Source organism: Panthera onca, chromosome B3 (genome assembly GCF_046562875.1).
Source record: "Panthera onca isolate mPanOnc1 chromosome B3, mPanOnc1 haplotype 2, whole genome shotgun sequence".
Lineage (NCBI taxonomy): Eukaryota > Metazoa > Chordata > Mammalia > Carnivora > Felidae > Panthera > Panthera onca.
Window position 1 is genome coordinate 138,504,294 of NC_138344.1, and position 143,361 is coordinate 138,647,654.

The 143,361-nt window shown below is 46.3% G+C and overlaps 1 protein-coding gene across 4 annotated transcripts; it reads left to right on the plus strand.

Annotated features, from left to right (window-relative positions):
• Positions 1-25,239: 25,239 nt before the first annotated feature.
• VRK1 (VRK serine/threonine kinase 1) lies at positions 25,240-98,388 on the plus strand. 4 transcript variants are annotated; one of them, XM_060620716.3, is made up of 14 exons: positions 25,240-25,368; positions 59,462-59,626; positions 64,762-64,817; positions 72,105-72,174; positions 73,255-73,342; positions 77,167-77,275; positions 77,394-77,486; positions 79,519-79,651; positions 80,456-80,576; positions 80,870-80,928; positions 84,913-85,091; positions 93,322-93,409; positions 94,607-94,675; positions 97,938-98,388. In XM_060620716.3, the coding sequence occupies exons 2-14, from the start codon at positions 59,467-59,469 to the stop codon at positions 97,967-97,969; spliced, it is 1,257 nt and encodes a 418-aa protein (XP_060476699.3). In that variant the 5' UTR covers positions 25,240-25,368; positions 59,462-59,466; the 3' UTR covers positions 97,970-98,388. The 4 variants fall into 4 exon arrangements, with proteins under 4 accessions (XP_060476699.3, XP_060476700.3, XP_060476701.3 ...); XM_060620717.3 differs by having other exon boundaries at positions 93,325-93,409; XM_060620718.3 differs by lacking the exon at positions 94,607-94,675.
• The last annotated feature ends 44,973 nt before the right edge of the window (positions 98,389-143,361 follow it).

The following is a 143,361-nucleotide window of genomic DNA, read 5'->3' on the forward strand; positions in this document are numbered from 1 at the left end:
CCCCCCACCGGTTTCCTTTTTAATTTATTTCTGCTTTTGTGTTTATGAATTTCTTCCTTCTACCATCCTCAGGTTGATTTTCTTGTTCTTCTTACCTCTTCCGTTTCCTGAGTTAAATGTTTAGTTCATTTATTTTCCATCTTTCTGCTTTTCAGATAGAAATTTGGGGCTATAAGTTTTCCTCTGAGTATTAAGTTGGCTGCAATCCATGGGTTTTCTCATGGACTGCTCTCATTATTGCTCATGTTTGAACAGTTGTTAATTTTGGTTTGCTTTTCTCTTTCACTCAAGAGTTATTAAAAATGGCATTTTAACATTTTGACACAGGTTGACTCTATTTAGCTGCCTTTGTTGCTGTCATTAATTTCTAATATTATTGAAATGTGGTCAGAAATGTGTTTGAGTCATTTCTCCTCTTTAAAAAAAAAAAGACTTTTTATATGGCCTACTGTATGATCAGGTTTTATGAGCATTCCTTGAAGAGAATATGGATTCTCTGCCTGTTGGATTCAAAATTCTGTTTCTCTTATATCAAGCTTGTTAATTGTGTTATTTAATTCTTCTACATGTTTCTTTCTTTGTTTGATCCCTTCATTTTTGAGAAATGTATGTTAAAGACAATACTATTTCATAGGAGTAAATTTCCTGCTTTGTTTCAGTCTCTTTTTTTTATGCTTATTTATTTTTGAGAGAGAGAGAGAGACAAAGCATGAGTGGGGACAGAAAGAGAGGGAGACAGAATCCCAAGCAGGCTCCAGGCTCTGAGCTGTCAGCACAGAGCCCGACGTGGGGCTTGAACTCACAAACTGCAAGATCATGACCTGAGCTGAAGTCGGATGCTTAACCGACTGAGCCACCCAGGCGCCCCTGTTTCTGATTTTTAAACTAAGATTTTAAAATAATGTTGTCAGGAACTAAAATGTCATAACTATTATATTTTCTTGTAAATTACACTTTTTTATTAATATGAAATATTATTTTTGGCTTGTATTCAGTGCAGTCTTACATTAATGTTACCACATGGCCTTCTTTTTTTGACTTGCTACTTAGCTCATGTCTTTATTTTATGTCTTTGTGTGTCATTTTTTAGTTGTGCCTTCTATTTTTTTAAAGAGAGAATCTTAATTTTTTTTAATGTTTATTTATTTTTGACAGAGAGAGAGACAGAACATGAGCAGGGGAGAGGCAGAGAGAGAGGGAGACACAGAATCCGAAACAGGCTCCAGGCTCTGAGCTGTCAGCACAGAGCCTGACGTGGGGCTCGAACTCACAGACTGCAAGGTCATGACCTGAGCTGAAGTCGGATGCTCAACCGACTGAGCCACCCAGGTGCCCCAGTTGTGCCTCCTATTAATTATAGGTATTTGCATCAAAGCAACTCACTCTGATGGTGTGCCTGGGTGGCTCAGTCGGTTGGGCATCCGAGTTTAGCTCAGGTCATGATCTCACTGCTCATGAGTTCGAACCCTGCATCGGGCTCTGTGCTAACAGCTTGGAGCCTGGAGCCTGCTTCAGATTCTGTCTCCATCTCTCCACCCCTCCCCTGCTCATGCTCTCTCTCTCTCTCTCTCAAATATAAAGAAAAAAAAAAACCTTGAAAAAAGGAACTCACCCTGAGCTTCTGACTTTTAATGTAAGAATTTAATGCATTTACATTTTTTTCCACTGATAGGATTTTATGTTTTCGAATTACCATGCTCCCCTCCCCCTCTTTTCAGACTTTTACTGAAAACAAAAATTGAGTTTTCTTTGTTCCATTGCTTTCTCTTTTCTAAGGATTTGGAAGTTACATGTCTCATTCATATTCATTAGCTGTTACCCTTTAATTATCAGCACGTATATTTAAGCATATAGTCCTATGATCAACTAGAATGGATATTCCCCTGCATAAGATAAGAACTGCTATGGATTGGAGGTGTATCCCTGCAGAGTCTCTTCTGGGCACTTATACACATGTGGATGTTCTACAAGGTAGAAGTCTAATTACGACAACTGAAGACCCATGCCCTGCATGCTCCCTCTGGAATGTGGATTAAACCCAATATGGTAAGCTATCACTCCCATGACTATGTTATCTTATATGACAAAGGGAGGTTATCAGGGTGGGGTCTAACTCCAGGCAAGGACCAGAGAGCAGCAGAAATGAGTTGGTGTTACCCCCAGTCCATAGACAATAAGGAAAGGGGGCCTTGGACTTATGATCACAAGGAACTGAATTCTGCCAATAATGGGAACAGCTTGGAAGAGGACCTGAGCTCCAGAGAAGCCAGCAGGCCAACACCTTCATTTCAGACACGTGAGACCCTGAGCAGAGAGCCCAGCCACACCATGTGTGACATCTGACCTACAAAGCTAACTTCTTCCTTCCTTCCTTATTCCTTCCTTTCTTCCCTTCCTTCCTTCCTTCCTTCCTTCCTTCTCCTTCCCATCCCTCCTTCCCACCCTCCTTTTTCCCAGGTCACATTACATTGAGACACCATGCTAGACCCCAGGTTGCTATTAAAATGATCAGAGCTCAGGAAGGGAGGCCGCAGAAGGCACCCTTAAGTGCCTGCATTGAATGGTACAAGACAACATCCTCCAACTTGAAAGCAGGTCGGCCTTGACCAACCAGGAATGGAGGGGCAGTGGGGAATGAAGTTCCTGGTCAATGCAGTGACTGGCCTTCCTGGGTGTACCCATCTGGTATGGCTACCATAACAAAGTACCCCACGCTGGCGGCTTAAGCCACAGAAATGATGGCTTCCCAGCTCTGCAGGGCAGGAGTCCGAGATTAAGGTGTCATCACCAGGGAGGTCTGGGCTGCCCTGACCTTGCTGACAGGGGGCTTTCCAGGGTGGGCATTCGATGCTGTGCAAAGCTGTCGCCTCAGTCACACTGCTGACCCATTTGAGCCTCTGTCCTGGACCCCCGGGGATTTACTTTGGAGCGACTTTTTGTCCCCTTCTGTTGATCAAACACACCGAATGTTATGTTTTTGATAAAGATGCTTCTAGAGAAAAGGTTTGAGTAAGGACACATTCTCTTCAGATCTGAGCTTCCTCCTTTCCTTGTTAACCTCAGCTCTTCAAGTAGCTGGATAAAGGGGGTTCTTCTGCAAGAACAGAACTCTACGTGGAAAAACAAAGTCACTCTTGGAACAATTGTTTGAGGATTTGCCCGGAGCTTCTAATACTCACTGTTGGGGACAAAGACAAAGCCCTGTCTTGACGTGAACAGCTAAGTGTGGGTGAGGGAGAGGGCGGTCACAGCCAGCCCACCTGGAAAAGTCAGAAGTCGAAATGTCACAGTTTTCTCAGACACGTGTTGTACTTTTGTGTTATACACGCACAAACTGATATACAGCAAGGGACTAATAAGGAAAATGAGGCAGATTAACATAAAAGAGCGATTCATAATAGGCCTCCATTTCACAATAATGTCTACGCACAAAGGCCCCAGGTTAGAGCATTCATTTTGAATTTGTTACTCAATAAGAATAATACGGACGAGGCTTGAATAATTGAAAATTCCCAATTACAGTTGCGACGAGTGGGGTTTTCCAGCCTCGCGTGAGTGATGTGTGAGACAGTCTCGCTAAACCCAGTCATAACGTGAGAGGGAGATGCTATCCGCCCTACCTTTCTTCCCCCGAACAAAAGCCGTGACGGCTTTGTCAGGCCCCATTTGGAAACACAATATCAATCTTGCCTTATCCATGTTATTGATGGGTTGTGGGTATTCTACTGTAATTATGTCAAAAATGAAATATTTCAAAATGTGATTGGCAGGCTGATTACAATAATGCGTGTGATTAAAGTCGGGGCTTGCTTGTGTAACCAAAGGGAGAATGTCAGTGGCAATTAACTGTATTTTCTTTAAAGTTTGCCAAGATTTCTCTTGTTTTCCATTCCATAACCCACCGAGGCACCTGGCAGTAGGCGTCCTCGGTATTCTTCCTCAGAAGGGCCGATGGGATTGGAGGCAGGGAGAAAAGGACCCCTTAGCTCTTGTCTCTAGCAGGCAAGCTTTGACAGCCTCAGGAAGGGGCTAGAACCAGGGACAAAGACCATTCACATTCTCTTTCCATCTCTCTCTCTCTTTCTCTAGGTCTTCATTTCTGTCTCAGGCTCTCTTGGTGTCCATCTGTCTCTTTCGTTGTCTCTTTTTCCCATCTCTTCAATTCAAAATCCTTGGAAAAGGTGCTTATTGGGTGGGTCAGATGCCCAAATGGCTGCCATTCCGTATGATGCTCCCCCCCCCACCTCTGACCCATTGCATCGGTCACAGATGGGTAAACTCGTTGAATAGGTCCATTGCCAGATGGAAGGAGCAGGTGGTCACAGTGGTCTACATGAGCTGTGCAAACACTCCAAGGCCCCTTGAAGCCTGATGACCCCAGGAATAGGTTGGGCTGGAGTTCAGTTCTGCTCTCATTTCAGTTCAACGAACACCTTCAGAGAACCTACCAGGAGCTGGGCTCTGATCTGGATCCTGTCGGGTTTAGAGTCCATGCAATACAAATCTTCCCTGTCCCATGGAGTTCATAGGGAATTGTGAAGTCACTCACTGCCCTTCCCCATGCCTCCAGCTGCCTCTCTGCTAACAAGGACCCCTACGTGGAGAAAGGATGCTTGTCTTGGCCACACTTGGCCATTGGGGGTTTTATCTTTAGATAGAAAAGCCTGAGAGAAGGGCCAGAATTCTCCAGGTGAACCATGACAGTGGCACTCATCAAAAGGGCACCTGTTCCCCCAGCCTGAAATCTTAGATGTCCCTTCCTCTCAGAGCCTTCCCCAACTCTCTGGGCCGGGGTAGGTACATCTCCTCTGCACTTTTGCACCACCATTGTTTTGAACTTAGCACATGGCTCTGGGGTGAGTTTTTCTCTTCGGAAGGCCCTTGAGCGCAGGGAAGAGTCGTGTCTTGGCCATCTCTGTCTATGAGGCCATAGAAAAAGCTGGATGAACGCAACTTTGTTAAACAAATGATCCCTCGTATTCGTTTCCTATGGCTGCCATAACCAAGTACCATGCACTGAGCAGCATACAACAACAGAAACTTGTTTTCACACTTCTGGAGGCTGGGAATCCGAGGTCAAGGTGCCCTCAGGGTCATGTTCCCTCTGAAGGCACTACAGAAAGGTGTGTTCCACGCCTCTCTTCTGGCTTCTAGTAGCTCCTTGGCTTCTGGCAGCTTAACTCCACTCTTTACATGGCACTCTCCGTATGTGTCTGTGTGTCCACATTTCCCCCTTCTTTAAGGACGCCAGTCACAATGGATTAGGGGCCCACCCTGCTCCAGTGTGACCTGATCTTAACATAACCAATTACCTCTACAACAACCCTATTTCCGAAAAAGATCACCTTTCTAGGTACTGGCAGTTAGGACTTCAATATACAAATTTTGGGAAGATGCATTCAACCCGTAACAACCCTTTAGAAAGCTGGTCTCAAGGCTCCTTCTCCGGGACGTAACAGACAGGTTACAAGTTTGCCTCCTCACTGTGTCCCCACAATACTCCCCAAAACAGATAAACAGCTGTTACATGACAGAGACTCCTGGATGCAGAACCAGAATCAGAGCACAGGTCTCTTAACGGCAGAGCGGGGCCAGGGCCTCCCTAGGAATGGTCTGGTGAGGATGCTCTCTGCAGGGTCCTCCCTGACCATGTTTCTCCCTCCTGCAGAGCGGCCTCCCCTCCCCAAGGCCTCCCTCAGCGCTTCCAGCCCAGAAAGCAAAGGGGAAGCTGAGTTTTGCCTTTGGCTACGCTAGGCAGACTTTGAGCCTTGGGAGGAGATGAATGGCTTGAAATTCCCCCAAATGCCTTCCTTGAAGGGAGGTTTTTGCTGGCTTTGCACTGAGGTCTTGGATTCGACCCAGCGACATAACGAATTGCTGCAGAGGTGATCTTGCCGTGGGAATGAAATGCCAACTGACACGGTGTTCTTGCTTCGCTCCCGGAATTGCACTCAATTCTTATCAACAAAACCCACCTGCTAATAATGCCCGCCATATTTACGTCGTGCTCTCTGTCAAATGGGCCACTGTCCTTCCACCTTCAGAATTGTGGCCACGAAGTGACTCAGGCTGGAGTAGAGGTCAGAGTGGGAATGCATTGTGAAAGGGGTGTGTCTGAGAAGCGTGAGAGTGTAGGCGTGCGTGTGTGCGTGCACGCACACGCTACTTCCTGTCTGTCCCCAGGATATTTTGTACTAGATTTGATGCTTTGAGCTTGTCCAGGGTTCTGTTTATCTGCGGCTGCGCTCAAAGCACCCCAAAATGTAGGGGCATAAGACAAGAGCCATTTAATCCTATGCACAAATGTGGTAGGAATTGGGGCACAGAGGCCCGCAGGACAGCCGAGCTCTGCTCCTCCAGAGGCTTGGCCACAGCTCAGGCGGCTTGAGAAACTGGAGGCTGCTGGGCCGCTGGACTGGGGCTGCGGTGCTCAGCCTTGGTCCTGGCTGCTGGCTGGGTTCCTTTGATTCTTCACGTTGTGTTCGCTTGGGCTGGATAATCCAAGGGGGCATCTGTACCCGCATGTCTGATGACTGGGCTGGGGCGACTGGAACAGCTGGGGTGGCCGGGCATCGTGCTCTCAATACACAGCCCTCCATGTGGCTACCTTGGGCCTCCTTACGGCGTGGTGGTCCCAGGGGGAACTGGACAGCCCGCCTCTCGCCAGTGTGCGTGTTCCAACACGGCTGAGTGGAGATACCAAGGCTTCTAACGACCTGGACTCAGAATTCACACACTGGCCCTTCTTCCACATTCTGTTGTCCAGCAAGTCACTACGGACAGTCCTGATTCAGGAGGAGGGGGGAATACACTCCACCTCTGGGTCAGAGGATTGATCGAGAATTGCCCCCCCTCTTTAAGCTTCAAAGCACACCCTGCCTGCCGGCCGTCATCCGATGCTGCAGGTGTCTCTCCAAGCGCTTCTCCACCGGCTCTCAGAACTATCGTTCCTAACCGCAGAGCTAACCACGTTATCCCCCTGCCCCCAGCCCTCACGTAGGCGCATGTGCATGCGCACGCATGCGCGCACGCGCACACACGCTCAGAAACCTGCCGCCCTTAGGTTCCTCGGAAGGGTTCCGTGGCTCCCTGGCCCACACAGCTCAGTAAATTCTCCCCGGCCTGCCCCCTCCTTACTTTTCTATTCCTCTCCCCTCGCCCCCTATTCTCCATCCTAATTTTATTACTTGTAATTCCTGAAATCTCTTTATCTTCCTTCTGGGCCTTTGCACGCGCTGCCTTTGCAGCATTCCTGCCTCCTTCGACTGTTTCCTCGGGCGGCAACTCATCTTTCAAACAAGCCTTTGCTGACACCCGCCCCACCCCCTCCCACCCCACAAGGTGCACATTTATCTTACGGGCCTTGTCGCTTTGCATGTAATTATCTGTTCAGGTGTCTGTCTTCCATTTTAGACAATGAGATCCTTGCAGCCAGGAGCTGTATTTTTTGAGGGGGGTGGCTATGCCTAGGAGAGGGCTTGGGAAGCAGAGCACAACACCCCAAGAATAGGGGACACACGCACGAATGAATGCCCTGGGAATAGGCAGATGGCGTGGCCCAAGGGATGGCTTCTTACTGGAATACCTGAATGAAAGCATATGAAGTGTTGAAGGGAAGATCACAGCTACGAAAGAGCTAGAAAATTCCGTTTCAGCTCCTGGAATCTCGGAGCCTGGCTCCCCAAGCATACTCTGCCCTCTGTGAACGCTGTGGACCAGTGAGAGATGTTCTCTGGTGGAATTTGGGGAACCCCAAGTTAAACAAAAGCATCCCCCCCCCCCCCCACCACTTTGACCTTAGAAGTTCAATATGCTGATGGGCGTGCAAACCTCACAGGAAGTATAGAATGCCGTGTTTCCCAGGTTTCCGTCACACTGGAGGTCTGGTGGGGCCATTGGACTGTGCTGCATTCTCTGGGAAATGTTCCGTTGCTGCTCTGCCCTCAACCCCTTTCAGGGGATACTCCTGCCTTTAGCTGCTGATGGCCAGGGAGTGAACCACACACGTCCCTGGTGCTCAGCTATTGGCAAAAGGGTGGATCAATGACCAAGAGGTGCCGATCGTAATCTTCTTTTCCGTGGTAGGTGCCCGAGATGACGGGTCTCACAAAATCGGGGTTGGAAGTAACCATATGAGTCCATGCACAACATGAGTGATCATAACAGTTCTGTGACACATTCATTTTTTTGTATTAAATATAATTTATTGTCAAATTGGTTTCCATACAACACCCGGTGCTCTTCCCAACAAGTGCCCTCCTCCATGCCCGTCACCCACTTTCCCCTCCCTCCCACCCCCTATCCACCCTCAGTTTATTCTCAGTTTTTAAGAGTCTCTTATGGTTTGCCTCCCTCCCTCTCTGTAACTTTTTTTCTCGTTCCCCTCCCCCATGATCTTCTGTTAAGTTTCTCAAGGTCCACATTTGAGTGAAAACATATGGTATCTGTCTTTCTCTGCCTGACTTATTTCACTCAGCATAATACCCTCCAGTTCCATCCACGTTGCTGCAAATGGTGGGATTGCATGCTTGCTCATTGCCAAGCGGTATTCCATTGTATATATAAACCACATCTTCTTTATGCATTCGTCAGTTGATGGACATTTAGGCTCTTTCCGTCATTTGGCTGTTGTTGAAAGTGCTGCTATAAACACTGGGGTACAAGTACCCCTCTGCATCAGCACTCCTCGATCCTTTGGGGAGATTCCTAGCAGTGCTATTCCTGGGTCATAGGGTAGACCTATTTTTAATTTTTTGAGGCACCTCCACACTGTGACATATTCAAATGCCCCTTTACAACGAGGCAGTGGAGGATTAGAGAAATAAGTCAGTCGGAGAAAGACAAATATCATATGATTTCACTCATATGTGGAATTTAAGAAGCAAAACAGATGAATGTAGGGGAAGGGAAGGAAAAATAAGGTAAAAACAGAGAGGGAGACAAACCGTAAGAGACTCTTAAATACAGAGAACAAACTGAGGGTTGCTGGAGGTGGTGGTGGGGGGGGGGGGTGGGCCAGATGGGGGATGGGCACTAAGAAGGACCCTTGCTGGACGAGCACTGGGTGTTGTATGTGAGTGATGACGCACTGAATTCTACTCCTGAAATCACTATTACACGATATGTTACCTAACTTGAATTTAAATAAAATTAAAAAAAAACCCCGATTAACTCAAAAAATAAAGTATTAGTTCTAATAATGAAAACAAAAAAGGCAGTAGAGGCTTAGAGAAGTGAATGGCCTCTCCAGGGTGAAGCCAAGAGATCGGTGGGCTTTGGGCTCTGAGTGGGGGGTTCTTTCCACTACACCAGTGCTCTCAGTAGGACCCCAATTCCTCAGTCATTGCAGAATTGCATCCACCAGGGACAGGGACCCCGCATTCACAGATCACCTATATGTGATCGCCTATAGTAACTCGTCACAAGAACACTGGGAGCTTGTATTCCTGGGCTTATTTTGTAGAGGAAGTGACCCAACGGACACACCGGGGGTCAAGGGGACGGGACTTAAGCTCCATGGGCATTCTGCGTGGCCGGATGTTTTCGCCTGAGGAGGTGGTGCAGAATGCCTTCAGCGTCTGCAAATGGGCCCACGGCAAGCGGGTCTCACTCGCTAGCTGGTGTCCGGCCTCGCCATGGGATCTGCTTCCAGAGCAGTCTTCTGGGGGCGAAAGGATCAATGGCAAAATTGGTGTATCCAGCAAGGCTTTTGCAATAAAAGCTCTTTATGCCTCTTGTTCAAAGCGTTTAAGTGCCTTTTAGATCACAGATTGAACCATCGACATTATAAAGTGGAGCCTTTTAATACCAAAATACACTTCCAGAGTGAAATTCCATTATGGGAAAAAGCATTTCACGGCGCCGGGCTAGATAATAATTCTCTCACGTGTAATAGGATGTATGAAATGTTTGATGATAAACAGAGTTTCTCAGCATTGTAATAAGACGACTCACACAGCAGTGTGTGTGTGTGTGTGCGCGTGTGTGTGTGCGTGCGTGCGTGCGTGTGTGTGTGTGTGTGTTGTATACACATAATAAGACACGTCTCATTCCGGATACCAGTTTCTTGGTCTGTAAACAGTGGGAATTGGGCTTGATGGGCTCTGAGGTGCTTCCTCCTGTCTGATCACATGGAAAAGCCACTTTTTCACTCTCAGTTTCCATTTCCTCGTCCTTAAAAGGAAGGCTTTTGTAACAAGAAGTGTAGTTGTAGTGGTGACTTAAAGTGGCTTAGGACAAACAGTGGGGCGTAGGTATTCTTTTAACTACAAACTTCGGAAGTGTTTCCGGTTCAGGCAAGCGTGCGAGGGTTATCTGGACTTGCTTTCCCTGTCTCAGCTCCTCAGACTGACCTTGTGTGCTGTCTCCCCACCCCGCCCTCCCCGGTCACCCCAGGGTCACATCCTCGCAGTAGGCAACACCAGCAGAGGGAGAACTTCTCTCTCCCAATATCTTCTTTCTTTCTTTCTTTCTTTCTTTCTTTCTTTCCTTTCTTTCTTTCTTTCTCTTTCTTTTTTCTTTCTTTCTTCCTTCCTTCCTTCCTTCCTTCCTTTCTTCTTCTTTCTTTCTTTCTTTCTTTCTCTTCTTTCTCTTTCTTTCTTTCTCTTTCTTCTTTCTTTCTCTGTCTTCTTTCTTTCTCTTTCTTTCTTTCTTTCTTTCTTTCTTTCTCTTCTTTCTTTCTTCTTTCTTTCTTTCTTTCTCTTTCTTCTTTCTCTTTCTTTCTTTCTTTCTTTCTCTTTCTTCTTTCTTTCTTTCTTTCTCTGTCTTCTTTCTTTCTCTTTCTTTCTTTCTTTCTTTCTTTCTCTTTCTTCTTTCTTTCTTTCTTTCTTTCTTTCTTAATGCTTATTTATTTTTGAGACAGAGAGTGTGGGGAGGGAAGGGCAGAGAGAGAGGGAGACAGAGGATCCAAAGTGGGCTCCGTGCTGACAGCAGAGAGCCCGATGAACTGTGAGAGATCCTGACCCGAGCCGAAGCTGGACGCTTAACCGACCGAACCACCCAGGTGCCCCTCTCCCAATATCTCCAATAAGTCCCAGGATTGGTTCTCACTGGCTCAGATGGAACCACGTGTCTATCCCCGAACTAGTCACCGTTTTCAGGGTGCTCAATGCCCTGACTGGCCAGACCTGGGTCACAGGCCCACTCCAGGGCAAAAGTAGGAATGGGGTCAGCCCCTCCCAACTATTAAGTAAACGTTTCAGAGGGTGGTTCCCCCTTGGAACAGAGAGAGGCCGCTCTCAGTGGGAGGGGGAAAGGACGCCAGAGAAAGCAGACACCGGACACGCGTTGGGGGGTGTGAATTGGGTCCGGTTAGCCCTGAGGCTTGTACAAGCTCTAGAAGCTGACGCACAAGTACGTAGCGCTAGAGGCAACGAGGAGCTGATCCAATTCAATCTTTTTGCTTTAAGTTGAGGAGACTGGGGCTTGAGGGGAAGAAGTGACTTGCCCAAGGTCACTTGAGTTTTTAGCAGCAGGCCTACCACCAGAACTCGGGTCTCTAACCCTCAGCTCCCTGCTCGTTACTTCTCCTGTCTGAACTATGCAGGGAGGGGGGCCTCCTGGGAAGGGTTCACCCAACGGAGCCTCTTGGCAGAGTCCATCGAGGCCTTCGCTATTTCGATTCGATTCTGCCGACAGCAACCCTTTGGCATAGGCAGCAAAGGATATTTCGAAGTAGCTGACGCCTTCCGAGTCTCCTTGTGCAGAACCAGCACTCCCGGCTGTGATTTCTGGTTGTGCTGCTTCTTTGCTGTGTACTCTGGGGCAAGTCACCTGACATCTCTGGGCCTCAGTTTCTCAATTTGCGAACTTACCCTCCTCCTTACTGCCTCTCTCCCCACATGCGTACCCATGGGATCTCTTGTGTTCTAGAAGAGGGTGGTCTAATACAGTCCGCTACAACCTGGGTTTCCACGAAGGCTTGGGTAACCTCTCTCAGGAAGTGTTCGCATTTTAACAAAGGTGTTTAAAGAATACGGCGACTCTCTAATAATGGGAGTGTTTCTGGTAGTGTGAGTGTGGGATGGCCACATCGCTGGCTTTGGAGAAGACACAGCTAAGATCAAACCTTGACGCCTCCATGTGTGTGAGCTTGAGCCGCTGATTTAACCCTTTTTTTGGCCTCTGTTCCTCTCTGGAGAGCAGGGACCTTGTAGAGTGGTGAAACTTGGGCCAGAGCAGCTCCAACCTGGGGAGGATACGTGGGAGCAGGAGACATGCCCAGCAGCACCTGGGGTCAGTGGGAAATTGTCAGCACAGTCTCTTCTCTTGAGTTCCTGAAAGGGCACGATGGCAGTTACATTGGCCATAGCTGTCACGGTGGGTTCAGTAGCATCCTCCCCAAAGATATGTCCACGTCTCAAGCCCTGTACCTGTGAGGATGACCTTATTTGAAAATGGGGTCTTTGCACATGTAATCAAGTTAGAGATTTCGAGATCATCCTGGATTTAGGGTGGCCCTAGATCCAATGACTGGTGTCCTCAAAACAGAAGGGAGAGCGAGATTTTATACACACAGAGAAGGTGGTCATGAAGACAGAGGCAGAGACTGGGGTTATGCAGCCCACAAGCCAAGACATGTCTGGGGCACCAGGAGCTTGTAGAGAGAGGCACGGAAGGATTCTCCTCTGAAGCCTCTGGAGGGAGCATGACCCTGCTGACACTTTGACTTTGGACTTCTGGCTATTAAGGCTGTGTGAGAATAAATGTCTCTTAAGTCACCAAGTTTGTGGTCACTGTGGCAGCCACAGGAAACTAAAACAGCTGACAATCTGTTCATGATAAAACAGGAACTTTATATAAGTTCTGTAGCGTTGGCTCAAACTGCCTTTCTGACTACAAAAGAAATTTCTTATCTCTGTCTTCCTCTTTCCCCCACCCCCCTCCCCCCAATCTCAGTCTCCCTCCAATCTCAGTCTCCCCCCAGTCTCAGCATGCCCAATCTTTATGTGCAGTCCCATTACCCATGGAGATTTTCCCTACTGAGCTGATTAATCAAAATACTGAGTCATTCATATGAAGCTTAGAAATTCCTGATCATGATTAAAAATAGCAACAGATATGTACAAATAGACCTGGCTACCAACCAGAGTGATTATTGGTGATTTAATTCACTCCAGGATCATAAGGTGGTGTGTGAAATTGTATGACAGGAAGGCATTTTTAATCATATGTCTTCACTAATAAAAAATATATTAAGACATTACACACACACAAGCTTTGGTGAGTCGGCCATCCCCAACTACTCATTTATTCATTTAATAGATATTTATTGGACTGTTGTCAGTCATCGTGCAAGCCCTCTGCCCTTATGGACCTTCAGTCTAGTGCAAGAGACGCATAGCTCCGTGTGCAATGCCATCGGGTGTTGAAGTTGGTGATGAGTGCTTTAGAGGAAGGATGTGGGGTGCTTGGGTTGAGGGTTGAGCATGTGGTTGAGGCTGAGGGCTTGAGTGTTACGGCTGGGCCCTCGGGTTTGAATCCCAGCCCTGCCTACACAAGCTACTGACATGGTGGGGCCTCCGATTCTTAGCTCCCAGGTCCTTGGACCTAGTCTTTCCTCCTAAGTCAGGGTCTTTGGTGGGTTTCGGCAGAGATAGCCTGATACGTTCGTCAAGCTCCTCCAACTTGGTAGGGCTCGAACTCCTGACTCAGCCTCCCTTGTGGTGGGCAGCAGCTGAAATTTCTGTCTGCTCTTTCAGCCTTCCAAACATTCCTCCCTTGGGCTTCTTGGAGTCTTGCTCATGGGGACGCAGTTCATTAAAGAGCCAAAGATTTCACCGGGTGGGGGTGGTAAACATTGATCTTCCTCTTCTTTCAAGGATCGAATCCCCTTCGGTTTCCACCCCCTTTCGGCCGCCATCCCACGGGAGGTTAGCGCGCTATAAACAATCCCACCATTACCAGCGGAACGGTCTGATTCCTTTTTTCAGTCTACACTCGCTCCTTCGGTTAGTTCCTCCATTCTCATATATAGACCCTCCTCATTTCTAACAAGCCAACTATGTGCTGATGACCCCCCCCCCAAGGGATTATCTGCAACCTCTGAAATCTGTGTGGATTTGGACAGAGACAGAGAGAAAAAGGCGTTGACGATTCAGAAGTTGGAGCCAGAGAAGTCCTAACAAAAGCACAGGAAAAAAAAAAAAAAGTTTTCAGAAAAGGAAACAGGAACTACGGCAGAGGTGTGTTGTAAGGTCCAAGAGGAGAAAGTGCCTTAAGAAGATGAGAAATGATGGGGGGGGCGGGGGGGGGGACACCTGGGTGGCTCAGTGGGTTAAGTGTCCCACTTTGGCTTGGGTCCTGATCTCCTGGTTTGTGAGATCAAAGCCCCGCATGGGGCTCTGCACTAACAAGGTGGAGCCTGCTTGGGATTCTCTCTCTCTCTCTCTCTCTCTCTGCCCCTCCCCACTCTCAAAATAAACAAATTAAAAAAAAGATGAGAGTGATGAGAGTGTATATTACTGTAAGGAGGCCCTGGGCAATGGTCATTGTAATTATTAACGTGTTCATTGGTGCCCATCGTGACAATGCTTTTGGTAGCATGAAGGAGGCTGGAGGGGATCCGAGAGAGGGCCAGGCAGGAGCTGAAGGAACAAAGACATAGATGCAGAGAGAGGGCCACGGCCAAGGAAGGTGTAGTCCATGGAATGTCACAAGACAAGGGTACCTTTTTGCAGTTTCTAAAAGCACCGAGGCTCTTTCATTCTTCCGGGCCTTTGCCTACGCCTTTCCCTCTGCCAGGAATGCCCTTCCCATCCCTGTCTGCTTAATGCACATCCACTCTTCCTTCGGAACTTCACTCGAGGGCCCAGACTCACCTACCGGTCCACTCCCCCTGCTAGAGTAGATATCGCTCCTCATTTATTCATTCATTCATTCCTTCGCCCATTCATTCATTCATTCATTTTTATTCTCCTTTATCTCCTCCTGCTTACCTCTGGTCACAGCTATTGGAGTTCAGGACTCCAGTGAACTAACCCCCATCTCCTTTCCTCTGAAATAAATTGAAATGTAGACATAGAATCCGACGAGTATCAGAATGCCACCTCTACAAGTGGTAAAGCTTCACCGGAGAGTGTGGCTTCACCTGTGGACTTGTGGACTTCCTTGAGACTCTGGCCCCTAATCTAAACCTTAGAGCGCCCCTCCCCCCGCCCCAAGTCGAGCCATAAGCAGCCAGATGCAACGATATTCTCTGCCCCACGCCTGTGAGCCTCCACAGAGAGGCGTGTGCTTCCAGACCCAAGTCAGGAAGGCAGAACCCGTAGGGACTCGAGCTTTCTTACCTCTTGGAGGCAGGAGCAGGCAGATCGGAGAGGAAGGCCCTCCGCGCCATGCCTTAGTTCCCTCTCACAGGCTACCCATCTGACAAGTCACTCCTTATTTGGGGGGAGTGAGTGGAGAGGGCTGAAATTCCTTTCTAATGCTGCTTTCCCTGGGTCGCAGGATGGAATTTTCCTCGTGGGAACTTGAGGGGGGGAACAGCAATCCCCTCTCATAATGTAGCCATCACTGTCCTGTGACTGTCGCTTTGTGTCCATCTGCCCCAGCAGAGCGTGGCCTCTTAGAGACAGCAGTGTTGTCTCGTCTCCCCACCCCCCCCATCCTGAGAACGAGCACTGTGCCTTAGGGCATCGTAGGTGCTCAGTAAACCTTTGTACAACGGTACACGTATAATGTGCGGGTTAAAGAGGTAGGTTTCTCAAAACATCCACTGCAAGTGGGTGCAATGTGTCTCAAATCCTCTTAAAGCTGCTTGACAAAGTTTTAAAACACCTGAGGCCTGTTGCTCTGCCCACCTAAGACCAACGACAGTCGGGGGAAAGAAGGATCAAGTTCGCAAATTATCCTTTGGCGCGTATTTTAATTCCCAAAGCTAAATGCTGCCTGAGTTAAATCATGCCTTCTGCCTCCATTGCAGGTGTTAACCTGTGAAAATCCTGGCTGAGCCCAGCTCTCGGGTGTGAAACGCAAATCCTGGGGACATTCAAACATACTGGTGAATTGCAGCCCGAGTTCCTTTTACCGACGGTCACGAATGGCGTGCGCTCAAGCCACATCCACAGAGGCAACACAGCAATTGGCTCGTTTGCTTGAAGTGAGTGTAATCCATCAACTTGCTGGTTATTCATTCTGTCTCACGGCATTAGCCGGAGCCATTTATGCAGAAATAGAGAAGGAAGGACGTCCACTTATCTAGTTTTAGTGGGCAGTGTGGGGCTATCATAGCTCTGGGGTCAGACCGTCCTGAGCAGGAAGCCCCATTCTGTTACTAACTAGCCACAACCGCAGTCCAAGGTTCTGTTTCTCACGTGCTGGGTAATGTAATCGGACCTGCCCTTCCGGTTGGTAAAAAGGATTAAATAGGTCAATACCCTCTCGAAGCCTCCTCCAACACACGTGCAGCGTATGTCCGTTCGCGTCCCCTTCTGCTGTGTTCCTGGCATCGTGTCAATCTAGCATCTAGCTTGCCTCGAAAGCACACATCTGGCAGCTTTTCTCCATCAGTCCACACTTTTGGACTCGCAGAAGTTTCCCTCCAAACCGGGTGACGGAAGAAGAAAGGGCGCCTGGCCTGGCGCACAGCCGGGTAGCCGCACCTGCGGGTGCCCGGCGGAGATGGCCCTCGGGAGCGGGCAGGGGGAGCGGACCTGCGGGGTGGGATGGCCCCACGCGCACAGCCGCGCAGGTCTGAAGCTCCAGGCTTTGGTCACATATGCCTGAGGTGCCCTAACAGAACACCGCAGACCGACTGCAACAGAAGATGTGTATTTTCTCGCAAAGTCCAAAGGCAAAGTGGTGGCAAGACTGCTTTCTTCTGAGGTCTGTCTCCTGGGCTTGGAGGTGACCTGTTCTCCCCATGACCTCACGTGGTTGTCCCTCTGTGCTTGTCTGCCTCCTGATCTCCTCTTCTTATAAGGACACCAATCATATTGGGTCAGGGCCCACCCATATGACCTCATTTTAACTTAATCACCTCTTTAAAGACCTATCTTTAAATACAGAGGCATATTCTCAGACACAGGGGTTAAGACTTGCACATATGAACTTTGGGGAGACACCATTCTGCCCGTAGCACCGTGGAAGCAGTGGCCAAGGCCCAGGTAGCAGCCCAGAGTCTGGGAGACAAGGCAAGACCCTCTGCCCTGGGGCACAGCAGATGTGTCCCACGTGGGGTTCTAGCCCGCGTGGGGTTCTGTCTGGGATCGGTCTTGGAAGAGACAGGACACACACAGTGCGCTTCTCAGGGACACCTTGGCACCTCAGCCTTTCGCCTCCCTCTTCCTTCTCCCCTTCCTCCGCCCTTAGTGTTGCTCTGCTGAAACTTCCCTGTGCTCCGGCCTTACCTCCAAGGCCTTGACCTTGGACACTTAAGCCCAACCTTTTGAAACTCACAAATCTTCTCTGAATTATATCGCTTCTGCCAGGAATTTCAAAAGTATATTTTAAAATTAAAAAGCTGAGAAGATGCCTGGGTGGCTCAGTCAGTTAAGTGTCCAACTTCAGCTCAGGTCACGATCTCACGGTTCGTGTGTTCGAGCCCCGCATCGGGCTCTGTGCTGGCAGCTCAGAGCCTGGAGCCTGCTTCAGATTCTGTGTCTCCCTCTCTCTCTGCCCCTGCCTCACTCATGCTGTGGGTAACAAACATTAAAATGAATTTAAAAAATTAAATTAAAAGCTGAGAATTGCCATCTCTGTTCTCCGGGCTTCTTCCTTGTGGATTTCTTTCTCTGAGGCACAGGACTGGAGTGTCCTTATTGCCTGAGCTGGGGAGAAACCACAGGGTATAGAGAAATTGATGGGAGGAGAGGAGGGTAAAGGAATTCATATAACAAAATGTAGCCCATTGCACTCTGTCTTCTCAAGGAGCCCTGGCCCACTCAGAGTTCTCCTGTAGCTGACCTTGACACTTATCTCGATGACCAGATCCCAGATTTCTGACAGTCAGGGGCCATCTGCCAGTCTACACTGTGAAATCCCACATTCCCTTTGACATACAGGAAGAGTGTAATCATAGACATTGTACAGCTGAATTCAAATCTGCCTCCACCACTTACTGGCTGTGTGACTTTGGGCAAGTTGCCCAAGTTTTCCAAGACTCAATTTCCTTGCCTGTAAAGTAGGCTAATAATGGCACCTACCTCACAGAAGGTAGTCCTGGTAAGACCAAATGAGATGTAGATATAATGTACTTAGGACCATGTCTGACACCCAGTAACTGCTAAGATATTTCAGGTATTATTATTGAAAAATGTTTGCCTATAGATTAATTGACAGGCTATGGGTTTGGTTAAAGCAAGGTGGTGGTGATGGCGATGATGTGTGGAAAAATGGGAAAAATGCCTTCTCCACGCTGTGATTATATTGGGCAACAAGTCTCTCCAATTCTCTTGTGATAGAACGGTTTTGTTTTGCTCAGAGCCCCTTTGAGCCTCCTAACAATGCTCACATATAATGCTTTTCGTCCCGGAATCTTGGACATAGTAAACACAATATGAGTTGGAGGGTTGAAAAGAAAACCAACAGTTTGCTTTTGTTTTGGAAGACCCCTCCTTCCTTTTCTAGTCTGCAACCTGGCAAACGGATGTGAACATGTATATGTATTTGACCTGAGTCTATGGCTAGCCACTGGCAATCAATGATTGCAGCTGCTTGCAGCTGGGCTCCTGGAGGTGGAGCGATGTGAGAAGTGGACCTCATGATGTTTAGAGGGAAGGAAGTAAGAGAGGGATGAACAGAAGGAGGAAACCAACTTTTACTGAGTGGTCAAGGGGGCAAGAATTTTGTACACACTGTCTCACTTAACTACCAGCAGTTACAGGTGAGGGAAGAGGCTCAGTGAGGTTAATAATTTCTACAAGGTCACACAGCAATTAAGTGGCAGAGGGAGGTCCCAAACTCGGGTCTGTCTCATTCACAAAACCCATGCTGCTATCGTATTACTACACCGTTCTCTCTTTCTCTAAGGACGTTTGTCTCCACTTCCAAGAAGTGTGGAGTAGGACAAAGGAGGAATGCTCATGCCCCCGGGAGCTTGGGAGTGTCAGATCCAGTGTGCAATGTGGGAAGTGCAGTGAACAGGAGAGATCATCTGGAGAGAAGTTCTAATGAAGCAAGTACCAGGTACCCTGGAATTTATTGAAATCCACCAATCGTAACGTACCCCATTATTTTCTGTGCTACTGATAAAGAAAGAAGGAAATCACTGCCAATCACAATTGGCATTGATTGCAAGACATGCCCTGGTTTTAGCGACATTAAAGTGTGAAAAGCTTGCATGTCAGAATCGATACAAGATGTCATTTATCAGAGCCAGCTCCTGCCCTGGATTAAAGTTTAACACAGGACACAATAACCATTCCAGGTATCTTAAGCACAAAGGGATTTAATTCAGGGAGTTAGTGCTTTATAAACTCGCTGAAGGGCGGGTTCCAGTTCTAGCTGGAACTCTGCAGAACTGCCTTGCCAGAGAAGCTGTTTGCTCTGCCACAGTCAAAAAAGGGGAAGGGTGAGGAGGCTGCCAACTAGGACTTGTGAGTTAAGATAATGCGGTGACAGTTCTAGCCAATTGATGGTATACTCATGGGTAGGGGTTATTGCAGAGAAAGGATACAGGTTAAAATTGCCAAGGGAACAAGCAGAGCCCAGGAGGATTCCAAATGTAGAGCTTCTGTGGTCCTCCTCCCGTAAGGTTTAGGACAGTGTTACTTCCCAGTATCCATGTAACAATACCGTCAGGATTCCCACCCAGACACCCAAGCTTCGGTGTCCAGAGTTCTTATTGGGGCTCTACCACAAAGGTGCGATTGATTGCCCACATGGCTGATCTCAGTCTCTAGTCCCTCTGGAGGCTGACTGATTCAGTGTGACCCAAAGCACCCACCAGAAATCGCATTGTTGGTTCTTCTGGCATGGCCAATCCCCACCCTAAATCTTATTGTTGGACCATCTGGGGACCCAAGGCTCCCAGGCAAGTAGAGACGCTCCAATCAAGCATGACATTTCAAGGTCTTAGAAATCACCTCCCCCAAACCCAGGTGAAGGTCCTAATTCTTTTTGGGCAAGGTTAGATTCTCTACTACACAAACTCACAACTGTACCTGCCACCCAGGGATCAGGAAGCTGCTTCTGCCACCAGATCGGCTGCCTTCTGACAGTTATGAAATAAGGCACGTGGCATTGGAACACTGTGGCAAAAAATCCTAAGACTCCATGACTGTGTTGATGCCTCACTTCTGCTCTCCAAATTCCTTGAGGAATCTCACTAGTGGAGCCTCATTTACGTGTAGAGTCCTCAGGGTGTTTGGGAAATGCAGGTTTTAGATTTGCAGCCTCTGCAGTAGGAAGGGGGAGTGGAAGATGGTAGAAATGTGTGCTGAGTGTCAGTAGATAATATCTGCCACTCATCTCAAGTAGGCAGAGAGCAACCTATCCACCAGCATCTTCGGCTGAGAGCATTTCACCAGCACGCTGCAAAACAATGCAGTCATTCTTGGAGGTGCACACATTAAATTTTATTGTACCATTAATCTCTCAAAACTCGGGGAAGACAAACAGCAATGGCATCTTGAAAACCAGCTCAGGGGATAGAAACCCATGAAATGATGAACGGTTGGTGCACTGCATGGGGAGTGGTTAAACATTCCATCTTCTGAGTTGGTTGAAACCTTGGCTTACAGTCCAGCTGCATCACTTACTAGCTGTGTGACTTTGAGCCAGTTCCTTGCCTTCTCTGAGCTTTAGTTTCCTTGTCTCTGCAGTGGGGGAAAAGGGTGTATAATACTAACCTAAAAGATTGTGAAGATTTCTTGAAGTTTTGTTTGTAAAGGATTAGCACAATTCCTGGAAAATGCTTAAAACAATGAAGGGAAGCTGTTGCCACCACCTCCGTCATCACCACCACCACCATCGACATCACCATCATCTTCATCATCATCATCTTCATCATTATCACCACCACCATCATCATCACCTTCATCATTATCACCACCATCATCTTCATCATCATCATCATCTGCATCATTATCACCACCATCATCTTCTTCTTCATCATCATCACCATCTTCTTCAACATCTTCATCATCATCACTATCATCATCATCTTCATCATCATCATCATCTTCATCATCATCACTATCATCATCATCTTCATCATCATCATCACCATCATCTTCATCATCACCATCATCTTCATCTTCATCACCATCACTATCATCATCATCATCACCATCATCTTCATCATCATCATCACCACCATCACCTTCGTCATCATCTTCATGATCATCATCACTATCATCATCTTCTTCATCATTATCATCACCATTATCATCATCTTCATCATCATCACCATCATCTTCATCATCATCTTCATCATCACCATCACCGTAATCATCTTCATCTTCATCATCATTATCATCAAAGTCATCATTTTCAAGATGAAGAAAAGAGGAAGGAGGAGACATTTTCCTAGGCCTTTAAAATTCCATCCACTTCTGACCTCAGAATAATCTATAATCATCAATCACTCTGTCATTACATCTAAAAGGACCTGTCTCTACTATTTTGGGACTCACCAGATTAGTTCAGTAGAGTAACTAGATCAATGTCTGTCCCCTTGTCTATGAAGCCTGGCAGAGCAACTTGCTCTTCTTTCTGTATTCTCACTGCACAGAGTACCCCTGTGCCACCAGTCAGCCCTTACATTGTTACATCGTCCACTATGAGCAGCTGTAATTGACAGCAGGCTGAGTATGGAATCAAAGAGTTCTATTAGTCACCAGCAGTGACCTTGAACAAATCACTTCATTTCTCTGGGGCTTTGTCTCCTCACCTGGACACTGGGGATCATATTATTCACCTCTCAGGGTTAGTGGGCGTAGTTTTCCCAGCACATAGTAAGTGCTCATAAAGATCATAGAGCTACTAGAATTTGTAGACATGTCTGGGTTCCCCACTAGATTATAAATTTAGTAAGGACACTGCCTGGCACATGGTAGATGCTCAAAAGTCCTTGCTGAAATGGAAACAATGGCTCTGGGCACCTGGGATGAAATAAGGCATCAAAACCAGGGGCAAGGTAGTCAGAAGACTGTTGTACACATTCTACTATTCCCTACTCTCCCTTTTTCTTCCTCCCAGGAGGTAATATTTCCTTGGATTGTTGTTAGGTTGCCTACATTGAGTAATGACACCCTAGCAGCTTTGTTCTAGCTAGATCAAAGCCTCTTAGACATTACCTTGTCTCCTTCCCAACAGCCTAAGAAGGCAGAGAACTGGTTGGTCCAGGGTGATTATTCCCATTCTGTGGATGAAAACAACAAGGACTAGGACTCATGAATTGACTGATGAGCAGAACCAGCGACTGCTGGGCAGCCTGCCAGGGCAATGTTGCCTCTTGGTGATTATTATGTTTGAACTTCACAGACCTTTTCCACCGTGGTGTAGCCAATACCAACATTCTCTGTATTCCTCCAAGTGCCCTATTCTATTGTTACTGTGCCTTTGTACTAGGGTTACCAGAGCTGGGGGGGGGCTCCTGGAAGTAAAAAAGGGCAATCTGGGGCCTGACTATCTGGCAAATCAATACTGATCCAATGCATAGATTTTTGGCTGGTCTGCCCTTGCTAGAAAGTTGGAAAATTTTTATTCATTGAGCTGAACCCGCTCATGGGTCACCCTGCTTTATCTGTGATGTTCTGCTAGCCAGGAATCCCATTAGCTGACTATGATAGCCTCTTGTACTCTACTCCTGAACTGAAAATATTTCTTTATTAGAAGTTTCCTAATGTTCTGGGCCTATGCATAAAGGGGCAGTCAAAACAGCACTTAGTAGATTCAGGGGGCCTGGAATAAGTTAAACTCTTTGAGATATTTTTTTCCTCGTTAAGAATTGAAATAATGTATGTGAAAAAGCACAGTGCCTAATACATGATAGAGGCTTCTTAAGCATTAATTAAACCAGAATCCCCAGAGTTCCCAGAGGTTAGCTTATTTATTCCCTGACTCAGAGTAAGTGCTCAGTAAACATTTGTTTGCACTGTAGGTGTTTTTGCATATATGGCAGGGCTATATTCATGGACCTTTCCTGTCTAGTTCAATTCTTTTTAAAATCTTTTAAAAAATATTTATTTATGTTTTGGGGAGAGCACAAGTGGGAGAGGAGGAGCAGACAGAGGGGGATAGAAGATCCAGAGTGGGACCTGTGCTGACAGGTGGACAGTTGTAAGCCCGATGTAGGGCTCGAACTCATGAACTGTGAAAACATGACCTGAGCTGAAGTCAGATGCTCAACAGACTGAGCCACCCAGGTGCCCCCTCTCTACTTCAGTTCTTAAGTTTTAAAACCTGGCCATAGCAATTTCTCACTGGTCAACTTTCTACACATCCCTGATCTTTTTTTTTTTTTTAATTTTTATGTTTTATTTTATATTTGAGAGAGAGAGAGAGAGAGAGAGAGAGAGAGAGAGAGAGAGAGAGAAAGCACAAGCAGGGGAGGGGCAGAGAGACGGAGACAGAATCTGAAGCAGGCTCCAGGCTCCGAGCTGTCAGCACAGAGCCTGACGCGGGGCTTGAACTCATGAACCACGAGATCATCACCTGAACCCGAGTCCGATGTTTAATTGGTTGAGCCACCCAGGCACCCCTGATCTTGATACCAAGCTATCAACTCATCAAAATTCGTTGAGAGTCTCCTATGTCCCAGGGGTGTATTCCCATCTACAACATTTCACAGAGACATGCTGTCTCTGTGACGGCAGCTTGGACTGGTCTCCTGCCATGCTCTCCATTGGTAGGACATCTCAGCATGTGTGGACGGTGTGGGAGGTTTGGCAAGTGCCTTGGAACACAGCTACATTTAAGTAGCATTTAACAGTAAGCCACCCAACTGAGGGTGATGTAACCATGAGCTCAAGAATAAATATATTCCATTCTCACCTTGGAATGCTCCATGCACTGCTGCTGACTTAATTGTGCTTTAAGGCCAGCAGATTGTCAACCCAGTAGGGACAGTTCTTCCATACACGTATAGTAAGGTTGGGGAAACACAGTCACCATGTGACGGTTAAATCCTGTTCCAAGTCCTCTTTGTGCACGTGTGAGTGTGCGTGCCTGTGTGTGTGCAGAGTGTCTTTTTCTCAATGGATTCTGGACACGTTGTCTTGCTGGCGAATTCCACACCCATGAGACGTGTGAATCATGAGACCTCTTTGCTGACAAATGTTCATCGTGGTGTTATTATTTGCAGATCTGAGGCACAAAGGGAAGGAGCTGTCTTTGCAAGTTGGAGGGGAGGGCCAGAGAGCGGTGACCTTCAGCTGAGGGACCCAGTTTACTGGAGGTGACCTTGCCAAGAAGGATCCAGGGGAATGCCTATCTTCACCAACGACCCTCGTCACCAATACCCGTCTGCCTATGGCTTTGGTGATTTTGAGCTAGAACATTGTTTCAGTGGCAGTAAGCTTACAGCCCCAGGGGTGATGGAGGCTTAGACAATTTACTGTGAATACAAAGGAAACCATGGCGTAAGAGAATTATAGAGGAGACGCTACAGAGGTTGGGTAGACATTGAAGTAAGCTTTGAAGGATAGGATTTAGATGTATGACAATCAGTGGGCAGAATAATATTAATACTATCTACTATTTACTGAGCACCTACTGTGTGAAAAGCACTGTCTATGGATTATTTTATTTAATCCCGACAAACAGCTCGCAAGACTCACAGGGGTTATAACTTGCCTTAGGTCACAAATCTGCAAAGTGGAAGAGCTAGGGTTTGCACTCCGGGCTGTTTGCTCTCAGACCCAGGCCAGAGTACACTGAACCACGCTGCCAGGGGACCAGTCTTCCTGGGTGGTGGCGCAGAAGGTGGCAGAAGGCAAGCGCCAGGAGGCAGAGGAGACCCACTGCTAACGGGACTACAGGGCTTCTTTTACATCCAACCCTTTGTCAACACACTTATTTAATAAACAAGTTACTGCGAACAGTGCGAACAATATTTATTTCGGTTTCAACAACACCGAAGAGCACATCACCCGATCAGGACCGACTCGAACGCAGGAAACCACCCTTCCCGGAAGCCCAGGAGGGCAGAAGGACCCGGATCGCACAGTGCCTGGGAAAGACTTCATTTCCCAGCATGCAGCGGGAGGGCCGGCCCACAGCTCCCGGCATGCCTGGGGAGGCGGTGCGGGCCACCGCGGGCTCCGCCCTGCTCCGCGGCTGCCCCGCCTCTGCCGCTCGCCCCGAGCCAATGGGAAGGCTCCATACTGCAGGGTGTGACGGGGCCGGCGCCGCAGAGGAGTTGCAAGTCGGCGAAAGCGGCGGGAAGTTCGTACAGTGCAGAAGGCAACGCGTCTACGGCTCGGGGTAGGGAGGCCGCGGGCCGCGAGCGCCGGTGCCGAGTGGGGGGCCGCGGAGGGGCGGTCGGGGGCCGGGCCGGCGCGGGGCGGCCGGGCAGCCGTGACCTCGGGCGGCGCCGCGCGGGCGTCCCTTCCTGCCTGCCTCCCTCAGGCCCAGCCGCCGCCGGGGTTTCCTGCACCTGCCAAGCCGGCCCCCCAGGCCTAGCGGCACGTTCTCGCGCGGCCGGACGTGCCTCGCGCCCTGGGGCGCTCCGGGCCCGGTGTCAGGGCCGGGGGTCGCGTGCTAGCAAGGACCGACGAGGTCCTTCTGGCATCGTGAAGTTCACATTCTGGAGAGGAAACACCGAATAAAAAGCAGACACTACAGTTTGCAGACCTTGAAAAGTTCCTTTGAAACGAGGACAGGCGATTGTAGTAGGCCAGAGGGATGGGGGTGAGGGAGGGCATGCAGAGGAGGGATGGGGGTGAGGGAGGACATGCAGAGGAGGTGACGTTTGATTTAGGAACTGAGAGTGGAGAAGGAGACTGCCGGCCCCCCCCCCCCCCCCCCCCAGGATAGCACTCCAGGCCCGGAAAACTTAGGGTGGGGGGCTGTCCCCTTACTAATCTGTCCGTGTCCGGGTGAGGCCCGGTAAGAGCTTGCCCTGGAGGGCATGGTGCAAGGCGGTGGACTCCCTGGGTCGTTTTGTAAGGGATCTTCGTATTCCTCTGACAGTTCCTTCTCTGTTCTCTGTCCCTGGACGCCACAGTGACACCCTTTACTGATGCAACTTTATTCGAGGCAGCGAATAGTTTTTCCCAGCGCCGAAATAGTTTGTGGCTCTGGTCTCTAACCTCTTCGGTGATGTAGGTGATTCGACGAACAGCTGCAGAGTCACTGGGTTGGGAGCCCGAGAGAGGGGGACGCTCGATTCCTGTTGAGACCATCCATGTTTCTAACTTCTTTTCTGTCGAGTCACTCGTTACTGTTTTTCTGTGTATCGACTCTTCCTTTCCCTCCCCCACCTCCCTTTCTTGGAACAATTTGGGAATACCAACCCCGTAGAGGTGGCAGTTTTGGGGAACTGTTTAAGAGCCTCATTAATGCTTTTTCTTTCCTCTCCCTCCCTCCCTTCTTCCTCTCCCTCCTTCCCTGCTTCCTTCTCTGTTTCTTTCTAACTGGAATTGCCTGTCTGTTGAGTCTGAATTCACAAGAGGGGGGAAAAATGTCACCATTTATTTTTCGGAGATCAGAATCGAGACACCTTTTAATGACCCGCTGAGCAGGTCTTTGGGGAGAATGTAGCCTACAATTTTGAAGCCATTTCAGAGGGAAGCAAGGGTTCTTTACACAATCATTTTAGATTATGCTGTTGAAAATGATATGTAGTAATTAGAATTAAATTTCTGGGTAGATAAGGTTATGTTCATTTACCCATAGAAGGGAATGTAACTTAAGTAGTCATTTAATAATAGCTTTCTCTGCTGAAACGACCCCAGATGGTATTCACTGTGCACCTACCTCAACATTGCTGATCTGATTGTGTTTTTGTTTTTTTATTTAAAAAAAAAATTTTTTTTTTAACATTTATTTATTTTTGAGACAGAGAGAGACAGAGCATGAACGGGGGAAGGGCAGAGAGAGAGGGAGACACAGAATCAGAAGCAGGCTCCGGGCTCTGAGCTGTCCACACAGAGCCCGAAGCGGGGCTCGAACTCACAGACCGCGAGATCGTGACCTGAGCCGAAGTCGGACGCTCAACCGACTGAGCCACCCAGGCGCCCCTGATTGTGTTTTTAAACAGTAAAGCAACTTGAATTTAATAACAAAAAAAACTGGTGTTAGGTATCACTGTAAATTTATTACTAATATCTAGTACAGATGCTAGGTTTATAGTGTAATGGCTTCTTCTTATGTTTTGTACCGCAAAAATTATGAGAGGGTGTATGTTAAACAAATGCGGTAATGGAGTAGTGTGTCAAACATAGAACCTGGCATATAGTAGGCTAGTAAGTGCCCAGGAAGTGGTTCTATGGAAAGCTTAGGCTAAGTTTTATTCCAGGATGCAAGTGTATATATAAGAACAGCAGTGCGTTCAAAATGTTGACAGACCCTAAAATTTGTTAAATAGTTCCCCCCCTTTTTTTTTTTTTGTAGTTGAGAACTAATGTGAGATAATAGTAAATATGTAAGTGAATGTCTTACATGTCTGGAAAAGAAAAAAATAAGATTTTTATTTTGACAACTATATATTTTTGCCTTGACGTTCTCCCAAATAAGATGCAGTGTACAACGAATAGAATTTTGATTTGCAAAATGAAATTTTGAAAGGATTTTTGATTTGAGAAAGAAAACTTCCTGGAAATGAAGCAAAGCTTTAACATTTACCTTCTATCAAATGCAGGATGAGTCCTGAATTTATGCGGATGTGCAGATGCTGGTATCTCCATGGATCAGGCAGCTAACCTAAGGGGAGTTAAGTGCTGCCTCTGTGTGTGTGATCACGGCTTTCGTGAAGATCGGTCTTGATGGGTTATGAGAATGGGTTGGTAACTGAATAGGACTGGAGGACAGTTTCCGGGCTGGTAGGCTATTTTCTGTGTTTGCCGAGGTTATTTTTCAGGGCGAACGGAAACGGACTCCTTTATTCACAGGATACCGCGCTTGACTTGTAGATGTCAGGAACTGTGCCAGGGACAGTGTGTTCTTGCAGTTGTAGTGTCTGTAGATAAAATTTAGAAAAGACGGAATTTTTTTTTTTTTTAAGTAATTTTTTTTTTTTTTAATGTTTTATTTATTTTTTGAGACAGAGAGAGACAGAGCATGAACGGGGGAGGGGCAGAGAGAGAGGGAGACACAGAATCTGAAACAGGCTCCAGGCTCTGAGCCGTCAGCACAGAGCCCGACGCGGGGCTTTGAACTCACGGACTGTGAGATCATGACCTGAGCTGAAGTGGGACGCTTAACCGACTGAGCCACCCAGGCGCCCCAAGACGGAATTTTTAATAAGGGCATAAGATTAATTTGGAAAGGCGATAGAATCCTGACAGAGTAGGTAGGATATGTTTGTAGTCTAGGATGCGTTTGGCCCCTTTGACCAAAATTCCTGAGAATGTGTTCCTACTTGGCCTTGTAAGCGAAGAGGGCTGTGCTCTTTAACGTTTCCCCACTTTGGCTCCTGAATACTCTCAAATACCTGGCATTTTGAAGTTGCTGTTTTGGAGTCATTTCACAGCTTTCCTAATTGCTCCTGGCCCGCCTGTCCCGGGGTTGTCTCACATCTCTGCCCTCAAACCGAGCAGTCTGCTCCTCTTGTCCTGGGTGACCTGTGGGCAGCCCTTTCAGAAAAGAATGCTCTCTGGAGAGCCCAGAGAGGGCTTAGGTGTGCCCTTGCCTCCTACTAAGACTTCGATTTTTAATACTCCTCAATAAATACTAATGACAAGAATCTACCTTATAGTGGCATTCTCCAGTAGACTTATTAAGAATTTTATTAGCCACAGCATCTTGGTTAACTCGGAAAAACATAGTGTGAGTCATATTATTTCTTTAGTCTTCATGTAAATACCTGACGTTTGATGATTCTTTGCAATAACTGCTGTCTCTCTGTGGGTTTCTGGCCCATTGGATGGGAACCGGTACTCTAGGATTTGAAAACTTGGATCCAGTACAAACTGACCGATACTGAGGATGAACATTAAACATGCACACACAGGAAGATGCTATTGTCAATAAACTCATATACATTAAGAGGGATGTTGTAGTAGGCGGAGTCCTATAATTGCACGGTTATTAGCTGGAGATTTAGGAGTGCTCTGTCGTACACTTTTTAAACAAATAGCACACTTTATTGGAAGGACACATTTTCTTCTGGACCTCACTGTCCAGTTGGTCCCACGAGGGACTGAGGAACTGGAAAGTCGTTAGGAACAAGGGCAGCACCCCTGTTCCCCACTCTTGGGGCTGTTCTGGTTCTTTCTGTGCATTTATTTCATCTCTTTGCAGACCGGCTGTCGTGCTGCTGTTTGCATGTGGATGCCTGGTCCACAGCTAACTCCTTGTTTCAAGAACCCAAAAGAGACTCCATTATCCATTTAACTGTCAGTTATACTTAAAATTTTTAAAAATCAGGAAGTTAGAAATCTTCTAGCCAAGATAACTACAGCTTTATTTCAGATTAAGTGCTTTCTCCAGTTTTGCCAAGTAACAGCTGAACAAATGCCCTTGTTTGATGAAACTATGTATAAATGCACTGTGATCACATATCATAATACTAGAGCTGGAAAGTGCTGTTAAACCTTTAGTTTCCGTAAGCTATGTCTGGAATCCATAGAAACAGAAACTTTTATTGTTGGCATTATTGCATTTTTTCATTTCTTTTGCAGTTTACTATATAATAAGGCAACAGAGATATCAACAAAGAGATCATATCTAAGTATAAATTCTTTATTAGAGATCATAAGAAAAAGTCTTTGGGAATCCAGGTAAACATTTTAAAAACTAGTTTCTTAAAAACTAAGCTCAGGTTTAACATTTAAGAGGCTTAATCTTACTGGTTTTTCAGGCCTTCAGAAAACTTTTGTTTTAATTTTTTACAGTTTGTTTCTTTTGAGAGAAAGAGAGAGAGAGAGAGAGAGAGAGAGCATGCACATGAGTGAGTTGGGGACGGGCAGAGAGAGAGAGACTCCCAAGCAGGCTCTGCGGCATTGGTAGCGTGAAGCCTGATGCTGGGCTCGAACTCGCGAACTGTGAGGTCATGACCTGAGCCGAAGTCAGATGCCCAACAGACTGAGCCACCCACATGCCCCTGTTATTTTTATCTTAGGAGCACGAGCAGTGGAGACGGGTAAGGGGAGAGAGATGCTCAGCACGGAGCCTGAGGTGGGGCTTAATCCCACAACCCAGGGATCATAACCTGAGCCAAACTGCTCAATCGACTGAGCCACTCAGGTACTCCTGTTTCGGCAGTTTCTTAAAGAGCTAAATGGACGCTTAACAGTTGTACTCTTGGGCATATATGAAAACGTATTCATACAAAGACCTGTACATGAATGTTCGTAACAGCCTTGTTTGTAATAGCCCCAGCCCGAAAACAACCCCATCCATCTTCAGTGGGTAAATATGGTTAAATAAAATGTGGTCTAGCCATATAATGGAACACCACTCATAATAAGGAGGAACAAGATTATCTACATGTAACAATTTGGGTGGGGCTTATGGGCCTGGTACTGAGTGAAAAAAGCCAATCTCAAAGGTCTGTGTGAGGGTATGAAGTTGTTTCTATAGCATTCTTGAAATGATAAAATTGTAGAAATGGGGACCAGATCAGTGTCTGTGGGGTTAGGGCGGGGGCGGGGGTGGTGTAACTACAAAGGGGTAGGACAGAGGAGTTTCTATGTAGTGACAATTCTGTTTCCTGATGGTTGCACAAATCTTTACAAATGATAAGATGTTCTAGGACTATGCGTACATGCGTAAAAAGGCTGTAAAAACTGAAATTTGAATAAGTAGCTTGATTACTAGCATGGTATTGGTGGTAAACCAATAATATGGCATTAATATGGTAAATTTCCTAGTTTTGATATAGTACTCTGCTTGTCTACCGTATGGGCTGGACCACATTTCATGTAACCATTAACCCAGTGAAGGACACGTGGATTGTTTCTAGTGTTTGTCTTTGACACACAAAGCTGCTAGGAACATGCCTGTTCAGGTTTTCTTCTTTTCCTTGATTTGAGTATAGTTGACACACATTCCTTTCAGGTGTATCAAGGTATGTAGCTCCCATCTGCGGATACATCTCTGTTACTTTATTGACTGTATTCCTGACCCTGTGCCATTTATTCCCGTGACTTACTCGTTCCGTGGCCGGAAGCCTGTATTCACGTACAGGTTTTAGTGTGAATAGGAGTTTCTGTTCTTATAGGATAAGTGCCCAGGAGTGTGAACGTTGGGTCATGGGGTAAGTGTATGTTTCCCTTAAGAAACTGCCAAGGGCCCGTTTTCCATCGCTGTCGTCACTGTGGGAGGTGCGGCTACGCCACCTTCCCGCCAGCGTTTGGTGTTGGCAGTAGTTCTCATGTTAGCCGCGACAGTAGGTGTGCAGGAGGTATCTCGTCATGGCTTCAGTTTGCAGCTCCCTGGTGGCGAGTGGTGAACATTCTTCTCTCTTCTTTGGTGACTCGTCTGTTCCTACCTTTTGCCCATTTTGTGGCTGGATTGTGTATTTCCTTCTTGTTGAGTTCAGAACGTCCTTTGTATATTCTGGATACAAGTGCTTTGCCAGATACGTGATTCGTAAACATATTCTCTCAGCCTGTGGCTTGTCTTTCCGTCTGTGACACTAGTGTCTTTTGTGGCCCCAAGGTCTTTAATTTGAGGAAGTCCAACTTACTGACATATGGATTGTGTTTTTGGTGTCATGCATGTGTCAGAACTCTATCTAATCCTAGGTCAGAAGGATACTTATAATTTTATGCCTTACGTTTAGATCTGTGATCCATTTTGGGTTAATTTCAGCACAGGATATGAAGTTTAGGTCTTGTATCTTTTCCTTTTGCCTGTGGATTTCCAACTTTTCCAAAACCGTTTGTTGAAAAGTCTACCCTTGCTCAGTTGAATCATATTTTTACTTCATAAAAAATCAATTGGCCACACTGTAAGTTGCATATCAAAATGAAGGTAGGAAGTGAGTGAGCAATGAAGTATGAAAATTAATACAGGTTTATGAAAGTATGATATGGCTTGAGTCTTGAAAAAAGTATGTATGGGGCTCCTGGGTGGCTCAGTCGGTTAAGTGTCCGACTTCGGCTCAGGTCATGATCTCATGGTTTGTGGGCTCCGTGCTGACAGCTCAGAGCCTGGAGCCTGCTTTGGATTCTGCGTCTCCCTCTCTCTCTGCCCCTCCCCTGCTTATGCTCTGTCTCTCTCTGTCTCAAAAAAAAGAACAAAAACAAAACATTAAAAAATTAAAAAAAAAAGTATGTATAGATCTGAGAGGAAGTGGGCACATGTTTTAGAGAATGGCATGAGCAAAGGCAAGTCCTAGAAAATTAAGAACTGGCTGTTTTAGGGAGCAGGCGTGTGAAGGGGAGGAGGAGGATAAAGTAAGGCTAGTTGCTTCAGGAGTGTGGAAAGCTCTTGGCTAGATTATAGAGTTCATAAACAGTTTCATATGCTGCTGCAGGTTCTTGAGCAGGAAAATTATATGGTAGAAATGGCATTTGGAGAGGTTGTTGTAGGCCCTATGTAGCAGTGACAAGGTTTGCAGGATGAACAGGGTATAACCATGGCCCTAAACCTAGTGCTTCGTGTTACAGATGCCTACTGGAAAGCTCAAAAAATAGTGAAATGTCAGAATATTAAGTCCCTAGTATTTCCTAGAAGAATCATGGTAGATTTCAGACTTTTGCCGCTGTTTTCAGTGATGGACACAGAGAACTCTGCCGGACTTCCAAACTCTTAATGCTACTTTTAGTACACTTTACATGTGGGAAGAAGAGTAGTTTCTTTTCCTTTCTTTTCTTTTTTAAATGTTTATTTATTTATTTTGAGAGAGAGAGTGGAGGGGGGAAGGCACAGAGAGAGGGAGAGAGAGAATCCCAAGCAGGCTCTGCATTGTCAGCATAGGGCCCAAAGCGGTGCTCGAACCCACAGAGCGTGAGATCATGACGTGAGCGGAAATCGAGAGTCAGATATGTAACTGACCGAGCGACCCAGGCGCCCCAAGAGGAGTAGTTTCTGTTGACTCATTGTTGATGTTTCTTATCAAGCTTAACGGTCCAAGACATGAGCAACTGAAATGTGAATGCATACGGAGTTGATAAATTGGTCCAATGAGGCAAGTTAATGGCACTGACTTTATCGTGGCACAGGAGAGACTCGGGTTTCTCAGTCAGTTGTCCCGATGCTTGTATGTGAAGAACTGTACAGAGAAGGAGGGCCAGCTCTCGAAAATTACTGAGCACCAACGAGGAACAGTGATTCCCAATGCAGCATTAGGGTTTAGGCTTGGGCCAGAATCTAATCTGGAAGAACTTCCAGAGAGAAGAGCATTAGGTGCTTCATGCAAGTGATGCAAACGATCTGTAAGGACGGAATAGGAACCTGCATGTACTTTGGGAACATCTTGCTTTAGTCAGGGGAAGTGCCAGGGACGGGCCATGAGTCATAATTTATTAACTTGTGACCTAAATTACTCAGTTTTTGTTTTCCTAGCACCCACTTCATTTCTTGATTTCTTTCTCTTAACAGATTCATACTCCCCCCCCCCCCCCCCAATCTGTGGGAATCTCTTGGTTTCTGCTTTCTTTTATATATTTAAAAGATTATCGTGGCTACTGATTAGACTTATGTCATTTAAAAAATAATCACCCAACAAATAGAACTTCTTTCATGTCAGACAGACTGCTAAATATCAATGCATTTCTGCTTTCTTACTTAGAACATGGCAAAAGCATGTCATTCCATTTTTTAAAACAAGGACTTCTTGAGCAAGGATTTTCTGCCTAAGAGATCACCATGACGTGTGTTAATCAAAGATTGGCAGCGTGAGAAGCTTTAGCCCAACTGTTTATTTGTCTTCAAAGTACCTTTCCTGTTTGATTGAATTTCTTCAGTCAGATTCTTTTCCACTAGTCTAGATCTTTTTCCCACTGAAATGTTGAGATTGACCAAGAATGTTTCATTTGTGATTGCAACCCTTCAGTATCATTACGGAGTTTTTTTTTTTTTTCCTTCTTCTTCTGCAGAAGAGCAGGCTCTTACAGTGCTATGCAAGCTGCCCATTTAAAACTATCATTGCTTGGCACCTATGCCCTAGTGACAGTTTGACCAACATGTGAGCAGGCACACTGCCATCCTGCCAGATGGGCGTGAGTGTAGGCAGCCAAGAAACCATGTATCTGCATCTAGTGTATTTGTTAAGGGCAGGATTCCCAGTCGGGGATGTTCAAACGTCTGTCCATCCTGAGCTTTCACGCCTATGGATAAAGGGATGTCATCATTAATTTCAGCTTCTGACTGAGATTCCATGGGTATATAAGAGCTTCTTGGCTCTTACAGAAGTAGGCAATTGGGGACAATCAGGATAATTGTTCTCTCCTTCATCACAGGACTACTTCAGATAATCCTTTCCTCTTTCTTCTAGGCAGCTAGGTTTGCAGTGAGTACAGACCTGATCAGATATTGTCCCAATTCTAGAATATGTGCTGCTCCATTTGTTTTGTGGAGTACAAAAGCTTTGAAAGTCGTTTAATGTTTGTACTTTGGACCACGATGTATATAATAGAAGTCAGGTAGATAGATCTGAGTTCAAATATGACCGCTGTGTGACATTAGGGCAGCCTAATTTTGCCATCACATCAAGTTAAATAATACCTATCTCAGGGTGGCTGTGAGAATGAACTGTGAGATGTGGATCTGAATTACTCGGTATAGTGTCTGGCCCACAGTAAGTGCTCAGTAAACATTTATCGTCATCACTGCCATCATTGTTGCTTTAATATACTTGAGGGTATTTTTCTCTGGAGAATTATTGGAAACAGGACATCTTTTTTCAGCTCATCTCCCACCACTTTTGAAAGTCATGTATTGGGGGGCACCTGGGTGGCTCAGTCCGTTAAGCGTCTGACTTCAGCTCAGGTCATGATCTCACAGTCTGTGAGTTCGAGCCCCCCCGTTGGACTCTGTGCTGACAGCTCAGAGCCTGGAGCCTGTTTCCGATTCTGTGTCTCCCTCTTTCTCTGACCCTCCCCCGTTCATGCTCTGTCTCTCTCTGTCTCAAAGATAAAATAAACATTAAAACAAAAAAAGAAAGAAAGTCATGTATTGGATATTAGCATATTGTCTGGTCTATAATAGAATGCTTCCAGTGACCGGGAACTCACTACCGCCTGAGCAGGTGGGACTAGTGACATTTTAGAGGGGTCATTCTTGGTTGGGAGAGGGGGTTCTCTGAATTGTAGGATGTTCACCAGCATCCCTGGCTATGAGGACAAAAATCATCCCAGGTTGAGAACCACTGCTCTAGAGACAGCCTATCCTGTTTTTAATAAAGTTTTGACTGTTAGCAAGTTTTTTCTTATATTGAATGGAAGTCGTCTTTATTATTTCTCCTACCCCATTTTCTGTCTTTTGGAGACACTTAGAACAAGCTGAGTCTCTGTTCTATATAATGTCCTCTGGAATACTCAAAGACGGTCATCGGTCTTCTTGACTTCATTAGCTATTCCTTATAAGGCATGATTTCATGTCCTTTTACCACATTGGTGGCTTTCCTTTGATTTAATTCCATTTTCAAGCTGTAGTGTTTAGGATTGAATTAGGATTTTAGTGCTTTGGAGGTAGCATTTTTCTTCCATAAGTATAGGGAAGAATAGTGCCTTTCTTCTTCTACATACTGTATTATTATCAGCTCTAATAGCTTTGCTGATTACATCATACGCTGCTGTATCTAAGCTTGTTGTGTCTAAGTTTTATCTCTTTCAAACTCAGGCATTAGTTTTGCGGTCCAACATGGGAGCTTGGGCTTATCCTGTTAAATTTCTTTTCATGGGATTTCGCTAACTGCAATCTTAATTTGTGGTCGACTCTGAACTTTCTGTTAGAACAAGTAGGTGATGATGCCATCAACTGAGATTGAAGATACAGGAGAAATGGCCGTGTGTGTGCATGTGTGCAAATGCAGATTGAAAAGAGCATTGAAGATGGAAGCCCGGGGAACCCCAACATTAAGAGGCATCTGGGAGATGGGAAGGAAAAAAAGGAGACCAAGGGAGGGGTGGGCAGAAGGCAGGATGGAAATGAGAGGAGAGTCTTGGAGGCTGGAATGACTGTGAGAAGTACTGAGGTAGATCCTTGGACATGAACTGAGTAGGACACAGTCTGCTTTCCCTGCTCATGTGTGTTTGCCCCATCATTTTACTGTTCAGTTAATGGGACTACCTGGTCACTTACGCCTGAAAAACGGTGTCATCTTTCATGTGTTCTTCACATTTTTGTGTCTATTTGAGTTACCAACTTCTACTAATTAAAAAAAAAAAGTTTGTTTTTTTTTCTGTAGTGTAATGCACATACTGAAAAAGAGCACAAATATTAAGGATCTAGCTCATTGATTTTTTTTTTTTTTTAACAAAGTGAACACACTAAAATTACCGTCACCAAGAGCAAGACAGTCGCTCTTCCAGCACTCTAGATGCCCCTCTTTTGCCCCTTTCCAGTAACTACTCCCACCCAGGGTAACCACTATTCTGACTTCTAGAACTATAGCTTAGTTTTGCCTGGTAAATGAAATTATACCCTATATATTATGCCTTATACATTAGTCCTTTTTACCAAGCTTTTTAAATTTAGCATTGTGTCTGAGGTTCATCAAGATTGTTGCATGTAGTTTGTTTTTTTTATAGGTCTGTTGTTCTGCTTATCTGTTACTGCATAACACATTAGTTTTGGTTATTAATTACTGTATAACACACTATTCGAGCCTTAGGGGGGTATAACAGCAACCATTTTATTGTCTCATGGATTTTGTGGGTTAGGAATTTGGTGGGCATAGCTTGTCCCTGTTCTACAGTTCTAGAATCATTTAGAGGATCCTTCACTCACATATATGGTGCCTCGACTGGGATGTCTTAAAGACAATCATCTGGGATTATGGACCACGGCAGGGGACCTAAGTGTAGTATTCTCCACTAGGTCTTGGGTTTCCACAGCATGTTGGCTGGGTTCCCAGAAGATGCTTCCAGAGAATGACTTATCCTTGAAAGTCACATAATGTCACTTCTGCTATACTGTTGGTTGAAATAGATACGAGCCTGCCTGAATTCAAGAGTAGGGAACATTGACCTCACGTCTTTCTGGAGAGGTGTCAAAATTTGTGACTATTTCTAAAAACCATCACAGATTATATACCACGCTTTTATTGTAAATGGATTTGAGTAGTGTCTACTTTGGAGCAGTTATGACTAATGCTGTTGTAATCATTCTTGTTCATATCTTTTGGTTCACATATATGTTCATTTTAGTTGAGTATACATATGAGAGCAGAATTGTTGGTCAGAGTGTGTGTGTCGGCAGCTTTGATAGATGGTGCCAGTTTTCCAAAGTGGTTGTGCCATTTTATACCCTCAGCTAACAAGGTGTGTGAGATTAGTTGCTCTGCAGTCTTGCCTCTACTTGGACTGTCAGTTAAACATTTAGAATTTTGAGGGGGCACCTGGATGGCTTAGTTGGTTGAGTGTCCAACTTTGGCTCAGGTCATGATCTCACGGCTCATGAGTGTGAGCCCTGCATCGGGCTCTGTGCTGACGGCTTAGAGCCTGGAGTCTGCTTCATATTCTGTGTCTCCCTCTCTTTGCCCCTCCCCTGCTTGCACATTGTCTCTCTTTCTCAAATGTAAATGACCATTAAAAAAAAAAATTAAAAAAAAAACCGTTTGGAATTTTCTTTAACCATTCCGTGGTTGTGTACAAGTTATCAGTGTGATTTTAATTGGCATTTCCTTGATAAATGATTTGAACATCTTTTCATACACTTGTTAGTTATTTGATTATCCCATGTAGCAGAGTGCCTGTTCAAGTCTTTTGCCCATTTTTGACAAATTGGGTTGTTTTCTTCTTATTGGAATATTGGAGTCTGTATATATTCTGGATATGAATCCTGTGTGCAGTATATGAATTGTAAAAATCTCTTCTTGTCCTGTGACTTGCCGTTTCACTCTTGTAATGCGTCTTTTGATGAATTGAAATTCTAAATTTTAATTACATCTTACCAATATTTTCATTTATGATTAGTGTCTTTTGTGACCTGTTTAAGAAGCTTTTGCTACTCCGCGGTCATGAAGATTGTTTTTTATGTTGTCTTCTACTGGCTTTATTATTTTACTTTTCATATTTAGGTCTGAGTCTCCAGGAATTGATTTTTGTGTGCTGTGAGGTAGAGAGGTCAAGATTCTGCTTCTGTATATGGTTATCCATACGGAATACGGGATATGGTTATCCATATCCACCCCATATATAGTTATCCATACAAGTAGTAGAGGATAGCATTGGGTGAGGTGAACACAAGCTGGGAGTTAGGGTTCCTGTATATCCAGCTTTAACCTATTTTTCATGAACCTTCTGAACTTGGGCTTGTTATTAAATCCTCTGGCCTCAGCTTCATCTGTAAAAGGAAGGACTTGAATGAACTGTGTTTTGATTTTCAGTCTGACTGTGGTTTGTTAGATCATTCTATCTAGTGTTACAGTTTTATTTAGGCTTGTTAGACTCTTCTTAGGTCTGGATTCTAAAGTAGTCATTATATGTCTCAGCTTTATGCTCTCACCAGTTATGATGAGCATGCTATTTAGATCTTCATCTAAGCTACTGATAAAAGGTGGCTTTTTTTTTTTTTTTTTTTTTTTTTTTTTTTTAATCACATTGGCAAGTCACTGCCCAAACTTGGTCTTCTGATCTTCGTGGTATGCTTTGTCCCCTGCCAGGAACTCGTTATTGTTTTAGTAAGCCATGGTTCAGGACACCAGTTCCATTTTTGAAAGCCATTTGCATATATTATTCCTTGTGTTTGTCCCTTACTGCAGTTGCCTACTTGAACTTCTGAGAGTCACAGATACAGTGTAGAGTTTCATGAATCAGCAGAAGTCGTTCATGACCAGTGAGTTCTAACCTCGACAGAGTCTCCTCCCATCTTGCAGATGTGCTCCAGGAAAGTGGTATACCTTTGAATATCAGGTTTACGCACCTATAATTGTGCCCTGAGTAGAGTAGTCAGGAACCACCCAGATGACATAACAGGAAATCTGTCGTTTGCTGGTTCCTTTGTGTTCTTAGAGGCCTGCTTTAGGGTGACCTCTAGCCTTCTTTCAGAACATATAGTTTTGTTTCCACGGAACACTGTAACTCTCGTATAGCTGTTGTTCCTTCCTTTATTATCCTTGATCCCACATTTTTCTTCTCATTGACATTTTTTTTATTAACTTTTTTTTGAGTTTATTTATTTATTTTGAGAGAGACAGAGAGCGTGTGTGCACGTGCGCGCTCTCAGGGGAGGAGCAGAGAGAGGGGGAGAGAATCCCAAGCAGTCTCTGCCGCCAGTGCAGAGCCCGATGCTGGGCTCGAACTCACGAGCCGCGAGATCATGACCTGAGCCGAAATCAAGAGTCGGACGCTTAACCTCCCCCTTGTCGTTAACTTTTTAAGACGCCTTTATTGAGATCTGGTTCAAATATCGGATTCACTCATTTCAGGAGCATCGTTCAGTGGTTTTTAGCATCTCCACAGGATTGCAGCTGTCACCATAATCTGACTGTACAATGTTTTCATCGGCCTTAAAGCAAACCTCCCACCCATGAACAGTTGCTGTCCTTTCTCTCTTCACCCCCCACAGCCCTAAGAAACCTCTAGTTTGCTTTTGTCTCTATAAATTGACCTGTTCTGGAAATCTTACATAATGGGAATTGTAAAATATGGGCTCTTTTGTAACAGGCTTCTTTCACCTGGTACGGTGTGTTCGAGGTCCATCCGTGTTGTAGCATGCATCAGTGTTTTCTTTCTTCCTGTTGCTGAATGATACCCTGTTGTATGGATAGCCCACATTTGTGTATCCATTCGTCTGTTGAAGGACATCGGAGTCGTTTCCATTTTTTGACTATTGTGAACAATACTGCTGTGAACGTTTATGTACGAGTTTTTGTGTGAATGTATGCTTTTATTGCTCTTAAGTATGTACCTATGAGTAGAATTGCTGTGTTGTAAGGTAACTCGCCGTTTAACTTTTTGAAGAAGTGCCCAATTCTTTTCCAGAGTTCGATGCACCATTTTACATTTTCACTAGCGTTGGATGACAGTTCACAGTCTCCAGATCCTCACCAGTCCTCGCTGTTGTTTTTGTTTGTTTGTTTGTTCCTTAGGGACTGTGAAGTGGTGTCGCATTGTACTTTTGATTTTTATTTCCCTAATGACTGATGCGGTCAAGCACTTTTTTGTGCTGTTGGCCATCTCTCCATCGGTTTTGGTGAAAGGTCTTCAGACCTAAATCCTTTGCCCATTTTTAAATGGGGTTGTCTTTTTATTATTTAGAGTTCATTAGCCTCTTAACGTTCAGTTTCATTTATTTTCAAGCAGAAACGTTTTTGGCCCTGGTCTTCTCTCCTTTGTTTTTCTTTCATTTTTGTTTGGGGACCATTCATCCTTTCTTGTAGTTAAGCGAAGGGGTTAAGAGGGTTTTCAGGCCTTTTGCGTTCTCTTGGCAACAGCTTCCCTTGGCAACCTACGTATGGAATACCTTAGGCTGGAAAATGCACATCTCCTGATCATTGGAATAGATCCTTTTTAGTTCATACTGGTTCTAAAATGAGGCAGGCTTCTTTCCCTAGAAATCAGTAGGTAAAACACCTGCCTGAGATTTTAATCCCAGTCATTTTACAGGTGAGGAAAAAAGACCTGGATAGGTTGGAGCATGTCCACGTTCACAGCAGGTAGACCTGGTTCATGGCTTTAAATCAGCCCGTTCTAAGAAAAATCTGTTGGTTTCTCATCAAGTGACAGATTCATGTTAGACCTGGGATACCAGGGTTAGACGGGGTCGCTAAGTTCCAGATTCTCACAAAATATGTCAAAAGAGAGTGACATATATGCAATTAATGGTAATATAGTGTCACAGTGCTGTGAAATGTGGGCAAAGTTGTAGAGTCTAGTGCTGTTAACACCACTCAGTGTTGAAATTTTCACTTGACGTTCCTTTGCATTGTAGGCGAAATTAGATTCTTGAGTAGTTGATTTTGTCTAGACCATTTAGTGCGGAATGGTAACAATGCCGTCATTCACATGCTGAGATTGCAGAAGAAACTAACTTCAGAATGTTTGGGGTTTTATATGGCACCTGAAGATAGTCTCATCAAGTACACGGTTTTTTATACATAATTATTAACTATTTTTTCAAATATCCTGCAGTGGTTTATTATATCATTTTCCCCTAAATTTGTATCAATATTTTACACTAGAAAAGGCAGCTAAAACCTTCTTTATGGAGATCTTTACATCAGTGACTTATTTCTTTTTTTGTCCTTTTGATCTTTGGAAGTCATTCTTTTTTTTCGACAGTTAGGCTGTGTATTTATAGTAACATGTGAATATATTTCTGTTTTATCTTTAATGCTGTTTTTAAAAAATGTTTATTTATTTTGAGAGACAGAGCTTGTGTGAGCACGTGTGTTCACGCGAGTGATGGAGGGACAGAGAGAGAGGGAGACCGAGAATCCCACACAGGCTCCATGATTATCAGTGCAGAGCCTGACATGGGGACCTGAGTCGAAATCAAGAGTCAGATGCTTAACCAACTGAGCCACCCAGGCGTCCCTCTAATACTGTTTCAGTGGCGTTTGTGATAGTATTATATTGTAGTATTAAAGCAAATATTTTACCACCTTAAGACTTCTGTTTCACAAATGATTGGTTATGCAGTATGTGCTCTCTTTTAATGCCTGTAGTAAATAACAAAAAGGCATTTATTTTTGCAGAAACTGTATTTTCCATACATGTCTTTTGAATCTTGGTCCTGCTAACTTACTGGTTGCGAAAGCCACGGACAAATGGTTCAACTTCTCTTATTCCTGGTTTTGTTGTATGAAGTCAATATGATGCCACCTAGGTTTTATGGTTATTCTTAGAGTTAGAGACAGTGTGTTTAAATTAGCCAACACAGAGCCTGCCATATAGGTGCTTAATAGTGAGGATAGCTGTTGTTATATGTTAGCTCATTCGTGTGTAAGAGCTGTTACTAATGCTTGATTTATTCTTCCCGGTATGGATTCAGTCGCATACATTTGTACTCATTTAGGATTATTTGGGCAAAAATAAGTGATTACATTCATGTTAAGAAGTTCGTGTCAATATTTGCTTTCATTTAATAGTCTTTCAGACTGTATTGCTCTTTAAAGACTGACCTAGTCTTTACAGCAAAACGTAAAGGTACGGTCTTGGCTGCAGATGTGGGCGTTCGGAGTTCCTTTTCTTCATAGTCCACTGCTGTGTTTTTAACATGAGGCGATTGCTTGGGTGGATCCTCCTGTTAAAGGACAGGAGCGCAGGTGGATTCCAAAGTAACAACACCGGAAAGAGCTACTTGGTATTTTATCTAATACGAGCTCTTTTATTATTCATGAAGAATTCTTTAAAAATGTTTTAACTGAAAAATAACATGCACACAATAAGAAATCTAGACAACATTAAGAGGATAAAGGATGGAAACTAAACCTCGTATCACAAAGGTAACTTTTGCTACTAATGGATTATATACTGTACCAGTGCTATGCTGTATATACACACGGTACTTTGTCGCACAACTCCCCGGGGGTGCTAATCATATTTACTCAAGCATACGTAGCATACGTTTTTCACTTACCTATATTTTGGAGACTGTTCCGCAGTGGTGTATATGGGTTTACCTCTTTTTTTAAATTGCATATGACTTCATTTTGTGGATATGCTGTCATTATATCCCTTCGGATAAGTTCCCTTCTGATGTAAATTAGGCATGTCTCTAGTCTTTTGTTATCGTATTTTGCTGCAGTGAATATCCATGTGCGAGTTAACCTTAAAACAAGTTATTCTACTAGCAAAAATGGATTCATTCAGGAATTACGCATTGTAATTCGGGACGAGCAAACTGTGGCAAAACCAGAGGCTAGTCCAACAAAGGAGAGGAACTTTATTTTACGAAGAAAGAGGAAGTTGGGAGAGATTGTTTGAGAAAGAGTCCGTTGGAGAGAAGCAAGAGTTGAGGGTGATGAGGTTTCTCACCGACTGAGCTGCAGGGGTGATCTATTTCTTGTGGGAGATGCAGTGTATTTCTTTCCCTCTTGGGGCCTGTAATTGATGATTCTTTTCTGTTGGCCCTTCTTCTGCTGGATCTGTCATTGACACCTGTTCCTGTGATTGATGTTGGGTGGTATGGCTCCTCCTTCTGTCCCCCTACTCCACTTTAGTGAGGTTTTCTCTCGGTGGATTGTCACCTACATTTGACAGGATGTGAGGATACCTGTAGGACGAATTGCTAGAAGTGGACTTACTCAGCCGTAGGGCGTGTGCATTTACAATTTTGGTGGCTAATGCTAAACTGATGGGCCTTTTTTTTCGTATTCTTACCAACTCAGTGCATTTTCTAACTCTGAGTTTGGATAATCTGATAGCTTGAAAATGCGATTTTCATTATACATAAAGTGTCACTGTAGTTTTACTTTGCATTTTTTTGATAAATGAAGCTGGGCCTATATGCTGTGATCTGCAGGATGTAGTGTCAGTGAAAGAAATCATGGTGAAGACCACGGTATATAATATTTTACCTACTAACCTCAGAAGCCAGTGATGTAGATAAATGTATTTTATTTGTTTACAAGAGAAAAAAGGAGGGGAAAACTAAAAACTAACAAAAGCAGCCACACGGAGGGAAAGGCGTGGAAGGGGCAGAGATGGAAGGTAGACTTCTGAGCACGCCCCGTGTGGTTTGGTTTTGGGGTGCGGATGTTTTACAAAACTGTGAACACTCAGAAGAGAAGAAATGTGTGTCAGTTAAACACTCAGGTTAGTGTCTGGAACTAAGAATTTTAACACACGAGAATAGAGACAAACAAAGTCAAAGAAGTTAAGCAAAAAACCACGTAATCCCAAATTTGGACAGGAAATATCCATATAAACCTGTGATGCGTTTTCTCTCTCAAAAGAATTCTAGCTTTGTTCACTCAGAGGACCTGGAAATAATGACAACCAGGGGCCAGTCAGTATTCTAGAGCTCAGATTTTGGTCCCTGATCCATTCCCACTAAAAGGAGACAGGCTCCCTGCAGAAGTGATTGATTTTAGGTTTGGGGCAAGAAAATGTGCATGAGGACCCCAGAGCATCTTGTATTAGAAAGCAGGGAAAATATCCCAGACTGTTGGGGTTGTTTCAGAAGGGCACACAACTCGAAGGGCTTCCAGGGTTCAGCACAGGGTTTAGCACAGGCCCCGGCTTCAGAAGCTGGCCTGACATTCACAGGCCATGTTGTTCTCCAGTTAAATGTGAGCAGTTTTACAGAATACCTGAGACGGGGTTTCATGCAGGTTATGATGAAACGGAACCAAGCACAAAGCCAAGGTCTCTGTGCCATCCCCAAAATACTAACCAGAAGGAGTGATGGCCGCTTATTCACCAGTTACAGCCTCATCTCCATTCTAAGTCTCCCCTCCCTGAGATAAGATTTATTGACATACCCATTCATAGAATGGCATCCAATTTAGGGAAACTCCTGCTTCCTGAGACCCTCCCCCAAATTACCCAATCAAAGCCGAAATCCCATAGTAGATTGTTTTTAACGTTCTTAGAGACACCCTAGTGCCCCATGTGGAATGTGCTCTCCTGGCTGGTTTAACTGTAGATGTGTTTCTGGGGTTCTTTCGCTGAGGGGCACTGACACCAGACGGTAGAACGATTTGTGCAACAACAGTAACAAAAAATACAGGAAACACATTCAGTGATACTAAAGGGCCCCAATCAGCAAAATTCACAAAATGGGAAATTTTACAAGACAAACGACTAGGGAAGTAAAAGAGAGAGGTGGCATTTGTCCTTTAAAAGATTCAAAGACACATCAGCCAGAGGCAGCAGCTAAAAAATCAGCTGTAAGGTGATATTTCTTTTTTTTTTTTAATGTTTGTTTATTTTGAGAGAGAGTGTGAGCACGGGAGGGGCAGAGAGAGAGAGGGAAAGAGAGAATCCCAAGCAGGCTCTGTGCTGTCAGCACGGAGCCCGATGTGAGGCTCGAACTCACAAACCCCAAGATCATGACCTGAGCCGAAACCGAGTCAGACGCTTAACCGACTGAGCCACCCAGGCACCCCATAAGGAGATATTTTTTGAGACAATTGGGGAGTTTTGAACATTTGTTACTAGGAGATATTAAGGGATGGTTATTAATTTTGTTAGATGTGATGATGGTATTTAAGTGACTGTATTTTTAAAAGTACCTGTTAGGAAAATTTGCACATGAAATGATCTGATGTGTGGGGTTTGCTTTAAAACCTACTAGAGGGGCGAGCGGATTGGGGATACAGCAGAAGCAGATTGGCTGTGTGTTGATAATTGCTGAACAGGGTGACGTGGACATGGGAGTTCATTATACCACGTTTCTACTTTGTACGTACCTGGAAATTTCCCTAATATAAGAAGAGTGTTTCTGAACGCCTTTTGTCTTTCTTTTCTGTGAATTTCTGTCTCCAGAAATTCGCAGTGTGTCCATTTTTCTGTTGGGCTTTCGTGGTTGTTTTTTTGTTCTTAGAAAGGAATCTTTAAATACTAAGAAAATTAGCCTCTTGTCATGGGTTGTAGATGGTTTTCATTTGTCTTTTGGGTTTGTTTATGTTCTCTTTAACCTGTGGAGAGTTTTAAATTTTGTCAGATGTATCAGTTTTCTTTGTGGCTTGACTTTTCTTTTGCTGTCTAGGAAAACCTGGTCTCCGAGCTTTAAAAAAATTTTTCTCTTATGTTTCCATGAAGAATTTTTTTAATGACTGTAGCACACTTCTGCTATACTTCGGTCATCCTGAATTCCTTTCGGTGTATTTAGAGATTTTTCTCCCCTTGAGCCCTGCCGCAAGAATACGTAAGGAAGAATGTTGTTCAGTTGCTAGCCTGTGTAGATTTAAACCTGAACGCGCAGACAATTAACTGTAAACAAAGCCTGGTAGTTAATTTTGCCCCCCAGTAGAACTATTGGGAAATCTATCCAAAATTGCCAAAATATGCTAAATGTTGTATAAACATATTAACAGTATAGTTCAACATTCCCAATTTTAGAACAGTTTTAGTGTGTGCTTTACATAGAGAAGCATTCCTTTTGGCTCCTTTCGGAGGGTGACCTCCCTTTGAAGTTAGCATCTCCAGGCTTTTCCCCTCTTAGATGCTGTACCTGCAGAGCAGGAAGTTTCCAGTGTGTGCTGTCTGTAGGATGAATGAATGTTACTGTAATGTCTTCATGGTTGGTTCCTGGAGACCTGTTAGGACTCCAGGGATGGATCTTCTAACCATCACACTAAAGTCAGAAAGAGAGGTGCCCCGCGAGACCTCACAGGATCCTTCCTCTTTGTGGGGAAGTGGTTGGCGGTGAGGCGTCCTGGTTTTATGTTTGAGATCGGACCATACTGTGTATTCTCAGTTGAAAAATTAATTCCGCAGTCAGTGCTTCTCCTTTAGAACTTTTAGAAATCCTTTAAAGGAAATAAAAATCGAGGAAGTGCACTTGATACTGTATTTTAAACACTTTATTCACTCTACCAAAAAATGTCACAGTGGAACATTAATCAGTTTCCCAGTACAAGTAAAAAACATTCTGACCTGGAAGAAATTGTTTTCTTCTCTGAAGATACCCACTTTCTTTTTCAGACTTGGAAGCGTGAGTCTTCACCTAGTTCTTTCCAGCGTAGGTGTGAAAACCTGACTAGCGTGACAATTGCTTCCAGAGATTGTGTCGCAGCTGAGTTTAGCTTAATGTTCTTCAGGAATAATCCTGTGATTTTATAGGGTCATTATCTCTGGGAGTTTACTTCGTATATGCTCATGGATTGTTGTGCTATCCTTGACTTTTGTTTTGTCGGTGTCACTACAGATACCATACAGCTGTGAATGTTTTCCCTACTTTTATTCATATGCCTGGTTCTCAGAGTGAGACCAGGGGACTAATTGATTGGGTGTCCCTGATAGGAACTCACAGTTAAGCTTCCTGTGTCACAGGTTTTTACATTAAATGGTATTGGTAATAAGTATATTTTTATCCTGCGGGTATCCTTACAGTTCAGTCTCAACAATAGGATTTGCGGGGACGGAAGAAGTACGTATATGAAGACCGTTGGTATTATCGGGAAGAGGCTATCTAAATTCAACATGCTGTATTTTATTTTTCAGATGATCTCTTAGCAGTAATCAAATGCATTAATCAACTTGTGATTAGCCGGCTCATTTGTAAGAGAATTGTCTTTAAATATATTGCTTTCAGATTGTTCCTGATGTAATTTAGCAAAAGAGGTGATGAAGTTCTTTGTTGACCGATTATCTCTTGTTTGATTTTATTCTTTGACTTACTGTAGTTTGGCAGGAAGCCATTTACACCAAAACATGTAATTACTTTTTAATCCCAAATAAGTTTGAAATGTAAATGAGAGATTTTCATCTGGGATACAATGGGATGGGGAAAGGATGTTTTTTCGGGAGGGGGACTCTTCTTGAATCATTCATTCACTAATTCATATTAAAATTTTTTAAATGTTTATTTTTGAAAGAGAGAGAGAGAGAGAGAGACAGAGCGTGAGTGGGGGAGGGGTACAGGGAGCAGGAGACAGAATCCGAAGCAGGCTCCAGGCTCTGAGCTGTCAGCACAGAGCCTGACGTGGGGCTCGAACCCACAAACCGTGAGATCATGACCTGAGCTGAAGTCGGACGCTTAACCGACTGAGCCACCCAGGCGCCCCTCACTAATTTATATTTTTACCCAACTTCTGAAACGAATGAGCGGGAGCTTTTATTGAAATCCTCTAATACAATAGAGTTGTATGTAACAGAGCCAGTCCGTTGGAAATGAATGACTTAGTGAGGAAGGGGAGGTTGTGCCAGCACATCTGGATCGGTGGTCCAGTCTGGGCATCCTCTGCTCTGTGCGACCTTTCTACGTGCAGACCCCGGGGCTCTTGTGGAGGAGGGCCCTTCTGGTTTCAGAGTTCCGCTGGTAATAACCACTGTAGCCAGGACTGCGAACGACCGCCCGCCTCGGACGATGGGTGCTTACGCAGTTGAGTTTGTAATTTCGCTCTGAACTGCTAGCGCTCCTCGAAGAGACGAGAAAACAGGAATTTCAGGAATTTCAGACTCCTAATGTCTTCAAAACTACCTCCAGAAGAGGCGCTTTTTCCTTACCCGGCTACTGAGTTTGATTCTGTAGATGTCTACAACTGCTCGCTGTCTGTAATAAATAGTTTTATCAGAGGATTCAGAAACAGCCTTTACCTGGAGGACTTTTTATTGATCCTCGTTTGAAGCTGATGATATAAAAATCCTGAGTGTGCAATGGTGCTTCTCTGTGAAGCGAAGTGCAGCTGCTTGAGGCCCGAGGTTGCCATTTAAGCCATGTGCATTTCCAGCCCCGAGCACTGTTGCTGGCACAAGTCTTGGAGGTGTTTTATAAATGCCTGTGGAATAAAGGAGCTCAAATATTTAATATTCTGGTGAACTAAATTGTAAAGATAGAGCTTAGAAAAATCTAGAGTAAGAGATGATTAGCATGTTTCCTAGACCATCTGTCACTCATATCGATTGTTTCTGCTTGGCACTGAAGACTTGTTTTGGGGGGGTGGGGGGGGAGGGTGGCTTGTGTAAAGTTGAAAAAAATCTAAAAAGGATCCTAGGTCATTCTGCACCCCTGTGTTTGGTGGCTGAAAGTCAGTGCGGGGTTTAACAGATTGACATTCGTATTATTGAGTAAGGAGTAATGCAGTCATCGGTTCTTCCCATAACACCATTGCAATACGCGGTAGTTCTGCCTCCCCGCCCCCCCCCCCCCCGCAGTCTGTCTCATGCATTAACCAGAGTGATCCTTTGAAGACGTAAGTCAGAGCATGCCGCTTCTCCGCGCGGAACCTTCCCAGAATTTCCCATCTCACTGCGAGTTAAAGTAGGTGTCCTGACGGTGGCCTGTGTGTTGGGTGCCATCACCACCCCAGGCCCTTTCACGTCTCTGATGTCAGCTAGTGCTCTCCCCCAGCTGATTCTTCTCCAGCTGCCCCCACCTCCTTGCTGCTCTGAGAGCAAGCTGGACATACTCTTGGCCCCAGGGCCTTTGCACTTGCTGCCCCCTCAGGGTGGGGTGCTCTTCCTTGAGATGACCGCGTGGCCAGCCGCCCTCCCTGTATGGCGGGTTCAGCTCTAGACCTCTGCAACCAAGTGAATATTATGATAAAGGAAGTCAAGCGAATGTTTTGGTTTCCTAGTGCAAATATAAAAGTTATGTTTACACTCTTCTGTAGTCTGTTCAACGTGCAATATAGCGTTACATCTGAGAAAACAGTCTGTGTACCTTAATTAAAAAATTTTTTATTGCTAAAAACGCTAACAATCGTCTGAGCTTTCAGTGAGTCGTAACCACTGATCACAGATAACCATAATAGATCTAATAATGATGGAAAAAGCTTGAAACAGTGTGAAAATTTCCAAAAACTATCGAGACACAAAGTGAGCAAATGCCGTTGGAAAAATGGCACCGGTAGATTTGTGCTGCAGAAACTTGCCACAAACCTTCAGTTTGGTAAAACAACACAGTATCTGTGAAGTGCAACAAAGCAACGCACAATAGAAGGAGATGGGCCTGTAATTAGCATCTATAAGAGGACCTTTGCACTAATCCCACTTGTAATGCTTTTCCAGTTGTGTGTGTGTGTGTCCATAATCACCAAGAATATGTTAGTATTATACGGTCTGTTTTACCTGTTGGGTCCATACACTCTCTTCATTCTTTTTTTAATTGTGTGTATGGGGGGGGGGAGTAACAACATAAAATGACAAAAATACCACCCCAGCCATTTTTTAGTGTACAGTTCATTAGCCTTAGGTATTTGCGTTGTGGTGTAACCAGTCTCCAGAACTCTTTCTATCTTGCAGGTTTGAAACTATACCCGTTAGACAGCAGCTCCCCTTCTCCTCCTCCCCTCAGCCCTGGCAACCATTCTGTTTTCTGTTTCTGTGAATTTGACTGCTGTAGATACCTCATGTAGCGGATACATATTTGTGGATACATACAACATTTGTCTTTCTGTGACTAGCTTATTTCACTCAGCATGTCTTCAAGATTCATCCGTACTGTAGCGTGTCAGAATTTTCTCTTTTTTTTTTATAAATTAAAAATGTTTGTTTATTTTTAAGAGAGAGAGAGAGAGAGACAGCAGGGGAGGGGCAGAGAGAGAGGGAGACAGAGAATCCCAAGCAGGCTCCGCAGCTGTCAGCGCAGAGCCCGACGGGGGGGGGGGGGGGGGGGGGGCTCGGACTCACAAACCGCGAGATTGTGACCTGAGCCAAAACCAAGAGTCAGACGCTTAGCCGGCTGAGCCCCCCAAGCGTCCCAGAATTTCCTCTCCTTGTAAGGCTGAGTCCTACTGCATTGTCTCTACACGCCACCTCTTGTTCCTCCACTCCTCTGCCCAGGGACCCTTGGGTTGCTTCCGCCTCTCGACTGTTGTCCGCAGTGTTGCCGTGAACCTGGTGTGCGACTGTCTGTCTGAGACCGTACCCTCTTCTCTCGAGATCGGTAGGCCGACGGGAAAAGCATAGCAATCAGTTCTGGTTTTGTGTACGCCTCCAACTTAATTTCAGAGCTCTTAATTTTATTTCTAACATCTTAATTTTATTTAGCAGCATGTTTTTCTTTTATGTAATTTACTCGCACTTTGTAAAATTTGTATTTTGGCGTAAGCTGGGGAAGCGTAGGCGGGCCCCTTTTTTAACATGGTTCACTCCTGGAAAACCGTACGTCAAAAAGCAGAACAGACTCCTTGAGAAAACAAGCCGTGGCTCCTCACGGTTACGTTTCCCAAATTATCTAGAGAGCGAACGGCCTAAACTGTGGCAGGAACATCAGGATGGTGTTGCATTGCGGCAGCAAAGGGAGAGAATGTTTCCCGAGGGAAGGAATGAACACCAGTGTCGCGCTCTCCCGAGCAGGCCGATGAGAGGGTGCGCGTCATCTGGACTCAGTGCCCTTAGCAAGATCGCTGGGAGGTGGCTCCTGAAGGTGGGTGTGGACGGGGCGGGAAGCAGGTGTGGCGCCAGCGAGGAGAAAGGAGAGGTCAGTACGCACAGGGTCACTGAGACATATTGAGACATTTGCGTGAAAGGAAGAAGAAAGTTAGATTAACGGTGGAAGGGGACTAATTCATAGTGAAAGTCCTAAGAAGGCTGGAGGGGATGGGCTCCAGGCCCGGCCGAAGGGTAGGGGAGGAGAGCTTCCCTGACTTGTGATAGGAGGGATGGAGGGATGGGAAGGCTGGATGGATGCAGAGGTGGGCGTGACGTCCCTGTGGGCGGTTCCTAGGTTTGGGTCTTAGAAAGGTAAGAGAATGCCCACTCGAAGCTTCAGTTTCCTCTCTGGACTAGGGGCTGAGGTCATCTGTGGAGACGTACGTGTTAAGAAGGGGAATTACGGTTCCCGGGAGAATAAACAGGGTTCGACCTTGTCATTGTGGAGACGGGGAAGAGACTCGAGTTGCCGGGCTTTTAGAAGGAGGGCAGTGTCCGCTGCATTTGAGTGATGTGTATTAAGCACAAAGTTAGACATCAGATACTCGAGGGGCGAAGAAACCCTTTTTGATGTTTATGTGTACACATTCCTTGAATTCCTGCCTAAGTGGTGTGTTGTAAGACAGTTCTTGCACCCAGGGAGCTTATCAACGTACGGAACATTTATTACATGAAAGAAGAGGTGAGGACAGTCCTGAAACCTCAGAGACCAGATCTGACTGAAGAAGAGAGAGATCTTTGGGCTCGAGAAAGATTTCAGTGCTTGTCCACGGGGGAGGGCTTGAAAAAGCTGTACACGGCAAAGAGCGGAGATAAGAATCCTCAGGTACCATGTTAATGGGATGGTGAACAGTCCAGTTTGCTCAGAATTCACTGTGAGTCACTGTGCCTCCATGCCGTTTAAAAACACACCAGAGAAGGGGCGCCTGGGTGGCTCAGTCAGTTGCGTGTCCGACTTTGGCTCAGGTCATGATCTCGCGGTCCGTGAGTTCGAGCCCCGCGTCGGGCTCTGTGCTGACAGCTGGGAGCCTGGAGCCCGCTTCGGATTCTGTGTCTCCTTCTCTCTGCCCCTTCCCCGCTCATGCTCTCTCTCTGTCTCTCAAAAATGAATAAATGTTAAAAAAAAAAAAATGTTTTTTAAACATACCAGAGAAGCGCAGGATTTAAAGACAATTTCCTAAAAATATGTGACCCCCCCCCCCCCCCCCAGAGGAACTTACACGCATAATGTCTATTTTAGGGAAAATTTATGACTAGCCGTCCAGTGTATAACAGGGTTTATTACTGCACTGTAATTTCCCAGTTTGGGTATGATGAATTTGTAGAGCTCATTAAGTATAAGTGGTGTCTCTAGATCCATTCAAGCTTTTTTCTGTCTTCAGCAGGAGACTGGAAAAAAACGATTCCAAATTTGAATCCAGGACTTGAAAAGTATCAGTGGTCTAAATACAGTACCATATTGTGATAAATATAGCTGTCGAAATTAAAAAAAAAACTCTTCGCAAAACTTTGTTTTAATATTCACAGCAGAACTTTTTTGGGAATGTTATCTGAGAAACAGGACCGTTTTCTTATCAGAGCTGACTATTAATTAGGGTATTGTTTCAGATATAAAAGTTGATCTGCCACTGAAATTCCATTTGAATATGTATAGTTCCAAGCTTGCTTTGTGTATTTAATAACTTTAGTACCATAATTACTCTGTTTACAATTAAATTTTGGTGAATATGCTAATACGGACTGTGGCAGCGAGTGGTTTCAGCAAAGGGCAGTGCTGGTCTGCATCTTGATGTGCTTTTCCCCTTGCATCTGTATCGCATTCACTATCACCGGGGAAAGAGATGTTCAGATTATGTAACGGGTTATATGGCGGCAAAGTTTTCCCTTTCTTGGCCTCTTCCCCATAAGCTGCCATAGTAGTGGATTCGCCGTGCTCCCGGTGGGCAGAAGCGACGTAGGAAGAAGGGTTAATTTGGTGGAAGTTCGCGCCTTCCGGCGTATTCTTTAATAGAAACCTGATGTAGGTATTGGTTTCGTTATTGGAAGAAACCTATAATGTATTAAAGCGATTGTTGAACTGAAATTAGTGTTTTAAGTTCTTTAGGAAAGTCACTGAGTTACCGAGGCAAATGTTTATGGGTGTAACACTTCGTTTTTGAGCAGGGGCTTCTGGTTTTCAATAGTTCTCCTCCCTTCTTTTGAGAAAATCACTTAAAAAGGAACAAGGAGATTGACCAACGCCCATCTCCTACTGTCTGAAACCAGGAGACTTCTGTAACCCTGACCCAGAAAGTAAGGGGGCGGCCAGATGCCGTCAAGATCAAACGGCTGTGCTGGGACGTGGAAAGGGGACACGCCGGGGGCCGAGACCCAGATCTTAGACCACGCCGGCAGAGTAGTGTTCTCCAGAGTGGGGGCCACAACCGGTCAGCCTTTGTTTGGAGGAACAGGAATGGGTGACGACAGCAACTTTGTGTGGAAAAGAACCACAACTTCACGCGAACTTTTATTGTCCGTCATTGGCCCCGGCTGTGTGGTGGGTCTACGTTCCTCGAACCCTGCGCATCTCCCTACTGTGCGTGAGGGACCGAGGAGAAGAAACTGGGTAACCATTTGGAAACTTCCAGACTCTTAACCTCTGATTGTGTCTTATACCAGTGTAAGTGTAGACAAAGAAAGTTGTATCAGCAAATGATGAAGCCGTAAAACAACTAAAAGAAGGCCTGGGAGATGTTTGACGAGAGTCACTGGAAGGGGTCTTTCCGAGGATTCCATGAAGTCCAAAAGCTAAAAATACACAGTATCAAAGGGCAGGTGGGGAAAATTATTTGCAGTTTCAAGAGTTTATTTCTCTACTAGAGAACGTATAACAAGTGCCTGTAAATAAAAACGCAAAAGGCAACTGATAGCCCACAGGAAACCAAGTGCAGATTTGACTTAGGAGTGCATGGGGGTGTGTGTGTGTGTGTCTGATGGGACGAGCTCATAGAGTGTGAAGAGATTGTCAGTTTCAGTCTCTTGGTGATTGTTAACTACAGGAACAGTAATTTTTTTTAGTGCTTAAAAACAAAATAGTTCACAATACGGAAGACCTTATTAAGCAGATAGATACAGACTCCACGAATTCTAAGGTACTGTTAGGACCACCCCCGACGTCATAAAATAGAACCCCAGGCCCCATCCTCACCACAACTTTCTTATGCTTCCAAAAGTAACTTCTGTCTTTTAGGGCGATCATTTCCTTTTCTTTATAGTTTTATCACGCACATGTGCGTCCCTAAACACTGCAGTTTAGATTGGCCTCATTTTGTTTTGTTTCAGGTACTATGTTGTTTCACGTCTCTTTGCGTCTGGTTCTCTTCTCCCCCATCTCTCCTTTTTCTACCCTTACCAGTTGCAGAAATGGGATTATATGGACCTTAGGGTTTCCCACCCTTGGGATTTTGCTGATTGCAATCCTGTGCTATAGCTTATCATGTTCTTCTGTTCTTTTCATATCCTGTGAATTGGTGGGCTTGATCAGATTCAGGGTCTGTTTTTTCTTTTTCTTTTTTGGCAAGATTACTTCGTGGGTATGAGCATGTTCTTTTATCAGGAGGAGTATAATATGTCTGCACATCTCTCATATTTTGATGTTAGTAGCTATCGGGGCTCAGTGTCTGGATCCATCAATTCATTAGAAGGTGGAAAGGGCGCTAACCTAAAACCATTCTTATTCATTTATTAGCTGAAAATTTTCCATAAGGAGAAATTTCTCTTCATTTAATATTTGGTTACCCTGCGGTACAATTCATGTAAGTAGGAAAAGATAAATGCTTGATTCTTTTCATTCATTCATTCCTTTCTTTCTTTTTTTTTTAAAAATTTTTGGAACCACCTTTCAAAATTACGTGGTTTCCCATTATTCTCTAGAGGTGACCACTTAGGTTTTCTTACTATTATAAACTCTTGGATTTACCCATTTTATTTGTTTTAATCCATAGCGGTTATTATCTTTATTGACTCAAACTGGCCCATCTTTAGTCAGTGGGAGCATCTCAGTTGGCTCCTTAGACATATCTGACATAACCCCAGTCATCTTTGAGAGATTCCTTGACACCTAGAAATGACAAGGTGTCCCAAGTGCGCCTTGTACACTTGTAGCTTCAGACCCGGAACCAGCCATTTCCTCAAGGGACCTGGTTTCTTTTAGAGGGAACAGTATTTCAAGAATACAATTTATGCACTAGAGATAATCACTACTACTGGTTTGGTTATTTTTTTCGAAGGTTTTTTTGCGAATAAGGCTAGCAAACACAAAAGGGTGTGTGTGTGTGTGTGTGTGTGTGTTTTGCAGAAGATAAAATAACTTCTGAATTACAAATATATCCCAGTAAAGCATTTTAAGCCTTACCTCTTCTTTCATCTGCATCCACTTTCTTTCAATTTGAATCTTGATTTTTAAGGATACAAGGGGATGACCATTAAAATATCACGTAATTACTCATTTACATTATGCCACAGCTGTATACAGTAACCTTAGTTAACAAAACCAAGTAGCACTTGTGTAATGGTTTCTGGAAAGTTGTTTTCTTTTTTGCGTGTGTTCTCCCATTTTTTTTTTTTTTTTTTACAGTTGTGCCCTACCTACTTTGTCAGGACATGTGCCCATTATATACTCTGTGCTGTCCTGATTGCCCTTGGTGACTCGGTTCTACAAATAAATATATGTAAATACATAAATAAATACCTGCTTCCCGCTCGCCATGTTTCTTCATGCATTTTGGATATCTAAGGCTTGTTCTGCCATGGGTTCTGACTCCCTTTTTCCATGTGGAGAACACTTTGGTCTTTGTACTTGAAATTTAACTGAGCATAAAATCTTCCGTTTGTGTTTTCTTTGTCTTAAGTTTGTTACTTTCTCTTTTTTCCCTGGCACAAGTGTTGCTGTCAAAGTGAGGACAGCCTGATTTATTTTCCTTACAAAAGATCTGTTTTCGGCCTGGATGCTCAAGGAATATTTGCTCTCACCACGGAGTTTGGTAATTTTTTACTAGGCTGTGCTGGGTGTGGGTCATGCTGAGCTGATTGCTCCTGTGGACCGTGTATGCTGCAACCTTTTTTTTTTTTTTTTGTAGATTCACATTTTTTTTTTTTTTTTTTTTTTTTTTAAGTTCAGCGAACTCTTCTTAAAGTGTCTTTAGTATCCTATTCCTTTGCTTTGGTTCTCTTTGTGGTATGTTCGTTGTCTTTTTCTGTGTTCTGAATTTATGATTTTCTCCTGAAATGTTTCTCTTTTTCACGCTTTTTTATTTTTAGTTATTTTTTATTTTTTTTAAAGTTCGTTTTGAGAGACAGAGAGAGACAGAGACAGAGACGGCAAGCAAGCACACGTGCACGTGGGGAGGGGTAGAAGGTCAGGGAGAGAGTCCCAAGCAGGCCCCACGCTCGGTGTGGATCCTGACACCGGGCTGGATCCCACGACCACGAGATGATGTCCTGAGCAGGTATCAGGAGTTGGGGACTTAACCGGCTGAACCACCCAGGTGCCCCCACCCTTTGCGATTTTTAAAGTTTGTTCCTTTTCACTGGACTATTTCTGTTAAGTCACTGTGTTTAAATTGCATTCAGTTTGATGTTCCTTCGAGTTTAGTTTTCATTTTGGAAATGATTGCTACTTTTTAGTTTCCTTCTATCTCTTGGTTTCTGAGTTTTTCTAGTTCTGATCTTAGTCTTTATATATATATATAAATGTTTAAGCTTCTTTTGAAATATTGGTTCATAGCTCTCAATTTTTTGGCAGGCACGCTTTATGTATTTTTCTGAAGGGTTTTTTTTTTTTTTCCTTTACATTTTTGAGTTTGCATGGGACTGGGCCTTGATCCTCTTTTTGGTTGCTGAGTTTCATAAGCAATTTTTCTTTTATGTGCAATTAGTTCTAGATGGGTTCTAGATGGGTCAGTCGGGTCGACTTCCTGTCATCCTTTACAGCCTCCTTTTCTTTTTTGTTTTTCATTTTGTTTCGGTTTTTTTTTGGTGTCACGTTCCGAACCATGGAGGCGAACTTACACATCTACTTTGATTTGAACCTTCTTTCCCCTTTCTTTGTATTATCTTCGCGATGCTCAGTTTGGGTTCCATTGCTAGCAGTTTTTCCTCCACCTGAGGGAGAGTTCTGGCTGGTTGGTCCTTCGAGCCGTGGAGGCCGGCCCGCCCCAGCCCTCCCGGGGAGCCCCCGCCGCTCGCCCGCTGCCGGAGTGTGCACAGCCCTTCCCGGCCGTGGCTGCTGTTCCCGCATTGTCTCCGTGCTTCTGAGAAGTACCTGCTGGTAACCTGGGGATTCTCAGATTCGTCAGACACACCGCCGTACTTCTGCCGCTTCCCTGCCAGCTGCTGGTGGCACGTGGGCCATCCCGCTGTCTGCGGCCTCTTCACCCACTCCCATTTCGGGGTTTGTGGAGGTGGGGGATGTTGTCACCCGCTCTTGTTGGAGATGCCGTCCCTGGGGTTTGAGGCTTGCTCTCCAGTTGTCCTGGTTGGGTTTTCTGGGGGAAATTTCGGGAGATGAGACCGGTGAGCTGGCGGTCCCACCCCCTTCAGTAGCAGTGAACCTTTGGACGTGGCGGTTTGTACAGACGTCAGGAGGCCGGCTTGACGGCCTCCGCTCTGTGTGACGGCTTTTCGGGAGGAAGGAAAAGTCAGTCCAGACTGTGCTAATGATCACATTTAGGCTGTGGGAATAAAACTGAGAGTAAAAGCTAACCACATACTTCGGAGAAAAAACGCTTTTTGTTGACCACCGTTTCTATTGAGTAGAAGGTGAGCTAGAATATTTCATTTGAAATATGGTCACTTTTGGAAAGGAATTCCAGAAAGACACAAAAGATAGTCTAGTTACTGTCTTGAGTTCCAGAAAGAGGAAAAGATTTTTTTTTTTTAACTCATTTTCAACTGTCTTGACTCCTCTAAGGACAGTGTCAAATAGGAGATTATGCTGATGATTTGATACAGTTGGGTAAATTGAGAAGGCATCCCTCGTAGTGTTTCCTAGAACTGTCTGTCATGGTTGTTCCTTGTACTCAGCTACAACCATAGCTGTAAAAGTCACCTTGTGTATTGAGTCTGGCTGTCAGGGTTTACACTGAAACTCATTCAGGGAGATTTTACAATGATTAAAAATATGCATCAAGAGAACTGCTTGAGAGGAAGACATAATTGCCACCTTCATTTATTCTGAAGATATTTTGTTAACTTAGAGAAGATTCAGACGATGAAGAAGGGTTGGTGTTCTATAGGAAGAATTTTAAAAATCCCCAATAAGTTCATAAAGAGTATTTGCATCTATGGAGTTTATGCCTGTGGAGGGATAGTGGGTGGATATTTGCTAAAATATCCCCGTCTGATGTCGTGTGTATGGATTTGGACTGCCTGGGCTCCAGACTGAGCCACCTTTTGCGAATTGTCCTCTCTTAACAGACTTCGTTCACGTGAACAGCCGTTTCAGGTGCTGCGGACCACCCCATAAACTCTTACTGCCCTCTTTGTGGTCTCTGATAGTTTCAAGGAACTATAGCCTCCTAAAGAGTATTCGTTTTACGTCTTTTTCAATTCATAATTGTAGAGCTGAGAATTTGGCCCCCCGCCCCCCCCCGCCCCTTCCCCGCCTGGGTCCTTTCTCTCAGTGAGGTAAGCTGCATATGAGGGCACTTAAAGCCCAGAGAGAAGTGACTTGATCACCGTCACCCATCCCGCTGATGTCATAGCTGCACTGGGATCTGGGCCTTTTGATCCCAGCCCTGGGCCGTTTTCACAGTAACACCGCTTTCCCTGAGTGTTAACGTTCAGCGTGTCCGTGAGTGAGAAGGGTGAATCGAGGGTCACCGCCAGAAGGGACAGTGGTGACAAGGGAAGCATGCAATGCTGGCTGTCACCAAACAGCCCCAGTTCCCTTGTCACTGTTCTGAAAGGTCTGCTCCTTCACTGCTGATTTTGTACTTGGGGGCCGTGCTGCTGAGGCTTTGGGGCCCCGTCGGTCCTCAGGGTAGATTTCTGCTGCTCTCCCGCTTCCTAGGTCTCCAGCCTTGGATGCGCTGCCACACTTGGCCAAGCCTTCGTTTCCTCTTCTGTGAAATGGGGACGAGAATGTAAGCCTCACAGCGTTGTGAGTGAGGCTGGCTGGGGGCCCATGTGTAAAGCGTCGCCTGTCGGGTCGTAAATGCGCTTCCTCATTTGAAAAGCCCAGAGCTTTTCTGTGGAGCCCAGAGCTTTCCTTCATGGAAAATGTTTCAGCACTTCTAGGATTATAATTCTGAACGTCGCTTTCTTTTATATTATAGTGAAGATGCCTCGAGTAAAAGTGGCTCAGGCTGGAAGACAGGGCCCCACAAAGAGACAACTTGCCGAACACTTTGCAGCTGGGGAGATCATCACTGACATGATGAAGAAGGAGTGGAAACTAGGATCCCCCATCGGCCAGGGCGGCTTCGGTTGCATATATCTTGGTGAGTGTACGACTGCTGCTGAATGTTTATTTTTGAGAGACAGAGTGCAACTGGGGGGGGGGAGGGGAGGGGCAGAGAGAGAAGGACCGAGGACGTGACGCCGGCTCTGCGCTGACAGCCGCGGGCCCGACGCAGGGCTCGAACTCACGAACCACAAGGTCGTGGCCTGAGCCGAAGTCGGACGCTCAGCCGACCGAGCCCCCTAGGCGCCCCGGTGTAGGACTACTTGTAATTGCCCGTCCAAAGATTGACATGCTTTCTTATTGAAGGAGTTTCTAAGCTAGGAGCTTTTCACAGATTGTTCCTAACGATTTCTAGATTCAACTTAAGACTGTATGGTTAGGCAACTGCGTCTCTGACACAGGAGCGGAAAGGAAAGTTGATTTAATCACAGTAGAAAAAGAGGGTAGCGTATCTGTAATATTGTGCTTTAGATGTTTAAGATATTTTCTATAGTCTCAATCTCTTCCGATACCCGGAGAAAGCCCTGGCCACCTTCCTTTCTGTACCTCCATTCAGTTAGGATCGATTCCCTTTATTTTGGCTTAATTTGGAGATTTTTAGATCTTTAACAGGTGTGGATTTGGTTTTTCTTTCTATACAACTCTAGTAGGCATCCTAATGGAATTGGGAGAATGTGTTATTAATGAGCAAACTTACTCTGAAATTTGGGGAGACCCGTGTGGAACCCTGAGATTCTACAGGTGAACTAAATTGTTGATATAAAAAAATATTTTACCTGATTGCTTCTAGAGCTGACCGCTTCACCTGGAATATTAGTAGCGATACAGTTAGAGTTCATGTTTCTTTTGATACTTCTTTCTGACTTTTCCGTGATATGTTCTCACTCCACCTCTACTCTCAATTTAGTTAACTATTTACTTAATTATATAGTTTCTGCCACGAGGTTTATAACATTTTATTTTCAGTAGTGGAACCCTTTTTTCTTCCAAGCAGCATCTTACTCAAGATACTAATATTAGATACTAGGTTCGTGTCAGTCATGGAAACTTGTCGGCACTGAGATTCTCAGGTCCCACCCCTGGCCTAGGAATCCGAATCAGACACTGTAGGGAGAGGGCCCAGCGGTGCACCGAACAAGTGCCCCGGGGGATTCAGATGCATGCTGACATTTGAGAGCCCCTTGGCAGGGATCAAGAGCTCTTACTCAGGAGGGTCCGACTCCGACTCCTCCAGGACCAGTGGGGGTGTCGGGTTAGCTGCCGCCTCTTAGAGGTGTGTTCGTGACACAGCTTGAAACCCAGTGCCCTACTGTGCGTGTAAATAGGATTCCTCTAGGTCAGCGGCGCCTCAGACAGGTGCCGATTCTTTCGTTTTGTTCAGAGCCAGAGCCCGTCCCGGTAAACTAGGCTGTCTGTTCAGGTGAGAACCCTCATAAACCGTGCAAGGTTAGTAGCCATGCTGGCAGGTATGTAGGTTTTGACCTTGTGGTTTAGAGGTGGCGCATGGTACGAGCCGTCTGTACCGCAGACCGCGGGCACCCAGGACAGCTCGCGTGAGGAGTGGCAGCTGGAAGCAAGGAGGCTCTTGGTTCTGCCTTGGTTAACTTGCTTTGTAACCTTTAGCACATTTGCAGCTTGGGTCGCGTTTGTGCTGTTTTATTTGTATTCGTATTTATCTTTGGAAAGTGCCATCTGATAGTGAGTAGTTTTAATATCCAGTGATTTCTGCAATAAAACTGTGCTTTTGTAAAGCTGAGCTGATCAATGTGGATTTGCTTTAATATCGCTGCCTCCAGTTTCTCTCTCTGGGCCTCTGCTGATACACAGAAGCAGCCGTGTTCAGGATCCGCAGCAATTTCCGCTAAGGAATTCAAAAGATGGCTTTTGGATTTTCTTGGGTATTTTCTGTGGCATTTGCTCGTGTCTGCCTTTCCTTCTCACAGAGATGGTTTCCGTTGTGTTTCACGGTGACGCCTCCCTCGTGGTGTCCCTGCTGCCTCTTCGGAGGTGCTTGGTCGTTCTTGGAAGACTTCCGTGCTCCCCAGCTTTCCTTTCTTGGCTCACTTGTCATTCTGTGTGTTGTCTCTGAGTGACCTCTTCCGTTTCACGGCTGCCGTTACTGTCTTTTCACTGTCGATGTCCACACCTTTTGTCTGGAGCCTAGGACTCGATCCCCCAAGTGCAGGCCCGCAGCCGGTGGCCTTCGGGGCTCTGTCCTTGGACGTCGCACAGGCTCTCTCGTGACTGACTAGGAGAGGATTAGCTCACGCCAGGCACTGGGAAGGCCTTCTCAAGTGTTCCCTCACCACTGTCCCTGCTACTTCGTCTAGTCCTGTTGCTTTACCTGTGGGGCTTTCTCTCTCCATGTTTGCCGACCCTGCCTTAGTGCAGGTCATTTTCAGGTCTTGTTTGGATTCTTGCCACGGCAGTGACTTTTCTCGGTTCAGTCTTGCCCCCTGCGTCCCATTGTTCACATCGTGGCTTGAACGATCTAAACTAGTTAAATTCTGTAATGGCTCGCCCTGGCCCTGGGGACAAAGTGCCAGATTTTTGGGAATGGCATACAAGACCCTTCCTATAGTCTGGTCCCTGTGTAACGTTTATCTTCGTCCCTTTTATTTTCTCAGAACCTGTGCCTTGGCCATCATGCTGCCCTTTGCCCCTTGATCTCTGTACGTGATGCTTCTTTTTCTTCATTTTTCCAAAGCTGGGTTTAGAGCAGGTACCGTCTGTTTATATTTGCTTTGCGTTAACCTTTTTTTTTTTTTTTTTCCATTTTAATTTTTTGTTTTTGAGAGAGGGAGCCGGGAGGGGCAGAGAGAGAGGGAGACAGAGAATCCCAAGCAGGCTCTGCACTATCAGCACGGAGCCAGACGTGGGGTTCGAACCACGAACTGTGAGATCATGACCTGAGCCGAAATCAAGAGTCGGATGCTTCACTGACAGAGCCACCCAGGCGCCCCAACCCTTTCTTACTGCTTTCCATGCTGTGTTGAAACCATTTTTCTTTCTCGGCAATGGGAGATCTCTTCTTACCGTACTCTTTGTGCGTGGCGTATTTTGTAGCACATGATGTTCAAATGAGTTGTTGAGCTGCCTTTTCCCCTTTCCTCACTTGAATTGTGCAGTATGACTGCGATACTATCCTTATTTTAATATTTTGTATACTGCATGCTTATTTAAAAAAAAACAACAACCTGAATTCTATCACTAACTCAGTATCTGAGTGATGTATCTTGGAGCTCCCACTTTCCGTCCGCCCACGTTAGCCGTTCTCGTGACTCAGTGTTCCTTCTTCAGTGTGAAGTACCTTAGCTGCAGCCTCTTCAAAATACTGCTGTTTCCCAGCTGATTGGCAGTTTCTTGATTTCCTTTTCCTTCCCTCCTTCATCTCATCACCTTCTAATGTGAGAATGCCTTAGGGCTCAGTCCTGGGGTCTCCTCCTTTTTCTGTCCTCACTCATTCCCTAGGGGTCTTCTGGGCTCCTGGTTTTAAGTGAGTGGTATTTCCATGTTGACGACTCTCAAATTCATTTCTCGAACGTGGACCTTTCTTGTGAACTCAAGACTTGTAGATCAACTGCCTGTTTAACAATCGAACTTGGATGTTTCGTGAGCATCTGAGACTTCAGGCAGCCTGGAGCACCAGGTCTTCCTGCGGTTTTCTCTGTCTTAGTAAGTAGCAACTTCCTCTTTGCAGTTACTCAGGCTCAAAACTTGGAGGCCTCCTTACCTCCTTTCCCGCCCTTGTCCTCTCTATCCAGTTCACCAACAGATCCGGTGGGCTCTTCTCTGGAAACGCCCACAGTCAGACCACTTCGCGGCACTTGGTCGGCTGCCACCCTGGCTCAGGCCTCTGCCGTCTCTCGCCTGGAGCGTCCTAACAGCCCGGCCGACCTCCCTGCCTCTGCCCTTGCCCTGTGCACGCCGTTGTCCACCAGGCAGCCTGAAGAATTCTTAAGGGATCGAAGTCTGATCTTGCCATCCTCTTCCCGGCACCTTCCAGAGGCTCTCCGGCTCAATCGCAGTGACAGCTTTATGTCACCCGTCATGCTGCTGTTTGTTCCCTGCTGCGTTTCTGATCGGTCCCCTGTTCCTTTCCACCTCACTTAATTTTTTCCAGCTACTTTGGCCTCCTTGCTTTCCTCAGACTCGTCAGAGACTTTCCACGTCAGGGCCTTTGTGCTGGTTTGCCTGGAATGTTCTTCCCCAGATATTTGCGTGGCTTATTCCCTCCCTGCCTCAGACCGCTGCTCCAGTGACACCCTGGCAGGGAGGTTTCTCCTGGTACCTTGCAGCATTTGTCTGCCTTCCGTTCCTGCCTCATTTTCCCTCTGTAGCACTTACACCATCAAGCGTACTTGGTATTTTAATAGTTGTTGGTGTCCTACCACTGAAACGTCAGCTTCACAAGCGGAGCGATTACTTCCTTCTGTTCATTACCGAATCACTTTCCTAGACACTGGCATATAGGAGGAGGTCCTCGGTAGGAATATCTGTTTAATGAATGTGGGCGGCCTAACCCTCCTGATGCAGTCAGTGTTCCAGGGCACCTGTGCTGCTCTGTTCGCAGGCAATGAAATGGCAGCCACGTTAAGAGTATTACGGATGGCAGCTCAGAGTTCTGGTGCCAACATCCTGGCTGTTGGGTTAGAGGAGTTTTGCTTTTTTCTTTTCCCCCAAAACTAGTGGCTTTTGGAATTTTAGCTCCTCTCTTTTCTTCCTTTTTTTTCCTTTTTCCTTTTTGTTTTTTATTTTTAAGTGCCCCTTCTTAAAAGGATTCCCTGGTTTGTATATTTAAGAAATTTTATCAGTTACCGTCCTCTTGGGAATTCACAGCCTACATTAGCATATCAAAGGCCATGAGCACTTTGGAATTAAAGAAATCTTTAACTCAGAGTTTTCCATACTTAATTGATGATCATTTTGAAGATACCAGCAATTATAAGAGGCATTTCAATTTCAGACATGTTAACTCATGAAAAAAAAGTCTTCACGTTGATGAGATACACTGTAATGATAATCCTGAGACACGTATTTGGGAACTGAAATTTATTCTGTCAAGGAGTTTTAGATACACAGACCTAAATATTAACAAAGGGTTGGTTAACAGGCTAATTAAAACGATGCTACTTCTTGTTCTGATATTACATATGTCACTTTTTCAAACAGCTGATCTGAATTCTTCGAAATCTGTGGGCAGTGATGCACCCTGTGTTGTAAAAGTGGTAAGAAAAGATTTTAGCTGCTTTTCTTCTTTGTTGAATGGGTATAGTATTTACTTTGTAAAACATCCTTTTTGATGACTAGAATTAATTGAACCGCAAGGTACTATATTTTTAACAGTGCTTAATAAATATTTAATAAGACACAAAAGTAGCTTTATAATTTGCAATAATTTGCGTTCAAACGTCTGTTTCCTCTCTTTGGAATTACAGTGATACTGGTATTTGGTGGGAAATGAACGGAAGCATGGAGGTATACAGACATGGAACAAAAATACGCAGCTCATTCTGTTTATTTCAGTTATGTTTGCAATAGTTGAGATGCTTTATTGATATCATATAAGACTGTACTAGTTTAATGAAATTTTGCTGTATTTTATCTTGCATTTGCTTGTCAGCTTCCACTTGGTCAGTGTTTTCTTTTCCCAGGTTTCTCCCCTTCCCCTTCCATTTTTGTAAATTATATTATTTATATAATTGTGATCACTTGGGACTTTGTTTTTGTCAAACTGATGTTGAAATTAGTTTGTAACGAGGAGAGGTTGACGGCATCTTATCTGGTATAAGCATACTTTGCGTGGCCAGGTCCACGTATATATTGGTGCACTAAAGAGCATTTTAGCTACTGTTTTTTATTAGGAATATATTATGCATCTTTCTGCTTACAAAGTTACAGTTGTAACTCCTCTTAGAGTTTTTTAATCCGTGTGAAGAAAGAACATGTTTTTGTTAAATAATGGAAGAGATAACAGGGTCTGTTATTTAGGCAAATCACCCACATAAGTTCCCCACCCCTACTTTTTTTCTAGAGGCTATAGAACTCAGAATTATCCTGAAGATTTGTGTTTGGTGTGCTTTATTTTACTCTCTTTTCAGTGAAGAATAGATCTGATCTCTTGTGAATTAACTCTTTTGGACCTGAATTGTTTTAGTGATTGTTTTTAACACTTTTTTATTCAGGCGTAGTTTTTACAAGGAAAGCCATAGATACTGAATAATTTGAATAATTTTGACAAGTGCATATACCTGTGTAACTCTCACCCCTCTCAAAATAATACAATGTCTCCATCACCCCAAAAAGATTTCTCGTGTCCTTTTCTGGTCAAACCCCTACTTCCTGTACCCTTTGAGGTAACCACTTATCTGAGATTTTGGTTGTGTGTGTGTGGGTTTTTTTTTTTTTACTTTTGCTGTGGATAAGTTATTATTGTCTGGAAGGTCACAGAAATGATACTGTACTCTATATACTGTTTTGTTTCTGACTTATGCTCAGCATAATGTTTAATATTGCTTATTCATGTTGTTGGTAGTTCCTTGTTCAGTCTTACTGCTCAGAATATTATATTATGTGGACATATTACAGCTTTTTTTTTCCTTTCCATTTCCTGTTGATAGACATTTGGATTGTTTCCAGTTTTAGGCCATTATGAATAAAGCTTCTCTGAAGATTTTTGTACAAGGTTTTTTATTTCTCTTGGATAAATACCTAGAAGGAGAATCGCTGGTTTACAGGGAAGGTGCATATTCACATTTATAAGACGGATTTTCCAAAGTGGTTCTGCCACCTGACACGTCCACCAGCCACGCGTGGGAGTTCCGGTCGCTTCCGCGTCCTCCTCCGTGTGTGTACTTGTCGGGTCGGTGGGTTTGCAGCCGTGATACGTGTCTTCGAGTTTTACTAGGTGGCAGATTTTGATCACTTTTTCTAAGTAATTGTGCTTCCTGGGCATTCGGAGTGCCTCTTCGGTCTTTCTTTTTTTTTTTTTTTTTTTAATATCTAGGTTGTTTTGCGTTTTGTGATTGAGCAGTAAGAGAGTTGTTCTGGGCACAAGTCTCCTTCCAGATGTATGTGTTGTCAATATTTTCTCCCGGGTTGTAGTTTGCCTGTTTATTTTGTGAATGCTTTCTCTGCATCGGCTGAGATGGATCCCAGGCTTTTTCTCCCTCGTTCTGTTAATGTGGCAGTGATATCGGTTGGTCGTTTGAGCGTAGGACTATTATTCTTAACATACACTCCACTTAGTTATGACATGTCACGCTTTTTACATAATGCTGGAATCGATTTGCTGATATTTTGTGAAGGGTTTTTATGTCTGTGTTCATGAGGGATGTTGGTCTTTAATTTTGTTCTAATATTTCTAGATTTTAAAAACGTCCAGTCTCCTGGTTTGGTTTTGGCGGCGGGTTCATCGGCCTCCTGGCCCCTCAGAACCCCGAGTTGCCCCCTTTTTACTCTGGTGCCTCCGTGAGGAAAGCTGGGGCTGCCTGGGGCTCGTTCTGTTTGTTTCCCGTCTTTTAGAGGTACTACCCGTTCTGCCTAATGTCTGAAAATAGTAACTCCCTCTTCTGTCCAGTGTGTTAGTGATACTTGTGACCGGGGGCAGCTAACTGGGTCCCGGTTACCCGGTCCTGCCCGGAGTGTAGGTAAGGTCGACAGCTTCAAGTGTGTGTCCTGTCATTTCCCTTTTCTTCAGGCCCTTTCGTTTCGGATTTTTCTCCTGCTTCTGTGCATTCACGTTCCTTTTGAAATACTCAGTGTGCTGCTGTAGCAGAGGAGCGAACGTTCTTACTTTTAAATCGGGTTGTTTGTGTGGAGGTGCAGAATATTATCTGCATTTGTCTCCGACACGACAGCTTAAAATTAAAATCTGTGGGAAGACGAGTTTCTTCTTAGGATCTTTACAGAGTTGACGTTGTGCGAAGAGGGCGAGTCCACTCAGGACTTCTCCTGATCTTGAGGTTCCAACGCCGTGGTTCCCTGTGACCAGTCTGCCGTTGGCCAACGTGCACACAGTGCCCCCCACGTCGTGGAGGGCCGCTGCCGGGGCCGCGTCCTGGGGGTGGGATGGATGTGGAGACAGGTCTCTCTTCCCTGTAGCCTGACAGCCCTTAGGCTGCGGTTTACTTTAGAATTAGGATGTTCTGCTTTCTTACGGGCAATTCCAAGCACTTTTCGTTGGTGTTCAGTGTAACTTCACTTTCACCACCTGTTTTACTTACAGAGTTATGGCAAAAATGGGTAGGAGCAACATTTCCTAGCTGCTTAATAAGGTGGTAAATTGCTCTTTATTTCTAAGTTTAAAGCCTTTTGTTATCAGACCTCGTTCAGCGTTCTGCTCTCCTGTCTCCTAATCTAGTTTTGTTCCCATTAGCCCGTATTACTCCTTCTCTTTGTAATTAGGACAGTGATAAATACTCAGCTGATTTCTCTTTTGCGTGTAATATCTCCGTAACATGTTCGGTGTGGTAGTTTGGCTGTGATCCTGGAAGAACGCCACAAACAAAACGGTATTAGTGACTTCCCCTTTCCTCTCTCAGGGAGAGAGAGGGCTTGCTGGTTTCCTCCTGGATACTCATCTTCTCTGAGCTCCTTCAAACTCTAGAAGCACGCATCCTGTTTCCCTGTAGTTTGCGGTTTCGTAAGCGCACGTCCTCCTCTTGCCGCCAGTTGGTTTTCACTTTTGTAGGTTTCTCTCTCTGGCTGGATTTTAAGTTGTCTGGTGATAAGGACCTCGTTGCAAACTTGTTTTCTTGGTGTCGTTTTTAAATGCCTGTTTCATTCTTTTGAAAACTTTGTAGCTGTAACTTCCCACCGCCTTTTAACTTCTAGATGCCACCCGTCCCTCGTCTGTTTCTTTCCGAGCAGGCCTCTTCACGATTTGCCTTCGGCTGTGACGTGCTGGGCTGTAGCTCTGTCCGCTGCTGTTCTGTAACTCTTTTGTTCTCAGAGCTTTATAACATTAAAAATTGAGATGGTTCATCAAACAGAAGCATATAAAATAAGTACCAGATCTTTCCAGTATGAAAATCAACTGTTTATGAACATTCGCCATTTAAAACATTAGGGGCTGTTAAAAATCATGTTTTCAAAGAACAAGGACTACTCTTTGGGGGAAATTTCATAATTAAGTATTAAAAAAAAAGCAAGATACAATACTACGTGTAGTATGGAGGCAGTTTTATAAAATGGTCATATATATGCGAAGAAAATACATCAAAGTATTTCCACATTTTCTAAAATAAGCACATATGTTATCTTTGGGAAAAAAAAACCCTCAGCAAATTGTTATTTAAGAAATAATCGAAGGCAAATTGATTTTTAATGTGAAATTAGACTTCATAACGTAATGGCGTATCAAGTCAAACAGTGGTTCTCCGCTCTGGTTGTACGGTGTAGTCAGAACCTCTGGGTGCAGGGCCTGGTTCTTGGTATTTTTAGCAAAGCTCCCCAGGGGATTCTTTTTTGCGTTAAGGTTGAGAACCGCCGGTAGAGTCTGGCACACGGCACGCCTTAATTATATTCAGTGGCATCCTGTGTGCATACCCCTGTTGACCTTTGTGGATCCGTTTATGCAGGAGAGGCGGCAGGTACCCTGTGCTTCTGGGAGGCCTCTGCCTCTGTGCGGAGGACTTGTCAGAAAATGTGGTCCCTGCTAATACGCGGGTCTGCTGCGTGAAAGAGCTTCAAATGGTTAACCCACCGATGTCTTAGTTACACGTGGTCTTGAAATGCAGTGAAGACGCGCATATTCAAGATAGGTGTTTAGGTACATTTTAAATATATTCCCTCTCCTACCCAATGGCCGTTCTGGTTCTGTTTAGGGCCTCATTCCTTACTGACTTACGGGCGCGGCCTTGGAGTTGGGGTGCCGGGTCACCAGCGACGGTGAACTCGTATCCTCTGCCTGTAGATAACCGAGAGACACTGTATTTTATCTCAGGAAAGACGATGTGCAGCGATGAATGGTAAACTGGTAAGACGGTGGGTAGCAGGGAGGAAGAGTTCTCTTTTGTGTTTTCTTATTAACAGACTTTAATAATGAATTCGTTGTCACTTCCACACCCCCTTCCCGTCGCGTCCGGGAGCTGATGGCAGAACTGAGTGGGAGGCCGGACTTTTGGGTCTTGTATCCTAAACAGTTCTTTATAGCGTGGTCACTTTCCAGGGTGAACTGACATAAAAGCTGTATTTTCGAAGTTCCCTGGCAAGAAGTTTACAGCCTGATGTTTCGTTTCCCTCACCGACTGTATGAGAAGTGACCTGAATTTTCAGTTCCTATATCATAATTTTTTGGTAGGAAGGGGAAACTTTATACAGCTTCATTTTTAAATGGCAGCCAGTTGCTTTTACATGGTGCCATTGAAATATATCACATTTTAAGTTTTTTTCTGTTGTCTTCTTCATTTTGACACTTAGAAGTCTTAAAGAAACGTTCAGTGATATTCTAGTTAAAATGTCAGTCCCAATTTCTTTTCTAAATCTTGGCTATTACAGAGTTGGCAAAGTATTTTAGATTTGAAATATGTTAATAAAATTTTAGTTATGAGTTAAGGTATTTTCTTCAACAGAAATAGCTAGCTTTGGCTGCAGAGTGCAATGCCAAGAAAGTAGCTCCTTTATTTTGTTATAATGGACTCTTATTGGATTAGAAAAAGTATGAAATGAGCTCAAAGAGCCTTCGTTGTAGTGGGGCTTTCCTTATAATAGTCTGATTTATATGGGTTGATTCTTATTATTATAAGTTTAATAAATTATTGCCTGAAGGGAAGCTTCAAAATTAAACTTGATAGGACATAGGTTGAAACTGAATAGCTCAGAATTTTATACTGATGCTAATAAGCCAGGATTTGTCTTAGGAAAACCCCTTTCAAACCTGAATTATATTAATAAGCTGTTCTACAAGTTAGCCTTTGGAGAGGAACCTTACCAGAATTTCTTCTCTCGAATTTCCATTTCTTTCTTCGTTTCTTGCACTGAGTGTGCTACTCCTGCTGAAGGCCCGTTCTTGGCCGTAGACCATACGCGTGCACAGGCGTCTGTCCAGCAAGCGCCGAGGCCGAGACACGAGCCACAGGTCACGGCGAAACTTGAGGTACGGAGTCCAAAAGTTCGGGATCTGGACTCGTACCTTGGATGTTGGTTAGTTTCCCCTTCGTAAAAGGTGGCGAGATGCCACATCCTTGTGCACCACTCTGTTCCAAGGCTGGCCTGAAGAGTCTACTTAACCTGGAACAAGGCAAGTTTATTTTCGGTGTCCGAGCCAGGTGTCAGTTATATGCTGCCTGTTTGCTGTTGAGCGCTCGCTCATTTCTTAACTGGGCCTGGCCTCTCTGCACGTTGGCTAGTCTTCCTATAGGGGCTTGAACTGGGGATTCCTGAAAGGCTTGGGCCTCATCGTCGTTTCTTCTAATGTTCTGCTGACCCTTGAACTCCAGCTATACGGGTGTTCTGTCCAAAATAAGTTTCTTCCCGTATTTCCTAAAAGAAAAGCGACCTTAAAATTGATTTGGAAAAGTTAGCTTCCTCCTGTGACGTTTTCGCTGCTTTAAAAAATTGTTCTCAGATTCTCGATAAACAAGATAATCCCAACAGAAATGATGAAACGTGAAATACTAACCAGTTTTGACTCAGACATAATTTACTATTTAAAAAGTCCACAAAATTGTAAGATCGTTTTTACCCTTCTAAAGCTATTTCACAAGGCAAAACTCTCAACAGGCTGATATTTCTTGTTTGTCCATACTTGTGTGTGTGTGTGTGTGTGTACCCCTTTACAAATAATTTTCGCGGTTAATATTCCTTAAAATGTAAAATGAATGTAATCCAGTGTAGTTGGTGGAACACGATTATTACTGAGCCCCATTTTTCTCTTGACTTTGAATTATCACGGGGGAAGTAAATTGTAGGGCTCCTTAGTTTGAAAAACATGGGAATCGGTGTCAGAAAGGAAGGGATGCAGCTAAACGGCCTGTGCTTGCTCGCTCTGGAGTTCCAGAAGATTCTCATTGTGACAAGGTCACAACTAGATACAACTGTGTGAGAAACAGGGAAAAGAGTAGGATTTTGCCCGATTGGTTAAGTCGGGTATTGAAATTTTATTAGATCTCAGAGGCATCTGGTAGCCCTTTGGTGAAACAGTTCACATGGTTGCTGATCATTGCTTTAAGAGAAAGCTTAATAAAGATGAAAATGAGTTTAGAGATTTTTCATAAACTTCTGCAAAGACTGAGCTGTGTATCTGATTTTGAGCATTTTATCACTGACGAAAGTGTAGCTTGAGAGAAATATAAGACTCATGGCCTCTTAGAATATCTAGAACATTTCGGAGGAGTTTGACTTAAACGTAGTTATTACAACCTTAAGTTCACAATTACGTTGGAAAGAAAAATTGATGTTAGTCCTTTTTGAAGTTTCATTGATACTAACGACTTAGTCCTTTTTGAAGTTTGTTTGAAAATAACTCCCTGATGTTAACAACTGTTAGTGTCACTTACCCGTTCTGTTTTAAGGAGCCCAGTGACAACGGACCCCTCTTTACTGAACTGAAGTTCTACCAGCGAGCTGCCAAACCAGAGCAAAGTAAGGAGTACAGCACACATCTGCTTACACTCTTAAAATGACCCCTGGTTGTTGTTTTAGGTCAAAACCAGGGCACTGGATCTTATATTTTGATGCCTTGTTATTTTTATTTTTTACTTCATGAATCAATTTCATTTTAAGGAGATTTGTAGGAGAGAATTCTGATTTCTTCCTGGGTTTGTTATGATAAGATTTCACCTAAATTGATATGTAGAATAAAGTTAATAAATGATATGATTTAGGAAATATTGTTAAAAATTGAGATATAATCCTAATTCACGTATATCACTCAAGGATCTCTCAATCTTTTTGAGTATTTTTTCTAAACTGCAGACAACATAACCTGGGAGGGTGGCAGGATGCTATAATTGTTGAACTTGAAGAGACTGTTAAGGAAGAGAGGGGGACCTCTTCAAGCCTCCCCTCCCCTCCCCTCCCCTCCCCTCCCCTCCCTTCTCCTCCCCTCCCCTCCCCTCCAGCTTGATATCCCAGTTGAAGACTTTTAGAATGAGGTGAACAACTTCTAGATTGGGTAAAATGTGAGTCTTTCTGGAGCAGAGGGTAAACATTTACATAATTAGAGTTGGTGACTACAACTGCAGTGCTGTGGTTTGATTTTCTTTCTTTAAATGCCTCCCACAGATTTTCAGTTTTTTTTCCCCCTGAAAGACAGCGTGTGTGCAGGTGCGCGTGCCTGCGCGACCGGGGAGGGGCAGAGGGAGAGAGACGGTTTTAAGCAGGCACGCAGGCTGGAGCCCGTCGTGGGGGTTGATCTCATGATCATGAGATTATGACCTGAGCCGAAATCGAGTCAGGTGCTTAACCGACTGGGCCAGCCAGGCACCCCAGATTTTTCATTTTAAAGATGATGTTTAGAGCAGGATGACAAAATTTGGTGGGTTACTAAAAATGCTTTGATTGTAAGGTACTTGTTATTTGCTGATCATAATGTTCACCTTTTTTTATGGAAAAAGGTGCAGTCTTAATGCATGTGTGAGTACGTTCTCTTAATGATTTAAAAAAATACATAAAACAAGTGAAATCACAGCTTTTTTTTTTTTTTTTTCCCCTAACTTGTAGTTCAGAAGTGGATTCGTACCCATAAACTGAAGTACCTGGGTGTTCCTAAGTACTGGGGGTCTGGTCTACATGATAAAAGTGGAAAGAGGTAAACATATGCATGTTCTGTTTCTCTTCCCTCTGTTCTAAGCACTCGCTGTTCACTGTTTAGCGAGCACGTGCAGGTACCGCTGGGCCTTCATCTGGGCCGCGTGGCACACACTTGGCAGAGAGGAACACGGCATCACCTCTGGTCTGGAGGGTTTGTGCGGAGCTCTAGCAAGTGCCCGGAACCCGGCCGATGAGTGGGAACCGGGCAGATGCACCCCGTGCGTTTTCTCCCCTGACACGTAAACAAGCAAGCAGGCAAAAAACTCCGTGCGATTGATGTGACAACAGGGAGCCTTCAGGTTCCGGGTCAGTATTTCGTACTAGATGTCCGGTCTGCTCGCAGCAGCGTCCTCCTCTTTATGAAATTTCAGCCTAGCCGGTGAGAAAAACAAACTTGTGTGAAGCAATTATAGCAGCCGTGTGCTAAACCGTGTGACTGATTTGTTCGTGTCTCAGGAGTTCCAAGAAGGGAGAGGATGTTGTCAGCACAGCTGAGTTGGAGAAAACCTCCAATTGGGTGCATAATTGACATTTCAGAAATATTTGAGCGAGTGAATGGAACTTCAGAGAGTAAGGCTGGCAGCTTACTGTGGACCTGGGGGTAGGTTGGTAATGGTGCTTTCAGCTACACGCAAAGGGCAGCTTTGACTCCGCTCCCTTCAGTGATCATTAGGAGCCCAGCTGCCTTTATCTTGCACTTTGGCCCGAAGGGGAAGCCCTTGAACTTGTTCTGTATTAATTCTCCATTGTGTGGTCTCAGGGTGGCTGCCCCATTTCTAGGCATCGCATGTGGACACAGCCGCCAAGAGCAGAAGGAGGTATTGCTTGTTGTGTGTTGTGTGTTTCACTTTCATGGCGGGGAAATCTCCCTTTCTCTCATGTTCTCTTGGTCAGGGTTTTATCAGTGCCCATTCTTTTATATTTTTATGATTTTTTGAATGTTTATTTTTGAGAGAGAGAGGCAGGGAGGCGGGGAGGGGCAGAGAGAGAGAGAGGGAGACACAGAATCCCAAGCAGGCTACAGGCTGTGAGCTGTCAGCACAGAGCCCGACGCGGGGCTCGAACCCACGAACCGCGAGATCATGACCTGGGCTGAAGTTGGGCGCTTAACCGACTGAGCCACCCAGGCGTCCCCTATCAGTGCTCATTCTTAAGCGGGTCACTGGCAAGGGCAGAGTGATTGCCATGATTGGTGGGGTGAAGCACGTGGCCACGTGGAAGAGGATGGAATGCCTGGACCAAATGGGTGCTCTTCTGGGAAGGATGGGGAGGAGAGGTAGTTGTGGGGTGGGCGGCCAGTGCTGAGTTTTACTTGGAAGTTCTTATCCTGGGATCCACGTATCTCTTAGGGAGTGTGCGAACTTCTTGAAATGATAGCGTTTTGTTGTATACGGTGTTGCTGGGACAGGTCTCTAGAGTTTTTGTGAAAATTTCTGTAGAAATAGCACATATAGAGCAAGGATTCTGGAGCCAGTCTGTTGGGTTTCCAGATCTGCGTTTTGCTCCTTAAAATGTGTGTGACTGGTAAGTTGTTCCTTCTGGCCTCCATTTCCTCCCCTGTGAAATTGAATAACAGCTACCCACTTAATCAGGGTAACATAAAGCAGTTGGAATATATGTTAAAATACTGCGTTAGCTTTTACTCCCAGAGGGGTCTTCGTTCCCTTAAACGTTAAGAACTGCTGATGTAGAAAACCGTCGGAGGGCAGGCTGGTGTCTCCAGCAGGAGAGTAACATGAATGGGGTCGAGGGTGGTTTCCGGCCTGCTCTGTGGCACGTGGTGGCCATGGATGTCTAACAGGGAGCAGGGCGAGCGTGCGCAAGGGAGAAAGAGCCTCACCCCGGTAATGAAAACCCGGGGGAGGAGGGAGGAGGAGCGTGGCAGCCTGGGAACCTTCGCCACCTTCCGCAAGGTTGCGTCTACCCCTGAGGAGTCACATGAGCGTAGTTTCTAAGTAACTTGTGCAAGGTGAAACCATCAACGTGCACTTCCCTGGGGACTCGGATAAAATGACACGGGTGATGGGAATGTCGGTTGACGTGTGTAATTTAGAAACAGTGAGGCGGTGAGGGGGGGTTGTTGACGGTGGTCGTGGAGTGGCCTGTGACTAGAGACAGAGATGTGCTCAGAGTGGTGTCTTCATGGGTCTCCTGTGGAATGAAGTTGTATTTTAGCCCTCGTTTAGACGGTCTGCAGAGGTTTGTTGCCCACGTGCTATTCTGTACTAATTACATCACTTACCGTAAAAATGAACGTGTGTGTGTCCCGGTCCCATTCCTCAACTTTCCGAACCCGTGGACAGAGGAAACCAGGAAGTCCCATTACTGTTCCTTCTTTACGAAGTTAGAGGTCACATTGTCCTGGAAAATCTTGCACGAATGAATACATTTTGCCTCTGACTAATCACATGACTTCGGACAAATCACTTTACCTCTGTAGACGTTAATGTATTTGTCAAAAGATGTTTAGACAAGATGATCTCCAATTCTCTTCCACTTCAAAAGTGGATAGAATCCCGATTTTTTTTTTTTTTTGTAATTTTGGCCTGTTGTCTTTTAATGTTAGCTTTCCTTCTCTGTTGAACTGGACATGTGGTATACGTCGTAGGCTTCTCAGCTAAAAATAAGTGGGATTTTTGGGTACCACTGACATTTATTTATTTGGATATGTTTCACGTAGAGGTCAAAGCGTGGCTCCCCCCTTTCCTGGAGGACAGATTACTAGGCATCAGTTTTCTCCTGCTGTAAAATGGGGCGAATAGGAGCCCGTGCCTCACGAGGGTGACGTTAGGTTGGCACACACTGGTCCGTCTGAAGTACTTAGAATAGTGCCTTGCTCAGACCAGGCTTCCGTGAACGCCGGCTGTCGTTGGGACGGTCATCGTTCATCTTATTCCCATCGGAAGGTACGTTGTGAGTGTGGTCTTGGTTTGTATTGATTTAACCGGACGAGGCAGAATCGGGAGACTTCATGAAGATAAAAGCTGCCCCTTAGAGCACAAGGTGCACTGTGTTCCTGGAGCAGGGTGTTGCAGCCACGGTGGGCACACACAGAAGTGTCCCTGGAGGCTGTTGAATGTTAGAATTCGAGTGCCAGAAAAGGCCTCGGGAAGCCTGAGGCCCCACTCTCGTTTGACGCGGTGGGAATCGGGGCTTGGAGAGGTCGTGTGACCTGGCCAGGGTGACACAGTGGGGTTTGGGGCAAAGCCAGAAATCTTCTCATTTCCCCAGGGCGGTGGTTCTTCCCTGAATCTCGTCCTTTGAATATTTAACGTGCAGCCCTTTAACGCCATTTACGCCGTTTTATTGAATTCAGCCGTTGTTACGGTGTCTCCTGATAGTCTTGATTTTAGTAGGAAGTTAGTACTGCTAAAGTGTGCCCTGAAAATAGAGAAAAACATGATAGTCACAGGCAACAAGCTGTTATCTAGAAGTATAAGGTAACTTTAGTAGGAGAAAAATCAGTGATCCTGGTCTCAGATTGTTTTATCTTCACTGTGAATGAGTCTGCTGGACTCTGTCTGTGGGCTCTAGGCACTATTGCGGGGAATAGAGTCTTCAGGAAGCTTACTGGCTGAGACAGGAGGAGGCCTTCAAGGTGAAAGGCAGACGGCGAAGCACTCCCAACTCCGGAGATTTCTAGTTGGAAGAAATTGTTTCAAATGTCTTTCTTTCTTTCCTTCTTTTTCCTCTCTTCCCTCTTCATTCTGCTTCCTTACCGAACGTTGCCTTGAAGAAATCACTCTGAAAGGAGGGGAGTCATTGTAGGATAGGTTTTCCGGAGTTCCGTTTCGTTCATTGACTCTCCCTGTTTGTCTTTAGTTACAGGTTTATGATAATGGATCGCTTTGGGAGTGACCTTCAGAAAATATACGAAGCAAATGCCAAAAGGTTTTCTCGGAAAACTGTCTTGCAGCTGAGCTTAAGAATTGTAAGTGAGCTACACTCCTCTTGTTTTAATCCCGTAAAGGCTAGTTGTGCTGAAGCTCGGTCCTCTGCTGGTCGGTGTTGGGTACTGCACTAACTTACTCTATGTGGTGCTTTCTTAGCTGGATATTCTGGAGTACATTCACGAGCACGAGTATGTACACGGAGACATCAAGGCCTCAAACCTTCTTCTGAGCTACAAGAATCCTGACCAGGTAGCTTTATTAACTTTAATTTCTACTATTTAAAAGCTGTTGTTTGAAAACAGATACGGTTGCTTTGAACTTTTGAACCTGTGCAGAAGTTTTACTTTTTGAAGTAGATATGGTAATAATAATATTTCTTCTTGACACTTTTATCTAGTTAACATTCTACATTTTTGATGCGATTTGTTGGCACTTTACCAAGTTGGCTATTTTGTCCTAAATAGTATTCAGAAGAAGCGCTTGTGATACAAAATGAATTTCAAATAGCTATTTGGGGGTGGAAGCTTAAAATTATATAGTGCACCGATGAATTATGTTTGCCTGTCTGCTTTGTCATTTTTTTTATTTCCTTTGTTCAAGAAATCCATCAAATGTAAGTGTTCTGTTACTTGGAAAATTTGGTCTTTAACATGTTGATTATTCAAATCAATTGGTTTACAGAAATATCTTAGCTGTCTAAATTTGTATGCCCTTAGTGTTTGGAATTCAAGTGTGCATTTTTTTAGTTTCTTACAATTCACTTTGTAATTTTTACTTTTTAAGGAAAAGAGAAAAGCTAATGTTATTGTACCTTTATTTGGATCAGTTTGGCTGGAGTAGAGGGCTTTACGTGGTTTTCCCCAAGCCGTTGCCACGATTTCGGTTCAAGTGAGGTTTAGTTGGCACGACATCGTTGGGCCACTGCACATCATCTGTCCCGTGTGTGTTCTCGCGTCTTCCCGATAGCGCGTGAGCAAGGACTAGATATTTTCCGTGTGTGTATGTTGGTACTCCACTGTATTCTTTTTCTCGGACCTGTCTTTAACTTCCTCTTGCTTAATTTTTCCATTTTCCTTGGCCTTCCCTTTATTTTCTACCGTCTCAGGTGTTTGATCCCGTCCTCCGTCTCCGTGACGGCGGCGGTCAGGGATCTCTACACGTATAACAGAGGGAAGTCGCCACGCCGTAGCGTGCTGTTGGGGAACTCTTCCGGGCCATCACGGGATTCCCAGACGTCTTGTGTTAGATGTTTTAAAAAGGTTAAAAGCAAGCAAGCAAACAAAACATCGCTGAGAACCTCAACCATGAGGGTTCCATTAATTGAAGTGAACTGGATTTGTACAGTGTAATAAATGAAAGTGTGGCTTATTTCAGTTTGCAGTTAACGAAAATATGCTGCCTTTTGTTTATAGGAAAATATTTTTGCACTTCTGTTATCCTTCGGGCATATGCTTTGGATGGGATTCTTTTTCTGGTGTTAGATGTATGTGCTAGATCCGTCCCCATATTTTTACTTCAGTTTCCTCTTGTGATCAAATGCCTATGTTTGGGAGCCACTTACCCACAATTAGAGATATGATATGTGGCTGTGGAGAAGCAGAGAGCCGAATGTACTGGCTTTGTATGCTCATCAGACCCACGTGTACGTGCCCACAGAGAGGTGCACTGTAATATTAAAATTCGGTTTTAATTGTGAAACTTGACTTTAATGTGTAATATTTAAATGCAGATAAGAGCCTCATCTCAAAGTTCTTCAGGTCATTATTGTACTCTGAAATGTTTTTATGAAATGAATTGATATTTGGTTATTTTGTAAGTGAAGGAGCAGAGGAATAGAAGATCGTTACCGCACCGAGTGTCATCTAAGTCAGTCTTAGACCTGGTGTGGGGCAGTTGTATTGCAGCTAAAGGTTTGGTGGTTTCCTCTGTGCTCAGTTCTGTGTTAGACCAACTGTAAGAAAAGGTGTAAAATGTATAAGCTTTGCTCACGTCGAGGAGACAGGATTAATTACAAGGATAACATACTTATCCAAAAGTGTGTATAATGTGGGCTCCTGTTCTCTGGACTATAATGACATGGTCATTTCACGTTTTTCTTGAAGTAAAAAGTCCCTGAGAATTAAGTATTTGCTGATGTTAGCCTATTGGCTCGCGCTTGTTTGGGGCGCAGTCGTGTGGCCTTGCGGATGAATCCAGTGACAGAATTTTGTCTCTGGGCCACAAAGGAGTGTGCGTGCAATCATTTTGGTTTTGACTTTTCTTGGTGCTCGGACGTTTATAGGTGTACTTGGTAGATTATGGCCTTGCTTACCGGTATTGCCCGGAAGGAATTCACAAAGAATACAAAGAAGACCCCAAAAGATGTCACGATGGCACGATCGAATTCACCAGCATCGATGCGCACAACGGCGTGGGTATGTCGGCAGCGCTTGACCAAGAAATGCACCGCCAGCATTTTGGTTGAACTCCTGCGTGGTTCTTAATTTTGCATAAATAAGTAGATACAATAAATGAGACCTCAAGGGGCAAGGTGGGGTGGGGGAAGACCCGGGAGGAGGCTGGTCTCCTGCAGCTGTGTAACTGGGCCTCCCGTGTCTTCCCCCATTTTCCTTCTGTCCTTCAAAAACACCTCAGCTTTAGCAGTGAAGGTGGTTCCGTCAGCTCGGCGACGGTTTCTTTTTGGTTTTATTTAGCTTAGTCGAATGTGGGGTGTTCTCCCCCGTCCCCTGCTGCCTAAAAGTCTGTAAGTTCCTCGTGCAGCCACAACTTTGTAGCAGGCAAGCTTTACTTTGTCACTTACGAAGTTGGCCTGTTTCTACAGCGGGCATTTCTTCTTTCCGCGCCCAGCACTGGGGAGGAGCTGAAACCCCCTGGTTCTCTGGGCCCCTTCATATACAGCAGTTTTAAGATCTTCAAGTTTTCCAAGGGCAATATTAGATGTGTCACCGCTTTATAATTTATTTCCTAGACTAGCAGTCTCAGTTTGAAATTCTAGAGTTTGCCAGTTTGGATTTCAAAGTAAATTGCTAGCTGGAGGTAGATTATTTCTCTCATATTGCCCGAGAGTTATTTAGTATTTTATTAAATGCAGTGATAAGTTTGGATGAAAAACAAGACTGTGCAATTGACTGTTTTACCTTACTGCTTTATATATATTTGAAATCATACATTAAAGTTATTTTGGTGTACTTAACCTGCTGCTTCTTTTATATTCGTAGCCCCATCAAGACGTGGTGATTTGGAAATACTGGGTTATTGCATGATCCAGTGGCTTAGTGGCCATCTTCCTTGGGAGGATAATTTGAAAGATCCTAACTATGTTAGAGATTCCAAAATTAGGTAAAGGAAAACTTAAATTATTTTGGGTAAAATCATGATAAGGTAGATGTATTTAAGTCAGGATTTCTCAATGGAAACTATAGTTTTAACTGATACTAATGTGGAAATAAGAAAGGACTTGCTAAATATTAAGGGTCTTTGGTGTTTTGTTCAGTTTGTTTTAGAAGAATGTCTGTAAGCATATTTAGGATGTAACACAGTGCTGCTTAATGTGCTATTTACTGGTATTAAATATTAATAAGTTTCCATGGCATACAGCTTCCAACAATGACTCATTCTTTAATTTTTAACAGATACCGAGAAAATATTGCAGGTTTGATGGACAAATGTTTTCCTGAGAAAAATAAGCCAGGTAGGAAAAGACTTCTTAAATGTTCATGGGGGTTTTGTTTTCTGGGAGGAAGAGCCGTGATGTCCACGGAAGATGCCGCGATGTAAAAGCTTAGGCGTTTCTGAGTGTAGCCATTGTGCTGGGGCCTCTTGTCATCCCGGACACGGCGGTTCCCTTTCCAAAGGTGGGCTGAGTGGGTACCTGAGCTTGCTTACATTATTACTCAGTGCTTTCGGGAAAGGAGCCAAATTTCATTCATGAATTCAACTGGTTGTTTTTTGTTTTTTTTTTTAATTGAGGCCTTAGTGTATGCCGGGGACCATTCTAGGCACTAGGGATATACCAGTGAACAAAATAACTAAGAATTCCTGTCTTCATGAAGCTAATGCTGTAGTTGGGAGAGAGAGACAGTAAACACAAGAGTGTATTTTACAGTAGATTATATGGTTAGTACTATGGGGGAAGAGAGAAAGCAGGGAATAGAATTGGTAGGTGCGGGGACAGGGTGGGGAATCGAGTTGGGGAGGAGGGTTGAAATTTTAAATGCAGTGGTCAGGGTGGCCTTACTAAGCAGGTGACATCTGAGCAGTCTGAGATGGGGAGGGAGCTAGAGGAAGCCCAGGGAAGGGTTGTAGGCAGAAGGAACAGAAGTACCTGGTGTACTTGAGGAATGCATTCTTTTAGACCATCAGAAGGGCTTTGGCTTTCACTGTGAGCAAGAGTGTAGGGTTTAGAGTAGGAGAATGACATCAGTGTCTGTCTTTAAGGGAAATCTGTGTAGCTCCTGTTCTGAGCATAGACAGCTAAGGGGGCAAGGCAGGGCTCGGCTGGAGCAGGCTGAGGCTGGGTGATTGCCACAGGAATCCAAGCAGGGGAAGGGGCAGTGGGAGAGAGGCGGTCACTTTGCATATATTTAGATGTCTTTAGATGTCTTTTCAAGTCTTCGCTCAGTTGTCTCCTTTCCAGGGAAGTCTACCCTGACCTCAGGCTATTTAAAATTGCAGTCTTACCAGCCACACAAGAAATGGAATGTTACAGGCTTCTCGGAGTCCCTCCTTGTGCCTCCTACCAGTCACGAGCCCCTCTCTGGCCTAATAAATAACTAGCCTAACTTCCAACCCCAAAGATTTATTTTCGAGCTGTATAAAAATGGAGTCATAGAGCGAACAACATAGGTAAAAATCCCTGCCCTCATGATACAATTAACTTGTATCTCTGGTAGAGTCGTTTCTTTGACTCAGTATTGTATTTGTGAAATTCGTTCCCATTGTTGCACGGGTTTTTTTTCTTTTAATGTTTTTACTTATTTACTTTTTAACTTTATTGACAAATATAATTGTATACACTTAAAGTGTACAGTGTGGTGATTTGATATAGGTTTATATTGTAGAATGATTAACAAGATCAAAGATAATTAGCACTTCCATCACCTCAGTTAACTGTGTGTGTGTCTGTGTGTGTGTCCGTGTGTGTGGTGAGACTGCTCAAGATCTACTCTCAGCCACTTTCCAGTCTATGGTACCAATTATTAAGCGTTTTTTATTTTATTTTATTTTATTTTTTGAGAGAGAGAGAGAGAGAGAGAGATAATGAGAGAGGGAGGGAGACAGAGCATGATCGGGGGAGGGACAGAGAGAGAGTGAGACACAGACTCTGAAGCAGGCTCCAGGCTCTGAGCCGTCAGCACAGAGCCCGACGCAGGGCTCAGACTCACGGACTGCGAGATCATGACCTGAGCCGAAGTCAGACACTCAACTGACTGAGCCCCCCAGGCGCCCCTGTGGTACCAGTTGTTAACTACAGTCACTGTGCTGTGCATTCGATCCTCCCGGGGCCCCGTTGTCGCACGGGAAACAGTGATGTGTTCATTCTCATCTCTAACAGAATTGTTGTATTTATATGTCACCATTTATCTGTTCTAATGTTGGATTATTTCCAGTTTTTTGGCAGTTAGAGATTGCCAGTTACACATAAAGTTATATATTCCGTCTGTAATTGATTATCGTGCATTATATGAGGAGAGGCCACGTTTCTTCCCCACCCTGTGGTTGTAAACAGTTGACCCAATAGCTTTTCTTGATGAAACCACTCTTACCCTACGGTGCTGCCTTTGTCTTAAATCAACTGTGGATCTGTGGATGTTTCTGGACTCCTTTCTTTTTATTAGTCTTTTGTCTATTCTTGGGCCGTACTGTCATAATTACTCTATCTGGCCTTATCTTGAGTCTTGATTATCTGGTGGTTTAAGTCCTCCAGCACTATTGTTCTTTAAACTTGACTCTGGTGTTTTGCTATCCTTGACCCTTTGTGTACATTTTAGAATCACCTTGTCAATTCCACACACATCCCCTCCCTTTCCAGTTTGCTGGAATTTTGAGTGGTATGGCATTGACTCTACAGATTAACTGACATCTTTTTACGATTGGATCTTCCGGTCCACAGATGTGGTATATCCTCCACTTAATTTCGTCCGACTTAATTTATCTCACTGTTCTATAATTTTCTCTGCAAAAATCTCACCCACCTTCACTGTATATGTTGCCAGGTATTTGACAGCTTTTGATGCCGTTGTAAGTGATCAGTTTTTTAAAAATCTTATTTTTCCAATTGTTCGTTGCTAGTATATAGAAATCGATTTTTTTATATTTACCTTGTATCCTGTGACCCTGATAAATTTACCTATTAGTGCCACTAGGTTTTTTTTTTTTTTTTTTATAGATTCCTTAGGATTTTCTGCATACGCTGTTGTGTTTGTTAATAAAGCATTCCACTCTTTATGCCTGTTTCTTTTCTTGCCTTCGTGTCCTGACTGAAAGCGTACATGGCTATTATACTGAACAGGAGTCGTGAACATGCTTCACATTTTCCCCTCTCGGAAGGGAAGATTTCCCTGTGTGACCATGCCCAGTGAGGTTTGCCGTAGGTTTGCCAGAGACCCCCTTTGTCAGATTAAGAAAGTTGAAGGGAGGGATTTTCACTTCGGTTTTCCTCACGTATCCCGAGTGTCTAGAATTGTGCCTGCCCCATAGTGAATGCCAGTCAATACTCACATGAACGAAGGTGTGTGTGTATGTGTGTGTAGCACTGTCAAGATCTCTTGGTTTTCTGGGTGTGGGGTGTGGGGAGAGGTTTTTGTCCTGAGGAGCTGGAAGTTTGGCATTCTCAGTAACGGGGGTGGGGGGGGTGGGGGGGTGGGGGGGACGGCGGCGGAGCAGGCTTAGCGGCAGATCGGGAGTTTGGGTCTGGATCTGTTGGGATTGGAGAGGACAGGTAGGGGTCTAAGAGCCAGCGTGTGAGGCAGTGGGCGCACAAGCTTCCTGGAGGGCACTGGAAGGGAGAGGCGGGGGAGCGTCGAGTCCGTCGCCTCAGGATGGATTTCTGGTGCCGAGAGGTGTTGATCCTGACTAGTAAGATTTCTTTCCGGGGGTGCGCTTCTGCCTCAGTGCACAGGAAGCCTTTCGTCATTCAGAAGCTGATTTTTCTCTTTTATGGGAAAACTAGGCCTCGCTTCCCTCTCCTTTCTTCAGCTTGTTCTTGGTACGTTTGATTTCTCACGTACGCAGACAAAGCATGCAGCTGTCTTCTGTGGGACCGATGGCTTCCATGGCAAAAGATATTGGCCGTGATATTCCTGATGTTTAGGTACATGTTACTTCATAATCTGTCCAAGGCCCTTTCCTGTTCTGGTTTTGTAGCTTTAAGACGACGGCGGTTGTTTTCGTGCATGTTTAGATTTTAGTATGTCTTTTATCTTTCGTCCCTTACGATGACAAAAATGTGTTTCACGTTACATCTCAAAATAAGTTTTTTATTTGACTCGCCTGACGATTCCTGACTTCGAAAGCGTACTTTCCATTGAAGAAATGATTGTAAAAAACGTATTTTAACCAGATACAGATATGTGGTCTAATTCTACTGTAACTGTGAGTTACTTTCTTAGAAGTGAGAGCTAAGTACATTGTATTTTGATTGAAAGATTACAGAATAATCGTGTCATTCTTCTAGATGAAATTGCTAAATACATGGAAACAGTGAAGTTACTGGACTACGCCGAGAAACCTCTTTATCAGAACTTGCGAGACACTCTTCTGCAAGGACTGAGAGCCATAGGCAGCAAGGACGATGGCAAGCTGGACCTCGGCCTTGTGGAGAACGGAGGCCTGAGAGCAAAACCAGTAACAAAGGTGAATTTTGTTACTAAGTGATCCTTTGGCTTCCTGTGATGATAATTGCAGCAAGTACTAATTTTCGGAAAGTCAATGAGTAAAGAAGATTGTAACAGACTGCTCGGCAATTAAATATTTATCACCATCATATAAGGTGATATAAGACAGAAAAACATATAGACGGTTGTAGAAAAATGGATGGATGTTTCTTTATCCCGTGGCAAGTTGGTAAATTCCTAGCAAGATTCTGACAGCCGAAGCTGAAAAAAACTAAGTACCGCTCTACCTTTAGGAAGTACACAGCCAAAGATTTTCCTTGTTGATTAGAACTGAACACTTGAGAAGCGGGCAGTAGTTCCAGCAGTTACTGGATTCATTGTGTTCTCTTAAACCAACATTCAGCGATATAAAAGTCTAATTTATGCACCTGGTCTAGGCTAGGTCCCTGGGGCTATAAAGACCAATAGCATGTGGTTCCATCCTTAAAGAATTCCTCCCTGTCCCATCTGGGTTCAGAACAGCTTAATTTACTGGAAGGAACTCAGCAAGTTAGAAGGAAGGTAATACCTCCACTAGCTATTTTCTTGCACAGCCTTGATTAAGTTGCTTGCCCAAGCCAACAACAGGGCTGCTCGTCAGAATTTCTTGAGTCTCATCCCTGGAGATTCAGTGAGTAGGCCTAACGTGTGGCCCTGCAATTTGCAGGCAGTGTATACTCTTGTTTCCTGTGAATGATGTGTACGTAGCCTTCTTTCCACTCCCATATATTCTAGTTTTTTTTTTTTAAGTTATATTATGCTAGTTGGCCTTCCTAGAGTTTCTCTGAAAAACCATTAACCGTGGTGAAATGAATCCCTGCTGGCACTCAGCCTGGAACGTGGTGCAAAGAGTTGAGTAAGGGTAAAGGCTTTCCGCTCTGGTGGCCACCTTCCTGTCTCTTGAGGTGACTGCCCCCCATGTAGTATTAAATTTATACCGCGTAGCCCGTAGTCTCAGTCAGATTGCCCCAGATAAACCCTCTGAATTTGGTGAACGTCTGTCTAGCTGGTTGAGCATGCTGCGTGGTAGAAAGTGTATTTTCTTTACATAAATTTAGGTTGTTGAAGTTGATACATTTCTTTGTGTTTCACTTGGTGGTTTAGCCACAGTTCTCTAGGTCAGCGGATTCAGTGTTGACTAATGATTCTCTTCCTTAGCTGCTTGAGCTCTGTAGTTTAATCTTGTCTTACTTGTCTGGGTTTTGTCAAGGAGCTTTTTTCGCCCTATATTTTTAAGTGGGATCATGATGTGTGTACAGAAAAATGCACAAATAAGTGTGGAATTTGAACTTTACAAAGTGAACATATACATTTAAACATCCCCCAGATCGAGGTCTGGATCATTACTTGAACCCCAGAAACCTCTCTCATGCCTTCCTCTCAGCCATTATTCCTTCATTAAGAGTAACCAGGGGGCACCTGGGTGGCTCAGTCGGTTGAGCGGCTGACTTCAGCTCAGGTCACGATCTCACAGTTCGTGAGTTCGAGCCCCGCGTCAGGCTCTGTCTGTGCTGACGGCTCGGAGCCTGGAGCCTGTTTTGGATTCTGTGTCTCCCCCTCTCTCTGTTCCTCCCCCACTCGCACTCTGTCTCTCTCTCAAAAATAAATACAGATTAACAAATTAAAAAAAAAAAAAAGTAACCAGTATTTTGACTTACAACACCATACATTGCTTTTGCCCTTTAAGGAAAATTTGCAGTAACGGCATCATACGACATGTATGTACCCTTTTGTGTCGATCATATCATTATATGTCTGAATTTCCATGCTGTTGCATGCAACCAGAGTCGTTTATTTTTCGTTACTGTGTACTGAGCGCTGCATTATATGACTGCATCGTAATTCGTTTATCCCTTCTAGTGATGGACGCGTGCACTGTTTCCGGTTTTTGGCACTTGCGAGAATGCCAGTTAAGAACATTCTTTTAGCTTCTTTTGGGAAGTCAATGCATTGATTTCCGGCGGGGTATATACATAGTGGAGTTACGGGGTAGAGGACTTACTTAACGTGTAGCTTCAGTGCTGATGCCAGGCAGTTTCCCACAGCAACCGTCCCAATTTATGCTCCCCACCAGCAGCCTGTGAGAGGCTGCTCACCAGCACTCACCAACACTATTTGTTGCCTTATATTTAATTTTTATCTATTTTGGTAGATGTGTGCTGGTATTTCTCTGTGGTTTTAATTTAATCTCCTTGAGAGTATTGATTTGGAACACCTTTTCCCATGCCCGTCAGTCTCCATTGTCCTTTTGCTGTGAGGTGCATTTCAAATCTTTTGTCCATGAAAAAGTGGCGGGGTAGGGGGGAGGGGAGGTGATTGTCAGCTTTCTTTTGATTTGCCAGACCTGACTACTTCGTATATATGCAGTCTGTGTATTACACATTTTTTGTTTGTTCGTTTGTTTGTTTTTTACGGTTGGTAGTTTATCTTTTCATTCTGTCACTATGGTATCTCTTGATGGCCAAAGTCCTTCATTTTAATGAAGCCTAAGTAATCAGTCTTTTTGTTTATGGTTAGTACTTTTTGTATTCTGTTTTGGGAACGTTTTGTCTACCAAGATCGTGAAGATATTCGGTCATTGTCAAGAAATTTTATCTTTTGCATTTAGGTCTACGATTTACCAGCAGCTGATTTTGTGCATGGTATGAGTCCATGTTTATTTACCTCCTGTGGATTATTCGTTGATTTGAACCATTTATTGAAGACTATAATGTCCCCACAGCATGTAGCAGGCTTTCAAACCATATGTGTTTGGGTCTGCACATCTGTGTTTTGATCCTGTTCTATACCATTGGCCTACTTATCTTTGCCTGGCCACACTGTTTGAACTACTGGCTTCATAATGGTATCTCATGGTGTAAGCCCTCCAACTTTGTTCTTCTCTTTGTCTTAGCTATTCTTGGTGCCTTGGCTTTACATAAATTTTATAATCCGTTTAGTAATTTTTACAAAAATACTTCTGGGATTTTGATTGAGAATGTGTTGACCCTATCACTTTGGGAACAATTGACATCTTCACAATATTCCTTTTTGTTCCATGAATATGGTATACCCTGTATTATAAAGGGACTTTCTCTGCCTGCAGCTCATACTTGGGGAGGACCTGGAGAGCCGAGCTCAGCTGGTACAGTGGGCCAAATCATCTGTCCTCAGTAGTTGTTCCATTCTCTTCCTAGCCAGAAGAGGCAGACATTTGGTAAAATCTAAATTCACAGTGAGAGAAGCCTCATTGGGGTTTCTTCTCCATGGCTTTTGCTCTCATTTACTTGTTTTCTCTTTAGTCATCTATTTTGGTAAATCATGTTTATTGTTGAAAATAATTTGTCCTGAATGACTGTGGTGGTTCTGCCCTCTTTCTCCAGGCTTCTTCTCAGCCAGGGGAGAAACAGAATTGCGTGTCCAGCTTTTGATGAGGCACTGTGGGAGTAGGGAAGGTCTCTTTCGGGGGCTGTTCGAGTCTTCCTTTCCAAGCTTCCTATTTATATTTTGTAAATTGGACGTCAGTGTCAAAAGATTCCTGAATGGTGTTCCCTCATGATCTTTCTCCAGTGTGGTTCAGCGGTGGGTAGGAGCCTCATGTTGCTTTCTAGAAGTGTCTGACTGTTCTTGGCCACCACTTCCCAAAGGTTATGGTGTGAGGCACTGTCACTGTCCGCTGCTGAAATAGTTCTTAACTGTCCTTTGTGTTCATTGCTTTAGAGTTTGGGTGGAAGGAGGTTGAAATATTGTCTGTCAAATATCCCTCCCCCCTTATTTTTAAACACTTCTGTGTTTAAAACATCTATTTTTAACGTGTGTGTGTGTGTGTGAATGTTTCAAGATAACCCGAATCTATGTTCTCCCCCCACAAGAGTAAACCAAGCGTGTTTCACTCTCAGCTCCTTGCAGACCGTCTCCCATGTTACGGTCACTGGAGATTTTAGTTTTTGGTTTTTTGTTTGTTTGTTTCTGTACCCTGTGTGTCGTTAGTTCATTTTCAGCTGATAACAGGGAATCCTTCATTCCTCATGGGAAATCCTATATTGAAACATTTTCTTTTGTTAAACCCAGTCCCCCAGACCTGTTAAAATCAGCAAAATTTACTGGAGTTGGACTTCCTCTTCCTACGTCCAGAGTAGATAACTAAACGTGTAGACGGGACACGTAAATGGAAGCAGATGACAACAACGAATGAAATGAAGTCATGTTGTGGTAGGGCCCCCTCCCTAAGGAGAGGGGGGAAAAAAAACCCCGAAAACAAAAACCTCAAGGCATCCTGGCTATACGCGTACGTGACAGCATCCCTCACGACCTTGTAACGTGAGACCGCCCCATCAGACTGCACGTTTGTGTGTCGCTGTGTGTGAGAGACAAAAAAGTGGAAGTGTGTGAAAATCTACACCACGTGGCGCTCGGGGCTCAGTTCTCCAGGTACGAACCCACCCGAGCGGGGCCACGGCACAAATGAAGTTGCTTCCTGGAAGGAATCGCCGCGGTGTCACGGCTCTCTGCGTGAGGACCCTGCTGCAGTGCGTGTGTCCCGTTTGTGTACGGATTGGTCCTTCATCGAAGGACATTCCGCGCGCGGGGGGCCACGTTGGACTTGAGGCAACTTACAGACCTCTACGGTGATTCGATAGGACTTCCGTACGTGCGGTTTTGGAAATTTCACTTGCGTGCGCTTAATGGTTTTCTGGAAGCTGAAGTTAGTCTTTTGCTTTCGTCTGTTTGTTAGCACGTCCTTTTCAACCTGAGGGCGAAGCCTGTTAGCAGTTGCGGGCGCTCGGTAGGCGCTCGGTCAGTGTGTGGTGGGCTCTCCGCCCCCAGGAGCGCGGAGGCCGGAGTTACCGCAGAAGGAGATGGTGATGCTCGCGATTCTTGTGGCAGCCTCTATCGCTGGAACTCTTTTAAAACAATAAGTCGCTTTAATGCATGCTAGCAGAATAGCTCTAGATTATTCTTCACATGAATCTGCCCCTCTTTTTTTTTTTTTTTTTTTTTTTATTTATTTTTGGGGCAGAGAGAGAGACAGAGCATGAACGGGGGAGGGGCAGAGAGAGAGGGAGACACAGAATCGGAAACAGGCTCCAGGCTCCGAGCCGTCAGCCCAGAGCCCGACGCGGGGCTCGAACTCACGGACCGCGAGATCGTGACCTGGCCGAAGTCAGACGCTTAACCGACTGCGCCACCCAGGCGCCCCGAATCTGCCCCTCTTTTTAAGTCCCTCGCTCGCTTCCTGACCCACTTCTTTGCATTTCTTCTTTTTCCAATTACGTCTGACCTTTTCCTGCTTTTCCTCAAAATACATCTGTACTTGCTGGATGTCCACTTCAACGTTACACAGTGTGCAAAGGGTTTGGAGTACGGTGGGAAGTCAGCTCTTTATCGTCACGGCGCTAGGTGGACGGTCGCCGGGCAACAGGTCTTTGGTTTTTGCCTCGGAAGATTTTAATTCTTTGCCCCGTTAAAACAGCTTCAAGTCTCTGACTGGCCTCTAGTCAGTGTTTAGACTATTAGTAAATTATCAGTCCAAATGCATCTAGCTGATTTGTCTCCCTGTTTCTAAGCTGGAAGTGAGAAGCTGCTAATTAACTAAATTTTAGCCTAGCATATCTGAACACTTCAAAAATACAATGTGTAACACATACGCTAATGCCCTTTGAAATAAACCTAATTTTCTGCAGATATTTTAGCTGTGCTGAATTAAAAGAAAACTCTGTTCTGAGTTTATAAGTTATTCTTGTGTGTCGTACAATATCTTGATTTCGTTTATAAATGCAAAGGCACTTTGTGGGACCTGGTGTGGAATATGACAGAATCAGAGATTAGCGTGGTGCCTTTGTGAAGCCGTTTTCTGTTCAAAGAGAACCAAAATACACACTATCTGAAGCCCAGGATGTTGACAAATAATGAAATGAAGCATTTGGAGACAGTCGGGAGAAAGAAGCTGCCAGTGAATTGTTTGGAATTTTACTCGTTGTCTTGTAGAAATGGCACACTAACTTACATGCTATTAAACTGGAAGGGTTTTTGTTTGTTTGTTTGTGTTTTGTTTTTTTAAATTGGTCTTTTCCTGTAGACCATTGGCCCTTTCTGTCAAAACTAAACACGTTCTCAGAAAAGTTGGGCTGGAGATACCCACCTGAGATTCAGTGTTCTACCTACTGCGTGGTGCTGACAACACGGGTGGTTTGTTTTTGCTTGAATACCGGCTGATTTTCATTCCTGTGTCATTTACCTGCATGGGGATTAAGGAAGCTCTTTTTATTTATTTATTTATTTTTATTAAATAAGCTTGAAAACAAGATGAACACACTAGGTTCTTAAGAATGTATTGGATAGCCCCCTTTGTAAGGAGCATTTAAAAAACTGCCCCCTCAAGAGCGGAAAATGCATTCTTTCCCGTATGGAAAGCAATAGAGTAGTGAAATATTCCTCCTTAATTTTGGTCCGAACGAACAAAAGTGTCTGTGTTTATTCCTGCCTAATGCATCACAAATCTGCTGACATGCTAACCTTGGAGTCTTGGCTGGCGTTAATCAGGCCTGTGCACCGGCAGGAAAGATGTACCTAATGCACTCCATCAGTGCAGTTTGCATATGGAAGTTCTCACAGGGGAGCTGCCCTGTGCCAGCTGAGGGTTACCTGCCCACTGCAGTTATTGTATGTAATTATCGAACCAATCTGTTCAGCCCAGCAGGGTTTAGATGGTAATCATGAAGCAACACTTTGGAAAAGAAAGATGTAAGGCACTCTCCCCTTCTCTCATCAGTTATATGAAGTTACAGCCACTCTCACAGCTATTTTTGAGAGGCAATACCTCCCTATACAGATCTGCTAAATGAACGCCTTTTCAAGTTTCTTAAGGTGCTGTCAAGTTCTTTTTGTGCACGTGAAGCGTTTGCTTTAGGAACATGGTGGGTATGTCTGAGTCCCGATCTTTCCACGGCCACCTTAAGAATATTTTGAAACAGCGGGATTGTTCGTAATACGTGCATAATAACAGTTCTGACCATTCGGGGGTTTTAAGATAATGTAGTTTGAGTCGAGTCGAGCTTTTCCCGTGTCGTTCTCTGTGGAACAGAACCCGCGGTTGCCATCGGGCGAGAGAGCAGAGTGCGGGGCGGCAAGGGAAATGCTCAGGTGAAGTTTAACTTCACATGAATTGTTACAAAATTCAAGCGAGGACGTTCCGATACGTTGTGAATCTGAAATCGGGGACAAATGAGGGGATTTCCTAAATGAAATCCAGGCAGCCGAGGGAAGCTTTGAGTAGTCATTTGGATTTTAACACATTTAAGTTGGGATAAAGGTATACGAGAAATACAAAGTTGTAAAGTTATTACTAAGGTCTTCCATTTGTAGACATGTTGAGTAATTTAAAAACTTCACACAGGACTGAACTAGTTAGGAAAGTGATCGAAAATAATAAAAAGAAATTGAATGAACCCTTGGGAAGACGGGCCGGTGGCAGAATACGAGCCTTAACTTTTAAGTAGCCCTCAACTAGAAAAATAAATAGAAAGTTGGCAAGGCCTGAGGGGAGGGTAGAAAAGCCAACCTGCTTTTGCGGTTTTAGGAGAGCCGTGTACTTCCTCCTCAGACTCCTCCTTTACAGGTAGGTTTATGCCCTCTTAACCTTTTAATAAAAAGTGTGCCAAAAGAATACATTTACTGGAAGTTTGTCATTAAAGTAGACTTTTACCACCGATTTGTAGGATATAACCAGTGATCCATACTATATGGACAAGGTGTGGATTTTCCCACTGATCAGGTAGAGAGATTACCCCCTGCTCCCCCACCGCAGACACAACACACACTGTGAAACGGGGAGAATAAGTATCCTTGGCCCGAGTGGTGATACCCGTTTTGTTAAACGCCTTGCTTTAGGAGAGAGTTTCCGTATTATCAATCCCGATGGTGAGGCTTTCAGTGGTAGATGATTCTGAAGAAGCATAAAAAGTTAGAGGTGGCGGTAACCAATCAGCTCACATTTAGGCTAAGTGTATCCTTGAAGATTCTCTTCACCCCACTGGCTGCCATCCCCAGCCCCTTCCCTTAGGGGCGGCCACCACCCTGACATTGTGAACGGTCTTCTGCTTGTTTTGATACGCCCACACCTGGATAGATTCGCATATATGGTGGTTTTATGGTAGTTTCGTGTGTTTACTTCTTTGACCGTCAGACCACATCTCTCTTTCTCTCTCTCTTAAAAAATCTTTACACGTAAGAAGCGAAAGAAAGGAATCGAGAGCACAGAATCCAGTGTTGAAGATATGGAATGCTCAGATACACAGACAGAAGAGGCCACACAAACCCGTAAGTTGAACAGTCTTGCCTGTTAGCTTTCTCCTTATGTAAGCACAGATTGCATTTCCTTCCACTCAATAAGAGGTTCACTTACGGTCGTAACATTTTGGTTGTCTAATAAAATACTATGCAAGAAGAGCTCGTGTTTGTGGAGTGTGGTCACAGCGTCCTCTGTACATACACCGTATGATTTGCTGTCCATCGTGATCATGAAGTTGGGGCGGGAGGTGCTCTCATTTTGCATCTAGGGAGCCCACGACACGGAGCGTTCGGGTGCCGGAGCCAGAACTCTGTCTTCCATTTCCGCACATTGATCTACGGAACGGGGTGAGCGGACTGTCCGGACCGGGTGAGGAGTTCCTGGGCTTACTGCAGCTGCCGAGCCCCACTTGCCTGAGCCGTCCGAGCGCTCCCAGCAAAGTGTGCCAACTCCTCGTTTCTCTGGACGAGTTGGGACGCGAGGAGTTAGAGCCTCGGGTCGTCACCCTTCAAAGCTCTTGAAGCAAAAAGCAAAGTCTACAGTCGTTTCCGAGGTGGCTTGTAGGCTGGTGCCGAAGGCTCCCGCAGTGCGGGGCGGTGCCAGCGTTGGCGTTAGGAAGGTGGCGCCCGCAAAGGGCGCAGCGAGGGCGGGCTGCGGTGTGGTCGGCTTCGAAAACGGCGCACCTGTGGGTGGCTCAGGAAAAGGGGCACCTGGTCCAGGTTTCACAAGAGGGGATTTGGTGGACTCGGTGAAGAAATTCAGTGCTGGAGTGGTACCATTTGTTTCTTTTTCCAGACTTCTATCTCTGCCTTTTGTTGGTCCTGAAACAACGTTTCTGGATTTCTAATAAAGGCTTTTTTTTTTTTTTTTTGGCAAAAGTTGTGTTAAAGCACAAGTGGCCTATTGAGTCCAGCCAGGGATGTGTCCTACCTTTCCTTTGAGAGTGTCACCTGTGTATGTGTGGACGGCAAACACTCGACTTTCAAAGAGAACCCTTTTCGCTCCGATTCTGTTAACATAGTCTTTATTACGTAGTATTTATTGAGCGCACATCCTTAGGTTTATCTGAATTTACCCCAGAGGATACTGGGGGCATCCAGAGAGGGAGGACAGAACCTCACCCTGGAGGCTAGAGGTTTCGAAGAAGTTCCTCTCTCTGTTCTGCAGCCGCTTCCATTTCCTCATTTCCACCCTCCCCACCTCCCGTCTTGTCCGTGTTTTATTAGGAGGTGAGGAGCCCCGAGGAGCCGTGCGTGGAAGCCTGTCTCAGCCAGAGACTAGCAGCAGCCATGACAGTGAGTGGGGGGGAGATTGAGGAGCATTTATAAAGATAGAACAATATTCTTAAACAAAAATCCCTTAAATTGCAAAACGGGCAGTATGAGCTGAGCAAAGGGCCTACGCTGTCACAGTAAGGTTGGTGCCCGTTTAGACCAAAGCGGACTCAGTTGTGCGTGGAGAAGACTCGGGCCCCTCTTGACTGCCTGCGGGTTGTTCGTGACCTGAACGTGGCTTAATGAGATACAGAAGTGATTTTAAATTCGCCTGTACCCGGGAACAATGTTTTTTATACCTAAAATTTTTGATTTAAAGTCCTTAGAAGAGTGTGGACCCCGTTGCAAATTTAAGGAGAACAATCCAGATTTTTTTGTTTTGATTTAAAAAAAAGAGATCATCAGATTCTCCTTTATTCCTATAAACTCTGCATTGCTTAATGCTTAAATGTTCTTTCTCTTCTCATTGCAATTCGTCTTTTCCCCGAAAGTATAGGGCTAGTTAAGGTATTTTACTGTCTAAATATTCACAAATGAGAGAACTATTACCTGAGATGGTAAAATGTTATTGCTTCTGGCAAAAAAAAAAAAAAAAAAAGCCAAGCGTTCATGGAAATATATATTTATATTTCATCATTTTAAAGTAACTTGAAGAAGGAGGCACATTATTATGTTTGGATTTTGTTTTAAAGAAATATATAATACAATTCGGTGACTTCTGTGTTTTAGAGCTTTTAAGATTTTGTGTCATAAATGTGTTTCAAGAATGGTTACCTCAAACAGCAGCTTTAGAAATGTCAGTTTCTTCATTAACAATTTTATTTTCAAACACAATTTATGGTTTACAATATGGTAAGAGATTTCTCTCACTGTGCGATCTTTCAGGATGCTGTGCCTGGCAGAGTGGGAGCAACTTTCCTTTAATATCTATTTAGACCGTTTTAAAAACGTGTATAATTTTCTTGATACACCTAAACTCATTTTGACTAGTTGGGGGTCTATTGTGTAAGAACACATTCTGAAAGCTTTCAAAATGTGTATTGTGTGGGTTTTCTCAAAGAAAGAGAGGGGGTGATGGGGTGGTTTTCAAGAAGAACAGAGGCCTCTAATCCTTTTATTTTTATGCAAGGCATAATTTTTACCAATTGAGAAAATTTGGTTATTTGCTGCAAGTAATTTTTCCCCCCACAAAATGATAAGCCTTAAAAAGCCATGCATATTCTGGCATTTCAAAACCATGCCAGTATTTCAGAATTGTACTAAAAATTAGTTAATGTAGCCATGATATTTATGGCTGGTGTGCTTTGTCCCTCCCGTTCATGAAAGGACAGTACTCCACAGTCTCTTCTCTTGTTAGTAGTATTTGTGAAGTGCCTCGAGTTTTAGTCCATTCTTGACGAAGCCGAGGCAAGCAGGATTTATGTTTACCTCTCGAGTATCTGTGATATAGTTAAAAAAAAAGGGGGGGGATATTTTAAGGCAAAGAAGCCCCCCACTTGTTTCTTACTTCTGCATTAATAAAATCATAGAAGAGTACCCAAACTTGTATTTTTTCATTTTCCACATATTAAATTTTATGCATTAGTCTTACAGCTGGACCTTTTACCAGTGGGAATATATTGTGAAAATGGGTATATTTTTAAAAGAGATGAGGAGAGGAAAAATACCGTTTCTGCCACAATCAGAATTGATTGTTAGGGAAAATACGGAATTGATACATGCAGCAAAGACGCCATGTTGCAGAATCCTGATTATATAACAAATTCCAGGTGGTGGTAGTGTTTGTAGTTGCAGTGGAAAATCTTAAATCTACACTGAAGGGAATCAGCAGCAGTGGTATTTAAGAGTCAGGTGACAAATTAGGATGTTAACGAGAATAATACTCCTTGAACACCGTAGTAACTATTGTTAAGCGTCCTCTGTAACATGACGATAGATTCCAGAATTTATTGAAAAGTAGATGTGCTACGGTACTGATTATTGACCTGGCCTTTGTGAGTCCCATTGTGCCAGCGTCTCCCTGTCACGACAGTCTTCGTTTCTGTGCAAAATTAATCTCAAAATTCTTGAATAAAAAATGAAAAATCCACCGTGGGATAGTTTTTATATACCAGAAAAGTTGAAGAAAAAGCTTACAGGTTTAAGCCAGCCATATAGTCTAAGTATTAACAGTGGCAGGAAAAAAAAAGATATTCACGTAAACTTGAAGTTTGCTCTAATTGAAGTGTATGGCGATTAACTAAAAACTGGCACTTGGAAAAGTAAAAAAACACTGGTCTTTAAACGGATCTTCCACATAAGTAACTGAACAAAAAACTTTAGAAATTGTTTAATAGAAGACGTGTGGTAAATGCCTTGTCCTCGATTCAAAGGGCGTTTTGTACGTTTCAGAAAAGAAGTTATTGATCTGTTGCTGACTGCTTTCATTGATTAATTATGGGCGACCCGCCGCCCCTCAGCCGGTGCCGCTGCTCGTTTCCTGGCAGAGGGAGGCGCGAGCCAGTGGGAAGGCACTTGGTTTGCCGGGCACTAGGCAGCCGGGATCAGGTTTAGACGCATCCTTCCCACTGCTGTGCCCTCCTTGGAGCTGGAGTGGGGGTGCTAGGTGGGAACCGAGTCTCCTCGGTGAGGTGGATTCCCGCAAAGAATTCTGCCTCCGGTGAAGAATCACCGATTTATCCCAGCTCAGGAGTAGATGGGTAGGAACCGTCATGAGGTACTTAGACCGGTGTCAGGCCTGAGGCTTCTATAGAAGGCTGCTCAGTTGGGATCGATTTCATTCCTGGTGGAAAAGCCTTCGGGTTTTGGAATGGCCCAGGCCTCTCCTGCCCGCAGAGTATGTAGGTAGCAGGCTTTGCAGGGCAACACATTTTATCATTTTACTCTTTGCTTTTCGCAATATGCGTTAGTTCATCGTTGCCAAGAAATGAATGCCTGTCTTGTTGCTATAGCTTACATTAGCAGTTACTGTATTTTAAATTGCACAATAAAAATTTGGGGGAGAAATATTTCAGTGCCCTTGTAGATTGGATATGTTTTACCAGTGGGAGAGTTCTAATGTACTGGAAGATGTCGGCGTATCTTTTCGAGTATTACAAAATGGACACGATTTCCTAAGATTTTGAGGCTGTTAACCAGCGCCTTTGTGTATGACTTTCATCTTCACAAATCGTCATAGTCAATTAGATTTTTAAATATGGAAAAGTATATAAAAATGCATGTATTTCTGATCTTTAGGTTTGGCAAGTTAATGATTTGAATTTCTTTGTTTTTTGTCTTCAAGGTTCGAAAGCCAGGAAGAGAGTCCAGAAGTAAACCAAATGCTGTCAGCTGATTTTTCTTTTCTTCCTCTCGTTTGACTCTCTCCTCTTTTTCTATTTTCAACGTTTCATTTTCATGGGAGTGTCTTTTAGGGTAGGGCTAACCATGAAGTACCTATGTCTTTGAAAAATATGAACTTTTTTATTAAGTACTTTGTACAATTTATTAAAGGCCAATTGATAAAATTTAAAATCTTTAGGTTATACTCTTGGAGCTATCCCAGGCTGTGTGTGTTTGAGGTTCTGGAGCAGACAGGAGGAAAACTACCATGCTGTGTACTTTTCAGATCATTGTACGTTGCCCAGAGTGTCTAAGTGTGCTTAGACCAAGTCCTTACCTTGAAGGAAGTAACAGCCTTAAAATAAAAGTCTCTTTTTGCGTGATAACAAATACACCATTTGTCGTGGCCGTAAGATTTGGATCGTATTGATTCTGTTCAGTTCCGCGGGCATTTATTGAGCAGCTGCCATATGAAACAAGAGGGCCAAAGAAGGGAAAGGGTTATGAAAGCAAAGGTGGGGGAGTAAGTAGGCCTGTGAGAGATAAAACACAAACATTTGAAAGTTAGATTCCGTGACAACCAAGTCAGCACGCAAGGTGCACGAGAAGAAAACAGGTGACAAATTGGCAGGTTGGGGGCATGATCAGATGTATCGCCTGGCTTCTTTTAAGGAAATCCTGTGAAACAAACAGACAAACAGACAAAGCAAGCTTACTCATTCACAGGAGACCATCTTTCTTGCAAGTGTCTTTTTTGTGGCAAATAACGTCTGTGCAGTAAACCAAGCGTTGAGAGTTGGGGTGATCAGAAATTTTAAGATTTGGACCTTTTGTAGTTGCCTTGGCAATAAAAGCTTGGGACTTTAACATTTATGAACAATTTCAAAGTTCGCTTTGTTGCAGAACTTGGAATTAGACTGTATTTTCTAAAGAGTGGTACACCTCACCACTTAACGGTGCATCCAGTATTTTTAGATGCTGTATAGACATAACTTTTATTTAAATATTTAAGCATTAAACATTTATTTTACTATGTATTCAGAACGTAAGTATAGCACATTAAACTGGTGATTTCTCTATTGCTTAGGACAAGCCGGCCTAAAGTAGGCATTTTTGTTTTTAAAAAAGTGAGTTGATTTGAAGCAAATACTAAATAAATAATAGTACAGGTGGAACGCAGGCAGATCCAAATTGTCAGACAGCCCTGAGCAGCTCTGAACCAGCACTGAGATTTGAAAACTTTGGCTTCCTGATGTGGGTGTTCAGTTGTGGCGAAAAGCGTTTATGACTATAGTGGTCAGATGTTGAGAAACGCAGAACAGATCTGCAGACTTTCCCTTGCAAGCTAATCTTTTAAATACCTCCTGAAGTTCCCGAGCTGTGTGTCTTTGCAGAATCGAGAACTCGATTTTGGGCAGAGCCTCCTCCTGTTTGCTGTGGGATGTCAGATTTTAGTGCTCATCAGTGTTACGGTCCCAAGTTTATTTGTAACACCTAAATCAAGTCTCAAATTCTGTTTCAAACACATTGACGCTTAAAATAGGATCAAATGTGTGTGGTGTGTTTTTGTGTATATGCCTTAGCCTTTTTTTTTCTTTTCCAGAACACAAAAACATAGCAAAACCTGTTGGTTAAATATTAAGAAAACAAATATTTCTTCACATATTGTTTTTAGCAAGTGCTGGCATTTTCTCGAATGTTACTCTGTTGGCAGGGCTTCAGGAATTAAAAACTAGTAGCCATAGTAGCCAGTTGGACCCATCGGCCGCGTCTCCTTATTCTGCTTTCTTCTTTCCTGCCTTACTTTGGTTTTTCTTATGCTCCCTTTATTCGGAAGAAAAAAAAAAGATTGAGTAACCTTGTTGTTCCAAGTTTTACTTTTTTTTTTCTTCTTGCCTCTCTCAATTCTATCTTTACCCTTTTTATCTTGTCTCATTTTTCTTTCCTTTCCAACACGTGTTTTGGTGGACTTCACCAGCCTTGGTTCCTTCACAACCCCGCGACCGTGTTGCGAGAGGTGTTCCCGGCACCGCGTGGCCCTGCCTTCTCTGCCATTTTCCTAGGTTGTTAGTGAGCCGAGGGTTTGACACCTGTGCCAAGCTCTTGTCCATCACACAGTGGGGGTAGTGTGTGTGCTACGTGTTCTAGAAAGCAACCGATAAATCTTCGATAACCAACTAAGCCCTGAAGTAAAATAGCTTCTAGGTCTTCTTCAGTAGTGATCTCTTTTTTTTTTTTTTTAATTTTTTTTTAATGTTTATTTATTTTTGAGACAGAGACCGAGCATGAACGGGGGGAGGGTCAGAGAGAGAGGGAGACACAGAATCGGAAGCAGGCTCCAGGCTCTGAGCGGTCAGCACAGAGCCCGACGCGGGGCTCGAACTCACGGACCGTGAGATCATGACCCGAGCTGACGTCGGACGCTTAACCGACCGAGCCACCCGGGCGCCCCAGTAGTGATCTCTTAAGACAAATAAAATGCTAATAGGCCAGAGCTATAAAATCCCAACTATTTTTTTGAATTACTAAATTAAATGTGCATATAAAGGCCTGTGTTGAGAAGCAATAAATCAGTGGTAGAAATATAAATAAATTATGTTTTTTATGTGTGTGTGTTTATATGTAGTTGAGCGGTATGTGCTTGATTATCCCTTAAAATTCTGTTTTGTTGGCGCTATTCTTGTGATTATGAGAATTTATTAATGATACCTGGTCACTGTAGAAAATTTAGAACACACGGACAAATATTAAACGACAAACCAGCCGTATGACTCCTACCCACAGGCAACCACTCTGAATGTCTGGACACCTTCTCTTCCAGTCTTTTCTATGCATTTTTATCTTCAATAAGTATTGTGCTTTATATAAAACTCCACGTATTGCTTTTTAAAGCTCGAATTAAATACTTGCCATGCCATTTCAGATACTTCATGAATATAATTTTTATGTTTCTATATTTTTTTTTTTTGTGGATTTATGACACTTTCCTGATCGTTTCCCTAATATTGGACATTTAAGTTGTTTTTAGTATTGAGATATTTAAGTAATATTCTTGATCAAATTGGGCAGAAACCTTTGTCCACATCCCGAATATTTCCTTCGACTTTTGGAAGGGCACCACTGAGTCAAAGACCATGAACATGGAAAGTGACGTCACCGACGCATGTTACCAAGTTGCTTTGCAAAAATCCACCAGCCCGTGCTTTGCCCACCAAATCAGGGCGCACGACTTAGATTTGTCATCCTTCAGTATTACTAATTTTTATCTTTTGATGAGGTGAATTTTTTTAATTGCTGGTGAGCCTGAGAAATTTTGCTTTTGTAAACTGATCACTCCGTTTTCTCCCTGGTGTATTTGTTTGTACTGTTTGTATAGCGACAGTCTTAAACCCTTCGTTATATTTGTTGCTGACTTTTTCCCGTTTGTTTTGTTGGGTGGCATTTTTTATTTTTATGAAATTTAACATTTATGGCTTTACTCTTTTGATCCTTTTCATTGTAATTTCTGTTTTAAAATACTTCCCATCCTGAATCAGAAATATTTATCATGGATTTTTCTAGGCTTTTTGTTTTAATGCTTCTATATTTTTCAACCTAATGGAATTAATTTTGGTGTTCGTATGCCAGGAGCTGAGGATCACAGTGTAATTTCTTTCCAAATAGCTAACCAGTAGCTCCAGCACCTTCGTCAGGTAAACTCTCTTCCCCAGCCTCTCATGCCCTGGTTCGTGATGCCTGTTTTATCATATATTACGTTGTTACACCAGGGTCTGTTTCTGGACTGTTGGATTTCATTGATCTGTCCGTCTGTCCTTAATGCCGGCACCACACTGATTTAATTAATGCAGTTTTACCTCTTGTTATTTGTTGCCCAAACCACATCAACCGAAATCAGAGTGAAGGAAAAAATTCACCACACTACAAATATCAAACTCTTGTTCTTTGACATTATTTTTTAAGTGCTGTTATCATGCCTACATAATTTTTCATAATTATAACGGGTGCATAGCTAAGGTTTTGTGGGTTTTGGTTTCTTTTGAAGTCCCACAGGTGTTGTGTTCCTCATTTGTTAGGCTCCAGTGGTATAAGGAAGCCCAGGCACGCTGAAGAATCGGTCCTGGAAAAGGGTCTTTGGGTGAATATCGCCTCACACACCGTGTCGGTGATTCTGTGCAGGATACCGCTGACCAGGTGGTTTAGGCAACTCTGTTCCTTGGGTGTTATTTTGCAAATAAAATGCATACCATTTCCACTGTACTAATAAGCAGGTGTTACTCATAGAGTGGTGAGTGTTCTTGTGTTACGGCAGTAGGGTTTTGCGATTTGTGAGTCGTATTCCTGAGTTTTTGTAGTTTTGGCTCAAGTTAACCTGTAGAATTTCTGCACTGAGCAAATTATGGTCTTCTTTGCAAGCCACCATAAATGATCTTTGAAAACCTCTTAACCTCTTTTTCACTTAAAGTGCAGCACTCATTAGAAGTCTGAAGTATCAAAAGGATGAATGGAGATAATCTATAGGATAACTTTTGTGCCTGGTCTGCGGAGGCGGGAAGGAGTCCTAAAGGCGAGTCCAGAGTTTGGAGGGGGAAGAGAGGGGTCGGTAGTCTGAACCTGTTCTTGCTTTTCTCTAGGTTGTCTTTTCTGCTTCTGATATCTTTCCGAAGCGAGTGGAAAGTGATCACAGTTATGCAAACAAAAACCTGGTAACAGCGAGGCCACTGTTTGTTTAAAAACTGAAAAAAACTGCCGCATCCAGTGTTCTTTCTGACCTTGACACAAAAATCTTAGTATAGAAATTCATGCTGATCCTTCTTGGTATACTTCTCAGATGGGAGTGATGCCCCTACACGCTTTCCCGAACGTTCTTCCTAAGGGTCCAGTATGTGTTAGTACTTAAATGTCAGAGTAAAGCAGCTGACGCATCTGCCATCTGAACACTGGAAAGTTCCAGGGCGGTACATCACAGGGAAAGTTTCCATTGGGGTTGCCTGGTGAGGAGAGAAAGGAGCAACAGTTCTTGAACTTTTCTAGATAGAGAAATGTGCTTCAAGATCCTTAAGAAGACCTCACCCTCATCCCCGAAGTGGGGGGAAAAAAGCTGTGTTCTTTTGTCTTCATTTATTTCATGAACTCTTCCACAACATTCTGGTGCTAATGCTTGAGTCCATTGGACTGGAGAAGTATTGTGCATATCCTGATGTAGCACTGTAGTTGCAAAGGTATGTGGTCTGGTCCCTGTGCCGTAGCCACCCACCCACCCCAGCCCTTCAGGTTTCTAGCCCGGAAATCCTTGGCGGAGATTTCAAAGCTTACGGCAAAGATCTGTAATTTGCCCTACCCTTTGTAATTTAAGGAAGGATCATTTAGACATTTCTTAAGATGCACGTGTAGTCGCGGTGATTTGCGTTTTCCGTTTTTTCAGATTCCTAACCAGGTTTCAGAAAGAAGTCGTCTGTATATTCCAGGTGCCGTAGCCCCCAATCGGTCTTTGATAGGCCGTGCAAAGTGTTCGGAAAGCAAAGGTGGCTGAAATTACAGGAAAATGGTTTCCAAGGCCCTGCCTGTTCCCGTAGAGGTCAGAGAAACCACAGCCTGCCAAAACACAATTCCAGGTCAAGAATCCAAAACACCTGCTGTTCCCAATGAACTGTACGATGCACGTAGAAAACGTCTGGAAGCGAGGGTCGAGCTAAGTGAACAGTCGTGATAATACCTGGTTGGTCTTTTAGCAGCAGAATTGGGGGGAAATATGAAACTTTTAAAAACGGTGGTTTATTTTTTTTTTTATTTTTTTTTTTATTTTGGTGTTATTGTTGATATCCCTATTTGAATGTAAAGTCCCTAACAAAAGAAGCAGGCTGCCTTTAGACTGCATTTACTGCTCTTGATGACTCCAGTTGTGTGTAAATATTAGAAAACAGCAGGGTCCTACATTCCAAGAATCACTTGAGCAGTGCCACGAAGACAAGTGTCCTTACTGGTATTGTAGTCATACTCCCAAGCTCTCCCGCTGTTTCTAATCTGTGCGCACAGCCGTGAAAAGACTGGACTGACATTTACAGGCACAGCAGGGAGACACTTGACTAGGGAATGTTAAAGACTCCAGTACCTCCGATTCAAAGTGGCCACCACACATGATAAATCTTCACAGGAGAGCCAGTCTGCACTTCAACTGATGTCATAATGAGGGTATCTGTAATGAAGCAAAGAAGTAGAACATTTTTTTCCCCTCAGCTCAACTTTTTAGCGGTCAGATACTTATTGTTGTCTTTTTCAGACCTACGTCTGCGTCTCCTTCTGTGTAGGTGAAGGATCTTTTCCTTTCGAGCCGTGCTTTTTGGGAGGGCCTCTTTCCTTCTCCGTCCCCTGGCCTCCGTGCCTGCTCGGTGTAGACAGGAGCGTTCCCCGGCGCAGTAGCACTTGCCCATCCACTGCGAATAAAAATAAAATTTCCCGGGATCTGCTGTAACGGTGCCGTAAAAGAGGGTCAGTTGCTTTCTGACTCGAGTTTGACAGACTTTGCTCTGTGTTCTGTCCCAGTGAGCTGCCAGATTTGTGTGCCATAATACCAGTAATGCAATTAGGTTTGCTGCACATTGTCTGGTTGACTTCTCAGTTAAGAGTTTCTTTCCCTATGGGAATAAGACTAGACAGACTGTCATTTGCTATTACTAATTCTGCTTAGCATTATCACTGGAGCTTTTTTTGTAATTAGCTATCTTAGTTGGCTCTTAAATTTTAATAGCCAATTGAAGCTACGTTTTAGCCAAGTTCCATATCTAAATTGCATTCAGTCCATTAACAAAGTTGGTTAAAAGGCTATTAAAACAGAAGCCAATGTATGGCAGTTCGCACTCCCGTCTTTGTGGCCCCGGCAACGCCAGCCTCCCCCGAGTTCTCCAAAGGAACTCACTCTCCTTGAGCGAAGTTACACGCAAGCTGGACCGAACTTCCAGCTGACGAGAAATTAACGCTGACAAGATTTTTGTTACGTTAACGTATTCAGAAATGTCACCGCTTACACCCGGTTCCCTTTTCTGAGGGTTCTTCTGGGGTTGGGATTTATTTGGTTGGTCGCGGCAGAGAGGGGGGAAGAAAGGGGCATCTAGAATATTCCAACTTAAAATTGACGGTTTTTGAAAGCGAATAATTGAAGTGATGTTTTTCTCCATTTCAGCTGATCAAAATTATTAGCAAAACCATCTGAGGCACCTTCTGGTAGAATTGTAGTCTTGCTGGGTTTAGTTTGTAAAACATTCTGCCAGGCATTAAAAAAAAAAGAAGAAAAAAATGTAGCCGAGCCAGCGCATAGGCTCCCGGCGCCCAGTGCCTAATTGACAGTCCCCGTTGTTATTATTTTTAAGTTCGGAAGACCATTTCTAACACTAACACCCCCGCCCTTTGCAAATTAGTTTACCACGATTTCAGTTTCTCCATTGATTCTTCCTCCTTCCAGATTGGGGCAGTGGGTCTATTTTCCATGTTCAAAGATACTTAATTTCAGGAATCTGTATAATTTGTGAAGCAGGCTGTCAAAAGAAATTGGACTGGTACGGGGCGTGTTCAGTTGACATTCCATCTCTGAATCCCGAAGATGTGGGGAGAAACCAGCAGGCCGATGAGTCTGTCACCTTGACTCAGCCAAGTGCGGAGGAAACGCTTCCCCGCCCCCACGCCGCCGCCCGTGCGGCCACTGTCCTGTTTTGAAATGAACAGGTAGTTTTTCTGCTTCAAAAGCATGTATTAAAAAAACCAAAACCCCAGATAGTGGCTCCGTTTCCCTATTCAGAAGATGTCGGGAATTGCGGTTTCACCTTAGAACTTTAAAGCAGTGAGTGGGTTGGAATACTTTTCATTTCCCCGCATCTGGCCCTTCTCATTGGCTTTCTCTGACACCCTCAGAACTGCTGTCAACCTTCAGCTCTGATGGTGCTGTCGTCCCTACCGAAGGCCACCTGGCAGACTGATTCTAGTGAAGCCCAGCCGCTCCTTAGACTTGCGTTTCCGTGTGAAATATGTCTGGTAGCCCACGCTCGCTTAAGGCCTTTTGTCCTGATTTGCTTTTTCAGCCTTTGGCTCTGTGGCTGAGGCACCATCAGTGAAAGTGCCCTCATTGACAAAGAGGTGAAAAGCTTCACTTGTCTTAGCAAAGGACCAGAAATGCTGGGAGGCCCTCTCTGGTGATTTTGTTCTCTCCCAGAAACTGATGGAAGAGGGCAAGAGAGGCCATTTTATCCAGCGTTCAATTATAGGAAGTTAGCATACTGTTAAAAATGTACATGGAACTCATTGGCCTTTAATAAAAATGGAACTGGCTTTGAAGATGAGGTCACCAACTCTCCAAGAGGTCAGAGTCTGCTGGCCTCTTCCATAGAAGACTGAAGGCAGGGCCAGCTCTCCCGTGGCTTTTCAGGGAGCCCTCTCGCTATTGATGGGTGAACTCTGTGGGCTTTAAGTGAATGTCTGCAGTGTATGTTAGACCTCACCCGCCCGAACATCATTTTAAGCTAATTGCTAGCAAATACTCACTTTTTGAACAGGTAATGCATGTACGTGGCACATGATACAGAAACCAATAGGGCTAAAGTAAAAAGGTGAAGTCTTAAATTGACGATCATGGGCCTCCAGGGGATCTAGATAGAAAATAATCCCGTTTGGGGCCCCTGGGGCGCTCGGTTGGTTAAGCATCCGACTTCTGCTCAGGTGGTGATCGTCTGTGAGTTCGAGCCCCACATCGGGCTCTGTGCTGACAGCTCGGAGCCTGGAGCCTGTTTGGATTCTGTGTCTCCCTCTCTCTCTGCCCCTCCCCTGTTCACCCTCTGTCTCTCAAAAATGAACATTAAAAATTTTTTTAAAAGAATTCTGTTTTATTTGTTGCATTAAAAGCTGTGAAGCTGTGAAAGAGGGTTGTCTGGGTGGCTCTGCTAAGTGTCTGACTCTTGATTTCGGCTCAGGTCATGATGTCACAGTCGTGAGATCCAGCCCTGCTGTGGTCTCCACAGTGGAGCCTGCTTGAGATTCTCTCTCCCTCTGCTGCTCCCCCACTCGTGCACGTGCACATGTACATCTGCTCTCTCAAATTAAAAAAAAATTAACAATCTATAACAGAAAAATTAAGACCCTTTCTTTCCCCCTAGTGCCAGTTTCCCTTCCCCAGAAATAATAGCTGTTATGGGTTTGGATAGCTTTCCAAAGCCACAGTCTGCATATCTGTGTGTGTTTGGCGGGGAGGGGGCGTCGAGAGGTGAGGTTGGGGAGATGGAAAGTTCTTACATTTTCTGCGTTGCAGTTCATTGGATAAAGGCTCTAGTCAAAGTATGGGGCCAAATGCCAGATTCAAAAAAAAATTTTTTTATTTGTTTTGAGAGCGCCAGCTTGAGGCAGGGAGGGGCAGAGAGAGGGGGAAAGAAAATCCCAAGAATCGTGCTTGTAGCGTCGGCCGTGATGTGGAGTTCAAAACTCACAAACCATGAGATCATGACCTGAGAAATCCGGAGTCAGACAAACATAAGCCACCCAGGTGCTCGCAATGCCAGATTTTAACGTAACTGCTCGTGATGTGAGGGGATCTCTCGTCTCGTTCAGTCTCAGTTTTACATCATTACTTTTGAAGATCTCTGAATGATCCATCAACGGAAGTGACCGACTTTGCTTGTTCACGCTGGAGACCTGTAGCTCTGGCTCGAGCCCGGCATGGTCCTCGGGCACAGGTCTGCACAGCCCCATCTGTACACACGACGGTCTTCCTGGTCCCCTTCTCCCTGACCCTGGGGCTTCCTCTCTGCATCTCCTGTGTGGGGTCACCCCTTTCCTGGTCCAGTGTAATCCTCTTGCTTGCTGGTGGAGTACATCCTCCATTAGTTGCTTGAGAAAGAAGATGTGTGGGAGGTAATTGTTTTGAAATAAATGTCTTTGTTCTACCCTTCCTCTCGCATAGTTTGACTCATACAGAATTACAGCTTGGAAATAATTTTCTTTCGATATGTTGAAGGCATCACTCTGATGACTTCTGGGGTTCCAAGATTGCTGTTGAGCACACTTGTCTGCCCTCTGTTTCTGGAACTTCTGTTATTCAGATGTTGGGACTCACGGGCTGATCTCAGTCCTTTTCCCTTCTCCCGTGCCCCCCCCCACCTACTTTGTCTGTTTTGTCTTTTTTCCCTTCTACTTCCTGGGAGATTTCTTCAGTATTTTCTTCTGTGCTTCTGGTTTTTAAATTTTTCTGCTATCATGTTTTTAATTTCCAGGAGCTCTTTGTTCTCCTCATGTCTTTTATTTGAAGTGTCATCTTGGTCTTAGTTCGTGGATGTGGGATCTTCTGTGTCTGAGGATTTTAATTAAAATATTTGGAAGCTTTCTTGTCCCTACATAGTCTCTCTTTCTCCAAGTTGCATTCCCACTCCTGTTTGTTTGTTTTGGTCTTTGTCTTTCATTTGAGATGTTTTTCCTAAATGTCTGGTGTTTCTTGGTTGGCTGTTCATACATAAGCCACTAAAAGGTGATTGGGAGTTCTGAGTCTGTGTGATGGGGAGAGGTTTGGAGCTTTCATTTTTTGGCTTCCCTGTAGCATGGGCCGTTTTTAAAAGAATCCCATCTCTTAACCTGGGATCTTCAGAAAGCTGAGCCGGAGATAAAGGCTTGCGTGCAGGTGGTTTATTTGTAAATGTCCTGGGGAGAGGAGTGGAAAAGGAGGGAGCACAGTTACAGGGATGCATCGTCAAGTTGGCTGTGAACTAAGGGCAACTGGCACCTAAATCTTGCAGGACCTTCTGAATAACCAGTGAAATGCATCTCACAGCCTTTCCGTGGGTCCTCACTTTCCCACAGTTCTGAGTTGCATATGTGGAATGCCCACTGTTCCTGGCAGACATTCCATGCAAATCCCAGAGGTGGAAATAAGGGGGTCTGTCAGGTTACACTCGGAGCTGGTGGAAGCCTGTGCAGAGTCTGTCACTGCAGCTTGGGCTGGAATGAGTGGGTCTGAAGTGACGCCCAAGAGGTAACCCCACACGCTGCTGTGTCATTATCTTAGTCTTTCCTCTCGGACTGGTCAGTTTCCCTAGAGAAGATGCGTCCTGTCCCTTGCCCAGAGGGTTGAATTGTGAAGAGAGCCCGATTGTCCTGTCTCAGGCTGCTGTAACAAAAACCCAGTAGACTTGAGTGGCCTATGAACAATAGAAATTTACTTCTCATAGTTCTGGAGGCTGGAAGTCCAAGATCAGAGTGCTAGCGCAGTCAGGTTCTGTTGAGGACCCTCTTCTTGGGTTGTAGACTGCTGGCTTCTTGTAGACTCACATAGTGGAGAGCAGGGTGGGGGTGGGGTGGTTAATAAGCTCTCTCCTGACTCCTCCACTAATCCAGTTCATGAGGGCCCACCCTTGACTTCATTTAGCCCTAATTTCCTCCCACAAGCCCCACCTCCTAGCACCATCAAGTTGGGTGTTGTGCGATGCATTTCACTGGGTTAATTAGAAGGTCCTGCAAGATTTGTATACCAGGTAGGGTTCCACATGGATACGGGGGGACACAAATACTCCGTCCTTAACACCTACCTATCTGATGTATTGATTTTTGCCTTGTATGGATTGTGCTGTTGGTGTTAAACCTAAGAACTAGGCCCTAGATTGAAAAGATGGTCTATTTTTCCTAAGAGTTTTATGGTTTCGTGTTTTGTATGTTCATCTGTCATCCATTTTGTTAATTTTGTATAAGGCCTGACTTTTACACTTGATGTTAGCCAAACAGCTAAGCGATTATAAGGCCTGACTTTTAAGTCAAGGTTCAATTTTTTTTTTTTTCTTTTCTTTTTTTTCCCTAGAGACGTCCAGTTGTTCCAGGACAAGTTTGTAAAATGGCTATCTTTTTTCCATTGAATCGCTTTTGCACTTTTGTCAAAGATTAGTTGGACGTATTTATAGGTGCATCCGTTTCTGGATCTTCTCTTCAGTTGATCTGTACGTCCATCCTTTTGCAGAAGCATGCTGTTGATTTCTTGCAGCTGTATATATGTCTTCATATTAGAGTGATTCTTCCCACCTTGGCCTTTAAAAAGTTTTATAATTTTGAGAAAGAGAGCGAGTGGGGGAGGGGCAGAGAGAGAGAGAGAGAGAGAGAGAGAGAGAGAGAATCCCAAGGAGGCTCTGTGCTGTCAGCATATAGCCCAGTGCAGGGCTTGAGCCCACACACTGAGATCGTGACCTGAGCAGAAACCAAGAGTCAGACGCTTAACCAGCTGAGCCACCCAGGCACTCCATGTCCTTCTTTTTGAAGACTGTTTTAGTTATAGAACTTTTGCCTTTCTATGTAAATTCTAGAATAAACTCATTTCTATCCTCAAAAATAACTTGGTGGAATTTTGATAGAAATCACAGTAAAACTACAGATCACCTTGGGAGAATTGCCATCTTTGGCATATCCAGTCTTCTGATCTATGAACATAGTATGTCTCTCCATTTACTTAGGTCTTCTTTGATTTTTTTCGTCAGTATTTTGTAAGCTCCAGAATGCAGATCCTCTACTTATTTTGTTAAGTGTATAACTACTTTTTCTTCTTGAAGCAATTGTAAATGGTGTTGTGTTTTTAATTTTGGTTTCCACATGTTCATGGTTAGTATAAACAAATGCAATTAAATGTATGTGTTGATCTTGAATCTTGGGACATTGATGAACTCCCTGTCAATTTTAACACTCAAGTACTGAGTTCCTGTTATGATAGATGAAATCCTTGTTCTTTTCTCTCTTCCATCCTCTCAATACAACTACATATTTTTACATAAATTGGTATTCAGTGTTTACATTATTTTGACCAGGTAGGTATTGTTTATTTCAATATACTGTGGTATTTCCTTTTCTTGTAAAACTTTGTTTCTCCTGGAATTAAAAGGGACCTCACTGATTTTGTTTTATTATTTTAAGACTTTTCTACATAGTTCTGATTCTTTATAGTTATTCAATCAGATCCATTATAATACCTATCACTAGCTTTTTTCTTTTCTATGCTCAGTCATACCAGAAAATCTATCAATTTTCCTTTTTTAAATTGGAGACTCCCTATTGAATGTCGGTGAGTCCTGGGCTCCCAGAGCTCCCCTCACCATACCACTGGGTCCTCTTTACCACTTTGCTGTATTTTGTCTCCTGTTCTTATTTCTGTAGCTGCTTTTCTTGATTTTTTTCTCTTGCTTCCCACTAATATGTCCTCCAGAAGCTTTCTTAAAAACATACATGGGACGTTATTAACTTTTTAATCCTTGCATTTCTGAAAATGTCATCTTTTTTTTTTTAAGCTTATTTATTTTGAGAGAGAGAGCAATCATGGGAGGGGGCAGAGAGAGAGAATCCCAAGCAGGCACCACAGTGCCAGCATGGAGCCCTACATGAGTCTCAAACCCACAAGCTGTGAGGTCATGACCTGAGCTGAAATCAAGAGTCAGACGCTTAACTGACTGAGCCATCCAGGTGCCCCTGAAAATGTCTACCTTCCCATCTGATAGATAGTTTGGCTAGGTATAGAAACGTAGGTTGAAAATTCTTTACCTTCAGATTTTTGTAGTGTTGCACCAGTCTTCTAGCATTTAATGTTGATGAGGGGAAGTCTCATGCATTCTGATTCCCTTGGCTCTCTGAAACTCTTCGGATCTTCTCTTTATCCTTACCTTGGCGAGGCTTCTTGTCACTTGTACTGGGAACTCAATTATTTGTCAAATACCAAACACTTCCTTAGTCCCAGGCACTGTCCTAAACCCTGGAGATTCTGTAGTGAATAAGATGGACAAGATTTTCACCTTTATGGAGCTTATAATCCAGTGTGTGTGGGGGGGAGGCGGGGGGGGGAAGATAAGAAATAGGAAAATAACCCAATAATTTCAGATAATGACAAATATAATGAAGAATACACAACAGAAAAATGACTTTGGAGGATGTCTGGCCCAGGGAAGAATCTCTGTGAAGAGGCAGTGTTGGAGCTGAGGCCTGGAGGGCAAGGAGGAACCCACGAGGGGAAGAGATTTCCAGGTGGAGGCCTAAACAAGCGTAGAGGTCCTGCGCTCAGCAGGTTTGAGGAGCAGGGAGTGGAGTGTGGCTGGGGAAAGGTGGACAGAGGAAGTGGCGGGGCCGGGTGGGGGGGGGCAGTGAAGTCCTAGAATTCCACAGAAGCCGTATTTCGCATTCAGGGCTGGGGAAGGGAGGTAGGGTTCCATCCTGTTTGCAGTGAGAAGCCCTAGGAAAGTTACAAGTAGAGAAGTAACAGGCTCCACTTTACCCTGTTTAAGACCACCCCAGCTGCTCTGGGAGGACGGGCCAGAGAGGAACAAGCGTGGAAGCAGGTGGCCACTGAAGAGGCTTGGACTTTGACGTGGCTCAGTGGCCCTTTCAGACCAGAGGAGTTTATTTCTCATTCTGGGGAAATGTTCTTGCCTTGTATCTTTGTTTCCTCCTTTCTGATTAGTCTGTTTCTGAACCTCTTAGCAGTTATTTTCTTAGGCCTCTGTTTTATTTTTCTAGTTTTTGTTTTTGTTTTTGTTTTTTTTTTTTTTTTGAGAAGTTTCCTTTGTTTTAGCCTTCAGCATGCTGAGAGATGTTTTTAAATTTTTTAGAGCTGCTGGGCTGTGCTGAGTGGGGAAGGAAAAGTAGGGTCCCCATGAGCACCCTTGCTTCTAGCCTTGCCCCTCTTTCCACCGCCCCCCCCCCTCCCCGGCCAGGAATCCGGGGTCAAGCCCTCTGCTCCCCTAGGTCAGTTACCACCCTCCATCCTCTCTTCAAGTTCACTTACTTAACAATTGCTTATTAGGTACCCGCATATCTTTTCCAATGAAAGGATGAGCAGAACTATTTATGTGTTAATTTGTTTCAGTTTTCCCTGTGGAGGAAAATTTTTCTTAAGGGATGCTCTGAGCTGAAGAGAAGTATGGAGCTGGAAGGAATACACTTCAGATGAATCCAGGTGCACACTGACCTGTTGCCCCCCCACCCCCACCCCCCAGCGAGCAGTTAGAATGTACTGGTTTCGGTGGCAGAAACTGTTGGTGATCTTTTGAGTAATGGAGAAAGTGAAAAACGTCGGAGGCCTGGGATGGGCAGATCTTCAAATGTCAACGTCCTACCGTATTCTGGATTTAGCCGTTCAAATTGATGATGCTAACGCAGTCTTTGTTCTTTTCTTGTTTTAGAGTTTTCTTTGCCTTTTGTCCCTCCTTCCCTCTCTTCCTTCTATATTTACTTTGCTAGCATTTAGGAGGAATAAAAAATACAAAACTTTATTTTAGCAAGGAAGAGGGAGGGTGCTAGAAAAAGCACAGAACTATAGACGCTGTTTTGTCAGAGTTGTAGCTGGCTGACCGAGCTCACCTAGAGGAGCCCCCACTGCCCTGCTGTGTTCTCAGTCCTTCCCTCCACGTGTTACTTGTTTTACGTAAAGACCAAAATCTGCTTATCATGTTTACAGATGACATAATGTACTAGGACTAGCAATCTACACTTTGGATGATACCAAGAGTCAGAAGAGCCTGCCCAGTCGTTTTGATGGCTGGTTAGCCTCCCTCAGCTGCCTGTGAGCATCTTGTGTTGGTCTTTGTAGCCGCAATACTAAGCACCGCGTCTGGCACCTGGTTGATGTGGGCTAGGCATTTGTCGAATGAATGGTTAGCAGACCGGGGAATTGGGGAGTGAAATTAATTTGCCAAGCATTTATATGAAGGGAAAAAATATCACTTACCCAAGAACAGGATGAGGGAGACAAGGCCCAGGAGCAGACCCTGGGGAAGGGCAAGGGGCTTGGGTTGCAGGGCTGGACTAGGTCAGCAGAAGGGGGATGGCCGCGTGGAGGCTGCCGTATGACTCACTATTCTGCACGCGGTAGAGCACATCCTGGTGCCCCCCCCTCTGCCTGGACCTGGACAAATCGAGGGGCTTCCAGGTGAGGGTGGGAGGGATGGACAGTGGTTAAGGGGCCACGTCACACGAAGAAACACTGGAAAAACCGGGACCATTTAGTCTGGAGAAGAAGACAGAAGTGGTCATTGGAGTGTGGTGGAGAAGGTCTGTGTCTGCAAATACTTGAAAATCTGTCCTATGGAAGAAGAGTAAGACTTTGCTGAGTCACCAGAGAAGGAGAACCAGCCCTAAAGAGGCGGAAGTTAAAGGGAGCTGGCCCAAGGCAGAGGTGACTGAGAGCTACGTAGATCCACGTAGAGCCAACAACCCTAGGAGGCTTCCAGTTAAGACTGGTAAACCTACTGTTGTGGGGATTCTTCTTATTAGACCCTCCACCCTGAAATTGTAAATATAAGAACATACTAATATTAACTCACTTTTATTGAGTGTTTACTACGTCCTAGGCGCCGTGCTCTATGTCTATGCATTATCCCATTTAATCTTCGTAATGACCCTGTCACCAGGGTGCTATGATTTTCCTTCCGGGAATCGGATGCTTAGAGAGGTCAAGGGATGCCCAAAGTCACAGTTACGAGGCGTACAATGGGATATGAGCTAAACTTTGTCCAGGTCCAGAGAGCCACGCTGTTTGCTGCTATCTGCTGTGGCCACAATCTCTGTGAGTAACCTGACGCTCAGCCATTGCAACCTGGCCCTGCACCCCTGAGTGTTTGCAGTCCTGCTTCTGTCAGCGTGGGATAGGTCATCCTAGAATCCCAGGGGCTTAAAAAATCACTGCGATTTGTCCTTCCCCAGGTTTTAGGACCCAGGCTGCCCTGGAAAAAAGAAGTGGAAATACTTGGTGACCAACCGAGGCTTTCACGTAGGACAACAGCGAGTTAAAAATGGCAATGAATTATTGGTGTCAGATCATGACCTAAAGGGCATGAATGTTCAGTAACGAGACTTCTCTTGTAGCTTATGGAGGGCGATCTTCTAGTTTTATGGTTACAAATGGGCTGTGAGGACTTTTTCATTCAGCAGCTCCCTGGGTGCAAGCCTTGGGGGCAGAAGCGTAGGCCGTGATAGCAGAAATGTAGAAACTTGTATCTGTACCCACCCTCCCCCTTTCTTCTGCCATTCGGTCCAGAAACACAGGAGGAAACCAGGCATTTTTCATCTACAGCCAACAGCAAGTCTTGTCCTGCTCAGTTTCCGATTTCTGTCTCTCTCCCTCCCCCTTCCTTCCCCACCTCACCTTCTCAGGTATGGCATTGTCCTGTGCTCTTGTTTGGACACCAAGGCACCTCATTCCAGCAATAAACCAACTTGTGAAAGGGCAGAGGTTCGAATCTTGACTCAGTTTCCGCACCCCCCCCACCCCGTCCCTGCCCTTCTCAGAAGAGTGCAGAGAAGGTGGACACTGGCAGGAAGTACTCATGGGGCAGTAACTGAGGTCAGTGAGGGGACATTCCAGGTGGCCCAAGCTGCATTCAATGCATGTGGTCTATGAGGGCGGGGGGACTTTTTCCTCTGTCTTTTCCCCACTGCTCAGCGCGTCCTCCAAAATTGAGGATGTTTCAAAGCTGGGAAGTTCAATTTCAAGTCCTTAGAGTGTTGCCGTACTCCCGTCTCCTGTCACGCACGGGCCTCGTCCGGCAGCTACAGGGATTCAGACTGTGCGGGGATCGGATTGGTCAGGGAAGACAGCTGACCACGATGCACATCTGTGACACAAAATAACACTGGCTGACACCGTTTTGAGTGGAGTCTCAGATTTCTCTTACTCTTTGCAATTTCTGAAAGTTTGCTAAGATTCGGGTTGCTAGGTAAATCACAGTTCAAACGTGAATATCGGATAAATAACAAATAATTCTGTAGTATAAATATGCCCAGATATTGCCTGGGACATGCTTATCCTAAAAAAAAAAAGAAAAATTATTATTTATCTAAAATCCAAATGTAACCGGGTGTCCTGTTCCTGATCGCTAAACCCCTTTCCCCAAAATGCAAGTGCTGCTGATTTTTAAATAATAAGGGACGGCTCAGGAAAGCACATCGCCAACACGCTCCGCGGAAGCAGCGTCTCCAGTGCCCTCACGAACGGTGATTAGGGAATTGGGAAGGCGCACGACAGAATGCAAAAGACAAATGGCTTTCATCTGCTTCCAAGAAGGCATGGTTCCGTGGCTTGGGTTACTGGAAATCCTGATGCCCCTTCATGAGGAGAGAGCTGGGGTAGCGAACGCCCGAAGCGGGATGAAGGTAGATGGGCCAGAGCAAATCTTTGTTGTTTTCTTTTAAAGGATATACATTGTTTTCAATGTTTATTTATTTTTGACAGACAGAGAAAGAGCATGAGCAGGGGAGGGGCAGAGAGAGAGAGATAAGGGGACACAGCATCCGAAGCAGGCTCCAGGCACCGAGCTGTCAGCACAGATCCCGACACGGGGCTCGAACCCACAAACCATAAGATCGAGACCTGAGCCAAAGTCGGACACTTAACTGACTGAGCCACCCGGGCGCCCCAGAACGAATCTCTTATGCAGCCAGAGCGTGACATCAAAACCCAAGGCCGACCCTTCCAGGTGTGCTAACCAGCAGCCTAGCGGGTCTAAAGATGCGGTTTAATTTAGCTCATAGAATTCTCCATTGTGTTCCGTTTCGGGCAGCATCAGAGGAGAATAACGTGAGCGGACGCCTTACGTGTGGATGGTTCCCGTGCTGTGTGCCGCTGTGCTAACAGCAGGCCCCGGATGCTTCATCCCGTCACCCGACGCAGTTTTGAGCCACCAGGTTCCGGGTGAGTAACGAACCCTGCTCCCGTGGGAACACGGTCCGGGAGCCCTGCACTCATTTGCAAAGAGACTGTTCCAGGCTGGGCACCGGCTTTTATCCACTGGCCTCATGTATTCCTTCTGACAACCTGGGACTTGTCCCCATTTTATAGATGAGGACCCTAGGGCTGAGGTCTCGGGCCTTGCTGGGACGGGATACCTTTTCTGTGACCTCACACACACCCTGAGTGCCTACTGTAACACAGTCCCAGACTCACAGATGTAGGCCAAGCCTCTCACTTGAGGTACAGAAACTAAGGCTTGGTGAGATTAGATGAAATACCTCACGTCCCAGGGGTGGAGGCAGGGCCGGCCTGAGGAGGGGCCCCACCTAAGGTCAGCTAGTGCCGTAAATCGGGTCCCTAAGACACGGACCCTGAGATGGAGAGGAATCTTGAGTTAGGATGTTTGCCGAAGCATGCCTGGGCCAGCAGCACGCTGCTCAACATTTCATAACAGTTTCCTGGTGGGGAAGAGTCCTAACTTGTGGTTTGCCAACGTCCATGGTGTAAGTTCTCCCACCGGGGCTGACCTGCCCCGACAGCCGAGTTGGGGAGAGGCTGCTGCAAGCTGGTGGCCGCAGGCTCCAGGCCTGGGGGGCAGTGAGGGTGACCAGCGGGGTTGGGGGGAGCCGGTCAGCTGCGGTAGAGGCATCACAGAGGGAGGCCCTGCCCTGCAGGGCCGTCCCACACTCAGGTGAAGGGCTGAGCCTGCTCCCACATTAGCCTGCTGCTAGGTTCGGGCTGTGCAGGGGGCTCTGAGGGCGAGGCTGGGTGCTCTTCTTCCTCCACAAGCCCATGGCACCGTACGTGCGGCCCTCGCAAGCTCCAAGCCCGGGCAGCAGTCACGTCTGACCCTCTTCTTGCCCTTTGTTGTCAGGAGACACCTGGCTTCTGGTTCACGCCTGTTTCCCCCACGTTTTTAGGCACCTGGAAGGTGCTTGGCAAACACTGGGCGATAGATAGATGGATGAACCTGTGATCCAGTGAACGTTCAGTAAGGGTCTGGCAGCTAAATCTCCCGGTCAGCCCGGGTTGCAGGCTCTTGGCTGTGTTCTGTTCTGTGCTGTCGTCTCCTATGTGAAATGTTTCCCCGCCGGGAACCGTGAGCCCCTCGCACTGGACCTTGAGCCCTCAGCTTCTTCTGTGATCCACGGAACAGCCGGCCTCACTCTCGCTCACCATTAGAAGAGATTGATTGAGTGGCAGAAATAGTGCTTTGGCGTGATCAGTGCATTGGATAAGGAGTTTCCCTTGGGTGAATTGACTTTAGGAAAGAGTTCTGGTTGTACATTTCCCTTTGGAAAAAGATGGGGAAGTCAAGAAATTAAGAAAACAGTTAAAAGTTACTGCAAGATTACGGAATTCGAGTGAATGGAAAGCTCTGGAAGGTATTCGCGTCGTACGTTACGTAGGTGGGCATCACAGAAGCAGCGTTTGTGGAGGACCTCAGGAGGTCAAGGTCATCTCCTCCCCCGTAGCCATAGACACTCTCTTTCCTGAGAGGACGTGTGGGGTACCCTTGATTCTGTGACTGGGGGTTCCTGGGCTGCATACAACTTGGTCTCTGCTGTGCAATTATTCCTTTCGGACCGAGTTGCCCTTATTGCTGGGTTTGTTTTTCCCCAGGCCGTGCAATCACTGTTGCTGGTCTGGTCAACCTTCTACCTGAATAAACGACCAAGAGCCATCCCAGATGACCTCTGGTTTTGTGTATGCGTGTGTGTGTGTGTGTGTGTGTGTGTGTGCGCATGGGCACACGCGTGTGGGGTGTGTGTGTGCGTGTACGTGCACATGCATACGGGGAGGTAGGAGTGCAGAAGCTACCACTTTTGCAGACGTGGGCTTCGTGTCTGCCGTTTCCTCTGTGATGGTCAGAGTCGCTTCCTGTGGCCCGTGACTCTGCATTTCTTCAGCACTTCCGCCGAGAGCCTCACTGCCCTCAGGTGTCTATTCCCATCCATCTCTCTAGAAATCTCGGTTACCCTGGCTTACGTATCCTCTCTACTACTGGCTGGCTTCTAAAGAAGTATAGACTTACGGCGCCGATTCACGGTCATCCCCTGAGGGAGAAAAGAAGGAAGATTCAGTCAGGAAGGTGCTCTAGTTATTGTGCAGAAAAACTAATTAGAAGGAAAGGGCTTGCCACTCCTGGTTCCTGCGGACGCAGTGACTCTTAAAGGAACAGCGTGCAGGTCTTGGGATGAGCTGCTCTGTTGAGCCCCGTGTCTTTGCACCCAGAACTGCCTCTGCTCCAAAAGCCTTTTGTCCTCTTTTCCCCTTAACTGATTCCTGTTACTCCTTTAAGTCTGGTTTTGTTTCCTCCAGGAAGCCTTCCCTGATCCCACCAACCTGGCTTAAAGATCCCTCCTGTTTGAGCTCTATTAAACAGCTATTTTTATTAAAAAAAAAATTTTTTTAATGTTTATTTTTGAGAGAGTGACAGAGCGTGCACACACACGCACGTGCACACGAGTCGGGGAGGGGCAGAGAGAGAGGGAGACACAGAATCTGAAGCAGCTCCAGGCTCCGAGCTGTCGGCACAGAGCCCGATGCGGGGCTCGAACTCATGAACTTCCAGATCATGACCTGAGCCAAAGTCGGACGCTCAACCGACTGAGCCACCCAGGCACCCCTCCAAAAGCCATATTTTAATAAAGATCCCCTAAATTAATATATGTATCCTTTGTTTTTCTTTTTTTTTAAATTTTTTTTCTTTAATGTTGATTCATTTTTGAGAGAGAGAGAGAGAGAGAGAGAGAGCGCGAGCAAGCGGGGGAGGGGCAGAGAGAGAGGGAGACACAGAATCCAAAGCAGGCTCCAGGCCCCGAGCTGTCAGCGCAGAGCCCGACACGGGGCTTGAACTCATGGGCTGCGAGATCATGACCTGAGCCGACGTCGGACGCTTAACCGACTGAGCCACCCAGGTGCCCCTAAACGGCTATTTTTAGAATTAAATACCTATAGATTGTCTTTTTTCTTAAAAGCGTACAGAAATACTGGAACAATAATTGTCTGCTGACTTAATCCTTAATGCCTAGAACATCAGGGACACCCAACAGGTTAATTTCTAGTGGGATAAATGAATTATGAAGTAATTTTAGGGGAATCGTAATCATATTGCTTCCAAAGGCATTTGAACCTTAAATAATACAGAGCCCGTATTTGCAGAGTTTGGGGCACAGAGAGATTGGATACCAAGCAGTGCAGGAGGACGCGATGGCAGATGTGACGTTCACCCATCTTATTTCAAAACCTGATTGAAATAGACAGAAGTCAACAAAATTTAATTCATTCAAATAACATACTATGTATGTATGCTTCCAAACCTAATGGGTGAAATTTATACCTTTTGAATTTTCATAATGAAATTCAAGGACAAAGAGTAAAAAAAACAATGATTGGTCACATTACTTAAGTATGAAAGGAATACAAAAGATTCTAATACAAGTGACGTTTTCATGCTATTTGTACAGAGATTGCTTTATATGTAGTAATGTGGCGGGGGTGGGAGCTTAAAGAATTTTGCTATTTTCCGTGCAGCTGGAGGAAACCAAGGTCTGATGGGTCTCCCCAGCTCTGAGGTTTGCTCCCCCTCGTGCACAGCCCTGGGGGTTAGCTGCTCAGAGTAATGTATGCGCTCCCATATCTTCCCTGTAATTAGGCAATTTTTATGTACGAGGTGGTTTATAACACGCACACCTACATCATTCTGACCTTTCTTCCGTTTACCTGCAGCGTGTGGTATTTTGGGAAGTGAACTTTTCTCGGTGAGTGACGGTGTCACATTGCTCACCAGCTCCCGTGGAAAGCGGGCAGCCAACTGCCCCGGTCGCCCTCAGGAGCAGGAACCACAGACCCCACCAAGTCGCCTCAATCTGTAATCCCCAGCCCAGAAATGCCAGTCCTTCTGTCGGACGCCCTGTGCGTTCCCGGGGTTTTGTTTTCAATAGTTCACAGCATGTAATTCCGAGAGCCTACGTGGGTGTTGTAGGACCGCCGGTCCTCCTTGAGGTGATGGATCTGGGCCGGGGGTTCACACAACAGCCTGGGGGGAGGCGCCCCTGTGCATGGAGACAGGCACATGAAGCTCTGAAGGAGGAGAACCTTGCGACTAGCAGGCTGGTCTGGAAATGCGCGCTTGGTTCCCGTCATCGGTCGTTTTCAGAGTCCTGCTCCCTCGGAAAGGCTTTTGCCAGCATTTTTAACGGAAAACGCTTTGCTACCCTCCCTAGCATTGACTGCCTATGAGGTGTGGCTTTTGATTAGTCATCAGAAGTTTTGAAAGAAACATTCCACATCGTTTGTGTCTTAATGAGTATGTTGTCTATCAAAACAAGTGGAGGCTTCTGTATTCCAGATCTCGGGGTTCGTGGTGGGATTGGGGAAGGGCCCAAATAGAAGACAGAAGACAGGTGCTGCCTGTGGATACTCAAGTCCTTGGCCTCCGGGCCCCAGCTCCCCCCTCCCAGAGTAGCCAGGCCCCTGTCCTGGCAGCCGGCTGGTCAGACGGAGGTTCCTTCCCCCGGCAGGGGTGAAGAGAGCGGCACACGAGGTGCACCTTATCTACAGGAGTGGGTTTCTTGGAACATGCTCAGTGCAGCGACCATCACCAACCCTTGAGGCCAGATTGGGTGTTTGGAGATGGTTCCGGGCAGTCGCGCTGAGGGCTCACAGCGCTGGGAAACCAAAAACAATGTATGGCTATAAAAACAAAGGCATTTTATGACTTACAAACGGGCTCCGGCGGCAGTTCCAAAATAAGAATCCAAATGAGGTTGGAGCAGGGACAGTCCCAATCAAATGAGTGTGTGGCTTCCCCAGGGGACATCATAAAAGGTCCCATGCAGGCACAGAGGGGGAGGTATTGCCAAGCGGTTAGGTAGCCCACAACTACAAAAATGATGGATGTTGAGTCAAGGCCAGGGGCTTGCAGTCAGGCTGCACTCTGCCCTGCCCTCGGCACGGGGTCCTGGAGAGTGTCCTCCTTCCCTGCGACAGGCGCTGTTTGCTGCTCAAACTGGGGTGCCTTAGCCCCCTGTCCACCAGGCCGGCTCCTAGACATTCTTCAAGATTCACCTTGACCGTCTCCTCCTCAATCCCCGCACAGTTACTCCCGTCAATGCCTCATTTCACATTTATGGAAAGGTCTATTATGTAGACTTTCCCGCTGCACGATTACAGTTTGTTTGCTTTTTGCCTCCCTGCACCCCCATCCCCCCACCGTGAACATCTTAAAGACAAGGGTTGCCATATTTGCGTCTGTATTTCCGATGCTTGGCATATAGTGGATGTGCACTACAACCTTTGTGGACGACCTCGCCGCAACTTTGACGAGCCTGTTTCCTCGCTCACCACGTGCCCTTCGAAACCCAAAGGATCTTGCCAAATGTGGGGATGCTGTAATCCTGTGTATGATGGCCACATGCACACATTCATGACACCGTGATTTCTGGACACTGATCATCGTGTCAGCGTATCTCACGGGCTTGTGTTTCTCGAGCACTGATGTGTGGCGGGCACTGTGGGGGGTGCCCTAGATCTGTAGAGCTGGTTCATCTAATGAAATCCACCTCTGGATCTGACGTGCAACTCGGCCCTGCCAGAAATACTCCCATTTAAGTGCGATATGTAACAAGGAGTATTTGAAAGTCAATTACCAAAAGGATACCACTGCAGAATAAAAAAGAACTAACCGTGGAAAATTAGAAAGCTATGCAGAACAGTCTTTAGTCTCAATTAGCCACATTTCCCCGTCTTCCAGCAGCTGAACTTGGAGTATCGTTTGAGCAGAAGCTTGGGCCTGGCGGCCCGCGGCACTCTGTTGCTTCTGATGTCCCCAATTATGCAATAATGGTAATCACTGATCGAGGGCTCGGTTGAGAAATGTCTGTTTCCCCGTGTCTAGAGCTCAGTAATCATGGGGGAGGAGTACGTCTGAGCAGAATTCGTTGATTTCAAATTATTGCTTGAGAAGGCAGCAAGTGCGATCAGGCTTTTCCCGCCAGGATTCTGGCGGCGAAGGGGTGGGGACCGCCACCCTCTGAAGGGTGCCTCGGGGAGAGAGCTCTGACCACCCCCTAAACAGTGCCTGCTCTACGCCTGGCCCTCATCCGCGTCGTCAAAAGTTCAAGGGCCATTTGAGATGGCATTTCTGGCATTAGCCCACTTACCACCGAGAATAACTGGCTTTCATCACAGGGGGCCGGAAGTAGGATGAAGGGATGGGGCAGGCGGGTTTCCCATTTCTCGTACCCAGGAGGGCTTCCGGTCTCCCATCAGATCTGGCCGTTGACAGAGGCTTTCTACGTTCTCTTCAGATGTCTTTAGCACCTCTGAAAACACAAGCACAGCAGTAGGTGGCAAAAATGGGTACAAATTCTTCTCGCATCAAGAGGTGGGGTCGATTTCTGTGCTCCTTGAAGCTGGGTTGGCAGAGTGGGAGGTTGTGGCCAGTAGGATATCAGCAAACTGATGGGGGCAGAAACGTGGCAAGCGCTCGCACGCCGGGGCTTCCTTTCTCTTTCTGCTTTTGGGGGTCACTGCGACAACCACCAAATGCAAACAGGTCCGCGCTGGCCTGCTGGAAGAGGGGGGACACGTGGCCCAGCTACGCCTGTGACCCCAGCTACATCCTGCTAACTACCTGCCGCGTGAGTGAGGTCATTGCCTGCCAGCACGTGCAAGAGTGAGCCCGGCCGCGACCAGAAGAACCTTGTGGCGGAGGTCAGCCCAAACTGCCAGATGATAGAATCACGAATCATTTTTAAAACAAAACAAATATTTATTTTCGAGAGAGCGAGAGAGAGCGAGCGAGCCTGTGTGAGTGGGGGAGGGGCAGAGAGGAGACAGAAGATCCAAAGCAGGCTTGCGCTGACAGCAGAGAGCCTGATGCGGGGCTGGAACTCCTGAACCCGTGAGATCACGACCTTAGCCAGAGTCGGATGCTTAACTAACTGGCTGAGCCAGTCGGGTGCCCCTAAATGATTGTCGTTCTAAGTCACTGATTTTTGTGGGTTTGTTACACAGCGCAAACTAGCTGATACACGCCTAACACTGACGTTGCGAAGGGCACGTGCCGGGCACTGTTGTGAGACACCCCATGCGCGAACCCCTTCCCTCGTGACAAAACCCTGTGAAGGAGATCCTATTGGCACCCCATTTTGCACAGGAGGGGGCTGAGGTTAAGTGGCTCTTGCACGGGGTTACACAGCCAGCCTGTTGCGGAGACGGGAGCCATACCCTGGCGGCCTGGCTCGAGTCTTGGCTCCTAACCGTTGTGCCCCCCAACCATCGTGCCCCCCGGTGCTCCCCTGCGGTCAGAGCACGTGGCAGCCGTGCTCAGAGTCTCCAGGGGCCGCTCCAGCGCCTCGGGAGGGAAGCCACTGCAATCCTTGGCGCGGGTCTTGATTTCGCTCATTCAGCAAAGCTTTTACTGGGGCCTGTGCTCTGCAGACGTCCTTCTGGGTGCTGGGGGTGCAGCAGAGAATAAAGCAGGCCGACACCCCACCCTCGTGGAGGCTACAGTCTGCCGGGGGCAGAACAAGAAGTATGTTGGAGGGAGAGAAATGCCAAGGGCAAGTCAAGCTGCCTGACCGCCCTGTAGTTTCGTGGCGGGAGTTGGGACCTCGCCCCCTCACTGGCTGCGAGTCTAGTGGGGGAGCAGCAGGAGAGGAGGTGGGCCGCACTTCCTGTGGGGTGGGCAGGGGGCCTCGTCAGAGCCTTGAACCCAACCCCTGCCCACCCCGGCCTCACCTCTGGCCTCTGAGCTCTAGTCAGAGGGAGGATTGAGGTTCTCCCGGCCTGTTTCGCTTCTGGACAGCCTGTTTCGCTTCTGGACAGCCTGTTTTACCCAGGCGGGAATTCGGCCTTGACTTTCTGTAGGGCGTTGTGACAAAGCGGCGAGGGTGGGCGGTTTTAGACTTAGGCCCACCCAGTGAGTTGGAGTCTCTGGGTCTCTGGGACTGGGATCTGGCACCAGGAGAGCTCAGGCCGAGCCGGCTGCGGGGTGGAATGAGATGTGCGAGGCAGGCGCTGGAGGGCACAGAGCTTTCGCCTTTGCCCTGTGCTCTCCACTACGGAAGTGCTCCTCTCCGCCTTGGTGAGCCGCAGCCCTTCCCCTGACCCGCTCGAAGGTCACTTCCGAGAAGCCTCTCTGACTTGCAACCTGTGTGTGATTTAACACTAACCCCAGTGTGTCACAACCATCCCTTGGGGCATCCATCACTCCCCCCGCAGCCCCCGGCCCGGGCACACAAGTGTGCCTAGGTGGCTGGAAGGAAGGACGGCCAGGGGCTCAGGCACGGATGCTCAGAGCCTTGCCTGGAGGTCCAGGCAGAGAAGAATGTGGCAAAGGCACTTGTGTCAGTCTGTCCACCGAGCCTGCCCGTGTGGCCGCAGCCCTCCTCGGCCATTCCCCTCTACCCCTGGTGATCGATGCCATCTGACAGCCCTGGGGTTGCAAGGTGTGAGAAGGGATTTGCCTCCTTCTCTGCCAAGTGCACCCCTTACCCTCTCCTTGCCACTGTGCAGCCTTGGGCTCCAAGTCCTTGGAATTTCTTCTGCCTCCCTCTCCTGGCCTGAGCCTTTTGTGGGCGCACAGGGAAATAGGCAAATTGGGGAAAGACTAAGTTCCGGAGTCTCAGCCTGGTCCTTCTGAGCTGTGTGTCCCCAGGCGAGAGCGCTCCCTCTCTGAGCCTCAGCGTCTGCATCTGTAAACCAAGGGCAGTCACGCCTGCCTTGGCAGGTGGTTATGAGGTCGAGTGGGTACCGGATGCATGACAGGTACCCAGTAAATGGGAATTCTCCCTCTCCTGGACCCCGCGCTCCATCCCGCTTTCTCAGAGCCTCCTGGGGGTGCTCAGAGCTGAACATGTAATTACATGAGCTAAACAGGTGGCCTCTCTGTTTTTAAGACCCTTCTCGCGTTTTCTCTCTTAATTCGTGTTACATATGTAGTGAGTGCTGCTCCACTTCCTCCCCACCCCTCTCTCTCTTTGTCCTTCCCCCCGCATCGACACCCATTCCCGTAAGTTTAACGAGCATCGTTGCTTTGAGTTACAGAAGCGCTCACGTATGCACACCGTGTCCGATGCTTCTAGGCATGTAGCTGTCCATGGTGTCTGCACCTCGTTTTTCCCGTCGTTCCCAGATGGGGACGCCTCAGGGATCCCAACATTGTACGTCTTTGGTTACTTTAACATCTCGTTTTTTAAATTTTTTTTGAAAGGTTTTTTAAAATGTTTATTTTCGAGAGACAGTCATTGAATGGCGGAGGGGCAGAGAGAGAGAGAGAGGGAGAGAGCATCCCAAGCAGGCTCCACGCTCAGCATATACCTCGACGCGGGGCTCGATCCCACCAACTGAGATCACAGCCTGAGTGGAAATCAAGAGTCGGACGTTTCACTGACTGAGCCACCCGGGCGCCCCTGGTTACTTTCACATCTTGAAGTTGGCTGGCCCCTTGTGCCTGCTGTTGGCGTTTGTGACACGTTGCCACTGCCTACCCCTCCCCCTCTCCCCCCCCCCCCCAGATGTCACAGCACGGGCACTGGAACTGGTGCAGGGCGACTGTAGCTGATGGGGGGCTGATGGCCGTGCGCTGTTTTAAGAACCGCTCACGGTGAATGCCGTGGAGCGACGTGGTTTGGGGAAAGTGGGCACCATCAACAGCAAGTCCAAAGCTGGTGCGTAATTGCCGGGCCCGGGCAGGAAGGAGAGCTAAGACGACCCTACTCAGTTTGTTTCACTTATGTTTCCCCTGTTACATGAGCCTAAGAGTGGAAGATGATTTTGAAAAAAGAGCTGTGGCTAAGCAAGTCTGAAAGAGCCCTTTGAATGAGCACAAAAATCCTAAGTGAGAAGGGAGCATTTTGCCATTGACGAATTGGCTGCGATTTTCCCTTTCTTAGAAGGATGCAGAAAACAGGTGCTTCTCACAGTGGAGTGAGGCTTGGCTTTGGGGAGATGCAGTCTGGCTATGCCCTCATGGGTGTTCCTGGGCCAGCGGGAGAATTCCTTGGGGGCTCCAGACCCAGAAGGAGGATTGTTGAGTCGTGGGGCATGTAATCTGACCGAGTGGTGTCGCAGCCCGGATCCTTACCGACACGCGACATGACTCGGCTTTCTGATTTTTGCCCGTCTAATACGTGTAACACGCTGTCTCTGTTTGGAATAACATTTCTCTGATGACCAGTGCATTCCAGAATCTCTTCACAAAGGTGTCGGTCCTTTTGGTTTCTTCCTCTGTCGGTTGCCTGTTCTTTCCTTTTGCCCGATTTTCTATGATTAGGTCGGCTCTCTTTCTTATTGATCTCTAGGAGTTTCTTGCACCGTCTAGCTATTAACCCCTTGCAGGCTTAGACATTTCAAATATAGTTTTCCTTTCTGTCCCCAGAGCTCTTTGGAAATGGCAGCACGCCTGGTTCATTATGGGTTCTCACTGTCAGGTGGAAATGACGACATTCAGCTTTCCAAGGGACCATTTGGCCATGACCTGGCCCTTCAGGGCACCTCACTTTCCTCTAAATCAGTTCTCCCAGGACCTGTGTTTTGAGGGGGTGCTCATACCATGCTCACAAGACCCCCTTGCAGGTGCAGAGACTGATGCTACTTTGCAGTTACCTCTGTCTATACCCTTGGGTGTCTCCATTAAGTCAGTAGTATTTTCTGAGCATCTTTGAGTAGAAATTAGGCTCTGGACTTTCAGGCACAAAGAGGGGAGCTTGGGCATGACAGAGGCATGCAGATCCACAGATAATGATGTGAGAGACTCTGCTCACCACCTGCTCCCAGGGCACAGAGCGGGGTGGAAGGACCAGGAAGGCTTCCTGGAGTCGGCAGAATTGGGATGGTGCCTTGAGGATAGGAGGTATTTCTTGCCTTTCTTCCTACCCACACTGTAAAGTCCCGGAAACAGTGACCACGTTGGACGATTCTGCTTCTTCTGAACAGCTGTGACTCTCATGTAGAAAGAGTGCACTGTCAGGGTGCCTGGGTGGCTCAGTCGGTTAAGCGTCCGACTTCGGCTCAGGTCATAATCTTGCAGTTCATGAGTTTGCACCCTGCACTGGGCTCTGTGCTAACAGCTCAGAGCCTGGAGCCCACTTCTGATTCTGTGTCTCCCTCTCTCTCTGCCCCCCTACCCTTTACGCGCACTCTCTCTCTCTCAAAAATAAATAAACACTAAAAAATTAAAAAAAAAAAAAAAAAAAAGAGAGTGCTGTCCTTCAGAGGTGGCCAAGCACAAGGACAGGAGAGATGGAAAGCCACACACAGCCCTGGGAGAGGACACTGACTCCGCAGAGATGGCACTGGGGCTCACCGGGGCTCTCTGGGGATCAGTGATTTTCCTAGGGTCACTCAGAAAATGGCCCTCTGCACCCAACCCCAGACTCTCCCAAGTGCCGAGGCCACCACCCCTGCTGTAACCACTTACGACTGCTTCCTGGGCCAGAGCAAGCCTTCTCTTCAATGGGGGCGACACCTGGTGCCACGGGTCCAGAGCACCAAACCCCTATGTACCCTGCGCGTAAGCATGCACGGGCCACGAGCCCCAAAGCTTGGGACGACCACAAAGACTGAGCCTGCGCTGCAGCCCCGTGGGGCCCCGTTCTCATTCGGCAGGTGAGCGGCAAGAACTCGGGACCCAGCGCATCCTGAGGATGGGCCCAGGAGAAAGAGTTAACCCAATTCCATTTTGGTTTTCCTTTCCACGAAGTCAGACACTCTGGAGGTTAGCGTGCATGCTGTCTCCTCATATAATATCGTAGTAGAGAAACATTCATTCATGTTAAAAAAAAAAAAAAAAAAAGAAGATGACTTCCAAAAGATACACATTGATAGAAAACACATTGCTGGGAGTAAAAAGAAAGTAATGAATAACATTCCACATAATAGTGACTAAAAGCGAAATAGTCTTCAGTTGAGGTTACAAGTTGAGTTCAAATTGAAGGTGCTTTGTAATACTGATAAAATACCATCCTTTCCGGGGGAAACCTATTGTGTTATACTTTTATCAAGTGGCCCAAAGAGGGGGGAATTAAACAGGAGGAAAACGGCTTCGGGAGGACCAGGGATGCGGTGGCCGGGTAGACGGTGACTTCTGCCTGAGTCCGCGTGCTGCTGACTTCAGACAGGAGCCACTGCAGAAACGCGGGGCTTGGGACACCTGGGTGGCTCAGCTGGTTAAGCGTCCGACTTTGGCTCAGGTCATGATCTCACGGCTCGTGAGTTCGAGCCCCGCGTCGGACTCTGTGCTGACAGCTCAGAGCCTGGAGCCTGCTTCCAATTCCCTCTCTCTCTGCCCTTCCCCTGCTCACGCTCTGTCTCTCTCAAAAATAAATATTAAAAAAAAGTTTTTTTTAAATGCAAGGCTGGACCTCGAGGGGCAGTGGCCATTCACAGCCACCTGCTTCATCGCCACTCTCAAACTTCTTTTGGTGGCGGGGGGCGGGGGGGCACCTCTAACCCTATGTCATGGGCTGTTCGGGAACCGTCTGGCTCCCTTCTCTTGGGGTGGGGCTCGCCAAGCTGGGCCGGCAGTGCTGACCCGGGCTGTGCCAGGCTGGGGCACAGGGCCCATCACTAGTTACCTAGGGGTGCCTCATGCAGCACGTGCCCCTTCTGGCCTTGCCTGGCTCCCCTCCCAGGTTGGCCTGGACATCCACACCAGGCAGCCTCGGTGGTGCCCCACTTTGGTGCTGAACTTGAGGACGGCTGTGTGGCAAAGCCTGTTCTATCCTTCCCTCACCCTTGCTCACCTTCCATGCTAGAGGCTCAAAAACCCTGTTACTCCCTTGGCCGGGCTCCCTGGCGCCACCTGCAAGGGAGTAGTCTTACAAACTTCCAGTGTTGGATTCTGAGATGAACAGGAAAGCTTCTGGGAAAGATCTTCCTCTCCGACAAGACGAGAGAGGTGTATAGGAGGTGTTCCTTTCACTAGTCTCCTTGTTTCCTTCTTGCTCTGGATGCTGCAGTGTGAAGATGTAATGCTTGGGGCTATGGCAGCCACCCTGCCACCATGAGGGATAAATCTAAAAGCAAGAGCTAATTCGCTGAGCATGGTGAAACCCACTCTTGGGGGTAAACATGCCTCCTAAGTTGGACTGGTCGCATCCAAGAGCCAGAAGAGGAGGACCTATATTCATGGTGGAAGGAATTTTTTTTTTTTTTTTAAATCCCCTCTCCTTATCCTACTGGGCACAAGTCAGATGACATACAGTCCTGATTCCCGTGGCAGCCCTTTTGTTTGTTCATCCAACCAAGATGTGTTGTGGGTCTGCAAGGTTCATGGCACTGGGGTTACATTACAGACTAGAACAGACTCATCTTTCTGCCTTCACGGAGTTCGCGTGCATCCTTGTAGGGGAGACGGGCCGTGACCCGCCCCCTACTCCCCATCCATCGTCCAAGACTTTTCCCTTCCTGTAAATCCGATGCAGTTGAACATGGAAACATTGGAAGTGTCACATTGAAGACAGAGTAGCCCCAGGGTGGAAGGAGCCTGGGTCCCTGGATCACACTTTGGAAAGGAGACTCCTGTCCATCAGAACCCTGCTTTGGGCTTTACAGGAACGAGCAATAAACCTCTCTTAGACTGGTCACTTTTGAATGTGCCCGTGCTTGCGGCTGGGGTTTCTTTAACTCAAAAGGCCTGCCTGGAGCTGCCCCTACATCAAGCCTTATTCTTTAAGGAAGTAAACTATTTCCTTTGAGATCAAAGCAGTTCAAGGTGGAGCTTTGGTTTAGTGCAACCCTTAGCATCCCAAGTGATTGGATTGCTAGGATCTCCTGTTCAGACCTGTAGGGAGTGGTCCCAGGAAGCTTTCCTGGGAAACAGAGGTCTCCTGCTACCTTCCTTCCACCCGGACCCTAACACTCTGAGGGGCATCTGGAAAGCAAATCGCAAGTCCCTGTGGTCTCAGTGGAGGGCGTGGCAGCAAGAGAGGCGGGAGGCCGGGCTTGGGCTGGGAGTGGCCAGGGAGCGGCTGCCAGAGTGCCTCTCGAATCGGAAGGACCATCCATCCTCTGAAGCCCCAATCAGCCCCGGAGACACAGGACTTCCCTAAAGCTTGGGCGGTTCCTGGCATTGCCTGGCAAACGTCCTTATTCAGACTTTCAGGGTGATGGCATGTAGGTTTCCTTCCTGTTGGAACAGGACCCATTCCTCCCCAGCTTCTCTGGCCACCTGACTCACCTCCATTCCTGCTCCCGCTCTGGCTCATCTTAACCCCTTCAGGGCTGTCCAGGCTAGGGTGGTCAATCCCAGAGGACTTGACCTGGCTCGGGAGGGTCCCTCTTCCAGTTAACCCGGAGTTTGTGGCAGATCGCACTTTTCATAGGTGGTCACTGCCTTATCTGCTGTCCCTGTGCTCTGGAAGGAGCTTTGCCACCTTCCTTCCAGAGGTGAAGCCTAATTCTCTTCCCCTTGAATCTGGGTGGGCTTGTGTCATAGTTTGCTAGAGCCACCATAAAGATCGCCATGAACCGGGTGACTTAAAACAACAGAAATCTCTTTTCTCACTGCTCAAGGTGTTGGGCAGGACTGTGCTCCCTCTCCTGGATCAGCCACCTGCTGGTGGCTGCCGGCAGTTAGTGGTCCTTGTGGCCACCCTGCTCCAGTCTCTGTCTCTGTGTTCACGTGGCCTTGTGCCACTGGGTCTCCTCTGCCCCTTGTCTGATTCTCCCTCTCCTTTATGGACGCCAGTCGTATTGGCCTGAGACCCTAACCTACTCCAGTATGACCTCATTTACCTACTTCTGCAAAGACCCTGTTTCTAAAAAAAAATTTTTCAAATCTTTATTTTTGCGAGAGAGAAAGACAGTGCAAGTGGGTGAGGGGCAGAGAGAGAGGGAGACACAGAATCCGAAGCAGGCTCCAGGCTCTGAGCTGTCAGCACAGAGTCCGACGCGGGGCTCATACTCACGAGCCGTGAGATCATGACCTGAGCCAAAGTCGGACGCTCAACCGACTGAGCCACCCAGGTGCCCCTAAGGACCCTATTTCTAAATAGGGTGACATTCTGAGGTTCTGGGTACACAAGGCTTTTGCGGGGACACTCTTCAAGATGGTACGCTTCGTGACGTGAAAGCGATGCCATGGCCTGCTTGCCTGTCTGCCAGCCTGTTGGCGGGGTCACTCGGGAGGGAGCCCTGTCCTCCCATGGGAGCCGTCCCGCTGCCCAGCAAGCCCGGGCCGGTCCACAGAGACCTCCTGGAGACGCCCTGAGACTATGAAGAGAGAGAAGTGCCCAGGCAGGCCCCAGGGCCTCCAGCCTCCACCGTCCATCTCCAGCCACCATCTGACTGCAACAACAGGAGGGCCTTTGGCCCAACTGGCCATCTGAGCGCTCCCAAATCCGTGGCCCGTAGAAACGGTGACAGACAAGGTCATGGGCGACGTTTTGTCCCCTTCTTCAAGTTTATATGTGGCAGCCCTAACCCCCAGTACCTGGCAACGTGACTGTCTCTGGAGTTAGGGCCTTCAAGGAGGTGGTTACGGTTAACCTAGGGTGGGGCCCTAATCCCACCTGACTGGTGTCCTCGTAAGAAACAGCAGGGATGTAGGTGTATAGAAGAAAGGCTGTCACAGAGAGAAGGTAGCCGCTGGCAAGCCAAGGAGAGGGCTTGGGAGAAACCAGCCTTGCCAACACCTTGATCTTGGACTTCTAGCCCTCCCAAACCGTGTGAGATGAATTTCCATTGTTGAAGCTGCTCGGTCTGTGGTGTTCTGCCCGAGCGGCCTGAGCAAACTGATACAGGGAAGAACGTGATTGTTGTTGTTTTAGGTCACCACTATGTTTGGGGGGGGGGGGGGCATTTGTTACGCAGCGGGAGTGGACTGATACAGTAGAGCAAGAGAAGTGAAGGGGAAACACTCGGGAATCTGGGGTTCTGCTTCTTGGCTCCCTGAGTGGCCTTGGCCAGTTCTTTGATCCTCTCAGGGACTTGGTGTCCCCGTCTGTAAAATGGGCACATCAAATGACTTCTAAGGTGTCTCACAAACCCGTAACGACCTGACTTGCCGGATGAGTTCTGGAAAGGGTTCTTCTACAAAGAACCAGATTTGCAGCTGTGTTCCCGGAGAGTTGGTGGGTTTAGGAGACATTTACTGAGAGTCTTGGTAATCTAAGAATAATAGCTCGTGTTTGAGGAGCTCGTTTCGAGTCAGATCTGCAGTGATCTACGTACGTTTTCCCATTAAATTAAACCCTCAGTAACTCTAAACAGAAGGGGTTCTTTTATGGCTAAGACAGCTGAGTGGAGAAGTGAAGTGACCCGCCTAGGTCACACAGCATGTACGTGAGAGATCAGGTCCTAACCACAGTCTGTCTGACTCCTGGGTTCATGTTCTGTCCTCAAGGTGGGTGAATTTCATCTGTTTCCCCAATTAAGGGGCTCTCTGCCTGCCAGTGGTGTTATCAGCCTTACTCTCACGTCAAAGTGACCGTCCCCACCCCCGACTCTCCCAGAGGGAGGGCAGCCGTGGGAACAGGCGACTGTCCAGCCATCTGTGCAGGGACGGGGTATAAATGCTGTTATTGTTTCTTAAACAAGAACAGATAGGATTTGTATGTCAAGGCCAAGTGAGGGGAGAGATGCCCTTTGAGCTCTTCTGCGGGCCAGACCCAGGACAGGTGGCAGACTCATCATTTGATACGGAATTAGGCCAAGTCGAAGTTCAGGTTGAGAGCCTGCAGTTCAGGTTTCCATTCAGCTGTCGGGAAAATGAGCTCGTCTAATGAATGGCCACCCCCTGGCCACTTGGGTCCCCTTTTCAGTTTTAAAAACAGCTTTTGTGTCTGATGGCTCCGTTTTGATCACGGCGGTACTGTTCAATCGGGCGATTTACGGCGTCCTGGATGCCTACCCAGGGTGTGTCTTGTCTCAGGGGGCTGATATGGGACACAGAAGGCGGCCTCTGTAGTGGAGAGGTGGGAGTGAGCCCCGAGCTTTGTCCCTGTGTGATCTCTGGCAAACCACTTGCTGTCTCCGAGCCTCAGTCTCCTCATCTGTGCACTGGGGGTAAAACGCCAAACCTCGAGCTCGACTAAACGCTGTCATGTGACTGTCCCATATAATAAGTGCTCATTGAATACTAATTCCTTTTCCCCAACTCCTTCCCCTCCGGGGCTGACTTATCCAGTATTCACTTGCTTACTCAACAGGAATTTATTGAGTGCCAACTGTGTGCTTGACTGCAGGGGCGCAAGACCAAAAACTCTCCCCTTCTCGTGGGGGACGCAGGCCATGGACACGTGGGCAGGTGAGGACACGTTGAGGAGGGAAGTGCTCTGAGGAATGAGAGGGGTTAGAGATGCCGTGTTAGAGAGGGCTGGCGCGGGACCTCTTCTTGGGAGTTTGCCGGAAGGTGATGCTCTAACCTGCGGGGCCTCCCACAGCAGGGCCCTTCCCCAGTCCTTCCTGGAATGGCTTCCTTGTTCAACCCGGAGAGCGTCTGGCACTTTCCCTCACCTCTGAGTCAGGAAGGCTCTTTTTTTCCTCGCTACACCTGTTCCAAATTTCAATTACACAAAATATCTTTAACACACAGTTCCGCCAGATTCCTTAGGAGGAGGGGGGAAAATGGTGCTATAAGTATTCATAATGTGTTTGCATTATGGAATAATTAGACATAATTGCTCTGCCTTGTAAATAAGTATAAAACATTTACCAGTCTTGACAGTGGGAGAAACCGCGAAGCTGCCTTCTCCCACGGAAGATGCCCTGGCGGAGACGCGCGGGGACACAGGCCATCTTTTCAACTCACCAGCACTTTGGTTTCTCCCCATCAGCGAGGAAGCTTAGTGGCCTTTTCCTAAGCCTGCCAAAAATGGTGCCTGCTTATTGGTTCATTTGTATATGTTCTGATTCTCTCCCTTACTCCGCACGCGTGAATCAAATGCCCACAAGGTGCCAGAGCCTGGGGACATAGGACAGTCACAACGTGTGCTGCTTGCCGAGGTTACAGGCGTGCATTTCACGGGCTCCTTGTCTGTGCATTTCACAGACACCCCGGGGGCAAAGTATTGAGATTTTATTCTCACGTGATAGAGGAAGCAACTAGGCCTTAAGAGGGTTTAAGAAACTTGCCTGAGTTCACAGCGTTAGTAAAGGACGAAGCACTCGACCTGTCACCACGTCAGTTTAGCAGATGCCACCCCAGGTGCCGCTGTATCCCTCACCTACCTCCCCAACCAAATGGTTGACTGACTTCTGGAAGGATCCATGCCCTCTAGTTATTGTTCCAGTGTATGAGTCGAATTGCGTCCCCCCACAAATCCGAACACCCAGGACCTCAGAATGTGATCTTATTTGGAGAAGGGGTCTTTCCAGAGGTCGCTGGGCTACAATGAGGTCCTCAGGGTGGCCCCTAATCCACTATGAGTGGTGTCCTAATAAAAAGGGGAAGTTTGAGCAGAGAGACCTGCCCGGAGGGAAAACACCGAGGAGACACAGGGAGAAGACAGCTATCCATAAGCCAAGGGATGCTGAGGCTTCCAGAAGCTGGGAGCGAGACCTGGAACGTGTTCTCGCTCCCACCCTCAGAAGCACCCAACCCACCGACACCTGGATCTCCAACCTCTGGCCCCCGGGATGAGGAGACAATGCACTTCCGTTGTTTAAGCCGCCGGCCTGTGCTACTTTGCTAAAACAGCGCTAATGGACCGAAACATCCGGGGGACCTGCCCCGCCCACCAAGGATGGAGATGTCGTCACCATGGTGACTTGACCCAGGGCGGTCTTGCCTAACACACACATACTAGGGCCCCTGGTGGGTGGTTTCTAAGGGTCCAGCGCTAACATCTCTCAACCAGACCTCCGGCACGTGGGCCAACAGGCGCCCAGAGAGGGAGGTGACAGTCCCATGACTGCACAGCACACAATGGTAGAGCCTGAGCGGGAACCAGCCCCGATCTCCCTGGTTGGTGCTGTTTGTCTCTTGTGTCTAGCGGGCCGTGCGTCTGTCCATTGCTTCCTCCTGTGACAGGACAGCCGCACTGGGAGGCCACCATGCCGAGACCAGGGTCACTAACGGTGCAGAGAGACGGCTGGATCAGCCGGTGGGTTTGTGTGTCCCGACAGTTGCGATGGCACAGCCCCGCTCTGAACGACGAACAAAGCCCACCCCCTACTTCTGGGTGGCAGGTGGGTCCTGTGTGGGCTGGCCGTCTGCGGAGGCCAGACGGGGCGTGTTCGTGTCCCGTGGCTTCCGCCGCAAATGACCACAAACTGGTACAACGACAGGGGTTTGTTCTCACAGTCCTGGAGGCCAGAGGTCCTAAACCAGGGTGTCAGGGCCAAGCCCCCTACGAAGGCTCGGGGGAAGGGCCATCCCGTGTCTTCCGGACTCTGGTGGCTCCTGGCACTCTGTGGCTTGAGGCGGTCTCTCTCCACTCTCTGTTTCTGTCTGCGCGTCACGGCCCTCTCTGCTGTGCCCGGCTGGTTCTCAGATCTCTGCCTCGGCCGGCCTTTCATAAGGACGCAGCACTCTTGGGTTTAGGGCCCACCCGAGATCCGGCACGATCGCGTTTTGAGATTTTCAGCTGAATTGTATCTGTGAAGAGCCCTCATTCTAAGGAAAGGCCCACTCATGGGTTCTGGGGGTTAGGACTGAGACGTCACTCTGGGGGACGTGATTCAAGCTACCACACAGGGCTTGGACCATTGCCTCTGAGTCCCATCAGACGTCGAATCGCGCTGCCCGCACGCACCCTCCTGAAACGGACAAAACAGAGCTTGACACGGATCCTTTGGAAGAGCTCATACGGCCCCCGGGAGGAAGACTGTGCTTCTGGCACATCCCCTCCAGACCCCTCCCCCTGACTGACGGACGTGGCCCCGCCTTCTGCACCCCTGCAAGATTCAGAGGCCGCCCTATGTTCTCTCACCCCCGAGGTCCCCATGCTGCCTCAGTCCCTGGCACCACCCTTTTTTTTTTGGTCTCAGGAATGTTTCACGCACCCTTCAACCCAAGGAAATACCCACACAGTTCTGTTTATTAAGTATTAGGTCCAGCCGACCTGATACCTACTCGTGTCCTAACGGCTTCGTAAACATTTGGGAGAAATAACACTTGGAAATTGAAAAAGTATTTATCCTTAAATAATCACAAGCGCCTCCTAGCGGGCCGTGTGCCCCCTTGCGCCCTGCACCACGCGCAGATCCGCGGGGCAGCCCGTGTGCGTCTCCTAATTATTTGCCGAGCACAGACAGCATCTTTTCGTCCGCTTGTGGCCTCTTGGTGTTTCTTCTTGCGTGGAAAGCCCGTTCGGAGCCTTTCCTCTCGGATTGTTTCTGTCTTTTCCTTACTGATCTGTAGATGTTCTTTATATATGTTCTGATTCTCTCCCCTGGCTGTTGGTGCGCGGGGCAAACACCTTCTCAGGATCTGATTCGTGGTCTCGCGTTTTGGTGCGTGGAGATTTCAAATCCGAATGCAGTCTGGCTTCCTGCTTTCCCCCCTCGCCCTTGTGCCACGTCCCCTCGGATGGCACATCCCCCTCCACCCCCACCGCCGACTCTTCCCCACCTCCCCACCTCTCTGGTTCCTCCCTGCTTTTGGCTCCCTCTGCCCCAGGCACTCAGGGGGTTTTCAGTGTCTGGATGCCCCCAGCTCATTTTCATCTATGAGCCCTGCACAATGTGCGCCCCCTTGCACCCCTGCCTTCTTCCTCCCCTCACTCTCCCCTGGGTCTGCCCCTCCTGGGGGCTCGTCTCTGCCCACACCCTCCTAACCCACTCTGACTCCAGGCTTTTGTGTTACAGTCTGCTGCCATCCTCACAATCAGATTTGCGCGTTGACTTCGTTCTTTTCCGAGGCTTGTCTCCTCTGCCAGCTCCAGGACAAGGGACCAACCGCCGCTCTTTCCCCAGTGCCCAGAACAGTGCCCAGCACGCAGCCAGTCGCCCTGTGCGCCTGGAACAACCCTCTCTCCCACGATTGTGGCCAGCTGCTCAGGGACAGCCCTGTGCCCTTGTTGTCCCGCGGGGCTTTACCCCCCCCCCCCCCAAGCCATCGAGTCCCATCCCGCACCCTGGCACACAGCTGAGATCCATAAACTCACTGTTGCCCATGGGAGGACTGGGCAGCCTGGGGCCCCCTGCTTTTCCTGTTTGAGGCTGGGCAGGGGTGGCCACCTCCAGGGGCGGGCTGATGGTAGGGAGGGGAGGTTGAGACCCATCCCCCCCCCCCCCCCAGGAGGAGTCTGGCTGGCTGGGGGTACATTTGAATGAGAACTAGGCATGGGGAGGGGGGAGACGAGGCGAGGGAGCCTTGTCCAATTGGCGGTCTGGGATTTGTCTTCAAATTTTCTCTGATTTCCCCAAACACTTGAAATTAATTAGGTGGTGGACCGGAGCCTTTGCGAGCCTCTCTCTCTCTCTCTCTCTCTCTCTCTCTCCCTCTCCCTCCCTCCCTCCCTCTCTCCTCTCTCTCTCCCTCTCTCCTTCTCTCTCTTCCTCTCTCTCCCTCTCCCTCCTTCTCCCTCTCTTTCCCTCCCTCCCTCTCTCCCTCTCCTTTCTCCCTCTCCTTTCTCCCTCTCCTTCCTTCTCCCTCTTCCTCCCTCTTCCTCTATCTCCCTCCCTCTCCCTCTCTTTCTGTCCCTCTCTCTCCCTCTCCTTTCTCCCTCTCCTTTCTCCCTCTCCTTTCTCCCTCTCCTTTCTCCCTCTTTCTCCCTCTTCCTCTATCTCCCTCCCTCTCCCTCTCTTTCTGTCCCTCTCTCTCCCTCTCCTTTCTCCCTCTCCTTCCCTCTCCCTCTCTCTCCCTCCCTGTCCTTCTCTCTCCCTCTCCCTCTCTTTCCCTCTCTCTCCCTCTCCCTCCCTCTCCCTCTCTTTCCCTCCCTCTCTCCCTCTCCTTCCTCCCTCTCCCTCCTCTCCTTCTCTCTCCTCTCTCTCTCCTTCTCTCTCCTCTCTCCTTCTCTCTCTCTGTCTCCTTCTCTCTCCCTCCTCTCCTCCTCTTTCTCCCTCTCTCCCCCTCCCTTCCTCCCTCTCTCTCCCTCTCCCTCCCTCACCCTCTCTCTCTCTCCTTCTCTCTCTCTGTCTCCTCTCCCTCTCTCCCCCTCTCTCTCCTTCTCTCTCCTTCTCTCTCCCTCTCCCTCTCTCTCTCCTTCTCTCTCTCTCCTCTCCCTCTCTCTCCTTCTCTCTGTCTCCTTCTCTCTCCCCTTCTCCCCCTCTTTCTCCCTCTCTCTCCCTCCATTCCTCCCTCTCTCTCCCTCTCCCTCCCTCACCCTCTCTCTCTCTCTCTCTCTCTCTCTCAGCTGGAACCTCACCCCTGCCAGCATTGCGTTTGACAGGCCTCCTGCAAGGTCCAGGGATTTCTCAGGCTGCCCTGGTTGTCTTGTGAGTCTGCAGGCTCCTGGCGCCCTTCTGCTGAGCTGAGCAGGCGAGAGCCCCCCGCATCAGCCGTCCTGTGCTCACACACCTGCCAAGTACACAGCTGCGGGACGATTCTGGGGGGGCGCCTGTCCTTCTGGGGCCAGAGGGCAGTGCCGAGAGGCCTGGGGAGGGGATGACACCGAGGAGGCAGAGGCGGGCTGCTCCCTGCGGTATTTGCTCCCAGTGCTTTCGGAGAAGTTGGGCTGGATTTGGAGGTGGGGCGTGCGCTCCCCTGGCGTGGGCGTGGGTGGAGTGGCCCCTGGGCTTGCAGCTGGGAGCCCAGTTCTGGCCACCAAGGTCTCCCTCCCTAGTAGCGAACAGTTCAGTTGTCTCTGATCTGCCTGGGGCTTCCTGACACCTCGAAAGATCTAACACCTGGAATCAGCCACGTCTGTTGTAATCGAGACAGGAGCCCCTCCCCCAGGCCAGAGGGCACCGCGAGCAGTGACCACCAGAGGACAAAGTCTGCCTGGAGGAAAGTGACCTCCTTAGTGCTGTTGGCAGCCACAGCTGTGACGTGGTGCCTTTTCTTGTGCCCCAAAGAGGCAGCCAGCAGCTTGTCAGAAACGCTGGGGCGTGCTCATGGGGTGTGTGTGTGTGTGTGTGTGTGTGTGTGTGTGTGAGTGTGTGCGTGCGTGCAGACTCCTGCATCTGGATGTGGGGGCTTAAAGTCCATTTTCGTGAGGGTTTTTGCAAAGCGGTTTAGAGACTTTTTTGAACAGGTCACATGTTGACAATGCTTCGACATTCAGAAGGTGGAAAAGGGTGGCAGTGAAATTTGCCTTCCCCTCCCCGGTTTGGGAACACGCATCCCTTTTCTTAAACACAAGCAAGGTCACCGGCTTCCTGTGTCACAAACCTCTGACGAGTATACAGTCAAGTGAATATGTCCCCTTCTGCCTGGTGGCAGTGTTCTGTACATTCCGCTCTGCGCATTTATTTTAGTTTTTTTAGTTGATTGATTTATTTTTGAGAGAGAGAAAGAGAGAGAGCAAGGGAAGGGCAGAGAGAGGAGGAGACAGAGAATCCAGAGCAGCCTTCGCGCCGTGAGCACAGAGCCCGATGTGGGGCTCGGACCCATGAAACCACGAGATCATGACCTGAGCTGAAATTAAGAGCTGGACTGAGCCACCCAGGCGCCCCCTCTTTGGAATATATTTTGAGATGATTTCATATTGATATGAAAGTGCTTTCTCTCTCTCTCTCTCTCTCTTTTTTTTTTTTCTGATTAAAATATATTCTAGGGACGAGTGCAGCAATGAACTTCATCGGTTCCCTGTCAGAGGGCAGTTAGGCTGTTTCTAACCTTCTGCCGTGACACGGTGGGCATTCGATGGAAGACTGGCCTTATTTTGTTGCCACAGGGTAGGCTGGGGCAGAGCCAGCAAATGATCTGTTGGTCTCCCCCACCTGCCCCGGGCCCCTTGCCGTTAGGTGTGGTCATGTGACCATTCTGTCCCCGGGGCGGTGCCCCTGTGCCAGACTTCCAGCAGGAGCCTTGGAAAGCCCACGTGGGGTTCCCTAATCTCTCTCCCTCTGCCATGTGAAGGGGCGGAATGTTCCAGAAGGCAAGACTACACAAGGATGGAGTCTCTGTTGGCCTGGGCCCCTGAGGGACCCATTGAGCAGAGCCTCCCGCAGACACCCCCTCCCCCCAGCACTGATATTTTGCTTGAGCAAAAAGTAAACTTTGTTGCACTCAGCCAGGAGGCGTTTAGGTGGTTTACTCTGTCTGGCCCATCTCCTTCACAGTGAGAATCAATACACAAATGTTTGTGACACTGAATTTAATAAGTGACTTTTGGGGCACCTGGGTGGCTCAGTCGGTTGAGCGTCTGACTCTTGATTTCAGCTCAGGTTTGTGAGTTCGAGCCCTGCGTCGGGCTCCATGCTGACAGTTCAGAGCCTGCTTGGGATTCTCTCTCTCTGCCCCTTCCTTGTGCGCGTGCACTCTCTCAAAATAAATAAATGATCTTAAAAAAAAATGACCATTAAGTGAATGGTATATTAAGTTCCCTGGAGAGACCATGGAACCAGTGGACCCGTGGGCACAGATGGGAATTCTTAGAGGCACCCTGGGTATCTGCATCTCTCCTGTCCCCCCAGGTGGGATATGGTCCCTAAGTAATCCCTCGCCACCAGATTCCTGGTCCCCAGCCTCAACTGAGAGCATCTAGGCATTCTGTACCCCTGTCTTCTTCTTCTCTCTCCCTTTGATCACCGTGGGGGCTCTGGGGAGCTCTTGCAAAGAAGATCAGTTGCATTAGAGGCAAACATCACAGGAAGGCATAGATAACCGTGAAAACCCAGAAACAGTCTCAACGCCCACAACAGGGAATATAGTCAGTAATTTATGACGTGAGTTGAAACAGCCATTAAAAATGAGGTTAAAAAAAAAAAAAAGGTACACGTCCATGATATTTTTATTAAGAGAAAAACAGAGCAAATCACAAGCCAGTGTCTAACGTGTAATCCCACTTAAAAATACAGATCTGCGCGTAGAGCGTCGTACTATAGGAATGGGCCAACGCTGCCCCTTGGGTACTCTTCAGTGTTGCTGAAATACAGTCTTTGATTACAGCTCCCTCCTCCTCCTGCTGCAGATTCAACCCCCGCCAGGGTGCTGAGGGCTCCCCACCGGGCTCCTCGTTAGGATTTCCTCATCTACCAGGCGGTCACTCCATCACTGCCTCCTCACGCCTGCTGTTTCTCTGTGCTCGTGTCGCGGCTCCTGGTCCCACCATCGCACCAGAGACCTGGGAGTCATCCAGGGTCTCTCTCTCCGTGTTATGAATCCAACCAGTTAACCAATTTCTTTGGTTATTTCTCTCTAACATCCCTTCTCTCTCTCCCTGCTCTCGATCGCTTTCAGCACCTTGTCTTGGGCCTTACTTACTACGTCATACCTGGCAGATTGCAGCAGCCTCCTCCCTGGTGACCTTTCTCCACTCCCATCTGCCCCCGTTGATTGCCACTCTGAAGCCACAGTGGTCTTTCCACCATGAGGACCTGGCCACTCACTCTCAGCTTAAAATCTTCCAATAGCTGCTGACCGCCTTGGACAGTCCACGTTCTCATGTGACATTTGATTACACCAGGGGGCTGTCCCGGCCATACCTGTAGACTCAACAATTCTTGTCTCACCTCTGTGCCCACCCATCCTTCCCCCCAACCACCATCCATCCATCCATCCATCCCCCACCCATCCCCATCCATCCATCTACCCCCTACCCATCCCTCATCCATCCATCTACCCCCCATCCCCCACCCCTCATCCATCCCCCACCCATCCACCCATCCCCATCCATCCATCCCCCACCCGTCTCCCATCCACCCATTCCCCCCATCCCCTCTCCACCATCCATCCATCCATCCATCCATCCATCCATCCCCCACCCATCCCCATCCATCCATCCACCCCCCACCCATCCCCCATCCATCCATCTACCCCCCATCCCCCACCCCTCATCCATCCCCCACCCATCCACCCATCCCCATCCATCCATCCCCCACCCGTCTCCCATCCACCCATTCCCCCCATCCCCTCTCCACCATCCATCCATCCATCCATCCATCCATCCCCCACCCATCCCCATCCATCCATCCACCCCCCGCCCATCCCCCATCCATCCATCCACCCCCCACCCATCCCCCATCCATCCATCTACCCCCCATCCCCCACCCCTCATCCATCCCCCACCCCTCATCCATCCCCCACCCATCCACCCATCCCCATCCATCCATCCCCCACCCGTCTCCCATCCACCCATTCCCCCCATCCCCTCTCCACCATCCATCCATCCATCCATCCCCCACCCATCCCCATCCATCCATCCACCCCCCCCACCCATCCCCCATCCATCCATCTACCCCCCATCCCCCACCCCTCATCCATCCCCCACCCATCCCCATCCATCCATCCCCCACCCGTCTCCCATCCACCCATTCCCCCCATCCCCTCTCCACCATCCATCCATCCATCCACCATCCACCCATCCCCCATCCATCTACCCCCACCCATCCATCCCCCATCCATCCATCCATCCATCCCCCATCCACCCATCCCCCATCCATCCACCCCCCACCCATCCATCCCCCATCCATCCATCCATCCACCCATCCCCATCTCCCCATCCATCCATCCATCCATCCATTCCTCACCCTCCCTATCCATTTTCCCATCCATCCCCCATCCACCCATCCCCCATCCATCCACCCCCCACCCATCCATCCTCCATCCATCCATCCATCCATCCATCCATCCATCCACCCATCCCCATCTCCCCATCCACCCATCCATCCA

Bases quoted from the DNA above. Each gene is read 5' to 3' on its own strand.
- VRK1 (XM_060620716.3), top strand. From the start codon at position 59,467: ATGCCTCGAGTAAAAGTGGCTCAGGCTGGAAGACAGGGCCCCACAAAG. The intron at 59,627-64,761 runs GTGAGTGTACGA...TTTTTCAAACAG, and splicing joins CTTCGGTTGCATATATCTTG to CTGATCTGAATTCTTCGAAA. The intron at 64,818-72,104 runs GTAAGAAAAGAT...TTCTGTTTTAAG, and splicing joins CACCCTGTGTTGTAAAAGTG to GAGCCCAGTGACAACGGACC.